General features: G+C 44.3%; 1 protein-coding gene across 1 annotated transcript; it reads left to right on the top strand.

The window, feature by feature from the left end:
* Positions 1-75596: 75596 nt before the first annotated feature.
* Actr2 (actin related protein 2) lies at positions 75597-131509 on the top strand. Its single transcript, XM_006974823.4, has 9 exons — positions 75597-75901; positions 90981-91091; positions 97765-97980; positions 100490-100562; positions 110868-111004; positions 111511-111660; positions 113733-113878; positions 120945-121077; positions 128904-131509. Exons 1-9 carry the CDS (start codon positions 75854-75856, stop codon positions 129072-129074), a joined length of 1185 nt encoding a protein of 394 aa, XP_006974885.1. The 5' UTR covers positions 75597-75853; the 3' UTR covers positions 129075-131509.
* The last annotated feature ends 225 nt before the right edge of the window (positions 131510-131734 follow it).

The raw sequence follows: 131734 nt of genomic DNA, 5'->3' as shown, positions 1-131734 counted from the left end.
ACTCCAGTCAGGCAGTCATGGTACACACCTTTAATTCCAGCACTTGGGAGGCAAAGGCAGCTGGATCTCTGAGGTCAAGACCAGACTGGTCTACAGAGCACATTCCAGGGCAGCCAGGACCACACACATGCCTTGAAAAACAAAAGCAAAAACAGAAACAAAAAAAGATGCAACTCCAAAATGAGTAGGGAAGTTTCTTTCCTATCAGAACAGGAAGATGAGAAAGGGGGATGTAAGGGATGAAATCCAGAAACAAGGAATTGAGGTTTTATTTATTTATATTTTATGTATATGGGTGTTTGCCTGCACGTGTATCTGTGCACCAAGTGTGTGCAGTGCCCCCTGAAAGTCAGAAGAGGACATTGCATATCCTGTGATTGGAGTCATAGACAGTTGTGAGCCACAGTGCAGGCATAGGGAATCGAACCCAGGTCCTCTGGGAGAGCAGCCAGTGCTCCTAACTGCTGAGCCATCCCCCAGCCCCCGGAACAAGGGCATTGTCAGCATCACTGTTGACAACTGTTTTCAAACTCCAGTTCTGGTTATGTTGTGTCTATCTGTCCCAGACAGGGCCTTGAACTCAGGGCAATCCTGCCTCAGCTTCAAGGGTGCTGGAACTACAGGTATGGCTTCAAATGCCAAGAATTCTTAGGCCGAAGCAGGTGGATTTCTGTGAGTTCAAGGCCAGCCTGATTTATGTGTCGAGAACCAGGACAGCTAGGAATACACAGAGAAATCCTGTCTCAAAAAATAAAACGAATAAACAAAAACTGAAATACCAACTTTTTTCTGGGTTGAATACATTCTGATTTGTTCTTTCAGTTCAGGGCCTCTTGGAATGATTTTTTGGTTTGCTTTTTGTTTTTTTGAGACAGCATTTCATTCAACACAGGCTGGCTTCAAATTTGATATTACAGTGAAGGATGAAGGTTGATCTGATTTGCCTGTTTCCACCCCCAGCATCCTGTGACTGCCAGTGTACACAACCAAGCCCAGCACTGAACTTTCTGTTGTTGTTTTGGTTTTTTGAAACAGGGTTTCTCTGTATAGCCCTGGCTGTCCTGGAACTTAGTTTGTAGACCAGGATGGCCTTGAACTCACAAAGATCTGCCTGCCTCTGACTTCAAGGGCTTGGATTAAAGGTATGTGCCACCACTGCCTGTCTTGATCTTTTTTTTTTTTTTTTAATTAAAAAAAAAAAATCTTTACGTGGCCCTACCACAGCCAGGGTCTGAGTTGATGTCCCAGGCTCTCGTTCGCACTGAGGGCTGTGCAGATGCCCAGGGTCTGGTGAGCCATCTGAGACCATGTCGGGACTTGCTGTGACCAGAGCCATACTGATCTGGGAGGCCTGCACTATCACTGAGGGCCAGGGGGTTGTTCAGGCCAGGGCTTTGGCCAAAGGCCATGTCTGGGTCTGTGGTCTTGCTGCGGCTGGGGTCTATGTTCAAGTCCATGACCTGTGTTACGACAGGGGGTCATAGATGTTATTTATTTGGCAACATTATTTACCAGGCACAAGAAAACACGAGGTACAACAGAACCCACTATAAGAGTTTTTATTAGGGAAGGGAAGGGATGGAGGTGGGTAGGCCTACCGAAAAGAAAGATGTGGGGGGAGAGAGAGGGAGAGGGAGAGGTGCAAGCTACCTCTGGCGAGAGGGAGAGAGAGTGGGTAGCGGATAGAGCCTGCTCTTAGAGGTCACCTCACACATGTATATATGGGCTTACATAGCTATACCACACATGGGCATAGGTTACCTGATCACACTGCATGCAGATTACATAGGACATAAGGCCCTGGAGGGACTAAGCATTTTGCCTAACTACTGACAGTGCATACATGGTCATGTGACTCCAGAAGTGGCTAGGAATAATAACATTCCACCCTTTTTGTTATTATAAAAAGTAAGAGTTTAGGGGTATGGGGTGAATGGGAATGGGGCACCGTGTCTCTTGGAACTTCCTCCAGCTGAATTGGTGGGCACAGGTTAATGTTTTGGAGGGTGGGGAGGGGCTTTTCTTGAGGTAGCCAGATGTTCTAGGTAGCTGATTGTCTCCAATGCTGTTTTGAGCCCTGTGGAATCATCCAGCACTGCTTGGATCTAACAGCTTGGACCCGACAAGCTGAAGTAGATCTGACCTGTCCGGATGGGCCCAAGGCGACTCCCTGGAGCTCAGAAGAATTTTTAAGTTTACGAAGGAGACAAATTTTAGACATATTAAGAAGCAACCAAAGGGAATTTAAAATCCTGAGCTGATAGCTATGATATTATAGTGTTTAGTACTCTGCTATCAGAATTTTATTGGCTAGTGTTAAGGTTATGGAGTCATATAGCAAGAGACAGAGGGAGAGAAATCAGAAACATGCTTTCTTTTTTTTCTGTCATTATCTGTAACAAGAATCTTGAAAGGTCTTATTAATAAAAACAAACCCGGAGCCAGGTTTTGGGGTGAATGCTGAAAGATCAGAGAAGCAGAACAAGTCACAGCCACCTCATCTTGTCAATCCCTCAGCTGATCCTGTTTCCTCAGACTGGAAGCCTCTGTGTCCTCATCCAGAATGGATCTCAGTTGAACTGCTGCTCAGAAGCCTAAAAGCTTAACCAGTCTCTAGTTCCTGGTCCTCACACCTTATATACCTTTCTGCTTCCTGTCATCACTTTCTGGGATTAAAGGCGTGTGTCACCATGCCTGGCTGTTTCCAGTGTGGCTTTGAACTCACAGAGATCCAGACAGATCTCTGCCTTCGTAATGCTAGGATTAAAGGTGTGTGTGCCACCATTTTCTGGCCTCTATACCTAGTGGCTGTTCTGTTCTCTGACCCCAGATAAGTTTATTAGGGTGCACAATATTTTGGGGAACACAATATTACCACAATTATCAATTAGGCTTCCTATCTTCACCTGAGACAAACGTTAAGGTGCTTGTTTCCTTTCATTGTCTCAGTATCACTTCAACACCCAGGAGACACAGGTGATTGGGTGCTGAGGGCATTTAACAGTAATAAACTGCTATATTAAAGTCTGTTTTTGCAGAATCCAGACCCTTTTGAGTTGGGGGCGTGAATACCTCTGGAGTGTTATTGTTTCTTCCCGCCTGGGTGTATTTGCTGGTCCTTATGCCTCCAGCTCTATGGCTGATGGTGGTCCTGTAACAGTCAGCTGAGTAGTTAATTATAAATTTGAGTATGTTATTAGAGACAGGGAAACTGATGAAGCAGAATGTGGTTGGTAGAGACAGGAGAATGTGGAGAGGGAATCAGGAAAAAAAAATACATGGTGTTCCCAATCCAGTGGGATTGTGTACGGTTGTGGGATGAAACCTCATTCTTCTGGAATTGGAGACAAAGCAGGTGATCTCAGTGTCCTGTGGAACTTAAGAAAGCAGGAACCTGTTTGTGTTACCATGTATGGGGAGGAATTCCTCTGGATTGGGGGTGGGGTAAAGGTTAGGAGGAGGAGGAGAGGAGCTGCTAGAGAGTCTGGGGTCAGGCAAATGGGGGGAGAAAATGAAATGGAAGCCCCTACCTTGGCTAAAAAATAAGAGGGGTACCCCTGAAAATACAATTACCTGGTGGGGTCTGATGAGGTAGATAAGGCTGTCCCCCTACTCCAATAACAGGGAGATGAGGAGAGGTGGGTCCCCAAAACTCCTTCAGGACCAAGTAAGTGGCCCCGGTGTCCACGAGGAAGGAAATGGATCACCTTGATACTGTAACAGCTACCCGAGGCTCCCTGTGAGAGATGACAGTCGGGCCAGAGCCTGGCCATCTTCAGTCGTCCATGGCCAATCCTAGAAGGTTGGCTGGAGAGGTTTCTGCATTTGATGTCCTCATGCCAGCGAGTGCACAGGGGCAGTCAGCTGACCAATGTCCCTCTTGGTGGCACTTTGGACATGGCCCCAGTAGCCCACGTGGGGCAGGGTAAGCATGAGCCCAATAGGCTTCTCAATCACATTTAAAACAAGGACCTGAGGGCCCTCAGGCGCCTGGTCGGATGGCCTTGGCCAGCATTTGGTGTTCCTGTTTACGGGCTTTCTCATCTCTCCCATGGTACACCTTAAATGCCAGCACTTAGATGTCTGCTGTGGGGTCAGGGACCCTCTCTCCAGACACTTAAGTTTGGCCCTAATGTTGGGGAAGTTCTGCAAAAAGAAATGGGTCCTGAGGAGCTGTCTGCCCTCTGGGCTCTCAGGATCTAGATTAGTAAACTGTAAGAGGGCCTTTGTAAATCCTACTAGAGATTGAGACAGATTTTCTTGTCTGTTCTGAACTATGTCTTGAAGCTTTTCATAGTTTACTTGTTTGAGGGCAGCCTTAGGAAGACCTGCTAGGAGACAGGTCGTAAACTGATCCCTAGCTAGAGAGCCACCTGAGGGTTATAATCCCACTGTGGATCCCGATCAGGGAACTGCCTCAGCTCTGGGAGGATGTGCTGTGTTTGTCTGATGGACCTTGTCTGTATGTGTCCTAGCCAGTTCCCAGACTCATATGCACTCCTCAGGAAGTAGGTTGTTAGCAAAGGTCATGTATATATCCTGAAAGGGGAGACCATAGGATTGGGTGATATATTGGAATTGTTTAATAAAAGAGGTAGAGTTGGACGTATAAGAACCTATTGGTGAAATTATTAAGGCCACTCCATGTAGTTAAAAGGGAGGTTTATTTTGTGGGGTAATTTGCAAGTGAAGGGATAGGTAACAGGGTCTGGGGAAGGTGTGGCGCAGTCCAGCAGTGTTCCCTGGAGAACTCTGCTCAGAACACCTCCAGCGTCCAGGGTCCAGGAACCAAGAGAGACAGTGCATCTGGATCTCTAGTCTTCAGGGTCCTCTCTCGGGCCCGCCTGGTAGGCGTGACAGTTACCGAAGCCTCAATGGGGGTTAGAACTTCCAGGTCAAAGCTGGAATGGCTACCCATTACAAGAACCCAGTTTCTTTTCTATCTGAGAGAGTTCTGTCAGTGAGAAAGGGACATGTACCTTAACCAGTCCATCCACCCTGCTACCTCTCACAAAGGGAGGATGGTTGCCAGGTTGGTTTGACTGGGGTGGGGTTCCTTAGCATCTTGAAGACACGTGACAGGAGGAGTAAGGGTGGGAGCCAGAGTCGGGCGGCTGGAGTGGCCTGGTAGCAGAGAGGAGGAAGGAGCTGGCGGAGCTGAAGGAACAGTTTTGCTGGAAGAGAAGGAGCGAGAGGTCAGAAAGACAGGGGTTTGTTAGCAGGTCTCGAGTAGTGGAGAGAGGTTCCTCTGGGTCAGGTCGCATAGCTAGGAGCACTGAGCAGGTGAAGAGGAATCAAGGTTTGGAGCTGAGACAGAGAAACTTTTGGATATAAAGTAACTCTTTCCATTTGCCCGTTTGCTGGCAGACATTAGATAACTCGCGTAAGTAAAATATCGGTGTCCAGCGAGCCATTAGGTGATCATTTTTTTATTATTTGAAGGATATTTAGACCATTTTTTAGTGCAGAGGTGGAGAAGCTCAGAAGTCTGTGAGTAGGGCATTAAGTTTAGAGATTTGAAGATTTCCAAAAGGCATCCAGGAGGAAATGTGGGGCTTATGGGATCGGAGCCCTTGCTTCCCATGGCTGCGACAGAGAGAAAAAAAGACAAAAATAAATAAATAAATAAATGAGAACTAATAGCTTTAATGTCTCAGGCGTCTCAGAGATTAAGCGAGGATCGATCAAAGGCACAAGTCACTCAGTGTTCTGTCAAGCAAAGAGCGAGGGCCGGGGTAGTAGCCCGAGGACGAGGGTTCCAGAGACGAGAAATGAAGAAAACGAGGCCTCAGACCAAAGTCGTGGGGAATGGCTGGGGGTAATAGTCAGTGATGAGGGCCGACCATAGCCGCTAAGACTGTGGATAGAGGTACCCCCAGTTCCAAGGACACCAGAGGGACTCCAGAGGATCAAGTCATTCCCACGGGTCCAGGGAAGTGTTTACACTGACTGGTTAAAGGAAAACTCACCACTGACGTAGCCGGGGTTGTGTGAAGTGATCCGGCAGCCGGGCAGATGGAAAGCGAGTAGTTGCAGACGAACCAACCTCAGTTCAGGATCCCTGTGCAGGGAGCCAGGAGGGCCTGTTTGATCATGGTGCCGATGTTATTTACCGGGCTCAAGAAAACACAAGGTACGACGACGGAACCCACTATGACGGTTTTCATTAGGGAAGGGAAATGGTGGAGGTGGGTAGACAAATCAAAAAGAAAGGTGCCTGGGGAGGGAGGGAGAGGGGGAGAGAGAGAGGTGCATGCTACCTTTGGTGAGAGGGAGAGAGAGCAGGGAGCGAGTAGAGACTGCTTTTATAGGTCACCTTGCGCATGCGTATATGGGTTTACATAGCTATGCCGCGCATGTGCAATAGATTACGTGACCATGCTGTGCACGGATTACATAGGGCATAAGGCCCTGGAGTGACTAAGCATTTTGCCTGACTGCTGACAGCGCATTTGTGGTCATGTGACTCCAAAAGTGTTGGAATAATAATAAGAAGAACCATGTGTGTTAAAATCCAAGGGCCGTGCTGAGCTGGCCCCACTCGGATAGCTGGCCCTGCCCCTCACTGGACACTGCAGCAGGAGAGCTGGACCCACCTCTCACCTCCGGCATGGGAGATGTGGCCCCAGGGCATGGGCCTAGGAGAGCTACCGCCACACTTTATCTGAGGAGGGGCAGTCTCAGTGGCCCAGACTGACCAGCTCACCTACCACCCAGGTCCACATCCTGGGCCTTGGGTTGGCCCACTCTAACATCTACCCCTTCTAGGACCTGCTGGATATGTGAAGGGACTGGTCCTGCTGAACAATAGCTGCAGGATCTCCATGACTGGGGGCAACAGCAAGACACCTGAGAGGCGTTTCCATGAGGGTCCAGAGGTGATGGAGTGTCAGAGGCCTTGAACCAGACCAATGACTCATTGCGATGAATATTTGTGGGTGGGCTGATTGGACAAAAGTGTATTCTGCGTGACACACCTCAGCTCCTCATGCCACTAGGATGTATAAAGAGGTGCTGGAACGAGAGGAAAGACGGAGGAGTGAGGTGTTTTTTGTTTGTTTGTTTGTTTGTTTCCTTGCTTTATTTTGATTTTAATTAATTTTGGAGGAGCTTTCCTTTTGGGGGAATGCTGCAGTGGTGAGCAATGGATATGGAGGGACAGGGAGGTGAGCAGGACTGGAGTATATGATGTAATATTCCAAAGAACCAATAAAAAATTATATTCTAAGATAACATATATTAAACTGGGCGGTGGTGTCACAGGCCTTTAATCCCAGCACTCTGGAAGCAGAGGCAGGCGGATCTCTGTGAATTCGAGGCCCACCTGGGCTACAGTGTGAGTTCCAGGAAAGGCGCAAAACTACACAAAGAAATCCTGTCTCGAAAAAATTTCTTTAAAAAAAAAATTTAGACAGGGTCTCACTGTATAGCCCTAGCTGGCTTGGAATTCACTATATAGACTAGGTTGGCCTTGAACTTGAAGAGATCCACCTGCTTCTACCTCCAAAGTGCTGAGTTTCTTGGCTTTTTGAGACAGGGTCTTGTTACGTAACTCTAGCTTAGTCTGGAACTCACTATGTAGACCAGGCTAGCCTCAAACTTACAGCAAGCTCCCTTGGTCTGCTTCTGAGTGCTGGGATTTTATAGGTGTGTATTATACCTGGCTTCTTGTATTTGTTTTATGATTATAATGTTCAAATTTATTTTTCTTTATTTATAATCACTATATATCATTTTAGAAATTTTATTCAAGTTATTTTGAATTTTCTCATGCAAAAGTTAATCTCAGGGGCTCAAGAGATGGCTCAGTGGTTAAGAGCACTGGTTGCCCTTCCAGAGAACTCAGGTTCAATCCTCAGCACCCACCTGAGGCTTACAATCATCTGTAACTCCATTTCCACTGAATCTAATGCCCTCTTTTGGCCTCTGAGGGCACCAGGCAAGAATGAGGTGCATGGATATACACGAAAACAGAACACACACAAAATAAAAGTTAATTCAGTGTTTAGAAAACTGGGAAGCACTCCATGAATCAAAAATGTACCCCTCACCAAGCAAGAGTTCAAAGCCAGCCCGATCTATGTAGTGAGTTCCAGGTCAGTCAGAGCTATACACAGTAAAATCTTGTCTCAGACACAAATAAATAAATAAAGGAAAGGCGTGGCGCAGTCCGGCGGTGTTCTCTGGAGAACTTTGCTCGGTCTGCTTCCAGCGTCCAGGGTCCAGGAACCAAAATAGCCCCTGCATCCGGAACTCCGGTCTTCAGCGTCCTCTCTCACCCCACCTTGTAGATGTAACAGTTACCGAAGCCTCAGTGGGGGTTGGAACTTTCAGGTCAAAGCTGGAATGGCTACCCACTACACACCCTCTTTCCTCTGACTCTGTGATATTCCTGGACACACCTACAGCTCCTGGAATTCGGTTGAGTAGTTTGCTGATGTCTCCCTGGACTGCAATGTGGCCAATCAAAGCGCTTCCCTGTGTTCCTACTGCTGAGGTCAGTAGGTTCCACAGGCACTCACTGAGCTTGCTCTCATGTTGTTCATAAGACAGCTTGGCTCTCGCTATTCTTTTCTTTTCTTTTTCTTTCTTTCTTTCTTTTTTTCCGGAGCTGAGGACCAAACCAGGGCCTTGAGCTTGCTTGCTAGGCAAGCGCTCTACCACTGAGCTAAATCTCCAACCCCTCTTGATATTATTTTCTTCTCAGAGTCCCAACCTTGAACTCAGTTCATTAGCCTCAAAGTTCACTCGGGCCCACTAATAAGATGGCTCATTGGTAAGACTGGGGACCTGAGTCCCATGAGAAAACTGACTTCCTAAAGTTGTCCTTTGGTTTCCACACCCACCAAGTGGAATGGCCACACCCCCACTTACATAGGCATCATCATCAGACATACCGCAAATAGTTAAAACTTTAAATCATCCAGATCATAGACAAGGCATTTATTCAAGTCTTTGTTTATTTTTGGAGACAGGTTTCATGTGTCTCAGGTTGTCTTATTACTGGTTTGTTTTTTTGTTTTTGTTTTTGTCAACTTGACACAAGTTAGAGCCATCTGTGAAAGGGGACCTTAACTGAGGAACTGCCTCCATCAGACTGCCTGTAGGCAAACCTTGATTAATGGTTGATGTGGGAGGGCCCAGACCATTGTGGATGGAGGCACCCCTGGGCAGGTGGTCCTGGTTCTATAAGAAAGCAGGCTGAGCAAGCCACCAGGAGCAAGCCAGTGAGCAGCTCCCCTCCATGGCCTGTGCTTCAGTTCCTGCCCTGACTGCTCTGGATGATGGACTGTAAGCTGTAAGGTGAAATAAATGCCTTTCTCTCTGAGTTGCTTTGGGTCGTGGTATTTATTTCCTAAGTAAAAAGCAAACTAATACAGTCTCACACTTGCTGTGTGGTGGAGGATGACCTCTGATCCTCCTGCCCCCACCTTCCAAGTGCTGGAACTACAGGTATGTGCCATCACAAACACCTGGGAATTAATGTTTCTCTTTCTCATCCCTGGGAATGCAAGGTAAAAGCAACATCTGTCCCTCGTAAAGTGCATTGGACAATTATACTCTGCAACTAAGTTAAAAGCTGAAAAGGAATTGTCCTGGGTGAGATGAAATACTGGCAATAAAAATAACAACAGCATTTGCTGTCTGATTGTTGTGGACAGTTCAGAAACCCGTCTGGCACCATGCAAGCGAAACCAGACCAGAATGAGTCAGCATGGACCCATCTGTGCGGAAGCAGCACTTATATTGCAACTGAGATGGGAGAGAGAATATCTGGGGAAAGGAGAATTAGCTGGGGCTGAGTAAGGACTTGGAGAATGGAGGAGGTGGAAGGGACCCCAATGCTCTCCTCATTCATTGAACTGTTTGAGCTCATGGGCATGGGGTAGAGGCGGAACTCAAAGGACTGTTGGAGGGGAGCTTTGAGCAAGCTGCCACCCGAAGAGCAGGAAGCAAAGGCTCCCGGACCCTTTGCTTCTGTCCTGTGAGACCTGGAATCAATGGGAGTACTCTGAGATGGCAGCTGGACAGTCTCACAGCTGGCGGCAGGGGTGGGGTGGGGTGGGGTGGGGTGTGTGTCCAAGGGGAGCAATCTGGAGAAGATGCAGTGCGGGATCATGATGGGCACTTGTGACACCTTGCCTTTTGTTGCTCCCGATAGTGACACAGGCTCGTTCTGGAAGAAGGGGGTAAGGGTTCACAAAAACGAGGTATTACTGTATGCATTACTTATTGGTGGTTTGCGACCAAAATGCATGATAGAAACAACTTGAGGAAGAAAAAAAACTTGTCTTGGCACATGTTTCAAAGGGTTCTGGCCGAGTGGAGTAGCTTAGCTAACAGGGTGGGAGTGGGGAGGTGGAGGAGGGGGAAGCAAGGAATGCACCTGCTCTCTCTTACTCTGCTCTTTTTGCCTCTTTTAATCCACCTAGACGCTCAGTCCACAGAGGTGCCACCAACACTCAGGGTCAGTCCCTCCAACCCTACCTCCTCCACCCCAATTAGTCCTTTGGAAAAGCTTCACTGATACACCCAAAGACACCTCCTTGGTCTCCTAGGCGACTCTAAATCTGGTCAAGTTAATGATGAAGTTCTTACACTGAAGAACTTGTTACTTTGACTCCTATGATAATCCCTATCACAACTGAACTATCTCTTAGCCCCTCATTTCTCTTCTGCTATGTCATATTTTTTTCTTCTGGCTGTTAACATCACCTGCCCCTGTGGTGGGGTGAAACAGTCTAAATATTGTGTCTACGTCAGCTGCCTTGTTCTAGAATCACTAATAAGATCTGAAAACCACATTTGCTGTTATTTTGTCTTATCATACCAGATTATACAAATGGAAAGAGGTGTTCTGGACTGTCTTAGTTAGGGTTCCCATTGTTACGAAGAGACACCAAGACCACAGCAACTCTTATAAAGGGAAACACTTAATTGGGACTGCCTTACAGGCTTCTAAATTCAGAGATTTAGTCTGCTGTCCCTTCTGGATGAGCAGGACACAAGAAAAAGCGACTACTGAACTCTGCCAAAACAGAGTAAGATGGTCTTTCAAAATTCCTGCTTCTGAAAATGGTCTGTCAGATACTCTAGGCCTGTAGCCAATTTGAATGCACCAACAATGCTGAGAAACTGGTGACTGTTCAGGCTACTGCTGTCTCTGTCTACTGTCGGTCAACTCCCAAAACTTGCTTGCATTCATCTCTCATTTTCTCAGGTATTATTATATTTCTTCTCAGGTCTTTGATGAGACTGAAGACTAACAGTTATAGTTACAATCTTCTCATCTTATAACATATTAAGTATTAGATTCAGGTTCTTCAGGATAGGATACCATGATTTTTGTAATATGCCATTTACCTATGCTCTAAACTTCTCTAGATTTTAGTATGTGTCTCTTGTTTGATGTTGTTCTTGTTGGTTGTAGATCCATTTGTTTATGTCATTACCCTCTATTTCTCCTTGATAATTATTCCTATTGCATATAGTTTTGTGTTAGGTTAGAACTTCCTTCCTTAGACAAAAGGGGGAGATGTAGGGGTGGGTGTCTGTGCTTCATCCCTGAAGCACTGCCCCTAGTAGGCAGCATGTAATTGGTAGGTACCTGTTCCCACCCTGGGGTGTGGCAGAGACGGGGACCCCTTAAGACCTGGGATGAGTACGTGCTTGCTCTCTCTTGGCTACCTCGTGGTCTTGGATGCTGATGCTGCACTGTTGTTGTGAAAGCTGCCATGTTGAAGCCTGGGATACGCTCCAGCAGCTGTTCTTCAATGTACTTCTCTACCAGGGAAATACATTCATTAAAAATGGGGGTATGGATGAGTTCATTCTCTTCTGTGTCTTCAAACTCCTGGTAGTACTTGTCCATGAAGTTCCTCTGCAGTACCTGGAACTTGTCATCCATAATAACGTCCTCTAAACATCCAACCACAGCATCAAATTCTGCATCAGAGGCGGAAGAGGACAGTGCAAAGCTCTCTTCTTCTAGGGCGTCTATTGTAGGGGCACCGCAGTCATCAGCCTAGGCCTGTGCCCCCCCCCTCAAGGGCCCGCAGGAGGCTGCACCAGCGCCCTGCCCAGAAATCACGAGAGGCTGGGGCTGAGGCTCCCGGCTGGGCCCTGTGCCTGCCGGCTGGTCGCTTAACCACCCCCCTCCAGTCAGCAGCTATACAAGACCCAGCAAGGTTGTAGCTCAACTAGGGAGCTGATATGGATGAGCTGGGAGGCGGGGAGGGGACAGTACCTGTGGAGTCGTGAGCTGAACAGGTAAGCGCTGGGTCCCCAGGAGGGGCAGGAATTTTAAGAGACAGAAGCGTGAAAAGTGTGCCACAGTAGCCGCAGAGACTAAGGGCGGAGGCCCCAGACTTTGGGCACCAGATAATGAGGAAATTCCATAAAGTCTATCTGATAATCAAAGGGATTTCTTCTGTAACAAGCATAAAGGAGTTGGTAGCAGCACCCAGGAGGGATGGGGCTCAGTCCAACGTGGTTCTCTGGAGAACTCTGCCTTGATCCACAACACCAGCATCCAAGACCACAAGGTAGCCAAGAGAGAGCAAGCACATACTCATCTCCGGTCTTAAGGGGTCCTCATCTCTGCCACACCCCAGGTTAGGGGTAGGGACCTAGCAGTTACCTCCTGCCTACTAGGGGCGGTGCTTCAGGGAGAAAACACAGACAGTAACCCCTACATTAGTCCATTATCATCAAGTCAGAAAACATGGTGGAGCGTAGGCAGACATGGTGCTGGAGAAGGAGCTGAGAGTTCTTCATCTGGGTCAGCAGGCAGCAGGAAGAGAGAGAGAGACACTGGGCCTGGCTTGAGCTTCTGACACCTCAGAGCCCACCCCAGTAAGTGACATGTGTCCTCCAACTATTCCATATCCACTCCAACAAGGCCACATCTCCAATAATGCTGCTTCTTATGAGTCTATGGAGGCCATTTCCATTCAAACCACCACATGGACACAAACAAAATGGAATTAAAGATCCTACATAGGCCCTCTGGCCGTTACAGGTCCTGCCTTTGGAGTCTGGCCCAGACTTAATGCAGACTCCTGTTTTCAGTAACCCAAGTAATTACCATGATTCTCTAAATCCTGTCATCATTGGCCTAGGGATGAGCTCTCTTCAATCAGAAACCTACTGTGGGGTCCTCCACATCCTCACAGAAGTTCTTCGGAGCGGCTGAGGGAAGAGGATGATCACATTAACTGGGAGGCTTGCTCAGTGATTTAGACACAGGTTGGCATGCCTCTTGTTGACCCTCCAGTGACATCCCTGGTCCACGAACACTGTCATCATATTGAATTGGGACCTGCACTCTACCCTACAGTTTACTTGGGGGAACTGTACTGCAAACAGAATTATTCAAGGCCATTCTTCTTGCAAGCCTCCCAGGGTCTGCAATCTTTCCTACCTTGTCAGCACAATTTTAAGGCTAATTCATTTATTTAAGTTTTTTGGTTACATTTTTTTCATTTTATTTTATGTGTGAGTGTTTTGACTGCATGAATGTATGTGCACCGTGTATGTGTGCTTAGTGTCTTCGAGGTCAGAAAAGAATATCTGATTCTCTAGACCTGGAGTTACCTATAGTTGTGAACCACCTTGTGGGCACTGGGAATCAAACCCAGGTCCCCTGCAAGAACAAGTGCTCTTAACCACTGAGCCATCTCTCCAGCCCCCTCATCAATTTTTTTTTTTTTTTTTTTTTTGGTTTTTCGAGACAGGGTTTCTCTGCATAGCTTTGCGCCTTTCCTGGAGCTCACTTGGTAGCCCAGGCTGGCCTCGAACTCACAGAGATCCGCCTGGCTCTGCCTCCCGAGTGCTGGGATTAAAGGCGTGCGCCACCACCGCCCGGCCCAATTTTTTTTTTTTTTTTTTAAATCTATTTTTAATTTTTATTTTTGAGATAAGGTTTTACTATGTAGCCCTGGATTGCCTGGATCTTGCAATATAGACCAGACTGGCCTTGAACCCAGAGATCCATCTGTCTCTGCCTCCTGAGTACTGGGATTAAAGGCATGCACCACCACACCTGGTCGATATCTAGCAATTTTTAAAAGATTTCCTTCTTTTATGTAGATATGAATGTTTTGCTTCCATGTGTTTGTGCACCAAATGCACATCCCGGTGCCTATGGAGGCCGAAAGAGGGCGTCAGGTCCTCTGGAACAGGAGTTAAGGATGGTTGTTAGCAGCCACCATGTGGGATCTGGGAATTGAAGTGAATCCTCTACCAGAGCAAGTGTGTGTGTGTGTGTGTGTGTGTGCATGTGAGTGTGCAAGTCTGTGAGTGAGCACAGAGAGGCCAGGCATGGATGTCTGGCGTCCTCGCTACAGCTCCCCTTTTGTCTTGTTGGCTTGAGCCTGCCCCTGTTCTTTTCTCTTAAACTGTAATAAAACTGCCTTTAAGCTTTCTTTTCAGTCACTTTTTAAATTATTTGATTAAGGAGATTAATAATTCAAAATTACAAGCCCCATTTCCTCTGGTAACCTGGTTAATGTAGGGCTCCCCAGAGTTTCCAGGAGTGCCCTCCCTTCCTAAGTGCTGGGATTATAGGCATACACCACCATACCTGGCTGGATTAGACCTGAAAAAACCCAGTTCTCTGAAAATTTCATACTTGTATACAAAGTATATTAGTTAAAACCACCTCCCACTCCCTCCAATTCCCCCAGGGTCATCCAACATATCTCCCTCCCATTTTTTTTTTAAAAATATAACACCGAGTCCAATGAGTACTGCCCATATGCAAATCAGTGTGGGGTTATACATTGAAGTGTGAGCAACTCTCACAAATGGCGGCCCTGACCCCCACCACCGGACAGTTGAAAAGGAGATGATTGTTACATTGACGTTAACCCATGCTGATTCTCACAAACTTTGTCATATTCTTTCCCGCTGAGGAAGTGGTAAGTGAAATCACCGAAGCAGCAGAATTGATACGAAGTCTGAGAATTGCAACATACGAAGTGAAAAGAGAAAAGCACAGTGCAATCATTCACAGGAGAGGCTCTCCACAGTCCAGTGCTGCTTAGTAAGAAATCAAAACCTGGAGTGAGGAAAGACAGCTCTGGGTTTTCTATGTGCTAAAACGTTGAATCTGTGGTACAGGCTGTCACGTTGGACAGACACAGCAGGCAGTTTCCACACTGGCACACATCTAAAATTAGCAAACATCACTTAAGCACATAGTAGGCTGTAGTTGAAAGTTTCTCCAGTCTCACCCAGCCCCTCAGTCTCACAGCCACTTATGAAATAATTACTCAGAGGCTTATATTAGCTACAAACTGTATGGCCAATGGCTTAAGTTTCTTCCTAGCTAGCTCTATCATCTTAAATCAACCCATTTCTATTCATCTATGTTTGGTCTACTAACCCAGTGACTGTGGCCCAGGAGGGGACTGGTTCCCAACCTCCCACAGCTGCAGCTTGTCCTCCCCTGCAGAAGATGGTGCTGGATGGGCTGGTCATTAAGGGGTGGGCTCCAGACCTGGGCGCCAGGCCTGGCCACAGACTCTTCCTGGAGGGCCCGAAGGGCCACTGTCAAAACCCAGAACGTGCAGACTACCTGGCCAGTGGATGCTTAAGACCAGCCCCAAGGCTGTGCTTCTATTACCTCAGTCCTTGGCTTCCCAGAATCATCACTGGGAGACTTTCTTCTTCTAACTTGATGTGTAGGGTTTTTCTTCCCCGAGCTCCTCACAAATCAGTATCACAGAGCCTTCCCTTTGGTGTTGGTGAAATTATTAAGGCCACTCCACATAGTTAAAAGGAGATTTATTTAATGGTGTAGCTTACAAATTAAGGGATAGGTAGGTCGTGGGGTCTGGGGAAGGTGTATCGCAATCCAGCGGTGTTCTCTGGAGCTCTGCTCGGTCCACCGCCACCATTCAGGGTCCCGGAACAGAGAGAGCGCTGGCCCATCCAGATCTCGGGTCTCCAGGCGCCTCCCTTGGCCCTGCCTTGTAGGCGTGACAGTTGAGTCTCAATGGGGGTTGGAACTTCCAGATCAAAGCTGGAATGGCTACCCACTACACTTTGGGCCCCAGAGGAGCAAGATGCAGACCCCAGTGCCCACTTTTATTGGGGTGCACGGTGGGGAAGTGGCTACAGTATTGATTAAAGGTTTCTTTGCTGTAAAAAAAAAAAAAACAACCCATTTCCATTTCTATTAATCTATGTTTTGCCACATGGCTGTGGCATTACTAGTCTGCCAGCATGTTGCTCCTTGAGCAGCAGGCTGGCACCTCTCCAGACTCTGCCTTTCTATTTCCTGTCTCTCTCCTTGCATTTCCCATCTGCCTCTAAGCTGCCTTGCCATAAGCCAAAGCAGCTTATTTATTAACCAATGGGAAAAACATATATTCACAGTGTACAGAAAGACATCCCCCAGTAGCAGGCCACCTTGGATTTTATTTTTAAAAAGAGTTTTGGAGCCTGGCAAGGTGTCATGTGCCTGTGTCTCATACTCAGGAAGAGGCATTCAGAGGCAGGAGGATGCCTAGAAATTCAAGGCCAGTGTGGTCTATGTAACAATTTCTTTTTTATTGTTTTGTTTTGTTTGTTTGTTTTTCCCATACAGAGTCTCACTATGTAGCTCTGACTGTCTTGGAATACACTCTGTAGACCTGGCTGTCCTAGAACTTACAGAGATCCGCCTGCCTCTGCCTCCTGTATGCTGGGATTAAAGGCATGTGCCATTATGCCTGGCTATGTGTAACAATTTCTAACTAAGCCAATCAAGGCTGCATAATGAGACCCTGCCTCAAAAACTTTTTTTAAAAATTAAGTTCAGTTTATGGTCTGTCACGATCACATTATGGGACCGGGCTAAAGGTCAGCTGGTAGAGTGCTTGCCCAATGTGCATAAATCCTGAATTTCTTTCCCAGCACTGCTTCAACCAGGCAAGGTAGTATACTCTTGGAAACTCATCGTTCAGGAAGTAGAGGCAGAAGGATTAAAAATTCAAGGTCATATCTGATACATAATGAGTTTAAAGCCAGTCTGGGATACATGAGACTGTCTTTAAAAAAAGAAAAGTTTGGGGGCAGGCCATGTGGCTCAGAAGGTCAAGTTGCTACCAAGCCTGACGAGTTTAACCCCTGAATCCCTCATGATAGGAGAGATCTGACTCCTGAAATTTGTACTGAGCTCCAGGTGTGTTGAAGCATAATAGTGTCCATAAATACACTAATACTCCCCCCAATAAAGAAGTGATAATGTGAAAAATGATGTTTCTTATTTGTTTACTTGGTTGTTTTTTTCTTTTTGTTCTTTTTCTTTTTCTTTTCTTTTCTTTTTTCTTTTTTTTGAGACAGGGTCTCACTATGTAGCATTGACTGTCGTGAAACTCTCTATGCAGACTGGGCTAGCCTTGAACTCAGGGAGATCTGCTTGCCTCTGCCTCCCAAATGCTGGGATTGATGGTCTGTCACCATGCCCAGCTAATTTTTTAATAAAAATAATAATAAAAAGGTTCACATTATAGATTATTTTGCTAAAGAAACACCATTCAGTCAGACCTGGTTTGGAAGCCTGGAATGCCAGCTACTTAGGAGGTTGAGGCAGGAGGATAGCAAGTTCTTTTCATCTTGGCTACCAAGTAAGTTCAAAGCCAGCCTGGGCAACTTTATAAAATCTTGTCTCAAAATAAGGAAGCAGTTAGTTCTGTTGCTAACATCCCACATGCTCACTGGCATGTACTAAATAAGTCAGTAATTAAAAAACATAACTATGCTGAGGGCATAGTTCAGGGCTAGATCACTTGCCTGGTGTGTGAGGTTGTACATTCAATCCTCAGCACTGCAACAAAAGATGGGGGAGGGTGTGGAACTGGTGTCAGCATTCAGCTCATTCCACAAATATTTATTGCCCCAGCGAGGCACACAGGCAAGCACAGAGCACATGACAGGAAGTAGAGCATCCCCTCGTCTTTGCTGATGTTCAAGGAAGGAAGACAGACGATAAACTCATGTGAAGGAAATTAGGTCCTGTGTCAGAAGGTGGCAGGAACAGTGGGAAGAAAGGGGAGGTTAGGGGGGAGACACGTGAGGAAGGCTGCAGTCTCTGGGGCAGGCTTTATTGAGAAGGAAGCCAGGCACTCCGACACGTTCTGATGCCTCGGCTGAAGGCAGGAAGATCGCTTGAGCATAAGTCATTTGAGACCAGCTGAAGCAACACAGCAAGACCCCATCTCAAAAATAAATAATTAGGAGCTGGAGAGGTGGCTCTGAAGGTTAGAGAACCTGTTGACTCTCGCAGAGGACCCAGGTTCAATTCCAAACACCACCATGGTGGCTCACAGCCATCTGTGACTCCAGTTCCCAGTGATCCGGCCCCCTCTTCCAACTGCCATGAGCACTGGGCACCCATGAGGTGCCCGTATGTACGTGCAGGCAGAACACTCATGCACATAATAGGAAAAAAATAAGCCTAAAAAAGTTTAAAATAAGTTAATTAATTTTTTAAAGTTCTGGAGAGAAAGAGACTGAGGGGAAATTTGAAGAAATATGCAAATATTTAGGTATACATAAAGATGCACGGCTGTCATACCAGCACCCCCGAGGTGGTGCAGGAGGATGAGGAATTCACGGTCTTCTCTGGCTACATACCAAGTTGAACAGTATCTTTAAAAAAAACAAAAAAACAAATGTTTGTGAGAAGAGCATTCCAGGAAGGGGTAGCAACTGGTACCGAGTCCCAAGAAAACAGCAGGAACAGCTCAGCTGATTCCAGAAATACAGAGGGGCCAGAGTGAATGGTGCAGAGAGCCAGACCGGAAAGGAAGAGGGATTGGGACGGAGTGCGGAGGGGGGCGGGTAGGAGGGGGAAAGGAGCGGGGCGTGGGGGGCGCGGCTGTAGAAGGGTTTCTTCTTCTTTTCCCTCTGACTTGAGAGCCTTGTTTTGGGACAGAGAAGGAATTCATTTTACCTTTTTTGTTTGTTTGTTTTAATTTTTAATTTTTTGGTTTTTTGAGACAGGGTTTCTCTGTAGTCCTAGCTGCAGGAACTCGCTCTGCAGACCAGGCTGGCCTCGACTCACAGAGATTCACCTGCCTCTGCCTCCCGAGAGCTGGCACCCCATTTCATTTGACACATTAAGAGTCTCCCTTGCTTCTTTACTGAGGATAAACAGGAGACAATACAGAAATGAGACACAGGAAGACCAGTGGGGAGAGATCCCTGCCACACTCCAGGAGAGGAGCCGAGAGAATGGTAGCCCCCAAACGGCGCGTGTACAGAGCAATCAAAAGCTGGGGGAAGGGAATCAAAGCCCTTCTGAGAAGAGCTGGGAGGAGCTAATAAGCATCACAGTTAGCTATCATCCCTGGGTTTCTTTGGGATCGGACATTAAGAATAGAAACAGGAGCCAGGTCTGTTGACACAGCCTGTAATTATAACTGCTCAGGAAGCTGAGGCAGGAAGATTGTAAATTCAAAGTTTGTCTGAGCTTCAACAGCAGCCTAGGTAACTTAGTAAGACCGTGTAGCTCCATGTAGAGCAATGACTTTTTAAAAAAATTAATTAAAGTAAATGAATATTATCCATATACTCAAAACTCTCAAACCGTGTCTCCTAACTTGTCTTCTTTTATTTATTTATTCATTTATTATTTTTCATATATTTTTATTTTATGCATAGGAGTTGTTAGAGACTAGGTGCTCCCCCCAGCAGCCTTCAGAGACACAGCACCAATAGATACATTATCACCACTGCCAAATGGGACACATTTCCACTGTCACCAGGAATCTCATATATGGTGATATTTTATTTGTACTGAAAAGTGATTTTATTTGTATGTTAATAAATAAAGTTGCCCAGGGGTCAGAGCTAATAGCAAGCCAAAGCAGAAGCCAGGTGGTGGTGGCACATGTCTTTAATCCCAGCACTTGGTAGGCCGAGCTATGCAGATCTCTATGTGTTCAAGGATACAGCCAGCATGGAGACACACGCCTTTAATCTCAATACCAACCATAGAAGACCTGGAGGTCTGTACAGACAGGCAGTGACGAGGAGGTCATGTGGTTGGGTTTACAACCAATGAGAAGGCAGAACAGAAAGTCAATAAAAGGACAGACACACAGGAAGTAGGCCTCTTGCTGAGGGGAAGGACAGCAGTGGCAGCGAAGGATAAGAAAGGTGGTTTTAAATTTCAGTTCTTAGCTATTGCTCTGACCTCTTGGGCTTTTAACTTTGCAATTGGCTCCGTGTTTCTTATTTAATAAGACTGTTCATCTACACTCATTCTGCCTATGCACATTTGCTATACCCCTTTAAAGGTCCCCGCCGTCCCCTCTTTGACATTCTGTCTCCCTCTCTTTCTCTGTCTGTCTCTGTCGCTCTTGTCCTGGTTCCAGGACAGGCCTGCCCCCACCCCATAAATATCTTGCAAGAGATCTGTTGGGTGGGGTGGTCTTTGCAGCATCCCCTGTCCCCTGACGGACCAATCTGCCAAGGTACTCTTCCTTCTGCCTCCAAACCCTAACATGAGTATTTTGCCTGCATGTATGTACATTTGCCATGTATATGGTTAGCACCTACTAAGGCCAGAAGATCCCATGGAACTAGAGGTACAGGTGGTTGTTGAGACACCATGGACATGCTGGAAACCAAATCTATATCCTCTGTAAGAGCAGCAAGCACTCTTAATTGTTATGGAGTTCAAGACCACTAGGAAAAGATCCTCAGACTCAATTCAGATTAAAATTAGCCATATTTATTAAAGCTGCTAGCAGGGTCACACTCTCTAACCTGAATGAGAGACCTGTCATCCAGAGGCAGGTGAAGAAAAGGCTTTTAAGGCAGAATCCACAATCTGCTCTGCCAAGATTAGGTGGATAAGGTGACCTCAACATAGTCCTTGAATGTCTGCATAAGCAAGTTACAGAAACTGAAATCAGCAGTTAGTCATAGCATACCAAGCTATGGTCACATTTCTGGGCATGAGTCAAAGAATCAGGGTTTCTGGGAATTTATCTTCCAGGAACTTGAAGTCAGAGACAAATGACTATTAGGTACTGAGATGTTTGTCTACCACAAAATGACATTTCTTCAGTTATCACATTAGCCTCTGAGCCACCTTGAACGCCCTTCTTTTGCTCTTATTTTGTCTATTATTTTTGTAGGGGTATGTGTGATGTGTATGGGAGTATGGGTGTGTGAATATCACAGAGGGCAGGGAACAGCTTTCAGGAGTCAATTCTCTCTTTACACCTTGAGTTTGGAGGATCAAACTCAGGCCATCAGGGTGGATGGCAAGCATTTTACCCACTGAAGCATCTCAATGGGCCTTGTTAGTCATTCTTGACTACTCCAAAATTCCTGAATGGAATCTAAAGTCACAAGAGGAGCAAGCATTAGTGGGGTGGGGGACCAAGAGGGCAGATTTAGTAACACCAACCTGATAGTGTTGATTGCTTAACTTGATCAAAATATAAAGAGACAGATACAAGGTAGTTATGCAAATTGTCCTTCCGACTTCAAAGTTTCTCCTTCACACTTACAGAACAGATTATTCAGCTTTTTCTTTGTTCTTGAGGCTAGGACACAAGAATTGGGACAGTAGCTTGGCATATAGTGCTTGCCTAAGTGTTCAAGGCCCTGGGTTTAAATAGAAAAGAGATAGAAAAGAGAAAACATAGGTAATTTTATAAATGAAGACTTCCTCCTTTGATTGTTTTGTCTTTGTTAGTTTTTGTTTGTTTCTGAGGCAGGACCTCACTATGAAGCCTTGACTGGTCCAGAACTCTCTGTGTTGACCGAGGTTGGCCCTGAACTCACAGAGATCCTCCTGTTTCTGCCTCCCAAGTACTGGAATTAAAGGCATGTGCCACCACACTTGGCTTGTTGCTTTGTTTTTTAAAACAGGGTCTCCCACCCCTCTTCATCCATCAGTCATGGGTGAGGGAGAGACACCTTCCTCTCTCCACCCCTGGCTACCTGTGGCTGGTGAGAGAGCTGGCCCCGGGGTCATGACACTGAGAGAGGCAGCCCTGCTCTACACTAGCTATAGCATGCTGGAGACTGGGCTCTGCACTCCTCCTGGGCAGCATGCCAGACCCTATTGTCAGGGTCCTAGGTGAGCCAGCCCTGAGGGCATGAGAGCAGGAGAGCTGAACTCCAACCCCCAACTCATAGGCTCCCTACAGCAACTGGGAGAGAGGGCCCTGCACCTTACCTGGGCAAGACAGGAGAGCTGGCCTTGACGATATGAGTGAGGGGAACCTGGATCTGAGGGCCTGAGAGCAGGAGCACTGGCACAAAACCCCCCACACCCCCACTCCACCCCTGGGTGAGCTAGCTGAGACAGTCACAATGAGGGAAAGCTGGTGGGCTGACCAACCCAGCTACCACTCAGGCCCAGAACCAGGACCATGAGTTGGCCACCCCAACATCCACCTCATCTGTGATCTGTTGGAGCAGGTGAAGGGGACGAACCTACAGACCCAAAACTGCAGGATCTCCACGACACAGGACAACAGGACATCCAAGAGGAGCCCGGGTGAGAGCCCATTCATATCTGTGGTGTAGGAGGAACCAGTGGCCTGAGCCAGACCAATGACTCGAGGCAATGAACACTCACATGCCAAAGGAAGGGAGCGCTGGATGCTGCGGTGGTGGAAGAATCACGAGCCATGGTTACCTTTCTAGGGCTTTATTGAGAGGGAGAGGGACAGAGAGAGAGAGAGAGAGAGAGAGAGAGAGAGAGAGAGAGAGAGAGAGAGAGAGAGAAAGTCAGGGAGACCGCACGGATGGGGAATATGGAAAAAGAGGGAGCATAGAGAGGGCACGCCCGCTTTTTAGGCTGGGACTCCGTAGTCGCAGGCTGGTGACGTCATGACATGATCCTTACACACACTCCAGCCTCCATGACAAGATTCTTCTTTTTCATCTTCTTTTTATTTTTTATTTTTGTTTTGTTTATTTGTTTGTTTCTATCTTTCTTTTTTTTTTTTTTTTCCAAGACAGGGTTTCTCTGTGTAGCTTTGCACCTTTCCTGGATCTCGCTCTGTAGACCAGGCTTGCCTCGAACTCACAGAGATCCACCTGCCTATGCCTCCCAAGTGCTGGGATTAAATAAAGGCGTGAGCCACCACCGCCTGGTTTGGTTTTTCTTTTGAATTTGGTTTTGTTTAGGTGGGGGTTGCAAGGGCAGAGGCAGGACAGGAGGAGACAGGGAGATGAGTGGGATCAGAAGGCCTGATGTAAAATCCACAAACAATCAAAAAAAGTAAAATAAACAAATGAGTCTCATACTGTAGCCTAGGTTAGCCTAGAATATACTATGTAACACAGACTGCCTTAAACAGCTGGTGCTTAGTGTGTATGTTTAGTTTAGAGTATATGCTGTATGTGTGCACTGTTCACCTACTTTTGAGACAAGGTCTCTCACTTGGCCTAGTACTAACCGATTTGTCTAGACTGGCTAGCCAGTGATCCCCAGAGATCTGCCTGTCTCCATCTCCCACTTCCCCAGCCCTGGGATTAAAGGCATATTTTTATATGGTTCTGGGGATTGAACCCAGGTCCTTATGGTTGCATGGCCACCAATTTACCAACTTACCTCTTTCTCTGTCTCTCTCTCTTGCTTTTTTTGAGACAGGATTTCTCTGTGTGGCCCTGGCCATTCTGGAACCAGCTGTGTAGACCACGCAACCTCTCTCTCTCTCTCTCTCTCTCTCTCTCTCTCTCTCTCTCTCTCTCTCTCTCCCTGGTTTTGGTTTTAGTAATGTTTAGTACTGTCCATACAGACACATAGTTTATCACCGATCTATGTGCACTCCACTGCCTCCCCATCTCCTCCTGCTTCCACCTCTGTAGTGCGGTGATTACAGATAGGCATCATCATACCTGGGCCCTTTGTTTGAGATGATTAACCCAGTGAGCAGAGCCATGAATTCTGTAAAGAAGGAGGGGGGCCGAGTCACAGCATTACTGTCTGAATTGCGAGGGAATAACATCAATTCCATTTTCCAAACAACTCACAAACAACACTCAAGCTCCCAAACTAATTGAGGAAATCAAGAAGTTGAATGGCAATTTTGATTTTTTTTCAATTGCAAAGCTGACCCTTTTAAAAAAGATGGTAACTGCCTACACAAAATAAACTGTGATTAAAAACTAAATATTTCCTGCATCAAGAAATATTCTTTCTAGTCTAACTGAGCTAAGCTGGATATCCACAGCTTCTGAGCAAGCTCTCACCCTGTGTTTAGTCCTTGGACCGAACTCGGGAAGATTAATTGTTGAAAAAGAATCTCACTGGGTAGACCCAGCTACTCTTGAACTTTGCATCCTTCTGCCTCAACCTGCCAAGTGCCGGGATTACAGACATGCTCCAGCATACCCAGTTTGGGATTAATTTTTAAACTGGAGGTTGCTAGACAGTTAAGCCAGTCTCATGCAGTCTTGGGCTTTCTGAACACAGGAACACCTCTTCCCTTCATGACTCAGGAAATAACATACAGAGCAAAGCATATGTGGAACCAAGCTTAGACAGGCACCTTGCAACAAATAATAAAACAGTGGGCACTGGCTATAGCCAGAGACCCAAAGGTGAGACTCTCCCCAGAGAAGGCAGGGAGGGAGGTCTGGCTCACGCAGAGTGTGTTTTTGCTCTGAGTCTGAGAAAAGCTGAGTCTAGCCACTTCTGCATAGGGGCGGCTCTGGGAGAGAATCTGTTCTTTCTTAAGCATGCTCCCATGATCCCATTGCTGGGGAGGCTGAGACAGGAGGCCAAGCCAGGTGCACAATGAGACTCTCTCATCGGAAAAATGAAAACAACACAGTAAGAGACCTAATTAGCACGGTGAATGTCTGTAAGCCTTCTCTACAGTCAACTTTGCCCTTCATCTCTTCCATGCCCCGTGGGGACCTCCTTTCTTGCTTTGCAGCCAAACATAGAGTTCAAAACCGAAACTAACTCCACACCCTAGAAATTACTCTGCCCCACCCCAGATTTTTCTTATTTTCGACCAATATCAAGTCCAGGACAGGATCAGCCCCATTCTGAGCGAATAGGGAGGGATCTTATAAGTGAGCAGGAAAAGACAATAAAAAGAGAAGAGGGGAAATGGGGAGTGACTCCGAGGACTGTTTTCCCTTAGCACAGTGCACCCTCGGTGTCGCAGAACGGGAGAAAAGGAAGGCTGATTTTAAAGTGAGCTGCTTCCTCTATTTGAGGAGGCCTGCCAAGGGATGCATCCTGCTGGAAAGACTCCAAATGGGCTCAGTTCTGTGGGGTGGGTCTACAGCCTGTGCAGAAGTAGGAAGCTGCAGAGAGGCATGACCTCAGAGGCTGGACGAACCTTTGCAGAGCTGCTGCTGCTTTTGACATCAACTTCCTTTTGCTGCCCGTCTTGGGAGAATGCGTATATTGTGTTTTGTTCAAGGACACCCGCCGCCGCCGCCCAGGTTCACCAGGAACCTCTTCGGTTTTTCCAATCCTGCTCTAACTCCATCTGGACTCTGGAAAAACTCAACCTAGAAGAAGCTTTGACTTTTAGAGGCTATGCAGCTCACTGTGTGGCTCAGGCTGGACTCAAACTTGTAATCCTCTGGCCTCAGCCCTCCCCCCACCAGTACTAGGGTTAGAGGGATTTACCACCATGTATGGAGGTGGAAAATTATCCTTGCAGTTGGGAGGAAGGTGTGGCAATAGATGGTGAGAGAAGCAGCTGGGAGAACTGTTAGGATCCTGTTCTCACTCTTCTGGGTTTAATGTCTTACTTCATCAGCGGGCAACTACATAACCAGCCTTAAAAAGCTGGACACGGACCCCCACCCTCCCTTTTCTGTTTCCTCTCTGCTTCCCTCCCCCACCAGGCCTGCTCCTCCTGCCCCCTTTCCCTCCATTAAAGCTCTAAAAACTAATACTGGGTTCTGCTGTGACTCTTCCGACAACCAGCCAGTGCCATTCATCCTTTCAAGAACCTGGGAGCAGAAGGCACAGAGGGTGACTCTGAAAACAGAAGAGGATGGAGAGAGAGACCACGTCAGGGTCGAACTAGACTTGATGCCTCAGGCCCGTCATCCAGCTTCTAGGAGACTGAGGTAGGAAAATCAAAAGCTCAAGGCTGCAGCCCTGTCTCAGAAAAGCAGGCAGAGGATATAGCCCAAAGGCATAACATTTTCTTAGCCTATACAAGGGCTGCCTTCAGTCTGGAGCACCAAATAAACGAATGAAATTAAAAAGTTGACTGAGGACATGACCCCGTGTGTGTAGCATGAGCAGCAGAGTCAGGATCTCCAAAACCCACAAACGTGGTGGGTGTGGCAGCCTGCCTTTAATCTTGGCAAGGGGTGCCTGAGACAGGGAGCCCTAAGATCAAGCTGGCTAGACAGACTAGCCAAAACAGCAAGCTCCAAGTTCAATGAGAGACTCTTCCTCAATAAATGAGGTGGAAAGGTTTTGAGGAAGACACCCGACATCAACCGTGGGCTTCTACACATGCCCACGTGTGCCTACATACATGTGAGCATGCACGCACACACAAAAACATACAGAAAACATGTGGACTCAGAAGGTACTCACTCTCCTCAACCTAATGCTTCCTCTGAAACAGAGGTACCCAGCCAGAAGAGGACCTGGCCCAGGAGCTGGCTAGCTTTAGGTGCTGTATTGACAGGCACGTGCTTATTCTGGATGACTGCTGGAATAAGGACAAACTCTGTAATATGTGCTCTTCTTTCCCAGAGTAGGTTTTGGCCATCTGGTGAGGCCACCTTGTTGGGGTTGCGACAGAGACGGTTCCCTTTTCTCAAGCTCTTCCCTGGTAGCAAAGCTTACAGCATAGATGGGAAATGCCTGTGTCTTGTAAAAACTCACACATCCACTTCAGGAGAATCCTTGCAAAGACGTGCTATGCTGGGAATGGCATGGGCTCCACCTTCCTGGTCTTTCCCCATCAACCTGGGCAGCATTTCCTGACTGAGCATCTCAATCCATCACTGAAGAGTTTTTGATTACTCAGGATTAATAGGTTTAGGGTATTTATTCATTACAAGAACATATACATACCCTGTAACTTGGCAATCATACCCTAGGTGGAACTGGAAACACCCCCTAATCTCTCCAAAGTAGTGCCACTCCCTGATGACTAAGCTTTCAAACATATGAGCCTATGGGGCCATTCTTATTCAAACCACCCCATTACATTCCTTGGCCCATATAGGCTTGTAGCCACATAATAATGCAAAAAATGCATTTAATCCAACTTCAAAGTCCCCATAGTCTATCACAGTCTCACTCAAAACTGTTTAGAAGTCCAAAGTTCAAAGTCTCTTCTGAGACTCAAGACAATCTCTTAATTGTAACCTTTGTAAAGTCAAAAGCAAAAACCATCCCATGCTCATGGATAGGCAAGATTAACATAGTAAAAATGGCAATCTTACCAAAAGCAATCTACAGATTTAATGCAATCCCCATCAAAATCCCAACACAATTCTTCACAGACTTGGAAAAAACAATACTCAACTTCACATGGAAAAACAAAAAACCCAGGATAGCTAAAAGAATCCTGTATAATAAAGCAACCTGTGGAGGCATCACCATCCCTGATCTCAAGCTCTACTATAGAACTATAGTAATAAAAACAGCTTGGTGCTGGCATAAAAACCGACATACGAATCAATGGAATCGAATTGAAGACCCTGACATTAATCCACACACATATGAACACCTGATTTTTGACAAAGAAGCCAAAACTATACAATGGAAAAAAGAAAGTATCTTCAACAAATGGTGCTGGCATAACTGGATGTCAACATGTAGAAGACTGCAAATAGAGCCACATCTATCACCATGCATAAAACTCAAGTCCAAGTGGATCAAAGACCTCAACATAAATCCAGTTACACTGAACTTGATAGAAGAGAAAGTAGGAAGTACTCTTGAATGCACTGGCACAGGAGACCACTTCCTAAATATACCATAGACACTGAGAGCAACAATTAATAAATGGGACCTCTTGAAACTGAGAAACTTTTGTAGGGCAAAAGACACAGTCAATAAGACAAAAAGACAGCCTACAGAATGGGAAAAGACCTTCACCAACCCCACATTTGACAGAGGACTGATCTCCAAAGTATATAAAGAACTCAAGTAACTAGACATCAAAGTACTGAACAGTCCAATTAAAAAATGGGCTAAAGAGCTAAACAGAATTCTTAAAAGAAGAATCTCAAATAGCTGAAAGACATTTAAGGAAATGCCTAACATCCTTAGTCGTCAGAGAAATGCAAATCAAAACGACTCTGAGATACCACCTTACACCTGTCAGAATGGCTATGATCAAAAACACTAATGACAGTCTATGTTGGAGAGGATGCAGAGCAAAGGGAACACTCCTCCACTGTTGGTGGGAATGCAAATTTGTACAACCACTGTGGAAATCGGTATGGCAGTTTCTCAGAAAATTGGAAATCAATCTACTGCAAGACCCAGCCATACCACTCTTGGGCATATACCCAAGGAATGCTCAATCATACCACAAAGATACATGCTCAACCATGTTCATAGCAGTTTGTAATATTTGTAATAGCCAGTTCATATTATTTGTAATAGCCAGAACCTGGAAACAACCTAGATGCCCGTCAACTAAAAAATGGATGAAAAAAATGTGGTACATATACACAATGGAGTACTACTCAGCAGAGAAAAACAATGACAGCATGAAATTTGCAGGTAAATGGATGGAACTAGAAAATATGATCCTGAGTGAGGTAACCCAGACCCAGAAGGACAAATATGGTATGTACTCACTCATAAGTGGATATTAGATATAAAGCAAAGAACAATCAGACTATAACCCACAGATCCAGGGAGGCTACATAGCAGGGGGGACCCTAGGATGACTGTGGCTTATAATGAGTTTTGGTTTTACTCAATCACAGGGCAAGCATCAGTGAAACATTTCACTATTAGGATAAGAATTTGTACTGTATCAAGCTGATGATAGAAAAAAATAAAAATAAAAAGATTGCTATCCTACTGTGTACTGAGCCTGTCTGTTTAAACTGTCTTTAAGAGAAAAATAGAGGGGCTGGAGAGATGGCTCAGAGGTTAAGAACACTGACTGCTCTTCCAGAGGTCCTGAGTTCAATTCCCAGCACCCACATGGTGGCTCACAACCATCTGTAATGAGATCTGGCACCCTCTTCTGGCCTGCAGGGATACATGCAGACAGAATACTGTATACATAATAAATAAATAAATAAATAAATAAATCTTTTAAAAAAAAAGAGAGAAAAATAGAAGCTCAGCCTCAGTTGGCTTGTATTTCCATGTCAATTTTTACAACCTAAGCTAATGCATAACTGAAATCTCAAATTATGTACTGGTCTATGCCCCTGACCCACAAACAATGCATGTATGTTTATATATTGGTTATGATAATCATTTTTTGGAAAGAACAAATGTAGGAATGTGCACCATGAATGTTGAAATCAATATATGGACATTGCTTGACAAACAATGATATTTGTAATATTTTTGTTACCTGGACCAGTTGGATTTACTGACAATCCCTTATAAACCTCTATTAAAGATTTCTGTAAAGTGTCCCTCATTCTTTCCTTCCCCATGGGATGCTCTTTGTACTGTTCAATAAAAGAGAGAGAGAGAAAAGCAGATCACATACTTCCAACATACAATGGCATGGCACAGAATATGCATTGCCATCCCAAATACTGGACTAAAGCAAGACCAAAAACCAGCTGGGCAAACTCTAAACTCTGCATCTCCATGTCTGATGTCAAAATGCTCTTCGAATCTCCAACTCCTATTTTAGCTTTGTTGACTACAACACACTTTTCTCTACTGGACTGGTTCCACACTCCCTGTAGCAACTCTTCTTGGCAGGTATCCCACCACTGTGGGATCTCCAACATTTGGGGTCTCCAACACAATCCAGGCTTCAACTTCACAGCTTCACACAATGGCCTCTCTAGGCCTTGACACACACCTGGCCTCAGCGGCTTTACTTAGCTATGGAGGGAAATTCTATAATCCCTTTCTTGTGTCCTTGATTCTAAAGTCAAAACCACATGGCTGAAGCTGCCAGGTTCTTCTGCTTACTGGAGCTGAACATGGATCCCACATTCAAATAAGTTTTCACCAGCCTTCTGTTTATCATGGTTTCCTTCACTTCCTAAGCTTTATTTAATTCCTTTTTACAGTTTGGAAGTTTGGCTGGGGTTGGGTCTTGCTCTGAGGTCACCACTCCCTTTATTCCATTTAGCATCAGGTTTTTCTTTAAACTTTTTATCTCATTAAGCACTGGACTTAGCTCTATTACACTTCCTGGTGCTCCCTTTTCTCTTCAAACTGTGCATTTTGTATTTTTCCTTGCTCAGCTTGCTCCTTTTCGTTTTCAATCTACATAAGAGTGATTACTCGTAATCACATGACACAATCACACAACACTGTCGTGAAATCTCCTCTGCCAATGCCACTAAACCAAAGCTCTTCAATTTAGCCTCAGGTAGATTTTTTTGGATGAGGGCAGAAAGCAGCCACATTCTTTGCCAAAATATTACAAGAACTGTCTCTAGTCCACTTACTAATATTCTTCCCCTCTGAAATCTTTTGAGCCAAGCTATCATGACTACATTGCTCTCAGCACCACTGTCTCCCATGCTCCTACTAGTGTGCCCCATTAAGCCACCACTTAAAAAGGGTTCAACTGCTTTTCTAGTCCAAAGTCCCAAAGTCCACATTCTGCCAACAAGCAGCATGCTCAGGCCTGTCACAGCACAACCCCACTCCTGGTACTAACTTCTGTCTTAGTCAATGTTCTATTGCTGTGAAGAGACACCATGACCACTGAAACTCTTACAAAAGAAAACATTTAATTGGGGCTTGCTTACAATTTCAGAGGTTTAGTCCATTATCCTCATGGCAGAGAGCATGACCTCACACAGGAAGACATGGTCTGGAGAAGTAACTGAGGGTTCTACATCCAGATCCAAAGGCAGCAGGAAAAGAGAAACACTGGGACTGTCCTGGGCTTTTTGAAACCTCAAAGCCCACCCCCTAGTGACACACTTCCTCCAACAAGGCCACACCTCCTAATCCCTCCCAAGTAGTGCCACTCTCTGATGACTAAGCAGTCAAACATATGAGCCTATGGGGCCATTTTTTTTTAATTTATTTATTTTTTTAATTTAATTTTATTTTATTTTACAATACCATTCAGTTCTACATATCATCCACAGGTTCCCCTATTCTTCCCCCTCCCACCCCCTCCCCTTACCTCCAGCCTACCCCCCATTCCCACCTCCTCCAGGGCAAATCCTCCCCCAGGACTGCAATCAGCCTGGTAGACTCAGTCCAGGCAGGTCCAGTCCTATGGGGCCATTTTTATTTCAAACCACCACATATATGTCTGGTGCTTCACTTGCCCTGTATGTCTGTGAACTATGTGCATGCCTGGTACCCTTGGAGGTCAGAAGAAGGCATCAGATCCCCTGGAATTAGAGTCACAAATTGTTGTAAGTGACCATGTAAGTGTTAGGAACTGAACCCGGGTCCTCTAGAAAAGAAGTCAGTACTCTTAACACAAAACCATGTCTCTAGGCCCATACCCTCTGTTTTAATGAAAGAAATGAAGCATTAAATTAAACTTGAAGCTCCTTTTGCCTTTGCATCCCTGTCGTCCCATTAACTGCCCTCACGTGTTCACCACCTAGTCCCCTCAGCTACCATGCTTTTGTTTGTTTGTTTGTTTGATTGGTTGGTTGGTTGGTTGGTTGGTTTTTGAGACAGAGTCTTGCATGACCCATGCTGGCCATGAACTTCTGATCCTCCTGCCCATGCCTCCAAAGTGCTATAATTACAGGTATGTTCCACTGTGTTTGGCTTTCATGGTGATTTTCACTTAAAGAGAGAGAGAGAGAAAGAGAGAGAATAAAAAATATTTTTCGTGTATCTAACTTGCCTACTTTATACTTTACAACTTGTTTGGGTTTTCTGTCTTGAGTAGAATCTCCCTGTCTTCACAATTATGCATATTCTCTCTCTCTCTCTCTCTCTCTCTCTCTCTCTCCCCCCCCCCCCCCCCCCGTCCCCCTCTCCCTCTCCCTCCCTCCCTCTCTCTTTTGAGACAGGTTTCTCTGTGTAACTGCCGTGGCTGTCCTGGAACTCACTCTGTAGTGCAGGCTGGCCTTGAACTCACAGAGTTCCACCTGCCTCTGCCTCCCAAGTGCTGGGATTAACGTCATTCGCCGCTGCCACCACCACCCAGTTGCATATTTTCTTTCAGTATTTTATCCTTCATATTTAGATGAGATTGGAAGATAAGTTGGAGGTTGTTTGGACTTCCAACTTTCTCTAGACAGTTGATGAGAAAGAAAAATAAACACGTGTTGTGTATCTGTTTCCTCCAACGAGCACACTCTTTCCTGGGCGGGGAGGGAGGCGCTAACAAACCTGCGATCTCTAGCCCAGAGAGTCCCAGGCTTCCAAAGGCCCATGGAAAGCAGAAGACAGCCTCTGGGTGGAGCCGGCTGCAGGCTGTGGGGGACCCTCCAGGGGGACAGCTTTTGTGAGCTGTCATCCATGCCGGGGTGGGCTTCCTGGTGATGTGGCTGCTTTGGACTCACTCCTGCTCCTGTGTGTAGCTGCAGGGAACTCACGGTGTCCAACCGGCTTGGCATGGGTGGGATCCTTTCTTTGTTCTTATCTGGAGTGAATAGGTGTTTTATTCTCATTTCCCCAGGAAAAGCTGACATAATACAACTAACTCATAAAGGCAAGTGCAGCAGCAAGCCCGTTAGCAAGAAGTCAACTTTTTAAAAAAACTATTTTAAAATATAAAATAGGATGAAGTGGGTTTTTTGTTTGTTTTTGTTTTGTTTTGTTTAGAGCTGGGGATACAGCACTTGCCTAAGTATACATGAGGCCCTAGGTTCAATCCCCAGCCCAGGATGAACAGTACAAAACACATTCAAGGCTGGGTGTGGAAGCACAGGAGTGCAAACCAGCACTAAGAGGACAGATCATGAGTTCAAGAACATCCTGGCACATGGCAAGCTTGAAGCCGGCCTGGACTACAAGAGACCCTGTCTCAAAAAAAAAAAAAAAAAAAAAAAAAAAAAACAGAAAAAATTAAATCTATAATATTTGTTTTTTCCAATGTAGTCCTCAAAAAATATTTTTGTATTTTTCCATGTGATGCATGGCTTAGGAATTAGTGTGAAGACTAGCTGAAAGCAGCCAGGCTAGTGGCCCAAGCCTGTGATGCCACACTGGAGTCTGAATCAAGAAGATCACAAGTTCAAGGCTAGCCTGAGCTGTATAAAAAGTTCCAGGCTGTCTCAAGATAAACAAACAAAAAACCAGGGGCTAGGGCTGTAGTTCTGTGGTTAGGTTTTTTGGTTTTGCTTTGTTTTTGTTTCGTCTAGCAAGTTCGAGGCCTTAGGACCCAGAATCCAACAGAAGACAAAAGAAAGTAGTGCCTGGTGTTAAAGCTTTCTTACTTTGCTCTCTTAGGCCTCTCCCGACCCCCACCCCGTCTCCCTTTCCGTCCCCCTCCCCACCCCCCCTCCCCACCTCCAATCACCCGGCAGTGCAATGTACTCTGACTACAGCCAGGGTTTGGAGGACAAGGGCACAAATATTGTCACTGCTCCTACGTCCCTCTCCTGCAGTATGCAGTGCCTGATTTCAGCGCTTCCCAGCAAGGACCAACATCACCATTATCCTTAAGCCGAAAGTCCCTTCGAGTGTAGCTGGAGAGTTTTCTCTCCAGATTTCGCCAAGCCCCGGCAGTCCCTTAGCCCACGTATAAAATAAACATACAGATGTTTGTTTATATATATATATATATATATATATATATATATATATATATATATATTACTTTTAAAAAAGTGTATGAATGCACATATGTCTGTGCACCACATATGTGCCTGGTGCCCACAGAGGCCAGAAGAGGGAATGAGATCTCCTAGAACTAGAGTTACAGATGGTTGTGAACCACCATGTGGGTGCTTGGAATCGAACTAGGGTCCTCTGGAACAGCATCCAGTGTTCTTAACCACTGAGTCACTCTCCAGCCCCAGACGTTTATATTACTTAAACTGTTTGGCCTAATGGCTCAGGCTTCTAGCTATCTAGTTCTTACATCTTAAAATAATCCATTTCTATAAATCTATACCTTGCCATGTGGCTTGTGGCTTACCGGCATCTTCACGTGCTGCTGGTCATGGCGGCAGCTGGCAGTGTCTTCCTGACTCAGCCTTCCACTTCCTAGAATTCTCCTCTCTCCTTGTCCCACCTACTTCCTGTCTGGCCACTGGCCAATCAGTGTTTTATTTATATAGAACGATATCCATAGCATTCGAGCAAAGCTTGAATTCTTTTTTTGTTAAATTAAGAAAAAAAATTTAAGGCAGGCAGTAATGGCACACACCTTTAATCCCAGCACTCAGGAGGCAGAGGCAGGTGTGATAGGAATTCCCACCACGCCGGGCGGTGGTGGCGCACACCTTTAATCCCAGTACTCGGGAGGCAGAGGCAGGCGTATCTCTGTGAGTTCGAGGCCAGCCTGGACTACCAAGTGAGTTCCAGGAAAAGGCGCAAAGCTACACAGAGAAACCCTGTCTCAAAAAACAAAAAACAAAAAGCAAAAAACAAAAAACAAAAAACAAAAAACAAAAAAAGAAAAGAAAAAAAAGGAATTCCCACCACGCCCCCATGGTTGCAGATGCCCTGCGGGACACTTAGTCATTTCCGAGTCATACGTCCTGCGTGACCCATGACCCCGTGGTTGCGTGGTTTCGTGGTTGCGTAAAGAGAGCAGCACAACCATGTGATCTATGCATATGCCTGGAATATGCACATGGGCCTGTGTGCGCAGATGAGGCTTGGCCTTTAAAAGCCGGCCCCCATGTTCCCCGCCCCCTTCACACACGTGTCCTTCCCCAGGCCTAATCACATCTGTCCTTCTCTCCTCATCTTAATAAAGCTCTTGTTAGTGGATTCTGTTGTGTTTCGTGGCTTTTCCTTGCAGGGTAAGAGCGCCGCTTAAAAACAGCAAGGTGGATCTGTGAGTTCAAGGCCAGCCTGGTCTACAGAGTGAGTTCCAGGACAGCCAGGGCTAACAGAGAAACCCTGTCTCAAAAAACTTAAAAAAAAAAAAAAAAAAAAGTAACTAATTTATTAATTTTGGGGTGTGTGTGTGTGGTGCACACACCATGGTACAGGTGTGGACATCAGAGGATAACTTGCAGGTGATGGTTTTCTCCTACCATGTTGGCTCCTGGGACCGGGCACTCAGGCTTGGCAGCAAGCACAGGGACCCACAGACGTCATCTCATAGACCTTAAATTGAAATTCTTGAACAGAGTTCATACTTAGGTTGGATGTAGCCACAAATGGACTAGAAACAAGACAAAGCTTGTGTTTCTGGTTCAGCTTGCCTGTTTCCAGCTGAGAGTGCTTATGACTAAATCACCGATTTAATTACTCACAGCTGCCCAAAAAAGCAGACTCCGGCAAAAATTTCTGTCCCTGGCCATGGAGATGGAGGTAGGTAGGGGCACATTTTGAAGAAAGGTGAGACCAGACTTTCTTTTTTTCTTTTGTTTTGTTTTTGTTTTATGAGACAGCATTTCTGTATCCCTGACTGTCCTGGAATTCACTCTGTAGACCAGGCTGGCCTTGAACTTGGAGAAACCCTGCCTCTGACTCTGAGTGCTGGGATCAAAGGCCTCTGCCACCACACCTGGCTCAGGACTGCACTTTCATTAGACTATCTTTCCACATTTGGTAGATGAGTCGATAGCTCATTTCAATGGCCCTGAAATGTGCTTATGGCATTATTAAGGGAACAGGGGTATGGGGTATGGGGTCATTTCCTTTTCTTTCTAAGATTTTTTTAAATTTTGTGAATATGTGTATGTCTGTGTGTGGGTTTGTGTACATGTGTTTGCCTGCAGAAGCCAGAAGAGGATTGGAGTTAGAGATGGTGATGAGTGGCCTGATGTGGGTGCTGGGAATTGAACTCAGTTCCTGCAGAAAGGCATCAAGTGCTCAACTCCTGAGCCATCTCTCCAGCCCTTAAAATTCTTTCTTTCTCTCTCTCTTTCTCTCTCTTTCTTTCTTTTTTCCTTCCTTCCTTCCTTCCTTCCTTCCTTCCTTCCTTCCTTCCTTCCTTCCTTCCTTCCTTTCTCTCTCTCTCTCTTTCTTCTTTCTTTCTTTCTTTCTTTCTTTCTTTCTTTCTTTCTTTCTTTCTTTCTTTCTTTCTTTCTTTCTTTCTTTCTTTCTTTCTTTCTTGTTTTGTTTGTCTTGGTTTTGGTTTTTCAAGACAGTGTTTCTCTGTGTAACCTCGGCTATCCTGGAACTCACTTTGTAAACCAGACTGGCCTCAGACTCACAGAGACCTGCCCGCCTCTGCTTCCCAAGTGCTGAGATTAAAGGCATGCACCACCACTGTGCAGCTAAAATCCTTTTTTAAAGTTTTTTTTTTTTTTTTTTTTTTTGTACGGATTTTTAATGACTGGACCGGGAACACAGGACAATTGGAACTCATCATCAAATAATTTCTCTCCTCTGCTCCTCCAGAAACATGGCAGCCATAGCCTGTCTACTTTGTAACTTCACTTACAAGGTTAGTGAAATACTTTGTCAACACAGTACTCAGGGTTAATAATTGATCTAACCAGGGTAAAATCCATGTTCCTTTGCCATGATGCATCTTATTTTATTTTTGCAAAGGACTTAGTTATTCCATGCTGATAAGGTAGCTCAGTGCTGTGTCACCAGATCATTCTAGAACATAATGTTCTTCACAGAGCTTCCTGTAGCAGATAACCTCCACTGTGGGGATAACACTATGATCATTCTGAGAGACCTGACTAGAAAAAAGAAGAAAGGGACCCAAAAGACAAGATCACATTTGGGTGGTATTTGAAACAGATTATATGTATCACAAAACTGAGAATTTTCATGTAGGCTTTTCCCACCCCACCCCCCAATGGGTTAGAATTGCACCCAGGCCCTCAAAAATGCTAGGCAAGCACTGGGTTGGGGCATTTTAAAGTGAATTTTTATCCAAGTATGTAGATACTCAAAAGAACACAGTATAGCTTGGGCATGCTGGCATGCATTTAATCCCAGCACTTGGGAGGCAAACACAGGTAGATCTCAGTGAGTTCAAGGACAGGCTGGTCTACAGAATAAATGTCAGCCAGAAATAACACAGTGAGACCCTGTCTCAAAAAACAAAAACAAAAATAAAAATTCAAAAACAGTGAGTTCTAAGCCAGTCAGCCAGCCAGGGCTACAGAACAAGGCTATGTCCTTAACAAACACACCCCAGGTCATTAGCGCGCAGCTTAATGAGTTTCTTTCTTTCTTTTTCTTTTTCTTTTCCTTTTTTTTTTTTTTTTTTTTTTTTGGTTTTTTGACACAGGGTTTCTCTGTAGCTTTGGAGCCTGCCCTGGACTAGCTCTGTAGACCAGGCTGGCCTCGAACTCACAGAGATCTACCTGCCTCTGCCTGCCGAGTGCTGGGATTACAGGCGTGTGCCACCACCGCCTGGCAATGAGTTTCTAAAAAGTACACATTCTTAATGTTCAGAGACTATGAAACTGAACTGCCTGACTGGTCTCCAGACACATCTCATCACACAGTCCTAACCATTTCTTCTTCCTCCTGCTCTTCCTCCTCATCATATGCTAGGGAGGCACTTTGCCTCAGAGCTGCAGTTCCAGATCAGCATTGTATGTAATGTTATTTACTTAGGAACTTTTAAAGATTTATTTATTTTTATTATTTGTGTGTGTGTGTGTGTGTGTGTGTGTGTGTGTGTGTGTGTGTGTGTGTGTGTGTTTGAAATAGGGTCTCTCTATATAGCCTTGACTGTCAACGAACTCACTATATAGACCAGGCTAGCCTTAAACTCACAGAGATCTGTCTGTCTCTGTCTCCTAAATGCTGGAATGAAAGGCATGGGCCACCACACTTTGCTTATTTTATTTTATGTGTATAAATGTTTTGTCTGCATATACGTGTGTGCACCACATGCTTGCCACAGGTCAGAAGAGGGGTGGGATCCCCTGGGACAAGAGCTACAGACAGTTGTGAGCTGCCACGTGGGCTCTGGGAATTGAACCCAGGTCCTCTGCAAGAACAACAAGTGCTCTTAACTATTGAGCCAATTCTCCGGCCCTGGGTTGTTGTGGAATACATACTTTAACTATATAAAGATGTGTTATATATGTTGTGGAACATTACTTTAATTATGTAAAGATGTGTTGCTGTTTTACCTTGCCTGCCTAAGGCACCTGATTGGTCCAATAAAAAGCTGAAAGGCCAGTAGCTAGGCAGAAGAGGGACAGGCAGGGCTGGTGGGTAGAGAGAATAAGTAGGAAGAGGAATCTAGGCTGGAGAGAAAGAGAAGAGAACAAGGGAGGAAGAGAGGGAGATGCCCAGGGGCAGCCACCAGCCAGCCAGCCAGATGTGGAAGAGGTAGGAAAAGTAGGACACACAGAATGAAAGAAAGGTAAAAAGCCCCAAGGCAAAACATAGATGAAGAGAAACAGGTTAAATTAAGTTATAAGAGCCAGTGGGACAAGCATAAGATAAGGCAAAGCATTCATAACTAATAAGAAGTCTCTGTGTCAGGATTTGGGAGCTGGTTGGTGGCCCAAAGACAGCCTACTACACTGGTTTGGTTTTTAACTTATTTTAAAAAGATATTTTTATTATTTATTTATTTGTTTATTTATTGGTTTTTCAAGACAGGATTTCAGGATTTCTCTGTGTAGCCCTGGTTGTCCTAGAACTTGCTCTGTAGACCAGGCTGGCCTGGAACTAAGAGACCCTCCTGCCTCAGCCTCCTGAGTGCTGAGATTAAAAGTGTTTGCCACACTGACAGGCGATTTTTTTTTTTTTAGTTTTTACGTCTGTGTGTCTGTGTGTCTGTATGTGGGTTTGTGCACTATTCTTGGAGGTCAGAAGAGGGGACCAGATCCCCTTAGCTGGAATTACTGGCAGTTGTGAGCTGTCCAATGCGGGTGCTGAGAACTGAACTCGGGTCCTCTGAAAAAGCAGTATACATTCTGAACTGCTGAGCCGAGTCTCTAGTCCTGCGGTAGTCTGAATGTAATTGGCTCACATAAGCTTATGGGGAGTGGCACTATTAGGAGGTGTGTCTTTGTTGGTGTAGGTGTGGCCTTGTTGGAGGAAGTGTGTCACTGTGGAGGCGGGCTTTGAGGTGTCCTATGCTCAAGCCATGCCCAGTGTTTCAGACCACTTCCTGTTGTCTGTGGGTCAAGATGTAGGACTCTCAGCTCCTTCTCCAGCACCATGTCTGCCTGCACACTGCCATGTCCCACCACGATGATCATGGACTAAGCCTCTGAAACTGTAAGCCACCCAATTAAATGTTTTCCTTTATAGGAGTTGCTGTGGTCATGGTGTCTCTTCACAGCAATAGAAACCATAAGACAAGCCCTAAACGATTTTTTTTCTAGTATATTATACACACGTGAAAGTACACGAACCGACGTTCACATGCAGAGTTTGGTGGATTCTCATGAAATGAGCAACTGTCAGGAGTACCCATCTAGAAACAGTACATTAACTCTACTCTCAAAACTTCCTTATTATCCCTTTTAGTCACTATTCTTTCCCACAGAGTAACCGCTGTGTTAATTTCAAACTCACAGATTAGTTTTGATTGGTTTTTGTACTTTATACAAATGAAATAACTAAAAAGCCCCTTTCTCAATGCCTCTGCTCAACACCAACAGTGGCCAGTGTTCTGTCTGTTTCGTTGGCCCACTTCACGTGCTCTTTCCTGTCTTTGCTCACTCTGGTCAGTGTGGAATGCATTGCTTCCAGATTTTCTAGTCTAACACACTGTAAATTCAATATGCTCTCCCCTGATAACTGGAGAAATTGAAATTGAGTATTCTTCCTTGTATTTATTGGCCACTTAGATATCTATCATCCATCTATATATCATCTGTCTGTCTATCTATCTATCTACCCATCTTTCTACCATCTATCTATATATCTATATATCTATCATCTAATCTACCATCTATCTATATATCTATCATCTAATCTACCATCTATCTATTTATTACTATTTATCTACTTATTTTGAAATAGGGCCTTTCTATGTAGCCCAAGATGGCCTGGAAGTTAGTATATAGACCAGGCTGGCCTCAATTTCACTGAGATCTCCGTGCACCACCATACTGGGCCATGCTGGACTTTTGACTGACCTGGTCTTTGTGCAGGTCTTGAGCAGGTAACTGCAGGTGCTGTGAATTAGGAAGCACAGCAACCTTGTCATATCCAGAAGACGGGGTTTCACGGCACTGCTTCCCATCTTCCAGACGGACACACACGGCGTCAACCTGCCTTCTAGATAGTTATGTCTGTACTGCAGGTTAGTGCTGTTCTCAACTGTGGTTGGAGACCCTTCTGTGGCTGTGGGGAGCAGTTAACTCAGAGACTCATAACTGGTCAAAGAGCTTAGAATAAGTGACTTTTAGCCGGGCAGTGGTGGCACACGCCTTTAATCCCAGCACTCGGGAGGCAGAGGCAGGCAGATCTCTGTGAGTTCGAGGCCCGCCTGGTCTACAGAGCGAGATCCAGGAAAGGTACAAATCTACACAGAGAAACCCTGTCTCGAAAAACAAAAAAAAACAAAACAAAACAAAAACAAAAAAAAAAGAATAAGTGACTTTTAGTGTTCAGCCCTAAATGAAATATCTGTATCCATTCTCAAGAGGCTCAGAGAACGGTACAGAAAAATGAAGCAGAAACTCTGCTTAAAATAATAATTCTTCTGTTCTGAAGGATCAGAGGCGTAGCACAGTGGTAGAGCACTTGCATAGCATTCTTGGTCCCTGGGTTTGATAGCCAGCACCACAAATTAAATAAATAAAACAAAGTTTTATATTTAAGCTGGCTAGAACTTACAGATACTCATAGCACTTTTTTGTGTATGTGTGTGTGTGTGGGTATTGTGAGGACTTTCTCCATTGAGACAAAAACTTCTACCCCTCATAGTCCACCAAGGACAAACGAAAGTATGATTCTACTAAAGTCCAATTTGGGAAACTTACAGATCGTGGGTTGGGGGTCACTTGTAGGAGCACTGGTGACCCCAAAGAGCCATACCCCCAGGACAATCTTACCCAGTCCTGATGATTAGAGTCTCATAACACCTTCCATGGTCCACATTCTCTGGTATCTCCCAGGACCATGAGGCCACGTGGAATTATATATAGATGGCTGGGAGATGAGATCCTCACCACACCCCTCCTGCGGGCAATGGTCAACAGGCCCAAATCTAAGGGTTTCTCACAAGCATGGAACCAGAGGTTAGCATTGGCATGTCTCCTTCAATGTTGAAGGATGGAGTTGAACTTGGCTGTATCCCTCCCATTTCAGTACCCCTCCCTCCTACTCTGTTGCTCTTCCTCAGGTCCCTCATCCCTAGGGAGTAACAGGAACATCCCAAAAAGTACAATTCTTTTTAAAAAAGTTTTACTACACTTATTTATTTGTGTGTGTGCACACACACATGCATGTGTAGGTGTGCATGTATACACACACCAGCTCATGTGCAGATGTCAGAGGATGGAGGGCAGCTTTCAGGAGTCAGTTTCCTCTTTCCATCGTTGGGTCCCAGGGATCAAACTCAGATAGTTAGGCATGGCAGAACCTCCTCACCCTTGAGACAGGTTTTCACAGTGTGGTCCTGGCTGTCCTGGAACTCACTATACACACCAGGCTGGCCTTCAATTCACAGAGGTCTGCTTGCCTCTGCCTCCTGAGTGCTGGGATTACTTCCTTTAACCACGAAAGTTCTAGTGATGGAACTTAGGTCATCGGGGTTGCTGGCTGGACCATCTCACCGGCCCTTATTTTACTGCTACCTCCAGAGTGTGCCTGGCAATGGCAAACTTCTTTATTCCCTGAGCCATCTAGTCAGGCTGAGAAACCTAGTTCCAAAGAGTATACTCTGTGCCCCACCTTCCAAATAGCCGCTGTGGACTTAAAACCAAGAAGCACCCTTGGGAGGCAGAAGCAGGCGGATCTCAGTGAGTTCAAGGTCAGCCTGATCTACAACCGGAGTTCCAGGATAGTCAGGGCTGTTATACAAAGAAACCAAACAAACCAACAAATAAAACCCAAGAGGCAGAAGTGTAAGGCAACAGCTCCACTGACCCCAGAGCTAAAACAACATCTTGCCATCTTTTTTCTTTCTAAGATTTGTTATGTGTTCTGCCTGCATGTGTCCCTGCAGGCCAGAAGAGGGCACCAGATTTCATTACAGATGGTTGGGAGCCACCATGTGGTTACTGGAAATTGAACTCAGGACCTCTGGAAGAGCAGCCAGTGCTCTTAACCTCTAAGCCATCTCTCCAGCCATCTTAAGCCAGCCCCACAGCTCTTAACATCTCTGTTGCTTTACATGGTTCCCTCCATTTTTTCATGCCATTTATTTGTGAGCTGAACAATATTATTTGTGAAAATAGGCTCACAAGTCATGGAAACAACGGGATGTGCCCTATCCACACATCTGGTTTTAAATCCTCAATTTGTGGCTGATCTATTTCCCTAAGTATTGGTTGCTTTTCTCACCCCTGTGATAAAATACATGATGTGAAGAGGGAGGAATCCCTGAGGGAATGAAATCGGGAGCAAATGTGTGCTGCTGACATACCCATGACCCAGGAGAAAACGATAAACCTAACTAGGGGTGGATGAGGCTCAGAGGGACGGACGGCAAGGTCTTCCTCTCTTCCGTGTGCAAATGTTGATAGTGTGTGCAAGAAGTGTGCGCCATAGCTTTATTTCCCCTGATATTTCCAGCCAGAAGACTGCTGCTCCTCTCTAGACAGGGCTCCCTCTGAGGTCAGCTAAACCTGCCTCCTCCACGCAGCTGTGTGCAGTAACCCTGCCCCCTTGTGTATCTGTATGTAACAGCTCTACCACCTTCTTCAACTCCATATAATAAACACCCTGAGTTTCCAGGGTCCTGCAGCTTCTCCATCAGGGTCCAGTCACCCCAAACCCACCTTCCCTCTGTGTGTCTGTGTGCGTGTCTCTTTTCTTCATTCCCTCACCATGCTAGCCAGGTCTGTCCCAGGAGAAATGTAAGGCAAGAAGAGGTCACATCGGCTCCGTCATGCTGGGGAAAGCACAGTGGCAGGGACCAGGCAGCTGGTCACACCGCATCCACAGTCGGGAAGCAGAGGCATTACTGCCGATGCCCACCCTTCTCTCTCTCCAGGACCCCAGCTCATGGAACAGTGCCACCCACATCCAGAGTGGGTCTTCCCACCTCAACCCACTCGAGACATGACAGACATGGCCAGAGGTTTGTTTCCTGGGTGAGTCTAGATCCTGTCAAGTTCACAGTCAACATCAACAACTGCAGTGTATAAAATAAAAGATTTTTAAAGAACATAAGCACAGTAGCTGTTGTTTTTCTCTTAAAACGTTATTGCATTTATTTGTTTAGTGTGTGTGTGCATGTGTGCAGAGGTCAGAGGATGTAGGAGTCGCCCCTATGACCACGACCGTTCTAGGGATGGAACCCCGGTCATCAGCTTTGCCGGCAAGTGTCCTCATTGGCTGAGCCTCCTCACTGCCCTTATTTCTTACCGCGATCTCCAAAGTCAGTCATCCACTTGTTGAAACCAGGAACTTGGCTGTTTCTGGTAAGAGGCTGGAAGGCTAGACCTTGTTGCTTTGGATCCTTAGGCATTAGAGCAGAAACCATTCTGTTCTCCACAGACACTAGTTCATTAAACTCTGTTAAATAAGGAGAATAGGAGCTGGAGAAATGGTCCAGTGGTTAAGAGCCCTGGCTGCTCTCCTAGAGGACTTCACAACCATCCGTAACTCCAGTTCCAGGGCAACCAGCGTCCTCTTCTAGCCTCCTTGGGTGCATGTGGTGACAGACACACAAGGAAGAAAATCATCATACAAATAAAATAAAAAGTGGAATAAAGAAGAGTTCTCTTTTTGTACTTTCAACAGTTCTCTGTAGATTCACAATCCAGCAGATTCATTATGTATAATAAAATAACATAATCCAACAGTCAATATATAATAAAATAATAACATAATCCAACAGTCAATATATATAATAAAATAATAACCTAATCTAACAGATTCAATATGCATAATAAAATACTAACATAATACAACAGATTCAATATATATAACATAATCCAACAGTCAATATAAATAATAAAATAATAACATAATCCTACAGATTCATAACTTCAGCCATTAATGAATGTTAAAATATGACAACAGCTGGGTGGTAGCACCCACCTTTAATCCCAGCACTCGGGAGGCAGAAGCAGACAACCAAATAAACAAAAAATGAAAAGACAACAAACACAGAAGAGAAGCCTCAACACAGAGTGAAACCAAAGATTTCGGTTCGTTCTAACCAACTGGAACCCATTAATCATTGACATCAATTTTCCAGGGAGACTCTTCAAATCTGCACTCCCATGTTTAACAAGTTTCATTTCTGTGTGTTTATGTGACTAACAACAGGAAAGGAAAATATTACAACATAAGGTATTTTTTTTACAGGATTAAATAAATTAAATAAAATGGTATGGCCTTTACTTCTCTCTTGAGTTATCACTTTATCCTGCCATAGAGATTTTCGAATGACTTTTTTTTTCAATTCCCGTAAGCATCATCATAAAGACAATTGAGCTACCCACTCTGCTCTCCAGCGCCACCTTGTGGGAGTGGATATTAGCACACAGCTTGATGCCAGCCACATCAGAGCAAGTCAAAATAACTGTGTGGCTACCAAATGCAACCCAGACTAGAACAGAGGGCATTTGAGTACCAAAGTTTTATCAATTTGGGAATTGGTCTTTGGTTTTATTGTTGTTTGTTTTTTTTTTTTGTTTTGTTTTTTTGTTTTTTGAAACGGGATCTTTCTAGATAGCCCTGGCTGGCCTAGAACTTGCTGTGTAGAACAAGCTGGCCTTGAACTCACAGAACTCGGCCTGCCTCTGCCTCCCAAGTACTAGGAGTAAAGGTGTGCACCACCATGCCTGGATTAGAAGCCTGCTTCTAATGATCAGGTCTGGAAGGATATCACATCAAGAGTACATGTTCCAGGACCTTTCTTTTGTTTTCTTCTTCATTCCTAAAGGAGAAACAGTATTCGTGAATAAGGATAAATTCAAGAAAATAACAATTTCATTGTTGCCAGAAGGTATCATGTAAATTGCTAGAGTTACAGAAGTGTGTGAAACAATCTTGAGATTTCCACAAAGAAAAACTTGCTTTTTTTGCTGCTTCCAACTTCATGACCAGTGGTCATGGGGTATGCTTCATGAGCAATGCTAAAAATATGTATAGTTATACTTATGCATGTATTTCCATATATTGGTGAAGTTTTAAGGACATATCTTTTAAGCATCTGAAGATACCAAGTGTATATAAATGTATATGTACACACACATATCTTTAAAATCTTGTACAGTCCCCACAGTTACATATTATTATTCTCATATTTTAAGACAGAGATGGTAAAGCTGAAAAACCATGTGCCAGTCAAGCAGGGTGGCACACACCTTTGATCCCAGCACTTGGGAGGCAGAGGCAGGCAGAGCTCTGTGGGCTCGAGGCCAGCCTGGTCTACAGAGTGAGTTCTAGGACAGCCAGGGCTACACAGAGAAACCCTCACTTGCTCAGGGTCACATACTGAGCCAGTTAGCAGAGTTGGTTTGGGAACTGGAACACTTACCTCTTGGGCCAGAACATATAGTATGGGTCCTGTCCACCACAAGCTTGAGAAAACACAGAAGGTAGACATATTCTAGTGAGAGGCAATGGGAAGGTTAGAGATGTGGGCGTCAGTTCTTAACTCATTTGATTTTTTTTTTTTTAACCAAAGCAAAAGAAAGACCATGCTTGTCTCTTGTCTTGATGGGGTCAAGGTCTGTACTTAAGAGGCTAATTCAAACATGAACATCTGCCACAAACCTAGCAAATGCTTGTTACTACTCACATAAAAGAAGAATGAATAAGCAGATACTGTCTCAGCTTGTGTTAACTAAATGCACAGTCCCAAGTAGAAGACACATATTAAATAAGCAAGTAGGCAAATATGGGTAATATTTTAAATTATACATTGAAGGAAGGAAGTGTCCTTTTGGGAAAGAGGGTAAGATGGTGGACCTAGAGCAGTGGTTCTCAGCCATGGGTCTCATCCCTTTTAACACACCCCTATCTCCAAAAATATTCACATTATGATTCATGACAGTGAGGAACCTGCCTGACTCCATTTTGAAGGCAGGAGCCATTATGCTGTATTTTTTTAAATAAGTTTCTATTTACTGTGAGAGTTGAGTTGCTCTCTGTTTCCTGGAACCTGACCTCCCCAACCCATGACCTTTATTTATTTATTTATTTTAAATACCCTGGCTCTCCCTGGCCCCTCCCTAATCACATGGTGGGTGACCACATGATGTTTTTTTTTATTATTATTTCTTATTGCCCCATTGTCTTCCTTCTATAAAATTACTGGTGATTTTACCACTTAAAAGGGGCCCAAGAGATGAATTCGGGGCTGCTCTCTTTAACTCAACTTGGGAGACGGTTGCTGGCCAGCTCTTGGGTGCACCTCAATAAAAAAAAAAAAAATCAAGCTTACTTCAATTTGGCTCAAATTGTGGTAGTGGTCATATTCTTGCCATTGGGATTAACATTTCCTGGAGGCCCCAACAAGAATCAGACCACTCACCCGAATTCTAATCCTGGCTGAGGCTGCCTTCAATTCTCGGACTATTGGGGTGAACTTTTGTGCTGAGAAAAGCAACAAGCATCTACAGAGGCCTCCTGGTGAGTTACAGTCTGTTGTATGGGGTCCCCATCTGGGACATGGAGGAGGTCCGAGGGGACCCCAATATTCTCCGTCCAGGGCAAAAAGCGAGATGTTGCACTGCCCACCTGAGGTTCTTGGTCTGGTTTTGTGTCCTGTTTGTCTTGTCTTTGTGAGTCTCGTTGGCCTCATTTTTACTCTCCTCTTTTTGCCTTGTGTACTTACTGTGGTAAGTGGTTGATTTTGGACTTGGGGCCACTAAACTGACAGACAGTATGGGTAATAAGACTAGCAAGCCCAACAGCCCTCTAACCTGTGTTCTAAAGAATGTTGACAAACTTTACTTCCCTATAGTTAAGGAGGACTGTAACTATTCTATCAGCAAGGGTCACCTCCGACCATCCTGTGAAACTTTTGACTCTCAGGTGGCCTGGGCAGTGGTTAATGTCACCCTCAGTAAGCCTGACCACCCAGATCGGATTGGAGACGTCTTTCCTTGGGCTGAAGCAGCTTCCAATCCACCTGCCTGGATGAAAGTCTGTATGGTCCACAATGGGCAAGGTGGCCAAGCCCCGGAAGTCCGCAGATGGACCTTCCGAGGGCCTGTAGCAGAGACCAATGAACTCCCTCTGAAGACCGTTCTGCAGGGCTCACAGGAGGAAGAACCCCTCCTCCTCCTTATAACCTCTTCTCCCCTCCTCACCTCAGCCTCCGCCACCCGTCCCCACCACCAAGGCCTCACTCTGCCCCCACGTCTGCACCCACCCCTACCCCACCATCTAGCTCTTCCCCACCTCCACCTATCTTCTGACACCCCCCGCCCCGGGTCTTCTCTACCTCCCCCTGTCCTTCCCCTCCCACACCTGCCAGGGAGTCCCATATGGCACCCCCCTACTTCTCCAAGTCTGGTTCTGGGGCGGCACCCCCTTTGGTCCTCGCTCCCCTATGGTCATTTCCTGACAATCGTTACCTGTATGTCCCTTTCTCCACCACAGACCTCTACAACTGGAAGAAACAGAACCCCCCTTTAAACACTAACCCCAATTCCTTAGTTCCTCTCATTGATTCTATCTTTTTCAATCATCTCCCCACATGGGATGAGTGTCCACAGATGCCATTAGTCTCTTCACTGCTGACGAAAGGGAATGGAGTCTCATGAAAGCACCTGAAACACGGCCTGGAATAGCTTCAGTGGCTGGCAGAGGCCACTGACCGTGCTCTGCCAGGAAGGAAACCCCAGTGGGACTACAACACAGAGACAGGAAGGAGATCAGTGAACACCACCAGCTTCTGCTCGATGGGATGAAACGGGCAGGCCTGAGGGCCAGCAACCTACCTAAGGTAACAGATGTGGAACGGGGCCCAGATGAATCTGTTATTTATTAAGCGGTGCTGTTTACCGTGCGAGAAAAGACACTATAGGAGTTTATTAAGCGAATGGGGGGGGGTGTGTGTGCGTAGGCCTATAGAATGTGCAGAAAGAGAGGGAAGGAACAGGCGGAACCCGCTTTTATAGCCCCCCCCCCCCCGCACATGCGCATACGGGCCTACGTAACTATGCCACACATGTGCAGAGATTACGTGATCACACTGAGTGCAAATTATGTGATCACACAGCTCACAGATTATGTAGGGCATAAGGCCCTGGGATGACTAAGCATTTTGCCTGGCTACTGGACGGACAGCGCATGTGCAGTCATGTAGTTGGGGGAGTGGCTAGGAATTCTAGTAGAATCACCTTCATCTTTCCTTAAGCGCCTCCTGGATACCTATTGGTTATACACCCCTATAGACCCAAAGGACCCAGCGAATCTCAAGGTGATTAACTTGGCCTCTGTTACTCAGTCAGCCCCTGACATACGTAGAAAGATACAATAGATGGATGGTTTTCAGGAAAGAACAGTCAGAACTATTAGAGATAGCCCAGAGAGTGTTTGATGGCAGAGACAGCAAAGATCTGCTACGATGGGGTATGCTACCACGGCTGCACCACAAGCCCCAGGCACTCTCAATTCTGCTCATGCACACCATGATAAAAAGAGGAGAGCTTTACAAAAGGACCAAAGTACCTACTGCAAAGGGTCATCAGAAAAATGAATGTCCACTCTGGAAACAGGCAGGTAGGCCCCTCCAAACCCAAGCCAATCCTAGCTAGAAGGATTAGGGAGGCTGAGGCTCCTCTGAACTAAGCCCCCAGGAGCCTATGATAACCTTCACCAGAGGGAGCCAACCTGTAAAACTTCTAGTGGACACAGCGGTTACTCCTTCGGTCGGTATTACAGGAGCCCTGGGACCCCTTACCAACTGAACAATGGAAGTACAGGGGCAACAGGAATGTCAACGAATATAAATGGACCACTGACTGGACTGTTAGCCTAGGACTAGGAACTGTGACTCCTTCTTTTACTGTTATTCCTGAATGTCCCTACCCTTTACTGGGGTGGGACCTCTTGAACAAGCTCCAGGCAACATTATCATTCGCAGGAGACTCTCCTAGGTTGCAATTGGGAAGTCCTGCTAAGGTTTTAACTATAACCTGCCCAATAAGTGAGAAAGAAATTGCTGATCCAGGAAATTCCTACAGTTTAGGCAGAGGACAATCCTCCTGGTTTGGCAAAACATGTGCAACATCTCGGGCAATACCCATCAAGTCAAGTAGTACCGTATCAGTCTAGAAGCCAGGGATGGGATTAAAATTCCCATCAGGCACACTGTATTGGACTTAAAAGATGCATTCTTCTCCATCCCTCTGTCAAAATTAAGCCACCTTCGCCTTTTGATGGGCTGACCTTAAACTGCAGATATCAGGACAACTAAAAGGACCAGACTGTCTCAAGGGTTCAAATCTCTCCCTCCACCTTTGCTGAAGCACTCACCTAGGACTTAAGTTTCTTCTGTAGTAAGTACCCTGACCTAACCTTGCTTCAATTTGTAGATGCTTTATTATTGGCTGCTAAAGATGAGGAGGACTGTTTGAGAGCCACCAGCCTTTTGGAAACTCTAGCCCAATTAGACTATAGAGTTTAAAAAAAAAAAACTCAAACTTGCTCACCCCAAGTTACTTACTTGGGATATGAGCTGAGAGAAGAGAAAAGACTGTTGTCCTGGGCCCGCGTAGCAGCCATACTGCAAATCCTAACTCCAACAACCAAGAAACAAGTTAGGGAATTTCTGGGAGCTCTTGGGTGTTGCCGTCTTTGGATACCTGGTTTTGCTGAAATTGCCAAATAATGAGGAAATTCCATGGAGTCTATTTGATAATCAAAGGGATTTATTTATGGGTTAACTCATAACAAGCCTAAAGGAGTTGGTCTCAGGATCCAGGAGGGGTGGGGCATGGTCCAATGCGGTTCTCTGGAGAGCTCTGCCTTGATCAGCCACACCAGCATCTAGCATCCAAGACCACGAGGTAGCCAAGAGAAAACGAGCACGTCTCATCTCAGGTCTTAAGGGGTCCCTGTCTCATCCACACCCTGCAGGGGGGCAGGTACCTAGTGGTTACCCGCTGCCTACAAGAGCTGATGCTTCAGGGTGCAGACAACCACCCTACAGCCAAATTCCTGTACTCTGCTATGACCGGGGTCAGGGCCCCTTTGGAATGGACTGGGGAACATGGAAAGCCTTTAAGAAGTTAAAAGAAGCCCTGGTACAGGCCCCCCGAGGTAACTCTACCTGATTTCTCCGAGCCCTTTCATCCTTATGTCTACAAAAGAAAGGGCGTTGTCAAGGGAATTCTACCCTGGGTTCGTGGACAAGGCCAGTAGCTTCCATCTCAAAGAGACTGAATCCTGTAGCCTCTGGATGGCCCCCTGTTTGAGAGCCACTGAAGTCCCTGCAATTCTTGTAAAAGAAGCTGACCAGGTCACGTTGGGACAGATTCTACTGTAACTGCTGCACACACTGTGGAAGCCTCGCTGAGGAACACCACCAACCGGTGGATGTCTAACGCCTGTCTGATGCGGTACCAGGCCCTCCTTTTAGATAAGGACAGACTAAATTTTGATAAATTCTTAGCCACTAGTCCCACCACCCTGCCCCGGATGATGACCCCGAGGAGCCCATCCATGACTTCCTGGGGATACTGGACATCATCCAAGGTATGCGACCTGACCTGACAGACGTTCCTCTCACTACAGATCTCACTGCAGATCTCGATACAAACGGCAGCAGCTTCATTCAAGAAGGAACCAGATATGCAGGGGTGGTGGTGATTACAGGCCAGGAGGTCATTTGGGCACAAGCCTTGCCCAGGGGCACATCTGCCCAGGGAGCAGAAATAATTGCTCTGACACAGGCTTTAAGATGGGCCTCAGGCATGTCCCTCTCTTTCTCCTCATTCTCTTCTCCTTCTCTCTCCCATTCTTCTCCAGCCTAGCTTTCTCCTCCTATTCATTCTCTCTGCCCGTCATCCCCACCTATCCTTCTCTCTGCCTAGCTATTGGCTGGTCAGCTCTTTATTAGTTGTGCCTTAGACAGGCAAGGTGAAACACATCTTTACGTAATTAAACGTTCAGCAGAAACAAATGTAACACATTTTTACATCCTTAACAAAGGCAGCAGAAACAAATGTAACAAAGCTTCACACAGTGAAAGTAATATTCTGCAGCGTAGACAAATGGAACACATCTTGGTCTGGTTAAAATAATATTCCACAACATCACACCCTCCCCTTTGGTAAACAAAGGGATGGATTTTTTTTTTCTGTGAAAATAATACTTCCTCTGCACTCCCAGCAGGATGTAAGGGTCTGTGTGGGGTAGGACATTTTACACCTCTTTTACTCAGCAAATCTTTATAGTCTATTAATAGAATCACAAGAGCTCTTCCTGGAAATTGTGATGATTCCTTGTATCTAGTAGATCTTACTGCAGTTGCTGCCTCCACAGCCTTTCTGTCCCCCGTCCCAGGACTTGTTGTTGGACGACAAAAAGAGGTTTCTGAAATGGCCTGCCTAGTTTCAAAAACTACTAATATTGCAGCAAAAACATTAGCAGAAATTAAATAAGAAACGAGAGAACTGAGAACAACTGTTCTTCAAAACAGAGAGCTACCATAGGTTACCTGTTAGTTAAACATAATCCTGGTGGTCAGCAGTGTACTGGAACATGCTATTTTAATATCTCTAATTTCTCGAATACTGTTGACAACCAAAGTGATAATATATGTAAAGAAATAGACAAAATCTCTCAAACAAATTTAGACAGACCCAAATGGCTAAGATGGCTCTCCCCCTTCATTGGCCCTCTAATATCATTTCTACTAGTTATCATGATCAGGCCCTGTGTGTCACTGACTTGATCACCAGTCAGATGATACTATTAACACCTCCCCCTATCAAAGATCTGACATGGAAACATAAGTCAATGGGGGAATGAGGAACCGGCCTGACTTCATTTTGAAGGCAGGAGCCATTATGCTGTATTTTTAAAAATATGTTTCTATTACTGTGAGAGCTGAGCTGCTCTCTGTTTCCTGGAACCTGACCTACCCCAACCCATGACCTTAATCTGTTTTTGAGAATACCCTGACCCTCCCTGACCCTCCCTGACCCTCCTTGACCCCTTCTTAATCACATGGTGATCACATGATGTTTTTAAAAGATGTTTTTGTATTTCATCATTGCCCCCATTGTCTCCCTTCTATAAAACTACTTGTGATTTTACTACTTAAAAGGGGCCCAAGAGATGAATTCAGAGATGTTCCCTTGAATATGACTTAGGAGGCAGTTGCTGGCCAGCTATTAGGTGAACCCCAATAAAAAAAAATCAAGCTTCAAATTTGGCTCAAATTGTGGTGGTGGTGGTCTTATACTGGCCATTGGGATTTCTAACAGTAGCAAAATCACAGTAATGAAGCCGCAATGAAAATAGTTTCATGGTTGAAGTCACCACAACATGAGGAATTATAATCAAGGGTCAAGGCATTAGGAAGGTTGAGAACCACTGACTTAGAGGAAGTGATTTACTGGGGGGGGGGGGGAATCTAAAGAGTGGAGTGGTTAGGTGTGAGCATGCCTATAATTCCAGCACGTGGGGGGATAGAGGCAGGAGCACCAGGAGTTCAAGGTCATCCTTGGCTGCATAGCAAGTTCAAGGCCGGCCTAAATGAGGCCCTGCCTCAACAACAACAAAGCGCGGGCTGGAGGCTGTGTACAGAGCAGGGACGAGACAGTGGGAAGTCCTTAACCCCTTGCAAGTGAGACCTGGTACGGAAGAGTTGAAGACATTTGCAAAAGTAATTTCCTGGAGGCCTCGCGTCCCTAGGCTGCTCAAGGAGACAGCGGTGAAGAGAACCTGTCAGGACAGAGAGGGCAGCGGGCCGAAGGACAGGAAGGGGGGACGCAATGTTGCTGGAGGGTCACTGGGGCATGGAAGGAGGAGGACAGTGGAGAAGATTCCATTTCATGCCGTGACCCTCAACAGTGGTGACAGGGCAGAGGGCAATGGTCCTTACAAGGGGACAATAAATACATGGCTGAGTCCAGACACAGGGACAGAAGCATTTTGACCTTTGACTCTCCTCACTCCACGTGGGAGGACTCCTGTGGCTTGAGCGCGAAAATCCAAGTCTGGATTCCCCCAAGGCTCTGCTTTCAGGTGCTGTACAGCCCTGCCACCTGCTGGTGAACTCTGGTAGGTTCCCTGCAGAAAATGCAGGCCTAGGCAGCAAAGACAGAGCTACGCCACTTAGACATGTGTCTTGTTTCTATTATGGTGACAAAACACCACAACCAGGCTGGAGAGATGGCTCAGAGGTCAAGAGCACCGACTGCTCTTCCAGAGGTCCCGAGTTCAATTCCCAGTGCCCACATGGTGGCGCACAACCAACTGTAATGAGATCTGGTGCCCTCTTCTGTGTATATAATAAATAAATCTTAAAAAAAAAAACCACACAACCAAGACAGCATATAAAAAAGGGCATTTAATTATGCTTACGGTTTCTCTGTGGCAGAGAAAAGGCATGGCAGCAGGAATGGCTGAGAACTCACATCCTGAACCATATCAAAGAGGCAGAGAGCCCACCAGGAATGACAGGAGGCTTTGAGACCTCAAGGCCCCAGGAACACACCTCCTCCAACAAAGCCACACCTCCTAATCCTTCCCAAACAGTTCCACCAACTGAGGACCGAGTATTCAAATACATGGGCCTCTGGGGCTGTTCTCATCCAAACCACCACAGCATAAACGCTTCACTTTTGAACATATCCCCATCAGACTTGGGCTCAGAATAATGTTCTGCTGCTTGTGGATTGGGATGTAGATCTCTCAACTACTTCTCCAGCAAACAGACCATTTCTTTCCTTCTTACTCCATGGCTGGCTGTGTAGCCAGGTGGCTGAGTGGCTGAGTGGCTGGCCCCTGAAGTCCTCCTCCTTCCTCTCTTATTCATTGATCTTCTTTTTTTCCTCCTAGATTTCTCCTTCTATTTATTCTCTCTGCCTGAAGCCCCGCCTATCCTTTCTCCTGCCTTGCTATTGGCCGTTCAGCTCTTTATTAGACCAATCAGGTGTTTTAGACAGACACAGTAACACAGCTTCACAGAGATAAACAAATGCAGCATAAAAGAATGCAACACATCTTTGCATCATTAAACAAATGTTCCACAGCATAAACAAATGTAACACATCTTATAATAATATTCTACAACACCTGAGAAATGCTGGCTTTTATCTAACCACCAGAAATCCTTTTACAATTCAGCTTGAGCTCATTTCTAGATATATGGAGTGCCTGAGACATAACAGTGATTTTTACACAGCAGGCTGATTAGTTTTTATGACAACCTGACACAAGTTAGAGTCATTTTAGAAAAGGGATTTTTTTTTTTTTTTAGTTTTTTTTTTTTAGTTTTTTTCAAGACACAGTTTCTCTGTGTAGCTTCAGAGCCTGTCCTGGAACTCACTCTGTAAATCAGGCTAGCCTTGAACTCACAGAGATCTTCCTGGCTCTGCCCCCCAAGTGCCAAGATTAAAGGCATGTGCCACCATTGTCCGGCTGGAAAAGGGAATCGTAATTCAGAAAAATGCCTCAATCAGATTGGCCTGTGGATAAGCCCAAAGGGCATTTTCTTGATTAATGATGATGAGGCATGGCCCAGCCCACTGTGAGTGGTGCCAGCCCTGGGCTGGTGGTCCTGAGTTGTATGAGACAGCAGTCTGAGCAAGCCAGTAAGCAGCACTCCTCTATGGCCTCTCCACCTGCTCCTACCTCCAGGTTCGTGCACCAGCTTCCCTCAGAAATGGACTCTCACTGGGGTTAAGAACACTGACTGCTCTTCCAGAGGTCCTGAGTTCAACTCCCACCAACCACATGGTGGCTCACAACCATCTGTAATGAGATCTGGTGCCCTCTAATGGCATGTAGGGACACATGCAGACAGAACACTGTACACATAATAAATAAATCTTTTAAAAAAAAGAGAAAGAAATGGACTCTCTCATGGAAGTGTAAGCAAATAAATCCTTCCCTCCCCACTTTGCTTGTGTCATGGTTTGTTTGTTTGTTTTGTCGTTGTTGTTGTTTTGAGACAGGGTTTCTCTGTGTAACAGCTCTGGATGTCCTGGATCTCGCTTTATAGACCGGGCTGGTCTTGAACTCACAGAGATCTGCCTGTCTCTGCCTCCCAAGTGCTGGAATTAAAGGCGTGTGCACCATCACTCGGCTAGTCTTTTTTTTTTTTTTTTTTAATCAAAGCAATAGAAGGCAAACTACCACCCACAGAATGCCAGCCCTCTGGAGTGGTGGTGGGGAGGAAGGCGGAGAGAGGAGGAGGGGGAAGATATACAATGAGAATTGCCAGGTGGTCTTTTTTTTTTTTTTTTTTTTTTTGGTTTTTTTCGAGACAGGGTTTCTCTGTGTAGCTTTGCGCCTTTCCTGGAACTCACTTGGTAGCCCAGGCTGGCCTCGAACTCCCAGAGATCCGCCTGGCTCTGCCTCCCGAGTGCTGGGATTAAAGGCGTGCGCCACCACCGCCCGGCTGTTGCCAGGTGGTCTTAATAGACATTGCCCATTGTCTCCCCCAGGGCTTCCCACCAGCCCTATGGGAACATTCATTCATTCATATTTTGTTTCACATTCTGGTGTTTATATCCTCTGGTGTTAGCCAAGTAAACAGAAGGGGTTTTAACAGAGTTACTTGGAGACTTCACCCAAGCTCTTGGAGCTTGTGTACCATGGAGATGAGTGTGACCCCAGTTTTGAAATATCCTCCAGGCTAAAGTGGCTGATAAGTCAGAGCGGAGCGGGGCGACCAAACAGGACCTCACTTCCTCTGAGGGCCGGCCCACCCAGGCTTCTTAGAGTCCACTGCAGCTCCTGGATGCTTCTATGACCCATTCCTGAGTGAAAAAATGACTATGACAGACGTGACAGTCAGTGGAGGGCAGGTCCACAGTCTACAGCCCTGTTTCCAGGGAGCCCAGCAAGAAACTCCTGAGACTACACAGATCAGCCCTGGGGGTCCCTTTCCCACAGAGACACCCGCGCGGTGCCCGTTTTGAGGCCTTCCCATCCTGTCTTGGAAGAGATGCCTGAGATGGGTTGGGGAACAGGAAGAGAATCACAGCAGAGAAAGAGACCGGAGAGCTGACCCCACCCTCCACCCTGGCAGCTTCTCAGCCTTGAAGCAGGCCTGAGCAGGGAGATGAAGGGAAGGATCAAGTTAGGCAACAGAGTTGAGTTATGATTGAGACAGCCATCTTAACCTTCTAATTACTAAAATATTCCTGATACACCTCACACCCTGAAACTGTTCCTCCTGGAGATGTGCTTACATCATCTATCTGGAACTCCATCCTTTCCTGTTTCTCAGGCCCAAAGCCATCTCCTTCCCACCACACTGTACCAGTGAGCCACCTCCATGTTATGGTCTCTATGGCTTAAAATAAAAGACTACTCCAATTCAGTTTGGGTGATTTTGTATCTAGGATTCCTGCTTTCAGGAAAGTAAAAATCAGTAGACTCTGCAGGATATTTTTATTGTTGTTGTTTTGGTTTGGGTTTTTTTTTTTTTTTTTTTTTAGACATCTCTCCTTTAACTAAGGTTGTCCTCAAAACTCTCTATGTAAACAAAGATGTCCTTGACCTTCTGATCCTCCAGCCTCTATCTACCATCCAAGTGCTAGAGTTACCGCAACAGCCACACACCTGGTTGTTTTGTTTTCTGAGATAAGTACATCCAAAGCCCAGGATGGCCCCAAACTTGCTATGTAGCCAAGGATGACCTTGAACTCATGATCTGCCTGCCCCCACCTCCCGAGTACTAGAACTATAGTCCTGAGCCACCATACCCAGCTTAGACGAGTCTTCTTAGGTAGCCCTGGCTGGCTTGGAATTCACCATGTAGCCTGGGATGGCCTGGAATTCACTGTGTAGCCTGGGCTGGCCTTGAACTTGCAGTAGCCTTTGTTTCTGCCACTTGAGTATTGGGGGGTGGGGGCGGCTTAGGTGTGTGTGTAGAGGTGTTGTGTAGCAGCTTCCTACCATTTTAATGTTCCATCCTTCAGGGAAGCCCCACCCCATCCCACCCCCACCCCACCCCCACCCCACCCCCCAACTCACAGAGATCCACCTGCCTCTGCCTCCCGAGTGCTGGGATTAAAGGCATGTGCCAGTGCCACCCACCTGGCCAGGGAAGCTCTTTAAGACAGAAGATAAACAACTCAAAATAGCTTCAGGAAGTCCATGAAACTGACCAGATTCACTCGGTCCCTCACTGCCAAGACTGAGCAATAAAGATTGCCGAGTGTCACTCTCAGACAAGCTAAGCTGAAAAGAAGCATCTCAGAGGAGCCAAGCTGCGGAGAAGACTCGGAGACCACAGTGGCTCCCTTGAGGAAGTGGAATTAGAGTTATGGACAGTTGTGAACTACCATGTGGGTGCTGGGAATTGAACCTGAATCTCTGTAAGAACAAGTACTCTTTAATAGGTTTTCTACCCCCAGACAATAAGTTTCTCCACTATTGGAGACTAAGGGGGTCCAGCCCCTCGATAGTCCCCTCCCAGGGTCTGGGAAGAAACTACAATCAGCTGATAATTAATCTTTGATGAGAAGAAATGAATCTATGTACACGAAACTCCTAGGTCCATATGTTGTGCCCTGGGCACGACACCACCCCTTCCCCCAAGAAACCACCGGAGACACGAACTCACCAAAATGCAAAAGCAAGGTTTGCTGAAGCAGTTCAAGCCGCGTGGCAGGGACCTCCTCCAGCCTTCCACATACACTTTATTATTTTGTGATGGTTCTCTCTCTACACAGCTTCTATTCTGCTCTCATGCCTAGCTCCTTTCTTGCCTGATTTCTCTCTATATTTGTCTACTGTTCCCTCTAAGTTCTATCTTAATTCTCTCATCTTAATTCTGCCTCATCTAGGTCCTTTTCATCTTGTTCTTACCCAGCTAGTACTTGCCCATCTGACTCTTCCTCATCTTCCATCTTGTCCACACGTACTCTCTGGTCAAAATCCTCCTTATCCCTCCCTGTTCTCCGTCTCTCTGTCCTCCCTAAGTCTCTCCAGAGTCTAGTTATAAACCCAAGCAATAGCAATCCCCTGGTCAAGCAAGGTCACCAGGCTTGAATTCTACGGGGTTATAAAGGCAGGTAAGAATTTTCCTCAGGCAGTGACCAGCAGGCTTCCAGGATCAAACAGAGGGGTGATAAGAATCACATAGAGGGGCAGGAATTGTTAATTATCATTTGCAACCCAAAAGGGAAGTGACTAATGAATTAACCAAAGGCTAAATTTGAGTAATAGCTAAGAAGAGGGATCTTATGTGCTTAACTATAATCTTAAATGTGATTGGTAGAAAATGTAAAGTATCTGTAAGTTGATAGATCAATGGGAGAAAATAAAACTGTCCTCTTTTATTTCTGTGGCTCATATCTGTCCAGGCTGTTTATCTGCAGGGTGGGGGAAAATGTGCTTGGTTCTAGGCAACCTGTGTACAGCTAAATGCCTCTGGTGATAGTTTAAGGGAGATCTGGAACTAGAGGTAAGGTTTGGGAAAGGAGGAAGTTAAGCTTAATTGGCATATCCACCAGGCTTTCTCAAACAGGTAGCCTGGATGCTTAAGTCTGTTCATAGAGAGTTCAGCGGTATCTCTGATAAGGTACTTTCCTCCGTCTGGGGATAGTCCTGGCCAGATGTGGCCAATGACGATAATTACAGGGAGGCTTAAACTGGGGTTCTGACTGTGCATAACTGTCAGCACAGAAAGTTATCTAAATATTCCTAGAAGTGGTTAGGTAAGGAGTTAGAGGTCTATAAAGTTAGTAAGACTGTAAGAAAGGAGGGTCCAGGCTAAACTGTGTAAAGCTATTACTTAAGGTCCACCTGACCTAGGCAGTGTCTCCTTGTGGAATTTACCTTAAATCAGGAGACTTGCATGTGGACTGTTATTATTGTTAGTCCTTGAATGTGGCTAAGGGGGATATCTGATTCCAGTGTTGAAAGGGGAAAAACAGATGGGCTGGGGGGAAGGAAGTCTTTCCTGAGGCTGTACTTCAAATACCTTGAATGTGTATGTCCAGAGAGTGATCAGTCCATACTATTAGCCCTTCTTAGGGAAAAAATCAATTGGGAAAACTATGAAGGCACACATGATTTTCATAACAGAATATAGCTGATATATAACAAGCCAAGTAACACCAAAAGCTCCTTGGAATGTGGCTTCCTCTGGAGGATTTCCCTGATTCCTCCAGGTAGTGACTTTGCCATAACCAGCTGAGTTCTTATGATATATTCCTGCGGCCCTCGGCACTCCACCAATGCAGTAAGCCAGATCAAGCCGAATTGAAGAGATATTACAACAGTGTTGTGAAGTGTCCCGGTACAGGCGTGTGTTCACTCAGATCCATGGAAAGAAGACTCAGAGGCACCTTAAGAATGAATTTAGCCTTTCTCGGCTGCAGGGGGATCCGGTCTCTACGGACTGAAGCACTTTCCCTTCACCCAGAGCATTTTTATTTTTCTCAGTATTTACACTTTAGCATTTGATTTCCATATGTTCAAAACAACCTGAAAAAAAAGCCCCAGAAATACAATGCCAAGTGCAGATTCCTCTACTCATCAGGTACCACGGTTTTGCAGGTTTCCTGAACCAAGTTTTGCATAGACCTTTGTATCCTTGGGAGACTCTGAGACAAGATTCATATAGGGCTATAAGAGAAACAAAAGGTATCCGTTAAACAAAAGATGGGTCAGGGCTAGGTGCTGCTCTCTGGTGTCCAGACCAGGAGCAGCTCAGGGGGAGTGTGGCCACACAACAGGTTTGTTTGAGCAAAGCCACTCCCAGGCAGGTTCTCCAGTTCTAGAGGTCAAGGCTAGAGAAGCCACACGCCCAAACGAAAGCAGGGAGATTATATAGCTTGTAGGTGAGGGGTGATGATGTATCCACCACAAACTGGGTTTGTGACCAAGTATGGTCAAAAGCTGAGTGCTTTATGCGGGGACCTAGGCAACCGGCAGCTTCCGCGGAGGAAGCTGCAGTAGTCGACAGGAATTCAGAACTGGGCTTGTTGGTGCCCTCCCTTTGTTCAGAGGATATCTGAGTGGGCGGGGTTTGGAGACAGAGGAGGGAATGGGGCCTTCCAGATCATGCATGGGCGAGCTGGAGGTTCCAACCAAACACTCTTAACTGCTGAGCCATCTTCCGGTCTTTCAGAGTTCATTCCTATTCGTCCCCAGGGCCACAAATAGTCAAAAGCTCTATGTGTCCTGGTTTTTTTGTCTTAATTTTTTTTTTAATTCTATATATGTCTGTGTGAGGGTATGTCATGTGTGAGTGCAGGGGCCCTTGGAGTGAGTCCAAAGGAGGGTGTCAGAGCCTCTGGAGCTTTAGTTACAGGCAGGTCTGAGCTACCTGACATGGGTGCTGGACACTAAACCTGAGTCCTCTGGAAGAGCAGTGCATGCTCTTAACTGCTGAGACATTGTCTTAGTTAAGGTTTCTGTTGCTGTGAAGAGACACTATAACCACAGCAACTCTTATAAAAAGAAACATTTACAGTTTCAGAAGTTTAGTCCATTTTCACTGTAGTGAGATAAGATAGCGGTGCAGGCAGACATGGTGCTGGAGAAGGAGCTGAGAGGCCTACATCTTGATCCGCAGGCAGCAGAGGGAGTCTGTCACAGTGGGCATAGCTTGAGCATAGGAGACCTCAAAGCCTGTCCCCACAGTGACACACTTCCTCCAATAAGGCTACACCTACTCCAACAAGGCCACATCTCCTAATAGTGCCAGTCCCTATTATGCCAGTGTATTATGGGGACCAAATACATTCAAACCACCACAGCTCTCCATCTCTCCAGGCCCTGCTGATTGGCTTTCTTTGAGAAGGGTCTCACTGTAGAGCCCTGACTAGCCTGGAACTTGCTATGTAGATGAGGCTGGCCTCAAATTCACAGAGATCCACCAGCCATTGGTTTCCCCAGGACTAGAGTTAACGATGACTGCGGACTGTCATGTGGGCACTGGGACTGGAATTGGGTCCTTTGCAAACACAAGTATGTCTTACCATGGAACCATCTCTGTAGCCCCCAGTACTGGACTTTTTGATGACAGTCCTGGTTGGACTGAAAGTGTGGAAGTTCTTATCTCTTGTTAAATGATTTAGCAGTAACTACAAGCTGGTAGCTCTCCAGAGCTGACACCTAGGACAGTGCCTCCAAAGCCCTCTGAATGAGCTCCTGCCACTTTGTTACCCAGCATCCAGACACCAGGCTTCTGTGGAAACAGCAGGCTACGAAGTTCCTGAGTGACCCCTCTCTGTTCTGAATTCTTTTGTTGTTGTTATGTTTCGAGACAAGGTTTCTCTGTATAGTCTTGGTTGTCCTGGAACTCATTCTATAGACCAGGCTGGCCTTGAACTCAGAGATCCACCTGCCCCTGCCTCCCAAGTGCTGGGATTAAAGGTGTGCATCACCACCGTGCAACTCTGTCCTCAATTCTTATGAAGGGAGATTTACAGATGTTCCCTAAGTTAGTAAGCAATTCTCTTTGGCTTTTATGACCAGTCTAGTGGTGGGCATGTGGACCAAGCCTAGGTTTTGTTTAGCTGCTAAGAGTTGCCAGGTAGATCAATGCAGAGTGAACATTTTTTGCATGACCTAGATCCAGCTATGCCTGAAAGTCATTTCTCTGGACTTTCAGTTATGGTAGTGAATCAAATCCTTTCTTGAATATATAAAAACTTTTTTTTTTAAAGATTTATTTATTATGTATACATTGTTCTGTCTGTATGTATCCCCACAGGCCAGAAGAGGGCACCAGATCTCATTACAGATGGTTGTGAGCCACCATGTGGTTGCTGGGAATTGAACTCAGGACCTTTGGAAGAGCAAGCAGTGCTCTTAACCTCTGAGCCATCTCTCCAGCCCCGAATATATAAAAACTTTTAAAAAAAATTAGAAAAAGTCTTAAATACCCAGCCATTGCACTATGGTGGCTTCCTGTTGTTTGTTTTTTCCTTAAGATAAAGCTGTTAGGGCTGGAGAGATGGCTCAGAGGTTAAGAACACTGGCTGCTCTTCCAGAGGTCCTGAGTTCAATTTCCAGCAACCACATGGTGGCTGACAACCATCTGTAATGAGATCTGGCGCCCTCTTCTGACATGCAGGCATATATGCAGACAGAATGCTGTGTACATAATAAATAAATGAATCTTTTTTTTTTTTTTAGATAAAGCTGTTAGGTCTTAGGCAGTCCATATCCAAAAATGAATTCAAGCTGCACTATAGAAGGATTTCTGGCTTTTGAATAAAAGCCAGCGTTCCTCAGGAACTTGGGAAACGGGTTCCGCATCTCCAAAAGGAGTCATTTTCCTTGCCTCTGGCAGAAGGAAGGGACATGGCTGTCCGTTGACACTCACCTGTGGTTTCTTTCATACCAAAGCCCATACTGGCCTCCAGGCTCTTCAGTCCCTATTCACAAGTACTTGTTATGCGTTTCAAAACCACCACCCTAGTCTCCTAGCCCTTCCCACCTCCTCCTCTACGCTCAGCTCCCTCGGCTCCCAGGGACAGCCTAGCTGCTGTCTCTGTTGCTAGCCTCTTGCTCTCTTGCCATTCTCCGCTGTCTCCGCTCTCTCCTGCCCTGCTAGCCCTGGTCATGTCCAGTTTTTACTTCCGCTCTGGACTCTCCCAGACGCCTCAGGATAATCTCTCTCTCTTATCCACAACCAAAACCTTTCTCCCTCCCACCCCCTGCTGGGCATGGTGGCACATGCCTAGGTAGAGGCAGACGGGTCTCTGAGTTGGAGCCAGCCGGGGTAACACAGAGCAATTGTGTCTCAAAAAACTAAACCAAACCAAGCCAAGCCAAATTCCCCCCTACTGGAGCAGCCATTTTAATGGTTTCTTTACTCCCCCCCCCCCCACGGCACCCACACACACACAGAAGCTAGCCCGAAACTCCTAAGAGACCCACCAGCCTCTGCCCACCAAGTGCTGGAATTAAAGGTCTGTGCCATTGTGTTGGTTAATTTTATGTCAGTTTTACACAAGCTTGAGACACTGGGAAGAGGAACTCTCAGTTGAGAAAATGCCCCCATAAGATTTGTCTGTAGGCAACACTATTTTTGTTTGTTTGTTTTGTTTTTTCCAAGACAGGGTCTCACTGTATAGCTCTGACTCTTCTGAAACTCGATATGTAGACCAGGCTGGCTTTGAACTCATAGAGATCCACCTACCTCTGTCTCCTGAGTGCTGGGGTTAAAGGCATGTGCTTTGTAAGGTGTTTTCTTGATGATTATATAGGAGGGCAAGCTCACTGTGTGGGGGATGGCGGGTGGGGGTGTGTGTGCCTGGATGTTAAAAAGCAGGCTGAGAAAGTCATGGAGACCAAGCCAGTAAACAGCACACTTATGGCTTCTGCTTCAGCTGCTTACAGGTTCCTGTGTTGACTTCTCTCCGTAATGCAGTGTGACCTGAGATGGGGTGTAAGCTGAAATAAACTCTTTTTTCCCTTAAATTGTGTTGGTTTTGCTTATGGTGCTTTACTGAAGCAATAGAAACCCCAAGATAGCCACCATCCCTGGTCTTCTTGTGGCATTTTGATTGTCTAGCACACATCCATTTTCCTTTCTGTGGTAATAGCAACTCTGATTTCCTACTTGCTTGCTGAATCCTTATGTTGATTCAGTAACTTGTCCTGACTGGGGCCGTGAGGGAATGAAGGAAAAATAAACACAGTCACACCAAAGAGCTGGAATCAGGTAGGCTTGGTTCTCTGGTGGAGAAGCCTCAGCCACCTGGAAGCTCAGCATGTTTATTATACAGAATTGAACAGGGTGGCAGGGTTACTGCATCGAGCTGAACAAGGAGGCGGGGCTACTGCATAGAGCTGAACAAGGAGGCGGGGCTACTGCATAGAGCTGAACAAGGAGGCGGGGCTATTGCATAGAGCTGGACAAGGAGGGGGGCTATTGCATAGAGCTGGACAAGGAGGCGGGGCTACTGCATAAAGCTGAACAAGGAGGCGGGGCTATTGCATAAAGCTGAACAAGGAGGCGGGGCTACTGCATAAAGCTGAACAAGGAGGCGGGGCTATTGCATAGAGCTTAACAAGGAGGCGGGGCTGTTGCATAGAGCTGAACAAGGAGGCGGAGCTATTGCATAGAGCTGGACAAGGAGGCGGGGTCATTGCATAGAGCTGAACAAAGAAGCAGATTTAGCTAATCTTGGTAGAGGCAGTCTCCATAGCATAGCAGTCTTTAGGCTATAAATATCTAAGGGGAGAAAGCTATGGTAAACATTTTCTTTACACACTATCAACATCCACACATGGACCACAGGAAGGCTTTGCCATCTGTGGCGGTTTGAGTAAGAATCGCCCCATGGGCTCATACATTTGAACCACCAGTGACTAGAACTCTGTGACAGGATTAGACGGATTGGAGGAAGTGTGCCATGGAGGGGCTGGGGGCGGGCTTTGAGGTCTCAAAAGCCCATGCTAAGCCTAGTTCTTTTTCTGTCTTCCTGCTGCCTATGGATCAGGATGTAGCTCCCCTCTACCTCCCCAGCACCATGTCTGCCTGAGTGTCACCAGGTCCCCACCATGATGGTAATATAGATACTAAATCTCTGAAACTGTGAGCAAGCTCCCAATTAAAGGCTTTCTTTCATTAGAGTAGCCTTGGTCATGGCGTCTCTTCACAGCAACAGAACACTGGCTAGTACTATCCCTCTGAGTCTCACCCTGAGAAGGCTTTTCCATTTTCCCATGGGTCTTGGCTATGGTTCTTGGTGTGACTGTCTATTGTCGACAACACATACTCACTCAGGTCTCACGCGCTTAGGGCTTCCTCCACTCCTCTCCCTCCCTCCCTCCCTCCCTCCATCCCTCCTTCTCTTTCTTCCTGCCTATACAAGGTCTCACTATAAAGCCCCAACTATCCTAGGACTCACTATAAAGACCAGGTAAGCTTCTAACTCAGAGATCCTCCTGCCTCTGCCTCCTGAGTTGCTGGGATTAAAGGCGTGCACCATCAGGCCTGGCCAGCACCGGTTCCTTGTCAGTGAATCTCCCTGTTTTTAGGCCCATGAGCTCTATGTACCTTCTGTTCATCAACAGCTGATTATATCACCAGCACCAGCCAAGTATCTGAACTGTATCCCCTAACCACTCTGACTGGTTTAGAGACAGTTACCTGCCCTAACTGTGGTCGTTTGAATGTAATTGGCCCCCATAATCTCATAGGGAGTGGCACTATTTGGAGGTGTGGCTTTATTGGAATGGGTGTGGCCTTGCTGGAAGAAGTGTGTCACTGTAGGGGTGAGCTTCGAGGTTTCCTATGCTCAGGATACTGCCCAGTGTCTCAGTCAACTTTCTGTTGCCTGCTAGATGTAGGACTCTTAGCTACTACTCCAGCACCATATCTGTCTGCATGTCGCCACGCTCCCCACCATGATAATGATGGACTGAACCTCTGAAACTGTAAATGAGCCATCTCAATTAAATGTTTTCTTTTTAAGACTTGCCGTGGTCATGGTGTCTCTTCACAGCAATAGAAACCCTAAGACACTAACTCTATTTATTTATTTATTATTTTTGAGACAGTGTCTCTGACTCTGAACCTGTGGGATTATATTATCTTCCTCCAGCCTCCAAAACAGGGGTTTTGTGTGGGGGTTTGAATGAGATGTTCCCCATACATCTCAGGCATTTGAATATTTGGTCCCCAGGTGGTGCGTGGCCTTCTTTGGTGAGACTTAGGAGGTGTGGCCTCGCTAAGGAAGTGTGTCATTGGAGACCAGCTTTGAGCTTACAAAGATGTCTATTTCTAGTATACTTCCTTTGCTTCCAGTTTGTGGTCCAAGGTGTGAACTCTCAACTGCTGTTCCAGCTACCTGTGCCTGCTACCATTCATCACCACCATGGACCATTATCCCTCTGGAACTTTAAGCCCCAAAGAAGACTGTTATTCTGTAAACTGCTTTTAGGGCAGCGATCGAAAAGTCATTAGTACAGTAGGCTGGACTGTCAGTGTGATGAGAACAGGAGACAGAATCTGGCCAGGCTGTTGGGGGAGTGCTGGGAAAGGAGTACTTTTGCCTCTTGTCCTTGGTAATCAGCTCTGTCTTGGCCAGAAGCCTGGAATGTTCTTGTTTCTGTGAGAAGTTCGTCCCCAGTCACAGGCCAGGAATACCAACAATGTTTAAATGCACTGGTCTGTGTTCTGGCTTCCTGTTTTTATCTTCCTTCTCCTTCTACACAGTAACTTAATGAGCACAGCTACCTGGAAGGGCTGTGTGAACAGATCTTCATTAGCCTCCGAGGCTGTGCGCCAGAATCTAGCCAGACACTGGGATGGAGAGAGAGGCACACGAACACCTTGGGGTGGGTCACCTGGCTCAGGCCAGGTCACTCCTCATGCCTTAACCCAGCAAGTCTCTAAAGTTAGTAAACAAACAAACAAAGAAACTAAACTCTTAGATAGAGACCTTCTCCTCCTAATGGGAGCTCTTCCCACCTCCAACCCATACAATAAATGAATAAAAATGTAACAAAAAATTTAAGTTCTAACTCAGTAGTAGAGAACTGAATAGAGTTTTCCAGGGGTGGAGGGAACCAGGGAAGTGTTGATCACTGGATGCACCTTTTCAGTTAGGTAAGAGAGATACAGGCAAAGATCTACTGTAAAATGTGGTAACTAGTTAAAAACAATCAGTGCTACACTCACTAAAAGACTGGGGTTTGGGGCTGGAGAGATGGCTCAGCTGTTAAGAGCACTGACTGCTCTTCCAGAGGACCTGGGTTCAATTCCCAGCACCCACATGGCAGCTCACAACTGTCCTTGACTTCTGTCCTAGGAGATCTGACACCCTCACACAGACATCCATGCAGGCAAAACACCAATGCACATAAAATACAAATAAATAAATTATAATAAGAAAAGATTGGGTTTTAAGTGCTTTCACCGAAACAGGCACTTAGAAGCGTCTTTTGCTAAAAAGGCATCAATTCCTCCCACGGTCCCTGTGTTTGGCATTGTTCTGTTGCTGTGGAGAAGCACCATGACCAAAGTCAACTCTTATAAAAAGAAAGCATTTAATTGGAGGTAAAGAGAGAGCAAGATTTGCCTTGGCACGGGCTTTTCAAACCCTCCTTCTCCAATAAGGCCACCTCTCATAATCCTTTCTAAACAGTCCGCCAACCGAGAAGCGAACATTCACATCTTTATTCACACCACCACAAACACCAGATGCACAGATGTTCAAGTTCTTTAGCTAAAATGGGGATAAGATTTGCATATAGCCTACCCATATCCTCCCAGGAGAGAGAGAGAGGGGGTGGGGTGGGGGGAGGTTCCAGGCCTTGGGCTTCTTATGTAGGGGAGAGTGACTAAACTTTTGGTCTGTCTCCCCTCGCCCCACCTCCACCCCTAAGGAATAGGATTGCAGGTATGCACCGTCATATCTAGTTTATGCTGTACTAGGGATCTAACCCAGGGCTTCGTCCATGCTATGCTGCCGTTTGAGATATATCCCCAGCCTCACCCCACATACTTTAAATCATGTTTTACTTTAATAAAATTATTAATTTAACTTTATGTGCATTGGTGTTTTGCCTGCATGCATGTCTTTGTGAGGGTATTGGAACCCCTGGAACTGGAGTTACAGACAGTTATGAGCTGCCATGTGGGTGCTGGGAATTGAACCTGGGTCCCCTGGAAGGGTAGCCAGTGATCTTAACTCCTGAGCCATCTCTCCAGTCCCCATCTGTTTTACTTTTATTTATTTATTTATTTATTTATTTAGATTTATTTATTTATTATGTATACAGTGTTCTGCCTGCATATATGTCTGCAGGCCAGAAGAGGGCACCAGATCTCATTACAGATGGTTGTGAGCCACCATGTGGTTGCTGGGAATTGAACTCAGAACCTTTGGAAGAGCAATCAGTTCTCTTAACCTTTGAGCCATCTCTCCAGCCCCCCTGTTTTACTTTTAATACTGAATACAATACAAATATTAATAGTTATCAGTCTGTTTAGAGTATAGTGGCTATAAAGTCATTCATTTCTAATACAGATGCACTCTCTACACTATTTTTTTTTAAGTTTTAAAGATTTATTTACTTTACTTTATGTGCATGAGTGTTTTGCATGTATGTATGTGCACCATGTGCAAGCCTGGTGCCCACAGAGGTCAGAAGAAGGCATCAGATTGCCTGGAACTGGAGTTACAGACGGTTGTGAGCCATCATTGTGGGTGCTGAGAATTGAACCCAGTCCTCTACAAGAGAAATAAATGTCCTTAATTGCTGACCTATCTGTCTAGCCCTTTCTATACTATTTTCATTTGGGGCTGGTGGAACCTGTGGCTGTGGGAACTGAAGATATAAAGGGTGTTATGTTTCATCTTTTAAATACCAACTCAGAACAATTTAGAATCACCTGGGAAGGTAGTCCCAGTGGAGGACTGTCTAGATCAGGCTGGCCTTCGAGGATGTTGGTGGGGAGGATTATCTTGAATAGCGGGAAGATTTGCCCACTCTGAGTGGCATCCTCCCTGAGCAGAGGCTCTAGACTGTCTAAGAACAGAGAGTGAGCTTAACTCTAGTGTGTATTCGTTAATCCATCTGCATTAAGACTGAATGCAACCATGCGCTTCAAGCTCTTGACACCTTGGCTCCACCATGAGGGCTGTAACCCAGAACCGAGAACTACAGTAAGCCCGTTCTCCTTAAATAGCTTTTCTTCCAGGGTATTTTATCCTAGCAGCAGGAAAAGAAACTAAGGCAAAGGATGAACTATTTGGATTATGTCTAAGTACAGAAAACACAACACAAACAAAACCTGTGCACAGAACCCAAAGACATAAAAAAGGAAAGGGGAAGGGGGGAGGAGAAGGGGGAGGGGCAGTGCTTACAGTCAGCACTGGCAAGTTTCTAGAAAACTGTTTTTTTAGAAGTCCATAACGTGCTTGACAAATCGTCTTTCTACATTAATGTAACCGTAAAAAATATCAACCAAAGAGTAAATTGCTTATTTAGCCTTTTTCAAACTTGAACATTTGAAATGATGATGATGTACGTGTGTGTCTGTGTATCGTGTGTATAGACAAATGGCACGCGTGTGGAGGGCAGAGGACAGTTGTGTGGAGTCAGTTCTCTACGTCCACTTTTATGGAGGCTCTGGGGATTGAACTCAGGCTGCCGAGCTTACACGACTAACCGTGCTATTAATTGCTGAGCTATTTTCTTTTCCTTTTTTTAATTTAAGTGGATACGTATGGGTGTTTTGCCTGCACGGATGTGTGTAATTCACTTGTGGGCCCGGTGCCCAGGGAGGCTAGGAGAGGACATCAGATCCCTTAGGATTGGCGTTACAGATGGTTATGAGCTCCCCTACAGGTGCTGGACTTTGAAATCCAGTCCTCTGGAAGAGCAGCTGGTGCTCTTAATCACGAGCCATCTCTCCAGCTCCTTGCTGAACCATCTTGCTGGCCCTTTTTACTTAAAGACACTTGGGGTGGGTGTGTGTGTGTGTGTGTGTGTGTGTGTGTGTGTGTGTGTGTGTGTGTGTGTGTGTAGGAGTATTCCTGTGTGCACACCTATTGTGAATACTAGGCAAGCACCCTACCGCTGAGCTAAATCCCAACTTCTCTCTGTGACAGAAAGATGAAATATCTTGCACAGATGTTCAAAGAAAATACAAGTTCAATCCACTGTAGGTGAGGGCACCAGGTTGCCATACTTTTGTGAGGACAATTTGCAGGAGTCGGTCTTCTCCTTTGATCACGTGGTTCTCAAGCTCCGGTCAGCAGGCTTGGTGGCAGCCACCTTTATCTGCTGAGTCATCTCTCCAGTCCAAATTTTAACTTTATTTTATCAGAAATTTCTGTATAGTTTATGGTAGACAATGACCAAATAGACTATTTACCTATACTTTATGCATTCATGACATATATCGTTTTCTTTTTTTTGGACATTTCTAGGCTACACGGTGTAGATGTAACCAACTGTCTTATTAAATCAGAAACAATGTAAAAGAGAAAGCCAAGAGGTCAGAGCTCAGAGCTAAAATCTCACCCTTCCTCCTGCTGTGTCCCAGCTTCTCGAAAGAGAGCTATATCCTGTGTGTAAGTCGTTTTTTCTAGTCATTCTGCCTTCTCATTGGTTGTAAACCCAAACACGTGACTACCTCGTCACTGTCTGAATGTACAGCCCCCTAGGTCTTAAAGGCATATGTCTCCAATGCTGGCTGTATCCCTGAACACACAGAGATCTATGGGATTAAAGGCATGTGCCACCACCGCCACACTCTGTCTATGGCTCTAATAGCTCTGACCCCCAGGCAACTTTATTTATTAACATACAACCAAAATCACATTTCAGTACAATTAGAATACCACCACATTTCCCCTTTTCTATTTTAATAAAAAGAAAAAAAAGCAAAAGGTTATAACAAAAGAAAAACTATATACAAAAGTACAATAACTATATACAATATATACTAGTAATAAATACCTAAACAGGTATTTGATAAATCAGAGAAAATAATTCCATTATCTATCCTATTTTGGTAAATCCAAGATGTATTTAATGCACTTTCTATCCTAATTAATTTTCAACTATAACTAACTAATCTTCAACCATAACTAACTAATCTTCAACTCCCTCAGAGACCCAAGAAGGGAATAATATTAGCTAACAAAAATAAAAACAGGAAGTGCATGCAAGCAACTTCTAAAAAATTTGTGAGTTGACAGAAACAGCCAGCTGCCTGGGCAGTCACCTGAGGTTTCTCCATAGTGTTGGGGCATCATCTTCAGCCTATAGGCTTAGTGTATCTGACAGACTCATTTGTGAAGTAGGATGTACACAAGGTCAACAGTTCAACCTCACATTGGGTGAGAGCAGTCCATGTACCAGAAACACCTGAATTCCACTAGTGTCCTGTCATGATTCAGGATTTTAAATTCTGGAAATTGTTGACAGTTTTTTAATTCAGCTGTTCATTCTTCTTGGCTGTGTATATATGGCTTCATCTCAGCAACATGGTTTATCTTTGAATTTTTTCAAATGTAAACCTCAAAAAAAATAATTCCACATATAAGTGGACCCCTGCAATCAAATCCAGGTTGTTCAGGGGTCAACTGTATAGTCATTATTCCATCATGTAAATTCACTGTGTCTCAATATAGTCATCTGCAAAGTAAGGAAGTCGAGGGGGTCTGGGGAGATGGCTCCATAGTTAAGAGCTTGTAGTGCTCTTGCAGAGAACCTGAGTGCTTCCCAGCACCCATGTTGGATGGCTCACAACTCTCTGATGCCTTCTTCTGCACTCCAAGGGCACCTGCACTCACACTCGCGCGCGCGCGCGCACACACACACACACACACACACACACACACACACACACAAATTGTAGACTTAAAATATAAAGTAATACATTTTATTACTACTATTAATAATAATGTAAAGCTGATGGTTGAGGATGTAACTCAGTAGTACAGACTAGCCTGGTCTGATCCCCCAGCATCACAAAAAGTCGTAATGTAAACTAAGGAGCTTGTGTTGTGACAGCTCAGAGGCGGGCAGAGCACCTGAGACAGTGCCATTCATCACTCAGGTACAGGGGCACACACCAGACAGTCATCTCCACGTGCTGAACACACAGGAGTTTCAGTAACAGCCAAAATGAGGGAGCAAAGTGGACTCCCAGCACCACTGGGCTAAACTGAAACATTGCGTTATAGCAGTGGTTCTCAACCTTCCTAACTCTGTGACCCTCTTAACACAGTTCCTCATGTTGTGGTGACCATAAATTTATTTTTGTTGTTACTTCATAACTATAATTTTGCTATGTTTATGCATTGTAATGCAAATATCTGTGTTTTCCAATAGTCTTAGGCCACCCCTGTGAAAGGGTCATTTGACCCCCAAAGGGGTCGTGACCCAGGGGTTCAGAACCATTGTTTTAGAGAAAGAGCGGTAACTTCTACCTCCTCTCCTTTCTACCGGATCTAAAAATGGGATCAGGAGGCTAGACAGGGAGGAGGTTCACAGCTCCACGCCCCAGGAGTGTAGGAGGCAGTCTCCACGGGACCGTATGTCTTAGTTACTTTTCCTGTTGCTGACGCCTTTAGTCCCAGCACTCAGGAGGCAGAGACAGGAGGATCTCTGTGAGTTGGAGTACAGCCTGGTCTACAGAGTGAGTTCTAAGGACAGCCAGAGCCACACAGAGAAACCCTGTCTCAAAAAACAGAGAGACACAGACACAGACACATACACACAGAGAGCCAGAGAGCCAGAGCCAGAAGAGAGCCACAGACACACAGATACACAGACACACACAGACACAGACACAGACACACACACACACACACACACACACACACACACACAGAGAGAGAGAGAGAGAGAGAGAGAGAGAGAGAGAGAGAGAGAGAGAGAGAGTTGGCTCATAGCTCAAGGGTACATCATGATGGGGATGCTGCATTGGAAGTCAGGAAACAGAAGGATGAATGCTGGTGCTCCCTCTTTTTAAACAGTCCAGAACCCCAGCCTAGGAAACGGTGCTACTTTCCTTTAGGATGGATCATCCTCTCTCAACTAACCTAAGATAATCCTCACAGGCACGTCCAGAGGCCCACCTAATCTAACTAGTCCCTTACAGATGTGCCTGGAGGTGTGTCTCCTAGGTGATTGTAGACATCAAATTCACAATCAATATTAACCGTCACTCCTATAATACAAATTCACAATCAATATTATCCGTCACTCCTAAATACAGAGAAGTCTACAAGAGGGGAGCTGGAGAGAAGGCTTAGCAGTTAAGAGCGTTTACAGTTCTATCAGGAGACCAGTGTTCAGATCCCAGCATCCAAATCAGATGGCTTAAAGATACCCGTAACTGCAGCTCCCAGGGATCCAGAGCCCCCTTCTAGCCTCCATGGGTACCTACATACACACACATTCACAGACACATACACATACAAATAAAACAAATAAATCTTAAAAAAAAAAAAGAAAGAAAAAGAAAAGAGGACACAAGGGAGGTCTGGTGTGGTGGCTTTGCCTACAATCCTCAAACTTAGGAGTACTAGGCAGGAGGATGGCTGAGGGTTCAGCCTAGGCTGCACAGCAAGACCGGCCTGGGATATGGGGGAGAATTGTCTCAGAAGGGGAGGGGGGAAAGAGGGATCCCAGAAGAGAGTAGGTAGAAGAACTAGGCCAGGCCTCTCTCATGCAGAGCAGGCCTGAGCCCGGTCTTCTTGGCTGATTTAACCAGCCCAAGATCACATTTAGTTGTTTGCTAGACTTCAAGGCCGGAAGCAGCTTGTGAAAAAGCTGTTGTACAGGCTGCTGCCGGGAGGCTTGGCCACGGAAAGTCTCTTCTTCATGTTCCATTAGAGATTTAAATTTATCTCGGCCCCCACAGACCTTGGGCTTGTTCTGTTCTGCTGCTGCCTCCACCTCCGGATGCTGGGGTAGCCGAATGGTTTCCCAGCTGGGGATGGAAGCCAGGCTTGTACGCGGTAGGCAAGCACTTCACAACTGAGCCGAAACCTAGCTCCTCTGTTCCCTTTTCAATAGCAAATTACTATTAACATCCAGATTCTAGGTGTATATATAGTCCTTGAGCTTTTGTGTGTGTTATGTATGTATGTGTGTATGCATGTATATATATGTGTGTATATATGTCTGTATATGTACATGTATGTGTATGTATGTATATACACTATGAGTCCAAGGGACTGAACTCAGGTCATCAAGCAGGCACCTTTACTTGCTGAGCCACGTTGCTGGCCTAATGACAAAATATTAAACCTGGAAACACATCAACAATGAGTACTTGAGATAGTAACATATGTAACAGAACTGTGGAATTTGAAAAGCTCTGCCAGTATGCTTATGTAGGGTATCTTTCACGGTTTACCTAGAAGCCCAAGGGAGTGCTGGGCCTACAGTGTAATTAAATAGGCTACACTAACCATCTTGCAGCTTATGTTGGGTAAGGTGATGGAGCCTTGACAGGAGGAAATTAAAAAAGCAAAAGCTTCGTCATTCCCTGTTTAGTTAGGACCGAGACCACCACCAGCTTGGCTGTGTGCAAAATCTTTAGAAAGATGTAGCAAGCTGGGTTTTAGAACCAGGGCAATCACAAAGGACAGATGTAGATATTATAGATAAAGAGAACCAGGCTCAGAAGCCTGCACTGAATGTTAAAATGCTACCACCGAGCTAACGCTTGCTTCAGCACAGAATCCTCACAATCACCCGTATGTACATTTAGAGGTTATTATGCCCCTGCACAGTCAAAGTTCTGTATGCACTACAAAACAGTTAGTTTCAGGGCCAGAATCAAAAGTGGACTTGTGCAGGACATGGTGCTGTATGCCTTTAATCCCAGCACTTGGGAGACAGACCCCCCTACACCCCCCACCTCCCCACCCCCGTCCCATCTCTTGAGTCAGAGGACAGCCTGATATTAGCTCCAGGTCAGCCAAGAATAGACAGTGGGATTGTCTCAGAAAAAAAAAAAAATTAAAATTACATGCAACTTTTTTTTTGGAGACAGGTGTGTGTGTGTGTGTGTGTGTGTGTGTGTGTGTGTGTGTGTGTGTAGCTTTGGTTGTCATAGAACTAGCACTGTAGACCAAGCTGGCCTTGAACTCACGGAGGTACATCCGCCTGTGCCTCTGCCTCCTCGATTGCTGGGACTAAAGGCGCGCGCCACCACCGTCCGGCTAAATGAAAGTCTTACTCTTTTTTCTTTCGTTTTGACAGGGTCTCACTATATAGCTCTAAGCTGGCCCGGAACTCGCTATGTAGACCAGGTTGGCCTCCTGGGATTAAAGCCACCACGCCCGGCTTGGAGTTGTTTGATTTCAAAACCGAGACTCCTAAGTTGCATGCGTGCACATTTTAGTTTATTTTTTTTAAAAAAAGAGGTGCGCGTAGCACTTGTCCCAGTTTCTAAGGGAAGCTACCGAGGGTCACGAATTTGAGGCCAGCATCTGGCAACATAGCGAGTTCCTGTTTGAAAAAAAAAAGGAAGTGGGAAGCGGTGAAGCCGAAACAACGAAAGCATCCCGGCCGGCTGCAACCGGAGGTACGGAATAAACGCAAGGTTTGCAACAGGGGTGGGCGTCTCCGCCAAGGCCTAGGGGCAATGACACATGCCGCCTCGGGCCCTCCAGGTGGCTTTCGGTCTCCCCAGCCGGCTGCCCCACCCCTCCCCACCGCACACCTGCGCTCCTTCACCGGCCGCCCTCGACTGCAGGCGGCTAGGCCGCGCCCTTGGTCCCGAGACACCTGGGACCGAGCCACCGCCCCGCACGCCGGGCGCAGCGCCGGAAGCAGAGAGCAGCGAGAGGGCGCGCCAGCGCCGGCCAATGCTCATTGGCCTTCTCGGCTGCCAATCACCACTCGCTCGGCGGAGCGGCGGGCGGACGGGGACTTCCGGCGTGGGAGGAGCGACGGGCCGAGGGCGGGGCCTCGTGGAGGAGGAAGCAGGCCAAGCCGGGCGGCGGCTCTCCAAGGCGAACCATGGACAGCCAGGGCAGGAAGGTGGTGGTGTGCGACAACGGCACTGGGGTAAGACCCGGCGGGGTGGCCGCGAGTATGTGCGGGGTGCGCGTGGACCCTCGGCTGCGGGGCTGCGCTGCGGGGGCGCGGGCGGGCGAGCGGGCGGGTTCTCGGGGGGCGCTCGCTGGGGGCGCGGGCGGGCGGACGGGCGGGCGCTCGCCGTAGCCGCGGGTGAGCCGGTGGCCCGGAGCTAGGTGGTCCTCAGTGCACCCCGAAAGCGGCGAGGCCGCTCCCCAAACGCCCCCGGGCGTCCGCCCGCGCCCCGAGAACCGTGGCCCTGCGTGGGTCTGGGTGGGGGTGGGCCCGGTTCCTGGGTGGTGAGAGGTCTCCATTTCGGAGCCTCGCCTGTGTCCATACAAGACCCAGCGGCCTTCCTCTTCCTGTGTAGCTGAAGATGCCGAATGCGAGGCAGGAAACGGGTTCCGCAGAGAAAAGGGGAAGTGCTGTCAGGCCCTGGGCCGCGGCCCTCGCTCTCGGCCTCCCGGCTGCCCCAGGAGAGTGTGTGGGCTGTCCTTGTCGCCTGTGGTTTGGAGGGACGGTGGGCAGCTCCAGCTTCACCCTTTGCTCTGCATGCAACCCCTCATAGATCGTCGTTTCCGTGGGAAGACTTAGGAGACCTCGGATCTCTCCAGTTAATTCTGGTGGGAAGTGAATCAGTTCTGGTGCCTCCTCCCTGCCTTCCTCCCCCCCCCCCCCATCAGTGCAGGATACAGACCTTAGTCTTAAAGATCCTAAAACTGTCCAAATCAGACTAAAGCGCTGATTTAGAACCTATTTGCAAGTGGTTTCTTTCTGCCCTTGTTTAAAAATGTGTTCGGAGCATCAGTTCCCAATTTTGAAGATGGAAATGTTTCTTTTGAATGAATTCTTTAGTGGTTTCTAACTATTTTAGTGTTGCAACAGTTTGTGACTTTTCTCTGCCACAAATGTGACAATATGAATTAAAGATTTTACTTGAACTATCGCTTTGGAAGCCAGGTTGTTGAGGGGGGTAAGGACCTGATACTCACTGCCATTCTACTGCCCTTGATTGAATTTATTACAAACTTTGACAATTATTGTACAAGCTTCATTTAAGCTAAGTTAAATTTGGACTAGAATAGAATAAGTATTGTAATACAGAGGGACATCCTTACCACTGCTGTGGTGATATGCCTAAGATTTAGAAACATAAAAGTTTTTAAGCAAACCCATTTATGTGTCTTCATTAAAGATATTTATGTTTGCAGACTTCATGTAGGGATACATAAAATGCATTTCATATTCTTTGAGATAAAGGATAAAGCAGTGAGGAAAGTTAGGTAGAGTTTCATAAAGCTTCTAAATTATCAGGAGAAAGATTTTTTAAACAAAGCATGTATTGTTGCATTCTATTTAAACTAAATTATAAACATTTAAACTTTTATAAAATTCTTATTTAAAAAAGTGCTCATTAAAAAAAATACTACTTAGGGCTGCGTGGTGGTGGTGCCCGCTGCGAATGCTTTTAATCCCAGCACTTGAGAGGCAGAGGCCGGTGGATCTCTGAGTTTAAGGCCAGCCTGGTCTACAGAGTGAGTTCCAGGATAGCCAAGACTACACAGAGAAAACCTGTATTGAACACCCCCCCCCCAAAAAAAAAAATTGCTATTTGGTACCAAAGAGATGGCTCAGCAGTTAAGAGCACTTGTCAATCTTGCAGAGGACCCGAGTTTGATTCCCATCATCTTGCATGGCAGCTTACAGCCTTCTGTAACTCTAGTTCCAGCATCCAGTGCCCTCTTCTGGCTTCCGTGGGTACTAGGCACATGTAGGGTACACAAGCAAATATGCGAGTAAAACACACATACACCTAAAATAGAAACAAGTCTTTAAAATGCTGTTAAAAGGACTGCCGTGCCGTGCTGGCATAGTCTTTTTATGCCAGCACTTGGGAGGCAGAATGGCTACATAGTGAGACTCCCCCCCCCCCTTTTTAAATCCTATTCATTTGGGCAAAAAGATCAGTTGCTGTGGAATAAATGAAGGGAAAAACATTTTGTATATGGTATTACTCTTGTAGTTATTAATAAACTTTAACTTTATGAATGAAATAGCTTTTTTTTTTTTTTTTCGTTTTTTCAAGACAGGGTTTCTCTGTGTAGCTTTTGTGCCTTTCCTGGGACTCACTTGGTAGTCCAGGCTGGCCTCGAACTCACAGAGATCCGCCTGGCTCTGCCTCCCGAGTGCTGGGATTAAAGGCGTGCACCACCACCGCCCGGCTGAAATAGCTTTGATACTCATATCCATTCATATATAGCTCTGACTTAAATCATATCATAGTTAGGAATGTTTGGTGTTTCTAAAAAAAAAAGTGAGGACTAAGAGCTGCTTAGAATCTGTTTTCTTAACTACTTATTCTTCTAAGTTCTTGGTTTTATTTAGGTACCTGAAGTTACGGTAATGTCTTTACAATTAAATATTAAAGAAGACATTAAGATTTGGGGTTTTGTTTTGTTTTTAAATCATGGCAAAGGGGCTAAGCACCTGTCCTTGAAGCCCTAGAACCCACATAAAGCTGGGACCATAATTCCAGTGCTTCTGCCATAAGGTAGGAGACAGAGAAGGGAGACCCTCTAAAAGCTTTTGAACTAGCTGGCGCTGTGTATGCAACAGTGGACAAGAAAAGAGCCAAAGATGAGGGCACGTGTGTGATGTCCTCTGATGTCCACATGTGCACCATAGCATGCATCCACACATGAACCCTTGTGCACACCGTACACTCGAGAGACTAGAGACTGGAGATGTTAGTGCATAAGCTAGAGTGCTTGCCTGATCTTTGAGAAACCTGGGGGTCCATCTCCAGCATCACACAAACCAAATGTGGCATATACCTATAATCCCTGCACATGGGAGGTGGTTGCAGAAGTATCTTAAGTCATTAATCAATGGTGGCTTCATTTACCTTTGTATACTTTAGATTTTAAAATGCGGTCTATTAGAGAAGTTGGTTTTTTTTTGTTTTTGTTTTTGTTTTTTTTAATGATGTTGGGGATTGAACCCAAGGATTTGGACACGGGAAGTAAATGTTCTTTCTGAGGTGTCCCCAACCCTAAAAAGTTAAATAAAAAAATATTTTTAAAAGATTTGTTATATTTTTGTGTGCATAGGTGTTTTGCCTGCATGTGTGTATGTGCACCATATGTGTGTCTGGTGCCCGAGGGGGTTGGATCCTCTGGTACCGGACTCTTGGATAATTATGAGGCACCTTGTGCGTACTGGGAATCAAACCTAGATCCTTTGCAAGAACAAGTGCTCTTGACTACGTCTCTCCAGCCAGAAGATATTAAAATTTTAATCCCTCTCACAGGCACATAATTGGATGTTGGAAGTAGAGATGTGTTCTTTTGATCACATGCTAGATGCTAGGCCTGCTCTATTTTCCCATTGCCCACAACTAGACCCTTGTCTCAGTAGCCCAGAGAAGGAAACCTGCTTTCTAGAATAGGGCTTCTGAAAGTAGCCATTTAGGCAAAAGTCAGGATACCTCTTTTCCTGTGAGATTTGATTCCTTTCAAATTGAGTCCAGGTTCCTGGTGTTAATATATGGTTAATATAAACTTCAATATAAACTCACCAACAGTGACATCATTCCCCAACAAAATGCAGATTTCCCAAGTGACTTCTGTGTTGCTGGCATAATGCTTAATAAAGTTGAATGGTTAGACATAGACATTTATAGTTCTAGAAGAATGTTATACTTAAAATTCACCTTTCTAATTGATTGTAGTCTGTTTTTTATCAGGCTTCTGCTAACTTATATGTTGGATTTAGGAATATTTTAAGTAAAAACAAAACAAGAATTTCACTGGGTGGTGGTGGCACACACCTTTAACCAGGCAGATCTCTGTGGGTTTGAGGCCAGCCTGGTCTACAGAGTGAGATCCAGAACAGGCACCAAAACTACACAGAGAAACCATCTCGAAAAACCAAAACCAAACAAACAAGAACTTGAGTTTTGCCTTGTGAAAGGCAGTAGTCTTATAGAACAACCATGGCCTCAAATAAGAATGGCCACTGTGAAGTTAAAGTATAAGCACCACCAACTATTAAGGGGAAAATACAAAACAAATGAGCTCAAAGGGGAGGTTAGAAATCCCAGTGAGTGTGATAGAGCATGTCTGTAACTCCAGTGCTTGGGGTGGAGAAGCGGAAGGATCAGGAATTCAAGATCAGCCTGGGCCACATGAGGCCTTGTCTCAAAAGACAAGAAAATCCTCCTGGGTGCCACTTCCAGCTCTTGGGAGACTAAAGCAGGAAAATCCCCAATTCAAGGCTAGCCTGGTCTACATAGTGATACCCTGTCTCCAGGGGCCCAGGAATCATTACACAAGAGGTGGTGGAAGGGGAGCCCAGGGCAGTGGGTGACCACAGGGAAACAGCACTGCTGGACACCAGGACTCAGCAGTGTGACAGCATGCACAAGACCCATGCCAACCAGGCCAGGTTCCTGCGTCCCACCCCAGCCAAGCAGACCGACAGACCGTTTTCTCTAATAATATAGCCCCTGAGAAGTCAGCCCCACTCCCATAGAGGGCTATGTACCCAAGTATATTTGGACATACTTGCCTTGGTGGAAAACAAAGACAGAGTTGAGTGGGAAGGGAGGGGGGGTTGACCTGGGGGCAGCACGGTGAATATGGTCAAAACATGTTTACAAAACTCTCAAAAAACTAATAAAATATTTAAAAATAAAATAAAAATGTTTTTGAATCTTTTTGTTAGTTTTGCTTTAGAGGCAGGTTTCTATGTGTGTAGCCCTGATTGTCCTGGAATTTGCTCTGTAAACCAGGCTGGCCTTGAACTCACAGAGGTCTGCCTGCTTCAGCCTCCTGCCTGCTGGGATTAAAGGCATGTGTCACACTGCCCAGCTTTGAATCTTTTTTAAGGAAAAGGTTGCTTTGATATCAAATGTAGACAGATCTTTTGTTCATTTTGCCTTAAGGAACACTGTGCCTCTTAACTATTTGATGACTCAGGAGGAAGTAGAGAGCCTGCTTAAACCACAGTGCTACAAGGAAGAAACTATATATGGTCAAATCTGTTCTTAACACAGCCTGTTGCACACAGAACTGTCACCAGCCTTAAAATGATGGACATGCAGGAGGAATGTCACTGATTAAAGTGACACCAAAAGAGTAGCATAGAAAAGGATATTTTCTTTGTATGTTGTTATATCATGGCTCTTTATTTATTTTTTTTTTTGAGTTTAGCTTGCCTATTAATTTTACGTTGCTGAATTGGATTGTTTTCATATTATTGGAGCCTAATGCATTCAAATTTGAAACAATGTACAACAGTATGGTTTTTACTGTATTGATGGAATGTCTTGTGCCTTTAGAAATGCTGGCACTGGACTCCCAAGACAGCATCTGCAACCACCAAGCTACTGCTTAGGCAGGAAGAGTGGGTAGGTGGTGATGTCTGTTTTTGAAAGAAGGGTCTGGAGTCTGGGCTGGCCTCCAGCTTGCCACATAGCTGGGGACAGCCTTGAACTTCTGTCCTTCCTTCACCTCTCATGTGCCACCGTGCCTGGTTTATGGGCTGGGAAACCAACTCAAGGCTTAGTGCATGGTAGGTGAGCACTGTGCTGTCTGAGCTACATCCCCACCCCCACCCCCTATTTGTAGTAGCTTTAATTTGAAGTCTGATTTTCCTCCTCCTGCTTTTGGTAAAGTGGTGAGAGTGGTTTAGAATGGTTGTTTCTGCAGTTTCAGGGCTCTCATTTTTGTCCTCTGGGGTACTTGGAAAAGGTTTCCTTGCTTAAAGTATATGGAGAACTTGAAGGGCCCTTGAGCTGACCAGCAGGTGAAGGTGCTTGTTGCCAACCTGAGTTAGATTCCTGAGAACCTATAGAGAAGGGGAACAATGTACCAGGGGACTCGTGTGTGCACACACACAGTTTTTAAAGTGTAGTTTAATTTTTTAAAATAATTTTTATGATTTAAAAAATTTTTAATTGTTTTATGTTTATGGGTGTCACTGGCATGCCTGATGCCCATGGAAGTCAAAAGAGGGCATCAGATCACCTGGAATTGTAGTTACAGACAGTTGTGAGCTGCCACATGGGTGCTGGGAATTATTGAACCCTAGTCTTCTAGGAAAAGTAGCTAGTCTTTTTTTTTTTTTTTTTTTTTTTTTTTTTTTTTTTTTTTTGGTTTTTCGAGACAGGGTTTCTCTGTGTAGCTTTGCGCCTTTCCTGGAGCTCACTTGGTAGCCCAGGCTGGCCTCGAACTCACAGAGATCCGCCTGGCTCTGCCTCCCGAGTGCTGGGATTAAAGGCGTGCGCCACCGACGCCCGGCCTTTTTTTTTTTTTTAAACTTTTATCTGCATTTATTTTATGCTGAATTTATCCCCATAAGTTTTTGTATCTTAAGTTTTTTCTTGAATATCTTTTTCCTATTTTGGTTTTTTGAGACAGGGTTTCTCTGTGTAGCTTTGTGCCTGTCCTGGAACTCACTCTGTAGCCCAGGCAGGCCTCGAACTCACAGAGATCCGCTTGCCTCTGCCTCCTGAGTGCTGGGATTAAAGGCGTGTGCAACCACCACCCAGCTCTGGGATATGTTTTTCTTCTGGCTTTAGAAAATTTGTTCCTTTTCAGTGAGGAGCATCTCAGTTTGACAGAAGGACCTCATGTATGGGTTAATCTGGCCATGAGCTCTGTAACTAGTGCTTTTAACTCCAGCCCCTAAAAAGAATTTTAAGATATGAACATCTGCACAGTTGTAATCAGAAGACGTTGATGTGACCTGACCCTTTCCTTTGCTATTGTGTATATGTGTGAGTGGCAGGGAGACCAATCAACCTTAGCAGTCTCCTCCCTGTACCAGGATTTACTTTACCCCTTCGTGGGGTCCCCTTCCCTTTCTTTGTGTAGATTAGCCCTCTAGTCACACTTGTTTCTTTGGTAGCGCTGGCATTCCAGCCCACTGTCTTGTGCATGCTAAGCAAGCCCTGTACTACTGAGCTGTATCTCTAACCAGCTTCTAATTTTCTTCGAGACTGTTTATACCCATACGAGTGAGCGTTTCATCGTGATTAATGGGGAATTCTGTATCTGTTAATTTTGAGGGTTTTGTTGTTGTTTTGGTTATCCTTGTTGAAAGCCTCGTTGGCCTTGAACTAAGATCTTGCTCCTCAGAGTGCTGTCTCTAAAGGCCTGCACCTCTTTATCTGGCCTTCATTAAGGTTAAACATAAGATTTTTGTATTCAAATAGTATTAGTTTTGTACATTCAAAATGTCTGTGGAAATTATGACAGTAGGCTGATGATAATGACAGACTTTATACTAAAATTTATATGGTGGAGATATGATGGGAATATTTTCTGTGAGTTTTTATTATTTCAGCTTAGTTATCAGTTAAGCTGGGTTTTGACTGGAGGACAGAAATGTTATGATTTAGGAGAATTGTGTGAGAGATTTTATACATACACACACACACACACACACACACACACACACACACGAGGAGGGGAGTATAGCTCAAGTTGGCTTAGAACTTGTGGTCTTTCTGCCTCAGCCTCTAGAGTGTTAGGACTACAGGCATGAACTGCCACACCTAGCAGAGGCTATTTCTTTCCTCTGTGGTAATTGTTCCCCCAAGTCTTTCTAGGTCACATTAATCAATAATTTGAGTTGACATATGGGAACATGAAGGAGTGTTCCTGAATTCTATTTAACATTCCTTTGGGATGAACCTTATACTCTGAATTTCATTTCTCAACCACTGTCAGATGAGCAAGGAGAGTACCTGATTACAAGGTCTTCAGACCATACTGACATGTGCCTTCAGAGGTAACCCAAGAGGAATTGTGTTTTTATTTAAGACAGAAATCTTACTATGAATAAAGCTTTGGTTGGCCTGGCACTCACTATGTAGCTCAGGCTGGCCTACAAGCATGTGCTGTTATACCAACAGTATATTCTACAGTAATATGCTTTTACAAATGTGTAGCTATACCTAAAAAATGCTCAACAGTGAGCTAACTAGGATTAAGCTTTGTGAGTATGGAACAAAGCATCTAAATAGTATGATTTACTTAGGCTCTGAAAGCATATATAGACAGAGATAATAGGAATTAAGGTGGTGCTAGGGAGCTGAAATTCTTAGTTTTAGACATTTTTCGTAATTACCTTTAATTACTTTAAATCATAATTTTAACATATTTGTGAGGTTCTGTTCAAAAAGACTAAGTTCTGGATAGCAGAATGTTCTAGGCTATTTATAATCAAATAGGATTCATCATTGTTTCCAAAAGGGCTGCTGTAGAGACAGTGAAGGTGTTCGTATTTTGGCAGGATTGATGTAAGCTCACATTATAGGTTTGTAGAGGTCAGAGGACCACAAGCAAGAAGAAGTTCTCGCCTTCCACCTTGTGGGTCCCAGGAATTAAACTCAGGTCATCAGCAAGTGCCCTTACCCACTGAACCATCTTATGGGCCAGGACATTGATATATTCTATGCACCTTTGGAAAGGAGAACCCTTACATTCTGCTGGTGGGAATGAAAATTAGTCAAGCTCCTTTGGAAATTGATATGGAGACTCCTCCCAAGACTATGAATACCCACAGCTGAAGAGAGGGACTTACTGGTAAGTCCTTGCCTTGCCTTGCAAGCATGAGGAGCTGAGTTCAGTCTAGAGCCCATGCACACATGGTGGTTTAGGACTGTAATCCCAGTGCTGTGGAGGCAGAGGCCAGCCAGGCCAGTGACCCCATCTCAAAGAAGGCGGGTATTTCTGTTTGTTTTTTTGTTTGTTTAGTTGTTATTGGGGGGTGGTTTGAGACAGGCTTTCTCTGTGTACAGCTCTGGCTGTCCTGGGACTGACTTTGTAGACCAGGCTGGCCCCAAACTCAGAGAGATCTGTCTGCCTCTGCCTCCCGAGTGCTGAGATTAAAGGCATGTGCCACTGTGCCTGGCTAAGGTGGACATTTCTGAGGATGACACTGGAGGTTACCCTATGGTCTGCATGTATGTATATGGGCACATGCACACACTTGTTTTCAAAAGATTAAAAATAAAACTAGGCTGGGCGGTGGTGGCGGCGGCGGCGGCGGCACTGGGAGGCAGAGGCAGGCGGATCTCTGAGTTCAAGGCCAGCTAGGGCCATACAGAGAAACCCTGTTTTGAAAAAACTAGGGAAAAAAAAAGAAAAAAACTAAACTATCAAATGACATAGTTATACCAACTACTCTTGAGTATTTACCCAAAAGTCAGCATCCCACAGATAAATAACCATGTTTATTGCTGCACTGTTCATAAGAGCCAACAAATGAATTGATAAAAATTCTGTATAGTCACAGAAGAATTTCAGCACTAAAGAATGAAATTATGTTATTTGCAGGGAAATGGATGCAACCATAGACCATATTAAGTGAAGAAGACTTGATAAAGACCATGTTTTCTGTCATTTGTGGATCATAGACTTTTTAAAATAGATACTCAAAATCATTTTTTTAAAGATTTAAAGATTTGTTTATTTATTATATATACACAGTATTCTGCCTGCATACATGCCTGCATGCCAGAAGAGGGCACCAGGTCTCATTATAGATGGTTGTGAGCCACCATGTGGTTGCTGGGAATTGAACTCAGGACCTCTGGAAGAGCAGCCAGTGCGCTTAACCTCTGAGCCATCTCTCCAGACCCCCAATTTTTTTTTCCCCGAGACTGTATAGCTTTGTGCCTTTCCTGGATCTCGCTCTGTAGCCCAGGCTGGCCTCGAACTCAAAGAGATCCGCCTGGCTCTGCCTCCGAGTGCTGGGATTAAAGGTGTGTGTCACCTCCGCCCGTCATTTTTTTTTTTTTTTAGTGTGTCATGAAAGTAGAGGTGAAACTGAGCCAACAGAGGGCACTAGGAGGAGGAAGAAAAGGGAGAGACGGGTGTAGATGTAACCAACTGTTTTATTAAATAAGAAACACAGAAACAATGTAAAAGAGAAAGCAGAGAGGTCAGAGCTAAAATCTCACCCTTCTTCCTGCGGTGTCCCAGCTTCCCGAAAGAGAGCTATATCCTGTCTGTTCGTCTTTTTATAGTATGTTGTTCTGCCTTCTCATTGGTTGTAAACCCAAACACGTGACTGCCTCGTCACTGTCTGAATGTACAGCCCCCTAGGTCTTAAAGGCATATGTCTCCAATGCTGGCTGTATCCCTGAACACACAGAGATCTATAGGTTTAAAGGCGTGTGCCACCACCGCCACACTCTTGCTATGGCTCTAATAGCTCTGACCCCCGGGCAACTTTATTTATTAACATACAATCAAAATCACATTTCAGTACAATTAGATTACCACCACAGACGGGGAGGAGGGTGTGGTTTATGAACCCACGATTATACATTCAGTATATACCAGGATAGTTTTTTCTGTTGATCTTTAGAGTTTTCTTCCATTGGCTTGAGTTAGAGTGTTAGGATACAGCACAGACTGCCCTTGGACTTGTAAATAATCTTGCCTGAGCTTTCCAGGTGCAAGTGCAATGTTGCCAGACCTGGCTTTCTGCCCACCTTTGTACTGTTACTAATGTGCATCACTTTCAAGTACTCTTTCACCTTAGTTCTTCTAAAAGTGTATGGTCCCTGATGCCACAGAACAGTAGACTTTCTGTAGGGAATTGATTCACCCCATCTCCCTGTGTATCTCTATCTCCTTCCTCTTCTCCCCCCCCCCCTCGTGTAGTTGTTCATAATGTAGTATAATATTTGTATATGACCTTAAGTCTATTACCTAACTCAATGCTGTCATAGTTGTTTATGGTTTTGAGCCAGGGTCTCATGCAGTTCGGGCTGGCCTCAAATTCCATATGTTAAGTTTGGCCAGCTAAGGCTGGCCTTGAACACCTGTCCTACCACCACCTCCAGAGTCCGAGGATTACAGGAGTGTACCATCAGTGCACAGCCCTAACACAACTTAAACCTTGTCTAAAGAGTTATTTCCTAGTGTTTAGGGAGGAATGGTAAGGTGAAAGGTGCTTTTAGATATGATTTAGACATTTTTATTGTATTTATTTGTGAATGGAGGGGCGTGCACACGCCACAGCATCTATGTAGAGTTCAGAGGACAGCGATGTGGGAGTTGATTCTCTCTTTCTACAAGTGTGGGTTCTGAAGATTGAACTTAGGTCGTCAGGTTGGGCAACAAGTGCCTTTACCTCCTAAGGTATCACATTGGTCCTGCTTCAGATATTTTGATCTATGATTAGTTGAGTCCATGGATGGATAGGGAACCCACCAGCTATATTTGTATTTTAAAATAACCATAATCTCATGCTTGTAAATGAACGGTTCTTTCAATACTTACCAGTCATTTAATGTGTACCTCTTATATGTGTACCTCTGTTACAGGCATTCTCAGTAAACACAAAAATCCTTGTAATTTAGCATGCATTGGATGAAGACCTTACTAATGTTGTGGAGATTCTGATAGTATTTCCATTTATTTATTTTTATTTTATGTGCATTGGTGTTTTTTTTTTTTTTTTTTTTTTTTTTTTTTTTTTTTTGTTTGTTTGTTTTTCGAGACAGGGTTTCTCTGTGTAGCTTTGCGCCTTTTCTGGAACTCACTTGGTAGTCCAGGCTGGCCTCGAACTCACAGAGATCCGCCTGGCTCTGCCTCCCAAGTGCTGGGATTAAAGGCGTGCGCCACCACCGCCCGGCTATGTGCATTGGTGTTTTGCCTGCATATATGTCTGTGTGAGGGTGTTAGATCTTGGAGTTATAGACACTTGTGAGCTGCCATGTGGATGCTAGGAATTGAACCCAAGTCCTCTGGAAAAGCAGTGCCCTTAACCACTGAGCCAGCTTTCCAGCCCCCAGCATTTCCTTTCTTCCTGTATATTAGTTATTTTTCTGGTCATTGGACCAGTACCTCATCAAAGTAACTTAAAAGAGGATGGGCTTATTTTGGCTCATAGTTTAGAAGGTAATTCTGCCCATGGTGTCAGGGAAGGCATGATGGCAGGATCAGTTCCTGTTTATGGCAGAGGGAATGTGAGGTGCTTGCTCATATTTTGGTAGACGAGGAAGTGGGGGGAGAGAGAGAGATGTAGCCAGAAGTAGGACTGAGTTCTAACTGCTAAAACCTGCCTCTCATAACCCACTTCCTTCCTGGGTCCTACCTATTAGATAGAGTACATGTCTACCTCAAGAGACCACCAGCTGGGGGCCAAGTGTTCAACCGCGTCCTCAACCGTAACGTCCTCCTATCTGAAAGTTTTACTTGCCTTTTCCTCGAGACATCTACTTTTCAAACAGTCTTAATGAGCCCCGGCTGACCTGGAAATTGCTGTTGGCCAGGGTGGCCTTGAACTTGTAGTTCTCCTGTCTGCTTCCTTTGTGCTTAGATTATAAGCGTGCAGTGTCTGCTCTTGAAAAATATATTGAGTGCTGTAGCTCAGAGGTAGAGCATTTGCCTAACATGTCTAAGGTCCTGTATCTCAAAAAAAGGAGGAAAAGATTCCTCATCAGGCATGGTGACACATGCCTGTAATCATAACACATGAATCACCACACCCAGCTTTCCATTTTAGGTTTTAGTGTGGTTTCTAAATCTCCTAAACTACAAAGTTTCTTATGTGTGAAATGAAAGAATCATTAGAATCACTGATGTAGTCCTTGGAGAAGGGTCTTGCTTGAATATGAAATAGTTACCTGGTATTACTAAATATTAAAATGAAAATAACTAATATGACAATTTTACATGTGAAAATACACATGATGTTAGTCCAGATATCATTTTTTTTTTTTTTCCATTTTTGGAAAATGAGGTTGCTTAAATGAGTGGATATTTAAAAGCATGGTTTCGGGCTGGGGATGTGGTTCAGTGGTAAAACACTTACCTAGCACACACAAGCCCCTCTGTTCTATTCCTAGCACTTTAAAAAAGTAAAACAAATCCACCTTTTATGGGCTAGAGAAACTGCTCAGCAGTTAAGAGCACTGGTTGCTCTTGTAGAGGACCCAGGTTCAATTCCCAGCACCTCACAGCTGTCTGTAACTCCATTTCCAGGGGAGCTGATACCCGCATACAAACGTACTTGTAGGCAAGATACCAATGCACATGAAATAAAAATACATAAATCTTAAAAGCCTGGCTTCGAATCAGAGCTGCTTTTGTTGTTTGTTTTATTTTTGTTTGTTCGAGACAGGGTTTCTCTGTGTAGCCCTTGGCTGTCGTGGAGCTCACTCTGTAGACCAGGCTGGCCTCCAACTCAGAGGTCCACCTGTCTCTGCTGCTGGAATGCTGGGATTAAAGGTGTGCACCACCATTGCCAGGCTGAATCGAAGCTTTTATTGTGTTCATTTTCTTTCATTTCTCCTTTAAAAATTCCTTAGCATTTGTTGAGTGGATGTGTCCATTTCCAGAGACTTCCTGGGTGAGCACTGTGTGCTGGAGCTTCCTTCAGGCATCAAGCTCCAGCGTCAATCACTCAGTTTAGCTCCCTGCTTGAGCACCTTACCTTCTGGAGACACTTGGGCCCTAAGGAAGCAATTACCCCGAAACTAAATATGAACTCTGTTCTAAATAGTTTTAAGTCAGCTTGACATAAGCTAGTCAGCTGAGAGGAGGGAACCTCAATTAAGAAAATGCCTCTATAGCCGGGCGGTGGTGGCGCACGCCTTTAATCCCAGCACTCGGGAGGCAGAGGCAGGCGGATCTCTGTGAGTTCGAGGCCAGCCTGGGCTACCAAGTGAGTTCCAGGAAAAGGCGCAAAGCTACACAGAGAAACCCTGTCTCGAAAAACCAAAAAAAAAAAAAAAAAAAAGAAAATGCCTCTAGCTGGGTGGTGGTGGTGGATGCCTTCAATTCTAGCACTCAGAAAGCAGAGTCAGATGGATCTCTATGAGTTCGAGGCCAGTCTGGTCTACAGAGAGAGTTCCAGGACAGCCGGGGCTACATAGAGAAACCATGTTCAGAAACAAGCAAACAAAAAAGAAAAAGAAAAAGAGATGCCTCTTTAAGATTGGGTTGTGGGCAGGCCTGTGGGGCATTTCATAATTAGTAATCGGTGGGGGAGAGCCAGTCCATTGTGGGTGGTGCCACCCGGGGGTGGTTCTGAGGTCTATAAGAAAGCAGGGGAAGCCGGGCGGTGGTGGCACATGCCTTTAATCCCACCACTCTGGAGGCAGAGGCAGGCGGATCTCTGTGAGTTCGAGGCCAGCTTGGTCTACAGAGTGATTTCCAGGACAGGCTCCAAAAGCTACACAGAGAAACCCTGTCTTGGAAAAAAAAACCAAAAAAAAAAAAAGAAGAAGAAGAAAGAAGGAAGGAAGGAAGGAAGGAAGGAAGGAAGGAAGGAAGGAAGGAAGGAAGGAAGGAAGGAAGGAAGGAAGGAGAGAAGGAGAGAAGGAGAGAAGGAGAGAAAGAGAGAAAGAGAGAAAGAAAGAAAGAAAGAAAGAAAGAAAGAAAGAAAGAAAGAAAGAAAGAAAGAAAGAAAGAAAGAAAGAAAGAAAAGAAAGAAAGAAAGAAAAGGAAGAAAGCAGCTGAGCAGCTGAGCAAGCCTTGAGAAACAAGCCCATATTAGCACTCCTCCATGGTCTCTGCATCAGCTCCTGCCTCCAGGTTCCAGTCCTGTTTGAGTTCTGTCCTGACTTCCCTCAGTGATGGACTGTGATGTGGGAATGTAAGCCACATCAACCCTTTCCTCCCCAAGTTGTTTTGGTCATGGTGTTTGATCACAGCAATAGCAACCCTAACTAAGACAAGGTCTGAGAGTACTTGGTACTTGGGAGAACTTAAAGAGATGGCATGAGGAATAGAATGGGTGACCACTTTGGATGGTTTGAAAGCAAAGTGCTGTTTTCTGATACTCTTTTTTTTTTTTTTTGTTTTGTTTTGTTTTGTTTTGTTTTTCGAGACAGGGTTTCTCTGCGTAGCTTTGCGCCTTTCCTGGAACTCGCTTTGGAGACCAGGCTGGCCTCGAACTCACAGAGATCCACCTGCCTCTGCCTCCCGAGTGCTGGGATTAAAGGCGTGCGCCACCACCGCCCGGCCTGATACTCCTTTTAAATCACTGTAGTAAATGCTTGGATACTAACACTAACCCACTCATTTCTGTTTCCTTCCAGTTTGTGAAGTGTGGATATGCAGGCTCTAACTTTCCAGAACACATCTTCCCAGCTTTGGTTGGAAGACCTATTATCAGATCAACCACCAAAGTGGGAAACATTGAAATCAAGGTAATGTTTTATTCATTGTTAAAGAACCATGAGGCTGTGTGAGGTGATCTTTGAATTAAATAGTGTAAAGTAAAATGTCAGGAAAAGCAAAGAAGAGAACAGAATTTCTCGTAATTTTAATGTATAGTAACACCTCAACAAAGGCAAAAACCCCCCTGAAGTTAATTTTATCTTTTTGTTTACGTATAGCATGGTGCCATTATGATATGGAGTATAAAAAACATTAGCTTTAGAATTAAGTACAAAATTGATATATATTAGTGCCTATGCCGTCTTAGTGTCTCTGAGACGTGGGGCTTTTCTGACCTCCTACTCTTTCATGCAGTCAGTCAGGAAGACCCAGAAGTCTAGGCCTGGTTCCTCTTCTTCCCATTCCAGTTGATTTTCATAATGTGCGGGAAGAAACCAGGCAGCTCCTTATTTGGTCTTAACACTTTGTCTTTCCGTAATGGAAGAGGGGGACAAGTTGTCATTAGCCAATACTTTACATGAGAGGCTCAACAAATTTTCTTCCACTGAGCTAGAAATCAAGCAGGAGTCACATTATTTTATAAGAAATAGACTAATTAAAAGATCATGAATTGACTACATTCTTAAGGTAGATAGGGTCCAGATTATAAAAAAACAGTAGAATTTAGGGGCTTTTTTAGTGAGGCTTTTCTTTCTTTCTTTTTTTTAATAGTTAACACTGTTTGGTCCTGTTTGGACAGTCTTTGTCAAGACTCAGGGTGTATATCTTTGGGATATTTGTTTGAGGTACAGAGAAAAGTGATGGGTGTAATAGACGATAGAGATAAATTACTGTGTTCTAGGTCTCAACTGTGGGAGCTCGAGAACAGAGTTACATAATAAATAAAAATACACATGGAAACGTAGATTCTGTGGTTTTTTTTTTTTTTTTTTTTAAATAACCTAAAAGTGAATTCTGGCCTTTGGTAGGTTTCCAAAACCAAGTAGTTCACTCAGTATGAGACATTTTAGGAAAGGCTTTGCAGGGAAATTTTGTCAGATTCCTTTTTCTCTTTTCATAAATTTTCATTCTGATTGAATTTTATCTTTTTTATTTTTATTTTTTTGGAGACAAGATCTTACTGTGTATCCTTGGCTGGCCTTGATCTCAGAGAGAGCATGCTTCTGCCTCCAAGTGTAAGATTAAAGGCCTTCATCAGGAAGCCTGGCAGGTTCTGTCTTGAAAGGACTTCAATTTGAAATTCAGCTAGTAATGTGATGAGGGAACACTGAGTGTAAAGAGTGCATTTTACTTAGAGGCTGGCCTTTGTACATTTTTATAGATGATAACATTTTTGAGGTTCAGAGAAATATCACATGTAGCCATTTTTATTCTCCAACACAACAAAAACAGCACATTTCTTCTCACCTGTTTTCTTGCTTTTTAAGGCCAAGTAATAAAAATGAAGTTTTCTTGTGAGACATTTTCCAGGGACTGCTGATAGAGTGTGTCAGTGTGTTTTTACTTCCGCTATTTCACGTCTTTAAGGCTTTCCAGTTAAATTGCGTTTCCTTTCACTTGACTGCTAGGGTTTAGATAAACACTCCTGAACTAAACTCTGACCTACTCAGCTAGACCATGTATTGTCCATGTTTTTCTTAATTGAAGTTCTTAAATTCAGTAATGAACTAAAGAACAGTTTGGAATTCCCGTGCTTAGCGAATTGACTTATATTTATTTTTAAGTCTTGTTAGCTAAAATGTGATGGTAGACTAAGACAGTGGGAATTTAAATCACCTACTTAATTCCCACAGAGTTCATGTGGCCCTGATGTTAACCCTGTAAGATATAGTGGCACTGCATCTGACCTCGGCCTAACTGTCTCTGTTGCTTGTGTGTTTAGACCTTTCGGTGGGGATTTTGTGTAGGCCTTTTCTGACTCTCGCTCTACCTTCTCTCTCCTTTCTTGACCTGTTGAAGTAGAGTAACAAAACGATGGTAAGTGAGGTCACACACGTGCTCTGCTTGTTTCCACTTCGCCTTGCTGGGACAGTAGCTGTTGTTTGTGTCCCTTCAGTATTGGGGAGGGGGAAATCCATATTTTTGTTTTAAGTGCTTTAATTTTTTAACCTTTTTCATTTCTTCAGTTTGGTAGCAACTAATAAAGTCCTGTACTTTCCTGATTGCATACAATGAACCAAACAAGAACTAATTACTAACATAGTTTTGAATTGTTTTCCTTATTTTTTGTAGATGAATGTTGTAATTAAAATGGAATGTGGTGTGCATAATACAGAAATGAAGTAGCTATGTGATACAGACAGAAAATGGGTGAATTTGTTACATTTGGACACTTAGTTTATTGATTGATGTTCTATATTACCTATTATACTGAATGCATAAATTTGCAGCCAGTATAACATATATGCATTTGGTAAACTGAGTAGAATTTTAATGTATACATGAATCATAAGTGAAAAAAGAAATAAAAGAAAATCTGTTTCTATGTCATTCTTACTGATGAGTAGATTTGACACTATCTGAAAATAAATAAGAAAAAAATAACATACCTCTCGGGCTTTCCCAGAAATAAAAGGCCATGCCCCATACACACAGAGACAAGTAAGTACCTTTGTGTAGTCCCTCCCTTTTATAAAACAAACAAACAAACTAGAGGCTTGCTGGGCCTGTCCCAGACATTTGACTGTGTTATTACATTTTTATATGGTAGTCTTTAAGTCTGGAAATTCTTAATTTTTTTTCTGAATAAAAGAACATGCATTGTTTTAAATACTAAAGACATTTTTTTTTAAAGGGTGTGCTTGTAGAGAATAGTATAGGCATAATTTTAAAGTTCTTTTTAAATCAGAAATAGAATATCTAGTTGGTATTATAAATATATTTGTTCTTTCAGTATAAAAGTAAAATCTTCCATATGCTGGGTGAAAAGAAAAAACGTATTTTGAGATGTAGCGTGCTCTAACCCTTACACCAACCTCCGCTTCCCTGGTTTCATAGACTTTCCTTCTAGGGATGTAATTGTGGTTTAAAGCTTGTATTTTTCTCTGTTTTCTAGTTCAGAGTGACGTTCAAAATTATTCTTGGCAGATATAATCTATACTAAGTAACTGGCTTTCACCCAGTGTCTCAGTTACTGTGAGTTTCCAGGGACCAGGTGAGGTTTAGGCTTGAAGTCCAGTGGTGGGCAACAGTAAAAACTCGAGGCTGCTCTGAGCATTTCCTGCTGGTTCTGAAGGGAGGAGGGAACCTAAGAGTCTTCGATTTGTTTCTTTGTTTGCTTGTTTGTTTGTTTGGGGGTTTTCTCTATGTAGCCAGCCTTAGCCATCCTGGAACTTGATCTGTCCCAGGCTGGCCTTGAACTCACAGAGGTCCGCCTACCTCTGCCATCCTGGGATCAAAGGTGTGCGCCACCAGCCACCACCGCAGAGCTAGGTTATTAGCATTGTTGAAAGTTGAAAGGTTCTAAGGGAGAGTTAATATGTGATCTAGGTTTTGTTTGGAGGTTTTGTTTGATTAGTTGGTTAGTTTTTTCTCAGACAGGGTTTCACATAGCTTAGGCTGGCATCAAACTTGCTGTGGAGTCCAGGATAGCTGCCTTGAGCTACTGATCTTCCTGCCTCAATCTCAGTGTCTCTGTCTCTCTGTCTCTCTCTCTGTCTCTCTCTCTGTCTCTCTCTCTGTCTCTCTCTCTCTCTCTCTCTCTCTCTCTCTCTCTCTCTCTCTCTCTCTCTCTCTCTCTGTTTTGAGTTTTGGTTTTGTGAGACAGGGTTTCTCTGTGTAGCCCTGCTGTCCTGGAACTGACTGTAGACCAGGCTGGCCTCACTGTCGAGTGCTGGATTCCAAGCCTGTGCCACTGCTCCTGGTTTGTTTGTTTGTTTTGGTCTCCCTGTATAGCCCAGGCTGAGCCTGAACTCTGGCATTCTTCATCTTCCTACCTAGGCCTTATAGTGTGTGCCACAATACCTGGCACTTGATGCTTGTTTGTTTGTTTGTTTGTTTGTTTTGAGACAAAGTCTCATATATCTCAAGCTGGCCTTGAACTTCTGATCCTCTTGCCTTTACCTCCCAAGTCCTATGATTGCAGTGTGCCATCATGCCTGATACCAGACCGTGCTGGGGATGGAACCCAGGGCTTTTGTGCATGCTAGGCAAGCACTATACCAACTCTGCAACATCTCTGGCTGTCTGAGGGTTAAAGAAATAATTTTATCAACAAGTTTTTCATTAAGTCCCTTGCATACATTTCCATTTTTAAATGGCCCTTTTTGTTCAGAGGAAACTAAGGATACTCAATGTCAGATTTCCCTTTCAGTTAATAGTTCATAATATGTGTGGCCCTAGAAGAAGATTCATAAGGCTTTTATTTTGAGTTGCTATAAGCCTCTGTTTTGTTTGTTTGGGTTTTTTCCTTTTTTTTTTTTTTTTTTTTGAGGCAGGGTTTCTCTGTGTAGCCCTGGCTGTCGTGGAACTTGCTCTGTAGACCAGGCTGGCCTTGAATTCACAGAGAGCCACCTGCCTCTGCCTCCCGAGTGCTGGGATTAAAGATGTGTGCCAACATCACCACCTCAGAGGCAATAAGCCACTCTTCTTCAGAGGAATAAAAGTAAGTATTCTGTTGAAATTTGATCATACTTACTCTAAATTGGTTGAAATAATAGAGATTACCAACCAATTATCGAAATCAGTTGTCTTCTATAATACAATGAAAAATACACTTACCATAGAATCAAATAAGTAACAGAAATTGGTATGAAATTGTACTTGTTAATAGCCAAAAGTAGCATATATATTTGCAGGTATAGAATTTTTTTCCCTCTATTTTTAATTAAGAAATGTTTAGCAGATGTAGCTATGTTAAACAGGGTTTACAGACCCTGCATATACCTACCACCTAGACTCCAGTATTAATATCTGTTGTTCTAAACCAGGCATAGGGCACTGGGGAGGCAGAGGCAGGCGGATCTCAGTATTGTTGAGGCCAGCCTGGTGTACACACAGAGTTCCAGAACATCCAGGGCTACATAGAGGGACCTTGTCTCAAAAAATAAAACATTTATTATTTTGATTAACTGCATACCCATTCATCTATCAAAATGCTTGGTTTTTGTTGTTTATTTATTTTGGTTTGGGTTGGTTTTTGTTTGTTTGTGTTTTTGATGTTTCACTGAGTTGCAGATACTAGTATACTTCTCCCTAAATACTTCACCATGCCTGCTTTTATCCAGAGTTCACAAGTGTCGATCTTTCCAGTTTTTCATATTCTTCCTAAAGATTCTGAGTAGTTAATAGTCAAGGAACTTAAGTGTTAGTTTTGGGGAAATTGACGTTATAAGAAATTAGTTGCAGCCGGGCGGTGGTGGCGCACGCCTTTAATCCCAGCACTCGGGAGGCAGAGCCAGGAGGATCTCTGTGAGTTCGAGGCCAGCCTGGGCTACCAAGTGAGCTCCAGGAAAGGCGCAAAGCTACGCAGAGAAACCCTGTCTCGAAAATCCAAAAAAAAAAAAAAAAAAAAAAGAAATTAGTTGCAATAGCAAGTTTTAGTGAACTTCTTTCTTTTTGCCATTACTGTATCTTCCAGAAATCTGGCTTTTAGTTTAAAACTACTCTTCAGGGACATTTCTAGTTCTGTTTTTTTTTTTTTTTTTTTTGTTGTTGTTGTTGTTGTTTTGTTTTTTTCCCTTTTTCCCCTAACACTGCAGATTGAACTCCTAGGGCCCTCCACATACGAGGCACATGACTACCTCTGTGCTTCAGCCCACCCCAAAGGTCATGTTTATAAAGCTTCATTTTACATCTTCTCATGTTGGTTTTGTGGTTTCTTTTCTTCATCTCCTCATAATCTGAACTTTTATTATACCAAATAGTAGCTATTTTTGGTACTAATTTTTAATTGGATTCATCAATGTAGAAATAATAACTTGGATTACTGATTTCTAAAACATTTAATATTAAGATCTCGTTTGCTTTGTTATGCATACAAAGTTTTATTTTTTTTTTTAATGTGGGTCACCTTAAATATGCTCTCATTGGAGACAGGTTGTAAGTATTGTGCTTCATGAAAGATAGCATTGATTTCCAGTATTATACGTCACGATTAAAAATGTTGCCCATGAGATAACTTTATAGGCGTTGTTTTAATGCATACACATATAGATAGACATTTGTGAAGTCTGTTAATTGGTGTATGTGTGTGTGTGTATGTAATGCATTGTTATAAAGGAATGAAGAATCATTATGATTTTTCATCTACAGTGATATAAATCATTTTGATAGTAGAAAGAAATGTGCTTGTGTGCATTGAGTGTCTTTCAAGTTTTTCCCCCTGATGTGCTATTTCACATATCACAGGACTTATTTTTTGAACATTTGAACAAAAGAAACATGAAACCTCATACAAATCCCTTCAAAATATGAAAATGTGGGGTTTATTTGTGCTAATGCTCTTCTTTTGGAAGCATGTATTAAAGGTAAGGTCAATTTATTGATTTAAATACATAGTACATAAAATATTGATTAAACTTTGTAAGCTGTTCTTGAAAGAAAAGAGTTTTAACTTTGGAATAAAAAACTTGATCTGCAAGTCCAAGAAAAAAAATAAAATTTAGTTATTCCCAAGTTTCCTAAAATCTGGGAATAGAATTTTCTAAAGCTTCTTGATGTAAAACTTGGACTATTTTAAAGCTTTGCCATCCCGTCTTCTAGGATCTTATGGTCGGGGATGAGGCAAGTGAATTGCGCTCAATGTTGGAAGTTAACTACCCCATGGAGAACGGCATAGTGCGAAATTGGGATGACATGAAACACCTGTGGGACTACACATTTGGACCAGAGAAACTCAATATAGACACCAGAAACTGCAAAATTCTACTCACAGAACCTCCCATGAACCCAACCAAAAACAGAGAGAAGATTGTAGAGGTAAATTTTTGATGGGCTGGATATCCATGTGTATCTCTGTGATAGAATGTTAAGTCAGTATTTTTTTTTTTCTTCTTGCTCCTTCTGCTAAGGATAAATAAAAGCAGTCATTTCTCCCTAGATCCTGTTTATTTTGCATTTACTACAGATTGAGGGTGGTTCATTTGAAAACTGAAATGTTTTTGATCATGTTTATGATGCTTATGAGAGTTTGAATTTTGGAACATAAATTTTGGATTTTTGGATAAGGGAATTTACCTGGTAAATAGGCAAATATTGCAAATTTTAAATCAGAAATCTCTCTGGTCTCAAGCATTTTGTATAAGGGGCGGTTAACGTGTATATGCTAGTAGATGAGAACACTCCCCTCCCCAAAAATTAGGTGATTGAGTAAAGTAGTTTATTAGAAAGTAATAGATCTAATGGAAAAAAATAGTGAAGTTGTGTGTATATATATAATTGAGTACAGGAAAAGAGTTTGGAATTCAAGATAAAAGATTCGAAAGTCTTTGAGATGATGTTTTTCACCAAAGAAGTGAGGAGACAGTGTTGAGAAGTCTGGGGCTGGAGGGAGGAGCCTGCCGAAGAGATTGAAAAGGCTGCTGAAGTAAGGCAGGCAGGCAGGCAGGCGAGCCTCGTTACTGACTCAGATGGTGGACTCTGGAGGACTCGGCATTTTGTTAGGAGATGCACACACAGCAGCAGTACTTGTTTACTAAAGGGATGTTGGAATAGAAGGTTAGAAGATGAATCAATTGGTGAAGATGTATTCAAAAGTTGTAAAATTGAAGTTCTGTATGTTCTCATTGCGATCAGTTGTTAAATATCTCGGTAGTCAGAGTGATAGTCCTATCAGTCAATGAGTGCTTACAATGGATGACCACAAGAAATCATTAAAGATTTTCTCAGCTGACATGGGCTACAGTGCTGGGGGATGTCTTTCTGTACACTGTGAATGTATAATGATCCCATTGGTTAATAAATAAGCTGCTTTGGCCTATGGCAAGGGAGCTTAGAGGCAGGCAGGAAATCCAAGGAGAGAAACAGGAAAGAGAAAGGCGGAGTCTGGAGAGATGCCAGCTGCCGCTGAAGAAACAATGCCAGCAGACCAGTAAAGCCACAGAACACATGGCAAAGCATAGCTGAATAGAAATGGGTTAATTTAAGATATAAGAGCTAGCTAGCAAGAGGCCTACCATAGTTTGTAAGTAACATTAAGCCTCTGAATGGTTATTTTGTAAATGGCTGCAGGCCCACAGGGCTGGGCAGGACTAGAGAAAACTTTGAACTACATTGTGATGAGGGAGGGCCCGAGGAAATAGCGCCCTTCAGTGTAACTGAGTGTGAAATGGAATTACAACCTGGGCTCAGGGAGAGTCAGTGGGCTGGGCCACTGAGCAGTCTCTGCGTCTTGACAGCCTAGTGTTTTAATTTTTCTTCACCTCATAATTTACTGTTCATTTTATTCCACGGCTAGGGAATCAGACCCAGAGTCTCATTCAAACCAGAAAAAACGCTTCTACTGAATTACATCCCCAGTCCTGTTTCCTTCATTATTTGTTTTTAACTGCCTAGGGGAGGGGTGTAAAACCAGTTTTGACTCAGGTTGGGGGAAATAAGCAGATAATTTCTCTTCTTTTTTTCCTCTTCATTATTTATGTGAGTTGTGTTTATGTGTGTATGCCCATGCACACTGGAGTGTCCATGAATGGACAGTTTTAGGGGGAGTTGGTTTTTACCTTTTACCATGTGGGCTCTGGAGATTGAACTCAGGTCATCAGGGCTTTCGAACCTGAGCCATCTTTCTGGTCCCAAAAGGATATGTCATTTTATTTCTTTATTCTGATTTTTGTTTTGTTTTGTTTTTCGAGATAGGGTTTCTCTGTGTAGTTTTAGTGCCTGTCCTGGAACTCACTCACTCTGTAGACCAGCCTGACCTCGAACTCACAGAGATCCATCTGCCTATGCCTCCCGAGTGCTGAGATTAAAGGCGTACACTAGTATTGCCTAGCAATTCTGATTTTTTTAATATTGATTTTTTTTTTTTTGTGTGTGTGTGTGTGTGTGTGTGTGAGAGAGAGAGAGAGAGAGAGAGAGAGAGAGAGAGAGAGAGCGCACAGGCACGAATGAGTGCCACACAGGCAGGTTTTTTTTTTTTTTTTTTTTTTTGAGGGGTATCAATTTAGGAAATTTTTGTTTGGAGCTTGCTTTCATACTGATGAGCCACTGTGTACAATATAGTCAGAAATCTTTACTTGTAACACTTACAAATGCTCCGAGACTTGACTCAGGTGTGTATATGTGCTTGTAGGCACACACACGTGCATGTGTATCCAAAACTCTGCCCTGATGATTGGAATCGAGGACAACTAGTTAGAATAGATGATTCCTCAGGGTCCTTGGTTGCATCTAATCAGCTAATCTGCCATGTGAGCATGAAGGAAGTATATAAATATGTATAGAGTTTTCTGCATAAACCACTTTCCTGTTTTCCTTCTTCCATTTTCAGGTAATGTTTGAAACTTACCAATTTTCTGGTGTGTATGTAGCCATCCAGGCAGTTCTGACTCTATATGCTCAAGGTAAGTAAAGCTTAACTATTAGGAAAATTAATTCAACAAACACTGAGAGCCCTGGCTGTCCTAGAACTTGCTCTATAGATCAAGCTGGCTTCACTTTGAGCGGTGGGATGGAGAGTGACTCAGTTAAGAGCATTGACTGCTCTCACTGAGGACTCAGGTTCTAGTCCTTCATTTGGAGCCATCTATGACTCTAGTTCCTGGGGATCCAGTGCCCTCTTCTGGCCTCCAAGGGCACTGCATGCACCTGATAAACAGACATAACATTCAGATAAACACTGTTACAGATAAAATTAAAAAAAAAAAAATCTAAAAAAACAAAAAGGAAAGACTGTTACTTATATAAGATCATGCTTCAAAACTTTACAATTGTCTGTCTGTGTCAGTTTGTCATGCATGTGTATACAGGGATGCATGCTTGTGGAGGCCAGAGGTCGACATCAGGTGTCTCTCATTCTCCACTTGCTTTTTTTTTTTTTTCTTTTTTTTTTTCGAGACAGGGTTTCTCTGTGAAACAGTCCTGGCTGTCCTGGAACTCACTCTGTAGACCAGGCTGGCCTCAAACTCACAGAGCTCTGCCTGCCTCTCCACTTCCTTTTTAGAGACCGCATCCCTCCTTAGTTGACCTGGAGTTGACTGACTGACTGGTTGTAAACCTCCAAGGCCCTCCTGTCTGCACTTCCCGGGGCGGAGGTTACAGCCTTTGCTGCTACACCGTTGTTTTGTGTGGTTTACGGGCTCCAGACTAAGTCCTGGGCTTGTGCAGCAAGCACTGTACCCACTGAGCCAGTTGCCGAATGTGAATGCCATGCACACTTTCACTTGCTCTGTTAAGTAAGGAGCTAAGCTTAAAGCGACATCAGGTTGTTTTTTTTTTTTTTTTTAAAGATTTATTTATTATGTATACAGCATGTATGACTACAGACCAGAAGAGGGCACCAGATCTCATTACAGATGGTTGTGAGCCACCATGTGGTTGCTGGGAATTGAACTCAGGATCTCTGGAAGAGCAGCCAGTGCTCTTAACCTCTGAGCCATCTCTCCAGCCCACATCAGTTTTTTCAACAGTTCTTTTTTCAGCTGTCTTAAATTTTTATACATTACGAGGGACTAGAGATGGCTTGTCAGTTAAGAGCATTGGTTGCTCTTCCAGAGGACCAGGTTCAATCTCTAGCACCCCTATGGGCTGGCTCCCAGCTGTCTGTAACTCCAGTTCTGATGTCCTCTTCTGGCCTCCTTGGGCACTTGCAGGCATGTGATGCACAGACGCACAAGCAGGCAACACTCATACACAAGATAAAAATAAGTAAATTAAACCTTAATTGAGAATAAACATAGAATTTATCCTCAGAATCGGCTTGAGTTTAAGAAATTTTTTTTTTGTTGTTGTTGTTTTGTTTTTTCGAGACAGGGTTTCTCTGTGTAGCTTTGCGCCTTCCTGGATCTCGCTCCATAGACCAGGCTGGCCTTGAACTCACAGAGCTCTGCCTGCCTCTGCCTCCCGAGTGCTGGGATTAAAGGCATGCGCCACCACCGGCCAGCCAAGAAATATTTTAAAAGATTAGTGTGCTGGGTAGTTTTATGTCAGCTTGACACATGTTGAAGTCATCTAAGAGGAGGGAAGGGACCTCAGTTAAGAAAATGCTTCTAGAACCGAGCAGTGGTGGTGAATACTTTCAATCCCAGCACTCAGGACACAGAAGCAGACAGATCTCTGTGAGTTCGAGGCCAGCCTGGTCTACAGAGCTAGTTCCAGGACAGCCAAGGCTACATGGGGAGAGGGGGTACCCTGTGTCACAGAAACAAAACAAACAAAAACAGGAAATGATTCTAGAAGATGGGGCTGTATGCAAGCCTAGAGGGCATTTTCTTAATGACTTTCTTTTTCTTAGTCATCAGTCATTTTCTTAGTGCTTGATATGGGTGTGGTGGCAGCCCATTTTGGGTAGTGCCAACCCTGAGCTGGTGGTCCTGGATTCTATAAAAAGGAAGGCTGAGCAAGCCTTGGGAGCGAGCCAGTAAACCGCACATTTCCATGACCTCTGTATCAGCTCCTGCCTCCAGGTTCCTACCCTTTTAACAGTTCCTGTCGGACTTCCTTTGATGATGAACACTGCTGTGGAAGCCAGATAAACCCTTTTCTTCCCAAGTTGCCTTTTGTCGTGGTATTTCATCACAGCAATAGTAACCCTAACTAAGACAGCATAAAAAACTTAATGGTCTTCCAGGTGTTCGCACACCTTTAATCTCAGCACATGGGAGGGAGGCAAAGGCTTGTGGGTTGCTATGAGTTCTAGGTGAGCCTCATCTACACAGTGAGCCCAGGCCAGCCAGGACTCCATAGCAAAACTCTGTGTGTGTGTGTGTGTGTGTGTGTGTGTGTGTGTGTGTGTGTGTGTGTGTGTAACACACGTACTGATCAGATGCATAATAAGTTGGGTGGGGAGAAGATGTTTTGGAACACATTCCTAGTTTTTGAGTCAGTTTTAATGAACTGTATTCTCTCTGTTTGTATTTTGTTGTTGTTGTTGTTGTTGTTTTTGAGACAAGGTTTCTCTATGTAGCTTTGGCTGTCCTGGAACTTAGGCTAGCCTTGAACTCACAGAGATCCACCTGCCTCTGCCTCCCGAGTGCTGGGACTAAAGGCGTGGGAATTAATTTTTAAAGCTATATTTAGTTACCTATTGTAGTATGTCTTGCATTCTACTTAATATAGAAAGTCTATCAAACAGTGAGATAGATACGGTTTCTTTGCTCTTACGGTCGTGGATTATAATCTACTGTAATTTTTATTTGAAGGAAAAACGTCTGTCAAGTGAAAAAGTATTTTCTGGATAAGTCTGCATTTGGACACTTTTACTCTTTGCAAATCTGATTGTCTATTTGTGTGCCTGAGCATGTGTGGTGTCGGGGGCAGCTTGGAGGAGTCAATTCTCTCTCTGCCATGGGAGTCCCAGGGATCAAACTCAGGTCGGCGGGTTTGGCAGCAATCACTTAGACCCCCTGATCCACACTTCATTTCCCCTCCCTTCTTCCCTCCACCCATACTTCATTTGTAAAATACCACTTTAGAGGGACTGGAGAGATGTCTCAGTGAAAGAACACTGGCTGATCCCAGAGGATCCAAATTCAGTTCCCAGCACATATGTGGTGGCTCACAGCCATCTGTAACTCCAGTTCCAGGGGATCTGACATCTACTTCTGGCTTCTACAGGCACCCAGCACACAAGTAATGTACAGACATACATGCAGGCAAAAGACCCATACACATCAAATAAAATTAAAGTGAAAAATTTTTAATAACTTACAAATTACTTTCATATACAGTAATTTTAGAAGGTTTAAAGGGGTTAGTGTAAGTTTGAACCTGTGATTCCATCTTGCGTCAGGAGGCGTTACTTTTTGTGTGTCAGTGTTTTGCCTACATATATGTATGTGCCCTATGTGCATGCCTGGTGCCCAGGGAGGCCAGAAGAAGATATTGGATATTGGATCCCCTAGTACTGGAGTTAGAGTTTTGAGCTGCATTGTAGGTATTGGACCCCACCCAGGTCCTGCAAGAGCAGTAAGTGTTCTTAACTCCTGAGACATCTCTCTAGCTCCCCTAAAAGAATTTCTAAGAAAACTGATGTTAATATATTTTCCTAGTAAAATTTATGAATTAATCTCGATCCAGTAAGAAGATAACCTTTTTTAAAAGAAGACTCACTTATCATGTATACAATGTTCTGCCTGCAGGTGTGCCTACGTGCCAGAAGAGGGCACCAGATCTCATTATAGATGATGTGAGCTACCATGTGGGTGCTGGGAATTGAACTCGGGCCCTGGAGGAGTAGCCAGTGCTCTTAACCTCAGTGCCATCTCCAGCCCAAGATAACCTTTCTTTGGTTTTTCGAGGCAGAGTTTTTCTGTGTAGCTGTGGTGCCTGTCCTGGATCTATCTCTCTTTGCTGCTCTTGCAAAGGACCAGATTTCAGTTCCCAGCTCCGTGGTCAAGCAGCTTATAACCACCTATGACTTCAGCTTCAGAAGAGTGGGTGCCCTCTTCGGGTCTCCATAGGCACTATACTCATGTGCACACACAAACACACATATGCACAAATACATGGTAAAGATAAATTTAATAAGAACAACAACTATTACCATTCCAACCTGCAGGAGGGGTTTGAATAAGAAGTGACCTGGTGTTTTAGGAAAATATGTCTATGTGCTTAGTTTAGTCTGGGTGGATAGAAAAGACTGATTGACGTTGGGAAATCGCAGGTCAGAGTTTGAGTGGTCAGAGAAGGCACAGATGAAAGGGCAGGAATTTAAAAGACAGACAGACACCCAGGGATAAAAGGATCTGGCTCTAAGAGTCCTGTTCTCTTTTCCCAGTAGACAGTCTTCGGGGCTGGGGCCATAGCACAGTAGGTGACTGCCAACCTGGAAAGCCTGAGGACCTGAGTTCAGACCCTCAGCACCCACATAGAAGCCGTGCTCAGCAGCACGTGCCTGTGCTTCCAGCCGAGGAGCCCAAGACAGGAGGAGTCTAGGGCTTGTGGGCCAAGTAGTCGTCCTGATCAGTGAGCCTCAGGTTCAGTGAGAGACCCAGTTTCCTCAGATACCCGTGTAACAACCCCAGTTCTGATGGATGCAATTGCTGAGGCTTACTGGCTTCCAAGTTACCAGAGAAAACACCAGGCCAGGTTCAGAAAGAGATCCGTCCTCAAAGGAGTAGGTACCGAGAGATGAAGGAGGACACGGGATGCACATAGATACACACAGAAATAATCAAGTAAATAACTTAAAATATAGTAAGGTGGAGAGCAATTGAGGAAGACAGCCAAATCAATCCTCTGTCTTCTGCAGGTACATGAGATAGCTACATTCCAAAACAGTCTCTTGTCTAAAGAGCAGGACTGAAAGGGAACAGTATAATAGTTTATGAGGCTATCAGATTAATCAGGGAAAAACAAGTTATATCAAAATGGGAATATTTATAAATTTATTGGTGTTTATCAAAGATAAACAGATATGACAGTGCATGCAAATTTATAAGATGATATTAAGCATGTTTATAGTAATATGTCCATAGGCAGATTTATGTAAGAAAAAAGGGCAAAATAGATAAAGAAATAAATGAAAGAAGAACTTAGCCGGGTGGTGGGGTGCACACCTTTAATCCCAGTACTTGGGAGGTGGGAGGCAGACAGATGCCAGCCTGGTCCACAGGATGAGTTCCAGGATAGCCAGAGCTACACAGAAAAACCCTGTCTAAAAAAAAAAAAAAAAGAAAAAGAAAAAAAAAAAAAACAGAAAGAAAGAGAAGTGTAGAAAGACCATTCAGAGATGAAGAAATAATAAAACTAGATTATAGATAATGTATATTCTGTTTAAAAGGAAAACATGAGTTATATCGGGCTGGCCAAATGGCTCATAGGTAAAGAAGATTGCTACAGAGCCTGGAAATCTGAGTTTTGGTTTCCTGAGCCCTACATAAAGGCGGAAAGAGAGATCTGATCCTACAAAATTATCCTCTGCTCTCTACACATGTGCTGTGTATATACACATACATAATATTAATACATAAGAAACTTTTTTAGTGTAAGATTTTAGAAGTTTTGTTTTTCTCATTTTTTAAATAGTGTCTCATGTAACCCAGGCTGGTCTTCAACTTCCAGTATAACCCAGGATGACCTAAAACAACTGCTATATTATTTTCAGTTAGGGTCTCGCTATGTAGCCTTGGTTAGTCTGGACCTTGCTGTGTAGACCAGGCTGGTCCCATTTGCCTCTGTCTCTGAAGTGCTAGATTAGAGATGTGTGTCAGCACCTTCAGCCTGACCTAGAACCTCTCCTCTTTGTCTTCCAGGTGCTGGGATTACAGGCTTTCCCCAATATGCCCAACTAGAGAAGGTTTATTTTCCCTCAGAATTGACTCTTGGCTTTTTTCAGACATTTTTTTCCTCTTTAAAAATTTTATTATTGTTGTAGGCTGGAAAGATGGCTTAGTGGTTAAGAGCACTTGCTACTCTTCCAGAGGACCTGGGTTCAATTCCCTTCACTCATGTTGGGTGGCTCATAATTGCCCATAACTACAGCTTCAGGCATTTTAATGCCCTTTTGTGGCTATGGCAGGTATTTTACTAAAAATTAGTAGTAGTAGTAGTAGTAGTAATATTTGTATGTGTGGTCGGGGGGTGGTGGTAATAATGCCATGCTTATGTTTAGAGATCAGAGGACGACTTTGTGGAGTTGGTTTTCTTCTCCCACCTTTAGGCGGGGTTCAGAGATTGAACTCAGGTCACCAGGATTGCTTTGCAAGGTGTTTTTACTCTCTTGAGACACTTTGCCAACCCGTTTCAGTAGCACAAGCCAGACTTTGTGCACACCTGTTATGATTTCTTGGCTAGGATGAGACTCTGCCTTAATAACAATAAAAATAAAGTAAATCTTTTCAGTGGCAATTGAGAAACACAACAGCAGCTCTCTTCCCTTTGTGCGAGTGGAGGAGACAGGGTTTCTCTGTGTGGTCCTGGCCATTCTGGGGCTCTCTGTAGCCCAGGCTGGCCTTGAACTCAGAGATCCACCTGCCTCTGCCTCAAGTGCTGGGCACCACCTCAAGTGTGCGCCACCGTTGCCCAGCTCCCTTGCTCTTTTTTTTTTTTTTTTTAATATATATATATTTTTTATTTTACAATACCATTCAGTTCTACATATCAGCCATGGGTTCCCCTATTCTCCCCCCTCCCACCCTCCTTTGCTCTTTTTGATTGTTGTTGTTGCTTATGGGGTTTGGCTGGGGATCCTACCCAGACCTTACACATCTAGGCTCACACTGTTGCTGTGACGTCACCCTAGTGATGTTTCTATTCTACCATAACCTTTAGTTAGGGCCATTCTCCTTTGGGGTCAATAGCTGAGAATGATTGAGGATTGCTAGGTATTAGACATTTCCTCAAGATTACAGGCTTTTTTTTTTTTTTTTTTAATTTTTTTTAAATTACACTCATGATATTCACCAATTACACTCATGATATTAATCACATTTGTGGTATTCATAGATTACATTCACACTATTCATTATATATATATATATATATATATATATATATATATATATATATATATATATTTAAATGCCGAATGTCATTTATTGAAGGAAGGAGGAGATCTTAAATATAGGCTTACAGCACAATGGGAGGACCCCGGAGGGCAGAAGTTTGATACTGATGTTTTACAATCTTGCATCTAAACTGTTAACACCCATTATTCAGGATACACAAACAAGGAACTTCCCTTAAGCATTCAGGAGGGTGGAACCTGGCAGGGAATTAGCATTGGGAGGATATCAAGGTCAAGGTCCGCAAGCAAGGCAACAGTTACCCAAAATGGAGGCCAGGGCCCTGCAGGTCCCCCTTTTATTTGAAAAATGAGCTTCTGACTTGGGTTGCGTGGGACGTCGCAGGTCACCTTACCTGTCATGGAGACACCTGCCCAGGCCACACAGGTGCTCTGTCTTAGGTAGGTGAGTGCCCCCCCCCCAGGCATTACCCATCTCTGAATACTCATTATCATACAGGCTCAATCTTGTGTGAGCTGCATGGTTAATTCCTGCCAAAGATCTCAAAGTGGCACTGGTCTTGCAATCTGTGTGTTCGATACAGAAAAGACCAACAGAGGTCCTATCTCACCCATAGCCAGTAGGCTAAAGGCGACTGAGCCATTCCCTTCCTTATCGAGCCATACTGTACATTGGGGTCCTTGTAAGATAGTATCCCAAAAGCAACTGGAACTTGAGTTTATAAATTTATAATTTTCAAAGCCAATCGAGATGTATATAACTACTGAATTAAATTTATCATGCCCAATAGAATGAAAGATTAACTAACTACGGTAGCTACTTTTGTTGCCAGGGTCTCCACTGTGCTAGCTATAGTAAGCAATTATGAAATGGTAATCCCAGAAACAGTGGCAGTGGTGTGCGCCATTGTTATAACAGCAACAGCAGCAGCAGCAATGTCAAATTCTCTTCTGGATTGTGTGGACATCCACTGGCATGGATATAACTCCAGGAACACAAACCGCCAAGGCCCGTTTTTCTTGATCCCAGCATGACTTTGGCTGGCAGCTCTTCTGGAGAATCCAATCTCATGGCTACAGTTCCTAGGCTTACATTAATGCTTGCCAAAGCTGGTCATATTGAGCTCTCAATCACCATTGGCATCAGGAGGGTAGATTTTTTTCATGAAGACCCATTAGGTCTCTGTCATGTTGGGCTTCAGCAGCAGCCACAGGGCGCGTTCAGTGCTCAGGAATCCAAAGAGGAACCTCATTGTTCTGAGGAAAGACATAAACCAAACTAGATTGGGTCTCCTCCACATGCTAGTAGAAAGATCCTTCCATCGCTCCAGAGGGTGATTTGCAACAGGAGCCCTCCAGTGCTTATCTGCATTGGATCCTCCAGCAGAATCCACCGATAAAAAAATTTAAAATATATAAAACAAGGGAAAGAATAGAATGTGGAGAGGAATGATGAGTCCCTAGTTCTCCCTTTTTTTAACTTTAGTAAAATGTTTGTTTGTTTGTTTAATATTCAAATTTTTCTATTTTTATTTATTTCTTATTGTTTAAAATTTATTTTTCTATTATCATCTTGATAGAGTATGTATTCTTATCTTAATAGTGAGATGTTTCATTGAGGCTTGCTCAGTAATTGAGTAAAACCAAAATTTATTATAAGCCACAGTCGTCCTAGGGACCTCCATGCTATAAATATAGCCTCCATGGTTCTGTGGGTTGTAGTCTGATTGTTCTTTATTTTATATCTAGAATCCACTTATGAGTGAGTATATACCATGACTGTCTTTCTGGGTTTGGGTTACCTCACTCAGGATGATTTTTTTCTAATTCCATCCATTTGCCTGCAAATTTCAGGCTTTCATTGTTTTTCTCTGCTGAGTAGTACTCCATTGTGTATATGTACCACATTTTTTTTTTATCCATTCTTCCATTGATGGGCATCTAGGTTGTTTCCAGGTTCTGGCTATTACAAATAGTGCTGCTATGAACATAGCTGAGCATGTATGTTTATGGTATGAATCAGTATTCCTTGGGTATATGCTCAAGAGTGGGATGGCTGGGTCTTGAGGTAGTTCGATTCCTAATTTTCTAAGAAACTGCCATACTGATTTCCACAGTGGTTGTACAAGCTTGCATTCCCACCAACAGTGGGAATCAATTGTTGCTAGTCTTTCCTTTAATGAGTTTTTTTCAAGATAGATTTATTTATTTATTTATTTTGTATGCACAAACCAGAAGAGGGCACCAGATCTCATTATAGATGGTTGCTGGGAATTGAACTCAGGACCTCTGAAAGAGCAGTCAGTGCTCTAAACCACTAAGCCGTATCTCTAGCCCCCCCCCCCCCCCCCCCCCCGACCGCCGCCTTTTTTTTTTTTTTTTCCTTTTTGTGAGGTGATCTCTCACCTTGTAGCCCATGTTGGCCTTGTTTTCTTTTTAGGTTTTTGAGATAAATGTCCTGGAATTTTTAGTCCTTCTGTCACAAGCTTCCTGAGAGCTGGGTTTCAGGTATGAGTGAGCTCCTAGGCCTGACTAGATGATTTTAGCAGATTTACTTACCAACTTGTAACTTAGTGTAATAGTCACTTTCCACAGTTGTTTCCCTAAATGATCCATTCTACTTTAGAAAGTTTCACTTTGCGGGAATTGGGTGATTAGGTTGTAAAGGACTCTGTAGCAGGTCTTCCTTCCCAAGCTCTTAAAGAAGCCCCTGAGTGAACTAGAAACCTCACAAGGGAAACCCAGGGAAGATGACTTTGGATAATGGTGCTTACCACCAAGCCTGACAACCTGAGGTGGATCCCTTGGTCCCACATGATGAAAGGAGAGAACCAGTCTCCATAAGTTGTCCTCTGACCTCACATGTGCTATAGCATGCCTGTGCCCCTCCTCCACATGTACACCCTGTACAAATAAGGAAGAATGTAAAGAAAGGCAGTCAGGACAGACGCTTCCATCTGTGATGAGAAATGAAGTGCTGAAGCCAGCACAGTGGTGCGCACACCTTTAGTCCCAGCACTCGGAGGCAGAGGCAGGTGGGTCTCTTGAGCTACTGGGTGAGTTCTGGGACAGCCAGGGCTACGTAAAGAGACCCTCCCTCTCTTGGACAAAAAAAAGCAGAGAAAGAGGAAGTACTGGCTCCAAGTCTCACTGACTGATTTTCCGGGGTGGCTTCTCTGCTGCATTTGAAACTTCCTGGCCTTGTTTTTTCTGCATTGACTCTCGACACCTGGTTCTTGTGCAGGTTTGCTGACTGGTGTAGTCGTGGACTCCGGAGATGGTGTAACTCATATTTGCCCAGTGTACGAAGGCTTTTCTCTCCCTCACCTTACAAGAAGGCTGGATATTGCTGGGAGGGATATTACCAGGTATCTTATTAAGGTAAGTGAAGGAAAATATCATAAACACTTGTGGGGTTTGTTTGTTTTTAGTTTGCTTACTGCTTACACAAAAGTCAGTGTCTTAAACAGTCGAGGGCTGGAGAGCTGGCGCTGCAGTCAAGAGCACGTGCTGCCCTTGCAGAGAGACGGTTCTCATTTTGGCCAGCTTTCCACTGCTGTAGCTCCGTGGAATCTAATGCCTTCCTCTGGACCTTTCAGGCACCAGCATTCATATGCACATACCCACACACAGACACAACACACACAATTTAAAATAATAAGGTACTTTAAAAACATTGAGTGTACAAGGTTTCTAGGATCCCCCAGTATTCCATTATTGTCCTTGATGTGGATTCCAGGGATTGCATTCAGGCGGGGACAGCAAGTACCTTTTACCTGCCCTGCATCTTAGTAGCCAACCGGGGTTTAACTTTACAGTGGAACTTACTCACGTGGATTATTAACTTGCTGATTTCTTTTTTTTTTTTTTTTTTTTTTTAATGCTAGCTGCTGCTGTTGCGAGGATATGCCTTCAACCATTCTGCTGATTTTGAGACAGTTCGCATGATTAAAGAAAAACTTTGTTACGTGGGTTACAATATTGAGCAAGAGCAGAAGCTGGCCTTAGAGACCACAGTGTTAGTTGAGTCATATACAGTAAGTATCCTGTGTAAACACATCTGTGGGTTGAAAAGGGCATCTCTGTTTATTAGCCTCACTTAATAGAGTTTTGGTTGTTTGGGTTTTGTTGTTTTGCTCTGTTTGTTGGACATCAAACCGAGGGCCTTGTGTGTGCCCAGCAGATTAGGCCCTGGCATTGGTATTTGTAGTTTGGGTTATTGTAATTTGTTTTCGTATAACTTTTAAATATCTCCTGCTACATTAAGATTCTGCGATATAATTACTGAAGATACCATGTATTGCAAATTAAAGCAAGAACTAAATTAGAATGTAATTAGAAATGGAGATATTAGTTGAGATTCTAGCATCTTTAGAATATCATTTCTCAACATGCTTTGTGCATTGTTATTTTTCTGGGATGTTATTTAAGAGTTATACAAAATAGAACACATTATAATTGTGAACTAAATTATGGATATAATTATTATCTCGTTGCTGTATGACTCCTAGCTAGGCCCTTTGATGTGCCAGTATGTATGCAGTGTGACAATCTAGTGTGCCTGTGTCTCAGATTCTTGGGTTTTTCTGAGACAGGATCTTACTGTGTATTACCGGTCCTCTTGCCTCTGCCTCCCAAATAGTGGGATTGCAATCGTGCATTCCTACGTGAACCTCAGAATTTTGTAGTATGTCATGGAGCTAATCATCTTAGAAATGTATCTTGGGACATGGTCATGCTGTGATTTTTCTCAGACAAGTTCTCCCTGGAACCCAAGCTAGGCTGGAACCCAAGCAGGTTTTAGACTTACTTTGAAATCCTTTATGTATTTTGTGAATAGTGCCAACGTAGATTCCCTTGACTTAACACTTGCTTTGCTGGGGATAGTGGCACATGCACTTGTAAGACTGAGGCAAGAGCACCATGTAAGTAATGAGACCAGCCTGATACGGGCTGCAAAACAAACAAACAAACAAAAAAGCCAAAATATCGGGGTGTAGTGAGGCACACCTTTTGTCCCAGAACTTGGGAGGCAGAGGCAGGAGATCTCCATGATACAGCCAAGGGTACATAGTGAGACCCTGTCTCAAAAGACAAAAGGCAGGCGCGGGGCGGGGGGTCTGTTAGAGACCAGCTGTGGTAGCACATGCCTTTAATTCTGGTTTTTTGGGGGAGGGGCAGAAGCAGGAGGATCTTTGAGTTTGAGGCCAGTCTAGTCTACATAGAAGTCCCAGGCTATTCAAGACTACCTAGAGAGACCCCTGTCTCCATCCCTACCCTCCAAAAAAAAAGCTAACATTCTAAGGATACAATAAAACCTACTTTATCACTTCTGACAATAACCTCCAGTTTTGTCCTGGTGGTTTCTTTCCTGAAGCTTTCCTGACAGATTTTCTAGAGATCCTCATTTTCAGTCTTAAGTGTCTGGAAGGAACTCGTACAAGGTAAACAGTGAGAGAACTAACTAACAATGTGAGACATGGTTTATGTTGGACACTGGTTGAGACAGGAGAATCATCATTGAAGGAGTTTGAGGTCGGCCTGGACTAAAAGCAAGACCATCTTAACCCCCACCTTCACCTTCCAGCACCCACAAACAAACAAACAAACAAACAAACAAACGCCAGACCTGGTGCTGCCCACTTGAGACTTCAGTAATTGCAACATGACTGGATTTGAGGTTCACCTATGCATGTAGTTTAGCCTCAGACTCCTAATAAGAGCCCGGCAGGGTGGTGCCCACCTGTAACCTCAGCACTGGGGAGGTAGAGACAGAAAGGTCATGTGGGTTACATCCTGACTCCAGAAAAAAAATGAAAACAAAGTATGTCTTCTTTCTTCCTTAAACAGTTAATGATAGCTTTCAAAAATACAGTCAAGTGTAAAACAAACTAAATGTAGGCTAGAATAAGATGTAAGAAACTTAATGCAGCTGGGTACGTCAGGCAACATCATCTGAAAAATTTTGTTTGACCTAAGAAAACATTTTAGGAAAATGTATTGCTTTAGTAATTTGGGTCACAGAACAGAGTATTTAAAAAGTCACTCTCACGGAGAACGCTAGCAAGTAGCACTGTTTGCCAGCTTGCCCTGGGTTGTTTGTTTCTAGCTTCCGGATGGACGCATCATCAAAGTTGGAGGAGAAAGGTTCGAAGCACCAGAAGCTTTATTCCAGCCTCACTTGATCAACGTGGAGGGGGTCGGTGTTGCCGAGTTACTGTTTAACACAATCCAGGCAGCTGACATCGACACCAGGTACAGTAGACAGCATTTCCAAGTCCTTTATAGGAAGTACCTGGACCACAGAGTTGGCTCAGCAGTCAGGAGCACTGGCTCCTCTTCTTCCAGAGGACTCGTGTCGGACTGCTCACAACTGTGACTCACAGCTCTGGCCTCTGGGGGCACCTGTGTTCATGTGCACATAGTGACATACAGACCCTCACACCTCAACATGGTTTAAAATAAAAATGCAATCTTTTTTTTTTTTTTTTTAAAAAAAAAGAAATGTATTGTAAATTGAATGAACAAACTTCATTGTGTTTTAGGAGGGGTGTTGTGTTGTTTTTAACCTTTAAAAATTGTATTACATTATTTGTCTGTGCACATCACATGCATGTGTGGGCCACCCATGCCATGGTGCTTGGGTAGCAATTGATTCCCTTCTACCCTGTGAGCCCCAGGGACCAAACTCATCAGACGTGGCAGCAGGCACTGTTAGAGCTGAACCATCTCTCCACCCCTCACTGTGTTTTTAATAGAGTGGTATGAGTTATATATTGCTTCTCAGAAGACTCTTTAAACATTTTTCAAAGATGCATTTATTTCTTTTTTATGTGTATGAGTGTTGGTCTACATGTATGTATGTGTACCATGTGCATACCTTGTGTCCGAGGGCATCACATTTCTTGGAACTAGAGCTACAGATGGTTGTAAGCAACCATGTAGGTCCTGGGAACCAAAATCATATCCTCTACAAGAACAAGTGCTTTTAACTGCTGAGCCACCTCTCCAGACCCCACTTTAAAGTTGTTATTTTCATTTATTTATGTGTATTAGTGTTTTACCATGGGAAGTTTCAGGTCCCCTACTGGAGTTACAGACAGTTGTGGACTGCCATGTGGGTACTGGGACTTGAACCCTGGTCCTCTGGAACAGCAGCCAGTGCTCTTAACTGCTGAGCCATCTCTCCAGCTCGTTATTATTATTATTTTTTGTTTGTTTTGTTTGTTTTTCAAGACAGGGTTTCTCTGTGTAGCTTTGCACCTTTCCTGGAACTCGCTTTGGAGACCAGGCTGGCCTTGAACTCACAGAGATCCACCTGCCTCTGCCTCCCGAGTGCTGGGATTAAAGGCGTGTGCCACCACCGCCTGGCCGTTATTTTTAAACAATTTAAAATCTACAGAAAAGTGGCAAGTCTGATATAGAATACATGTGTGCCCTTGACCTAATTTTGCTCTGTTGCTAATATTAATGTTATGTATTTGCTGTGTTAATTGCTTCTATTTTTTTTGAACCATTTGAGAATAGCTTGACTGTATAATTTCTCTTTAGCAGTTTGTATTCTTAAGAAATGATACACTTATTGTCGAGTGTGTCATTCAAGAGATTGATTATTGATACACTTATCATAATATTTCAATTTGTACAATATTCTATAGTATTACAATATTCATAGACTGTCCTGTAGTGTCCCTTATACAGCTGTCTTCTGTCTGGTGACTCATGCATATTTAGTCATTTCTCTTCATTGTTCTTTTTTTAGTCCAGCTCATGGTATTGACATCTTTGCAAAGTTCAGACTAGTTATTTTAGATTTCTTTAAACTTGGGCTTTTATATTTTCTCATAATTCAGGTGTATAGTTTTGACTAGAATACTCTGCATATGGTCTGTCCCGGGACATCACGTCCAGGAGTGATATTTCTTATTGATGATATAAATGCTCTTACTGAAGCTTTACTTGAAGTTCACTGTTCCAGTGAATGGTCTACTTGTCCCTTTCCTCAGCACACTCTGCCCCTCTAACATCCATTGATTAATCTTGCCTAAGTTCATTTCTATTACCAGTTACTATTTTTCCCCTTAACATATATCTGCTTTTTGGATTTAGTTACAGTACTTGACTAGCATACATGAAACCTTGGATTTGATCCACAGCACAACATGTGTTTTAGTTTTACTACATTTTTATTTACTTATTTAGTGTGTGGGGGGGGGGGGGATGCCATGGCACACATGTGGAAGTCAAAGGATAACTTTTTGGAGTTGTTTTTTTTTTTTTTTTTTTTTTTTTTTCCCTTCCACTGTTTGGGTCCCAGGAATCAAACTTGGGCCATCAGGCTTGGCAAGAGGTACCTTTCCCCACTGAACCATCTCACCAGGCCTTTAAATTTATGTATTTAGTTTCCTTTTCTTTCTTTCTTTTTAAAATGCCAGGGTCTCACTGTGTAGCTCTCAATTCACAGAGATCCTCCTGCCTCTGTTGGAATTGAAGGCATGTGCCACCATGCCCAGTTTAAATTCATTTGTGTGTTTGTTTGGTTTGGTTTTTTGAGGCAGGGTTTTGCTGTGTAGCTTTGGAGCCTGTCCTGGGACTCGCTCTGTAGACCAGGCTGGCTTCGAACTCATTAAATTTATTTTTTAATTGACGAAAGTTCTATTTATGGTATTGTGGCATGATGTTTTGAATATATATTTTAATTAAGCTAGTATTTATTATTGTACATACAACTTTTGTGATGAGCACACTTAAAATCCAGTGCTTTTGCATATATAATATGTTTGAAATAGAATCTGTGTGTTATGTGCTGGGACTTCTATCTAATCAAAGCTGCATATCTTTGGTCAACATCTCGAATCAGTCACTAGTGCATTGTCCCTGGTAGCCATCATTATACTCTCTGCTGCTGCTGAATTCACATTTTCAGATTCCATATAAATAGGGCCATACAGTAGTTGCCTTTCTCTGCCTGACTTCATTTAACATAATTTCTTCCAGGCCTATCTACATTGCTACAAATGACAAGCTTTCCTTTTTTAAGGGAGAGTTACATTCCATTGGATATACCACATATCTGTTTATTCATTCACTTATAATAGTAATCTGGGCTGACTCCATGAACTGACCATTGCGAGTAGAATTGCATGAATGTAGAAGTGCAGGCATCCTCAGCATACTGATTTTTAGTTTTTGAGATATGTATTTACTGGTAGGTTGCTGAATCATTTGATAGTTCCATCTTTAGTTTTGGGGAGAGTTCTATACTGTTTTCTGTAGTGGTGGTTATAATATAATTTATATTAGGGGTCTTTAAACTTTTCACTTATGATACACCCTCTGTTAGTCAGGGTTCTCTGTGGAGTCCCACAGAGATCCCGGCTTGTGCCTTGTTTTCCTTTTGACTCAAGGTCAAAGAGTCCAAGCTTGTTACCTCTACCCCAAGGCTGCATAATAGGATGTTTTGGCCAAAGGTGTGGTTAGCAGGTGTCTTTTACTTCAAGGCCTAATTACAGGATGCTTTACCGTAAGGCGTGGTCACCTGATGCCTTGAGTACTAAGGAAGTGTTTACACTTAACTGTACTTTGTACTTCGAACCGTGATGTTCTTCAAAGGGGGAGGTCTTTTTGCCCCCCTTGCTTTGGATATTTAAAGACTGTGAGTGATAAACTCGGGTCTGCAATACTGACCCAGAACCCTCCTGAAGGTATCCTGTGTTTCTGTCTTTCTTTATCTAAGTCTATATTTTATAGTTGTCATTTCCCAATTCCACACTCCCTCCTTCAGAACCGTTGGACAGGTTGAGCGGGCAGGACTCTACAGTTCTCTAGAGTAACAGAACTTAGAGACTGACTTACAGGCTGTGCTATAGCTAATTCAACAATGGCTGCCTTCCAGTTCAAAAATCCAGTAGCTGCTCAGTCCACAAGGTTGACTGTATCAGCTGGAATCCTGAAGAAGTAGGCTCTAATGCCAGTGAAGGAATGAACTTGTTAGTGAGGAGAGAGCAAGAGGCAAAGAATAAGGCTTCCTTTTCCCACACCCTTATGTAGACTTCCAGCAGAAGGTGTGGCCCAGATTAAAGGTGCCTTTTCCCACCTCAAGATCAGGATTAGAAATGGATCTTCCCACTTCACATTAAGCAAAAGTCCCTCACAGGTATGCCCTGCCATTTTTGAATTTTAGTTAGTTCCTGATATGGTCAAGTTGACAGCCAAGAATAGCCATCATACATCATACCCCCCACTTTTTTGCGGGGACGAGCTGAGAGAGGATTTCACTATGTAGCTTTGGATGGCCTGGAACTCATGTAAACTAGGCTGACCTTGGACTCAAATTCTTAGAGATCTACCTGGCTCTGCCTTCCAAGTGCTTGCTTGCATTAAAGGCACATACTACCATAACTATGACCCTTTGGGGGGGGGGGGCTGAAAATTTTTTACATGATTCTCAGTATGTAGGTATATAAGATTGTTATATAGGCAAACATTTACTGTTAATGAATCATGAAGAAATTTGGTATATATATTATATATATATATAATTTTTGATGTATTAGAAATGAAAAAAATTCCATACTAATCAAATGAATGGGCTTATTTGTTTTTACATAAAGAGTTAAATCTTGTGGGGAGAGATGTCTCAGTGGTTAAGAGAACTTGCTGCTCTTGTAGAGAACCTAGATTTGATTCCCTGCACCCACGTGGTGGCTCACAGCAATGTGTAACTCCAGTTCCAAAGGATCCGGTACCCTCTTCTGACCTCATCAGGCACCAGGCACACATGAAGTACACATACATGCATGCAGGAACAACACTCACACACATAAAGTAAAAATCTTTTTTCTAAGACTTAAATCTTAAGCTGAGTATGGTGTTTCACACCTGTTTAAGGCCAGCTGTAGCTAACAGAGTACGTCCATCTTAGACTACACAAGGCCCTGTATAAGAAGGAAGGAAGGGGGGAAAATCAGTCAGTCTTGGGCTGGGATGTGGCTTAGTGGTAGAGCACTTGCCTTGTGTGTACAAGACCCCACATTTTGTCTCCAGTATTACCCTACACAGAACAAAATGCTCACACATACCAGAAGAAGAGATCTTGGCTGAATATTTGATGTTGTAGGATGAAGAACACTGACAGTGTTTTTCAGCTGGTCACCGTTTTGATTTTCTAATCATCAGTGATAGCCGGATATGGTATGGATATGGTAGTAGATGTCGAGAGGCTGAGGCAGACAGATCTCAAGTTTGAGGCCAGCCTGGCCTACATAGCAAGCTCCAGCCAAACCAAGGCTCCACAGTGAGGTCCCATCTCATAAAAACACAACAGGGCTGAGGATCGCTTGGGTAGAGGACTTCCTAGTGGTGTGTGAGGTTACTTCAGTCCTCACTACTGCAAGAAACACCCGAACAAAACGGCAGAAATATGTGGAGGCCATTTCAGAAATTATTGGAGATTCTGGGCTAATCGAAGTCAGATTCACTTAATGTTTTTTTTTAAATGAAACTCAAAAGTTGGGAATTCAAACACTAGGTTTTTTTTAATGATTTACTTATTTTCATTTTCTGTGCATTGGTGTTTTCCCTGCATGCATGTCTGTGTCAGGATGTTGGGTCCCCTGGAACTGGAGTTACAGACAGTTGTGAGCTGCTGCCTTGTGGGTACTAGGAATTGAACCCTGGTCCTTTGGAAAAACAGCTAGTGCTCTTAACCACTGAGCTATCTCTCCAGCCCCTAGTTCTTATTTTTATTTATTTTTTGTTGTTGTTGTTGTTGTTTTGTCTTTCAAGACAGAGTTTCTCTGTGTAGCCCTGGCTGTCCTGGAACTCACTATGCAGACTAGACTGGCCTTGAACCTAGAGCTCTGTCTGCCTCTGCCTCCTGAGTGCTGGTGTTAAAGGTGTGCACCACTGCTGCCCAGCATGACATTGGTTTTTCAAATCAAGCGTTCTAGCCCAGTATAACTAAAAATATACTGTGATTGTATACTTAATATGCCAAGAAGTGGTGGTAAAAAAAATCATCTTTGTTTTCTATAACGTTTTTCTAAGAACAGAAAGCTGTACATTCCATAAAAATGCATGGTTTTCTGTTGCTAGAGTTTTCCTGCCTGGCCCACAGGGACAAATCTCTGTCACCTGCCAGTCCCACAGCCGCTCAGACCCAACCAAGTAAACACAGAGACTTATATTGCTTACAAACTGTATGGCCGTGGCAGGCTTCTTGCTAACTGTGCTTATAGCTTAAATTAGTCCATTTCCATAAATCTATACCTTGCCACGTGGCTGGTGGCTTCCCGGTGACCTCACATGCTGCTGGTCATGGCGGCGGCTGCAGTCAGTCCTTCTGCCTTCCTGTCCTTTTATTTCTCCTCTCTGTTAGTCCCGCCTATCCTTCCTGCCTAGCCACAGCCGATCAGGTTTTATTTATTGATCAATCCGAACAACTTGACATACAAGACCATCCCCCAGCACAGCCAAGTGCAGACCATCTCAGACACCTGCACTCTGGCCCATGGTCCTAATCATCCTCTATGCGGACCTGCTGGGTAACGCCACAAAGAACCCAAGAAGGGCTCCCACAGGACATACAGAACATCCCACAGCAGTTTTCTATCCTACCGTGATCTCACATTTGAGCCCAGGTGCTGCCTGACCTGGCTGCGTGTGCACAGCAAGGTAGTCATGTGAGTGTGGAAGGCAGGCCATAGTGAAGTTGCGTGAGGAAGCATGGCCGTGCACTGCCACCAACAGAACACCTCAGATTCGTTGTGTGTTTGCTTTGGAATTAAGTGTCGGTGTTGCATGTCAGGGAACCCGATAACTGCAGTCAAGTTTTTCATGTTATATGACCCTGGGTGGGCTGCAGCTCCGTCTCAGAAGCTGTGGTCTGTTATGTCCCTGTCAAGGCTCCCCTCCTCTGTACGTCTTCCCTCCTTTCTCCTTTCCCAGTTTCTGTGAGTCACTGTTGTAGCAGGTGTGCAGTGGTGGCTCATTGCCATTTGTTTACATTTCTGTGGTGATGGGGCATGTCGAGCCTTTTCCTCCTTCCATACGTCACCTGGTACTTACACGTCTTATGTTGTTGTTGTCGTTGTCGTTTGTGACAGGCTTATCTAGCAGAGACTTGAGCTTCTGATCCTCTCCTCTGCCTCAGTGCACCCGGGTTATGCGGTGCTGGGGGTGGAACCAGGGCTTCATGCTGCTAGGCAGGTGCTCTGCTGCACTACATCCCTACCCCAGCGCTTTAAACAAACAAACAAATAAATAAGCGAGATGCCATTTTCCTAATCGGAAACCGCAAATATCCTCTGTGTCTTCCTAGATCTGAATTTTATAAGCACATTGTGCTTTCTGGAGGCTCAACCATGTATCCTGGTCTGCCATCGAGGTTGGAACGAGAGCTTAAACAGCTTTACTTAGAACGAGTTCTAAAAGGAGATGTGGAAAAACTTTCTGTAAGTATCTATAGTAACTGTTACCATTGTTTAAAACCTTGTAAAGTAACTTGTGGATCTTGACAACCACTAGATGGAGCAAGAAGTCTTATAAACAGATTCCTGTGCAGATAGCCTCTGGAAGACTTGAAGGGCCTCAAGAGAAATTGTCTATTTGTTGTGTATCTTGTCTCCTCAGTCACATTGGTATTCCCAGAATCATCACAGCTTTTGAAATGGACTTCCTTGGTAATTGTTGCCATGCACTAGAGTATAATTGCTAGTGGTTCTTTGCCATGCTCTCTCCTAGCTTTGGACAGTGAAGTGTACTGTCTGCAGTATGGATGCAACCCAGGGTCCTTTAACTGTGGCTTATCCTCTGGTTTGTCTCACTATCCTTAGCTACCTGTTTTTGATAAGATTACCCATTTCAGAGAACTGTGTATAGAGACACTGATGCTATAGTGCTCTAAGCATTTCGCTCACATTTCTCGAATTTCATCAATTTATATAGAGAATTTAAGATCCACCTCTGGTGACTATTGACTCTGCAAACTTTTGAGAAGAGATTATGAAGCACTATATTCTGTTAAAATCCCACTGAAATCAATTCTGCACATTCTGATCCCCCACCCCCTACACACACACACACACACACACACACACACACACACACACACACACTTTCAGTTCTGCAGAGCTAGGGTTTGGACCCAGGACCACACACGTCCACCAGTAAGCAGTCTAGTACTAAGCCACACTGTAAGTCCAGGAAACATTTCTTGAACTCTAGCATTGTGCCAGAGTTGATCTAGGCCATGGGAACAGAACAGTGGTAAACAATAGAAATTGCTGCTGTCAGTTTAAGTAACTTACCAGTAGTAATAATAAATGGTGGTGGGGGGGGGTGTTTAGGAGATAGAAAGTGGTTGTTGTTGGTAACATGGAGTGTGTCCCCTCATACCTGATCTGAAAAGGCCTCTGATGAAGTGCCTTTGAGTCAAAGACCTGTTTCAAGTTAGGGAGTGAGCATTTCTAGTCAGGAATAGTGCAAAGGATCTGAGTTGACAGAAATGTCCCAGTGTGAATGGAACAGAGTAAGCAAGAGAGAGGTAGAAGATGAGTTCAGAAAGCTAGCAAGCAGACAGGTCACTGGTGAAAATGAAAGATCCTGACTAGAAAATGATAGAATCTGACGTCCCCTCGATAGAATCCAGAAGCCCAGCCAGTGTGGTGAGGAGGAGCTAAGAGGGTTCATACTGGAAGCTGAGAGGGACAAGAGCTGAGAGAGGTTAAAAATAGTAGTTAGAGTGGTTGTCTTCGAGAGTGAATGGAGATGGGGAAATGTACTGGACAGCCAAACAGCATAAAGGACCTAGTTGAGGCTGGAGGCACATTTAAAGCAGGATGTTGAGTTTCTCTACTGTGTTGAGCTGTTGTTGGTTGTTTTTGGTCTTTTGGCTTTTTTCTCTTTTGGGGGGCCCAACACCCAGCACTCAAATCACCCACAGAGGCTTATTCTTCATTATGAATGCCTGGCCTTAGCTTGGCTTGTTTCTAGCCAGCTTTCCTTAAATTATCCCATCTACCCTTTGCCTCTGGGCTTTTTCTCCATTTCTTACTTCTGTATATCTTACTTTCACTCTTACTCCACAGCTGGCTGGGTGGCTGGGTGGCTGGGTGGCTGGCCCTGAGGTGGTCCTCCTTCTCTGGCTGCTACTCCTTCCAGATTTCTCTTATTTCTGCCTGACAGCCCCGCCTATCCTTTCTCCTGCCTTGCCATTGGCCATTCAGTTCTAAAACACCATCAGGTGTTTTAGGCAGGCACAGTAACACAACTTCACAGAGTTAGACAAATGCATCGTAAAAGAATGTGATACACCTTAAAATAATATATTCCCTAACACTGAGCTGTTTGAAAACAGGTTCAGAGTTGATTGTCTGAGTCGGTATTTTGCCAGGTGAATGAAAGTAAGGAGGAGAGAAAAAAGTCACCAAGGGTAATGTAAAGAAACTGAAGGAAGAGGGCTGGAGAGATGGGTCAGTGGTTAAGAGCACTTGCTGCTCTTGGAGAAAAGCCAGGTTCGGCTCACAACCTTCCGTAGCTCAAGTTCCAGGGGATCTAGTGCCCCCTTTTGACTGCTGTGAGCACCAGGCATGTACACATAAATGCATGCAGCCAAAACTCATACATATAAAATAATTTATCTTTTTCAATTTAAAAAGAAATGGAGGCACTGGGTAGTGGTGGTGCACACCTTTAATCCCAGCACTTGGGAGGCAGAGGCAGGAGGATCTCACGGTTTGGGGACAGCCAGGTCTACAGAGTGAGTTCCAGGACAGCCAGGGCTACATGGAGAATTCTGTCTCAACCCCTCCCTGCCACCGAGAGAGAGAGAGAGAGAGAGAGAGAGAGAGAGAGAGAGAGAGAGAGAGAGGGAGAGGGAGAGGGAGAGGGAGAGGGAGAGGGAGAGGGAGAGGGAGAGGGAGAGGGAGAGGGAGGGAGAGGAGGGGGGGGGAGGGAGGGAGGGAGGGAGGGAGGGAGAGAGGGAGAGAGAAAGAAAGAAATGGAGACTAGGGCTGGTGAGGGAGCAGCTGTGGGACTGGGAAGAGGGGATGATAGAAGCTGCATGAAGAAGGAAGGAGAGCTGCTGTAGGACGTCCTGGGTGAGGAGGGAGGCTTGAGAGAGCAGCAGGCTGCTGAGGGCCCTGCTGGGGAAGCAGGGTCTTCCCTGAGAGCCCTTAGACGTTTCCTTGACGGGGCTGGAAAGATGACTATGAAAAGCAGGTACTACTGCAGAGGACCCAAGCTGGGTTCCCAGCACCCCATCAGGCTTTTGACAACTGCCTATAGCTCCAACTCCAGGGGATCAGACGCCCTCTTCTGACTCTATGGGTACTGCAGTCACATATACACACCCACACACAGATACACAAGACACATAGTAAAAATTAATTTAAAAAATTTCATCAAAGCACAGTCAGGCTCTTTGTTCACATAGCATTATTCATTGTCAAACATTGTCTGTAACTATCTTACAGCTTCACAGAAGTCTTTGTAGTCAGAGACAGGAAAAGCCCCAAGTGTTTACTCTGTGACCCTTGGGAAGCCATGTGCACGTTGAGCAGTGGTACACATAGCACGGATGAGGATGAGTAGGAGGCTATTGAGTGCTAGGCTGGCCTGGACTGTAGAGTTAGACTAACCCTAAAAAAAAAAGGTAGCCCGCACTTGAGGGGCAGAGGTGAGTGGATCTCTGTGAGTTTGAGACCAGCCTGGTCTACAAAGCAAGTTTCAGGACAACCAGAGCTGTTACACAGAGAAACCCTGTCTGAGGGAGAAGGGGAAGTGAATAAAACAGAATGATGTTTGTTCTCAGACTTAACTAAAACACTGTTGTTTGCCATGTCACAAATACTTAGATTCCTCATTTTTATATGTGATAGAAACAATTTAGAGTACATGGTGCCATTGTCTCTTTGTGGAATTTGTGACTCCAAAGGCAGACAGCTTTTCAGGATAGGTATGGAAAGAAACAGCTTGAGATCTGTAGATGTCTGGGGGTCTAGCATTATTTATTATGTGTATGGGCGTTTGCCTGCATGCATGTCTCTGGGGGCCAGAAGAGGGTGTCAGATGCCCTGGAACTGGAGTTACCATGTGTGTGCTGGGAATTGAATCCAGGTCCTCTAAGCATAGTCAGTGCTCTTAAGCTGCTGAGCTGTCTCTCCAGCCTCAGATTCTAATGCAGTTGTGATTATTTTTTCAATGGATAACTTTTTCTGTACAGTAGTAGTCTTCCCTATAGATCTTAGGTTCCAGAAGTTGAGCCAACTGGGAAATGGGAGTTTTAAGACGAATTGGTTCAATAGTTTTCCTTTTGAATTATAGATTAGAAAAACTTGGTTTTTTGTTTTGTTTTGTTTTGTTTTGTTTTTTTCAGTTAGAGGATATTTTGTGTCACAGTATCACAAGCAAATCACAGCAGTATATTTAGTATAAACATAAATCACCAACACCATCCTTTCATAAGGAATTATCAGGTGTTTTTAGATGAACTTTCAAAGTCTCCTGAATGGCCCATATGCTTCTTTTTGATCTTTCCCTTTGGAGTAGTAAGGTCACTCCTCTTCCCCAGTTTCTATGGCAGCCAGTCAGGAGTCAGTCAGGAGCCTGTGCAGAGGACAGGCTGGTGCTTGTCTTCTCCCCAGAGTGTTGAAAAACGCACCAAACTGTCAGCTGGAGCTGATACATTGCAGACTGCACAGGTGGCCTGGACAGAAGTCCCCTTGACTTGAAGTTTCTCCTGCTAGTCCTGGGGTGATGTCAGAGCATCTCAAACACGGTCAGGTTCCTTTGTTAGAGGCCACGCTTGTGTTGACCCTTCACAGTTCAGGTATTAAGGCTGTGCAGAAAGACAGCCAGCAAAAGTAAAAGTGTTCTGGTAGTTAGTTATCCCATCCAGATTTACAGATACTTAACAGCTGTCAATCTTTAGAAGGCTTAACAGTTTAAGGGACATTTTTCTATGTAGTTCTTCACCTGAAAGACTGGCACAAACCCTTCCTTAGCAGCATTGATATGCAAATTAGCCAAAGCCCTCCAGGTCACCTGTTGACCCCACTGTTCATTTGCAGACTGATCTGTCCCGACCTGGCTGTCTTTGAAGACATTCTTCTGCTCTTAGAGTGTGGATGGGGTTTCAAGACACTGCTGGTCTCCCCACATGCCTGCTCTGTTCTTTCTTAGAATCAAATGGTCCTGGGACTTTCATCTAGGATCGTTTTCCAGATTTCCACATCAGCAGACTAAGAGCCTTCAGCAATGTATCTAGATATAAAATAAAATTATATAGATATAAAATACATTTACATATAGATATAAGATACATTATTTAGCCAGGTGGTGGCAGCACAGACTTTTAATCCCAGCGCTCGGGAGGCTGAGGCAGGTGGATCTCTGAGTTTGAGGCCAGGCTGGTCTACGGAGTAAGTTCCAGGACAGCCAGGGCTACACAGAGAAACACTGTGTGGGGAAGGGGAGGAACCACCCAAATGAACAAACAAAAAACACATTATTTATTTGCATCTACACTAAAACAAGTTAGCCATCTCAACATTGTAAATTTTAAATGGACCATGCCCAAGTGTCTATATACAAAGGTCAGTTCTAAAATTAATTATTTTAATTTTACATTTTTTGTCTACCAAAAGCAGTTCAGAATTTTTCAAGCATTTGATAAAAAGACATTTATCATTAGGTTATCCTAAATTTTGCAATCAAATTTTTTCTCAACCTGAGCTTCCATACTTAGCATTTGAAAATACCAGAGCCAAATCATTTTTAAAATATTTATTTTATTTTTATGTGTGTGTACCTGGGTATACTTATGTGCTCTACATGTGTATAGGAGCCCATGGAGTTTGTGAGCTGCTGCTTGGTGCTGGAAATTGAACTCAGGTCTTCAACAAGTGCCCTAACCACTGAGCCATCTCTCCAGATGGAAATCATTTTAAGGAGTAAACTTAAAATTAGCATTTCAATTAATATTTTAAATAACCCTGCCAGAGGTAAAGTCCAGAAACTAGTCTCTTTTTAAAAATAAATTTTCTGAATTTCTTAGGTTTTTAGCTTTATGAAAATGACCCTCAACCCATTCAGACACTCACACATTTTTTTAAAGCCATGCCAGTCATAATTGTCAGTTCGCAGTAAGTTAATAGGAAGTGCAAGCCTGAACTTTCTCTCCAGGGACAGAGATTGGGTTTTGTCCTGGTATGTCTTAGAAGTCTTCCCGAGTTTATAAAAGACTAGTAAGCTGCAATTCTCCCTGGTGGTTACCAAGTAATGAAAGCCTCATCTCTGTATTTTAACTGGTTAATGTAAAGAGATACAGTTAGAGCAAAAATAAAACAATGTGCTGGCATTTATCTTTTTTCTCCCCAGTTACCCTTCCTGTACATCAGTCCTACCTAGAACTGCTTGATTTCCCATATTGGAAGTGTCTTCATGCCCATGGATGTCCCCACTCCATACTGGGGGGTTCTCAGTACCACACACCCCAGAGGTTTCCTGATTGCTGAGCTTCAAGGTTCCCTTAAAGAGAGCACTCCATTTCCCTGCCTCAGTTTTGCCTGCCTTTCAGATTACCTCAGGGTGTTTATGAAGTATGAGAAAAGGCGAAGCTCGTCATTGATTGATCTGTCCAAACAACGGGCAGGATACATCTCTTCCATTTTCTGGAGATTTAAGAGCCTTCCCAAACACAGAAATCCCAGACAAGCCCCCAAATTGTTGGCAATAGATAACACATTCTGTTCTCATCTTCCATAGGCTGGGACTTGCTGACTTCCCATTCTCCATCTCATTGGTTTAGGACACACAGTCTTACCTAATGAATAATTTGGAGCTTGAGACTTGCCCATGTTTTGTGATCATGGGCTTGGTCACATATATATCTGCATAGAACTTTGAGAGTTCTGAGACAAGCAGGTACCTACTGCCAGCTAAGGAAGAGAGGGACCTAGCTCTCCTGCTTATCTGTAACTTTGATAAAACTTTACTTCATATTGAAAATGCATCATAACAGACAGATGTAGTGGCACATACCTTTAAACCCAGCACTCGGGAGGCAGAATCAGGGAGATCTCTGTGAGTTCGAAGCCAGCATGGTCTACAGAGAGAATTCCAGGATAGTCAGAGCTATATAGTGAGACCCTGTCTCAAAAAGGGGAGAAAAAAAGAAAATGGACCATAGCAATCCATTACAAACCTATCTGGGCATATTTGTGTGAGTTTTGCATATTAGAAAGGAACTGGAAGGTCTGGTGTGGATCTCGGGGGTAGACCACGTGCACTGGTGTGAATGGAGCCTTGAGTTCAATCCTGTCTCAGTCAGGGTTACTGTTGCTGTGATAAAACACCATGACCACAGCAACCTGGAGAGGAGAGAGTTGGCTTGCACACTCTGAGTCATTGTCTACCGAGTGAAGCCAAGGCGGAACTCAGACTGGGCATATACCTGGAGGCAGGAGCTGATGCAGAGGCCATGGGGGGGTGCTCTTTATTGGCTTGATTATCTGGGGGTTTGTTTGTTTGTTTTGTTGGTTTTTCGAGACAGGATTTCTCTGTGCAACAGCTGTGGCTGTCCTGGAGCTCGCTCTGTAGACCAGGCTGGCCTCAAACTCACAGAGATCTTCCTGCCTCTGCCTCCCGAGTGCTGGGATTAAAAGGGTACGCCACCACCACCCGGCTGCCATCCTGTTTTTTCTTGTAGAACACACGATCATTAGCCCAAGGGTGCCCGCCCCCCAGCCCCATGTCAGTCATTAAGAAATTGTCCTACAGGTAGGTCTGCCCATAGGCAGGTATTAAGGTGGCAGTTTCTCACTTGAGGCTTCCTCCTCTCAGATACTTTAGCTTGTGTCAGGTTGACCTAACCACCCACCCCACACACCGCACCTCCCCCACACACCCCCCAACAATCCCCAGTACCCAAGAAAACGGTTCAGTTTTACATTGTTGCACTGAACCACAGAGTCTGGGTGGTGTTTGACCCGGAAGAACACTGCTCAGAAACTGAAGACAAAGCCTTTTATAATCTTTCTGCTGGTTCTTGGGCTGTTAGCACAGTGATTGGTTGTCCAGTTTATTTAATCTGGATTCTAGTCTTCCTAATCACGAGCTTGGGAGGAATTACTAAATGTTTCTGTGTCTGAGGTGCCAAACTCGGCTGTTGTCCTGTGTGTAGATTGCTGAGAGATTCAAGAATACATATGTGCAGAAGTCTTCCTGAAGCTGAGCATTGTGCACATATATATGACTCACTCTTCTCTTTCTCCTGTAGAAATTTAAGATCCGAATTGAAGATCCACCACGCAGAAAGCACATGGTATTCTTGGGTGGCGCAGTCCTAGCAGACATCATGAAAGACAAAGACAACTTTTGGATGACCCGACAAGAGTACCAAGAAAAGGGTGTACGTGTGCTGGAGAAACTCGGTGTGACTGTTCGATAAAGTGCCAGGCTTGTTCCCATCATGCCTCTAATGCATTCTTCTTTTTCTCTTTTGTTAAAATTTTTTCTTTATTGCCAATCTTTGAACTCATTCGACTCCAGGACTGAAAGAGGCCTCTCTGTCCCCTTTGACTGGAAAGGTCAAGTTTTATTCTGTCTTGGGGAAGCGTTGTTAAATTCTTGTTAATGTGGGTAAATGTGGTTGTTTAATGCAGCCACTTCTCTGCAGACAAGGAGGGCAAAGGGTCTCTGCTGCTTTCTTTCTTTCTTTCTAAGTAGGCATTTAGATCATTCCTGGAGGCTTTCTATTTTTGCTTTATTGCTCTAACACTGCTAGTTTTAGTTTTAGCACTGTAGGTGGTATGTCTTCATTAGCATAAGAAAAAACTTTCACATGAGCTTTTACATATTCTGGGTGGGGGTGGTAAGGGATGGGTGGGCAGCCCTGAGCCCTTTAGGGCTTTTCCTCTGTAGTGGTGGCTTTCAGCAGTCAGCCACTGCCACTCTTATGTACCCTGAAGCTTGTCCTGTTAACATCTTCGGGAAACAGTAAGCTCAGAACTAAGGTGTTTGGGGTAGGCTCTGTGTGGTGGAACAAATGGGTGGTCTTTCTGTTGTGGATTTTGAGGGTTTTCTGCTTCTGGGTAGGCGTGATGAACCTCAGTTACAGTACTCTTGACTTGGTAGGTTTCTTCTTCTGGTCTGCCTGAACTGTTTCCATAGGATAGGAAAAAAGCAAGCTTAGTATTTCATTACCATGAGGCTTTGGAATTAGTTACTTATGTCAGCCTATCATCACCTGGGAGTATATTTCCTAAACTATCAGTGAGAAAGTAACATTGTAAACAACATGCCTTTGTTAAGTCAAACGACACATAGAAAACTACTTAAGAGCTGGTGTTTTCTAAATGCTGTTGTTTATTCTGGAAGTGTTGAGGAAATGAGGCTAAGTACCATTCTTGAGAGTTGTACTTTTATGTACCTGGTCAGTGCTTCTGACAGCTCTGCACAGAATTGATTACTGGTGGTTGTTGTATTAACAGTAACAACGGGATTGGTTGCCAGTAGTTTCTGTTTTGTTTTGTTTTTTTTAATGAGACCTGGAACTAAAATTTTAGCAGCAACAATAGAAAATTTACCAGGAGTCAGCTCTCTTTGTACTGAAGACTAGCCATGACCGCCAGCCACTTCCCAGCTATCTTTTGTTCTTGAGGAAGAGTGGTTGGGATTTTGGATATGTTTGCAGACCTGTCAGAAAATCCTGTTTACGAGTCCTGTTGGTATTTTTGTTATCTCAAGAAATAACAGATAGTACCTAGATGTGAGGTCTTTCTAACATTAAAAATGAAATGGCGAGCTGTTGCATTACACTCAATACAAAATGATGATTCTGGGAGAAATAGTTTCCTTCATTTCAAAATATTCGTTACTAATAATGATGGATTTGAAAAAATGGCTTTTCCCCCTTTTTCTTTCCTTTTTGGATGCTTAAAATCGGAATTTTTAGTGGATTTTTTGAGATAACTTTACAATTAGTTTATAAAATCAGCAAAAGGAAGTTAGTCTTAATTATGCAGCTTCTGTGATATTAAGTATTTTTTGCCTGTTTTACCTCAATTTGAACAAATAGGAGAAGTCTGTGTGCATGCTGGACATGCTCTGTACACACAACAGCCCACCAGTGCCGGCTGGTCGGTGTTGGGTGCATGACTCAGAGTCACTTTGGAATTTCTAAGCGTTCCTAAATCATGTCGTCAGTTCCCCAGTCTTGGGAGTCCTGGGCCCATTGCAGGACACCTGCTGTATACAGGACTGGTACAATGACTATTGAGTACAGAAAAGTGATCGACTCTTGGCTTTGAGCATGATTTTAAATATAGGGGTAGAAAACAGGGAAGAGTAGAGTGGAGTCCTAAATAAAACAGTGGAAGAGCAGTATCATTTGTACCTTGAATGTAGAATTTGTTTTTATTTCATAATTCTGCTAGCAAACATGACTGTTAAAAATGATGTATTTATATATGTAATAATTTAGAAATTCCATTTTATAGTTTTCCTATTCTAAGGTGAAATAATGAATTTAATAATTTGGGAGTTGGAACATACTGTATTCTGTTGGAGGTGTCAGGTTTGAGTCCTTCAAAAATTAAAAAAAATCTGTTTTTTAAAAGATCTGATTTTTAGCTCTTGAAACCCATTGTCACTTAGATTTCCAATGCTAATTAAATTTCTTTTTTTATTTTTAAATTAAAATCACCAATGCCTTGAGAGATTTCTTAGAAAATATGGTATTGGATGTTAACTTTCACAGTTCTGAGCACTGTTAGTATCTATCTGGCAAGTATTTGAGAGATCAATGGAAAGTTAAATATTCTAAATTTAACACAAATATACTTCTTTTTGATTAAGAAAATAAAATCAGATTTTTCAAAGTAATTTGAATTTTGTCTTTGTTTTTCCTTTTAATAGTTTTTCTCTTTAATTTTATTACTTTTATTTGTACTTTCAGTTTTGCTGTGCAAGATGGGTTTAGAACTTTAAATCCAAGTTAGTCCAGGGTCATTCATTGTTCCCATCCATTGCTGTTTGTTTGTTTGTTTGTTTTATCTTATTTGAGGTGGAGGGTTGAGGTGGGTGTTACAGCCCAGGCAGATCTGGAAC

Source organism: Peromyscus maniculatus, chromosome 10, assembly GCF_049852395.1.
Source record: "Peromyscus maniculatus bairdii isolate BWxNUB_F1_BW_parent chromosome 10, HU_Pman_BW_mat_3.1, whole genome shotgun sequence".
Taxonomy (NCBI): Eukaryota; Metazoa; Chordata; class Mammalia; order Rodentia; family Cricetidae; genus Peromyscus; species Peromyscus maniculatus.
The sequence above is the reverse complement of the archived record's forward strand: the minus strand, read 5'-3'. Positions and strand labels throughout refer to the sequence as shown.

What these genes read in the sequence shown, in the direction of transcription:
- Actr2 (XM_006974823.4), top strand. Translation starts at nt 75,854, where the DNA reads ATGGACAGCCAGGGCAGGAAGGTGGTGGTGTGCGACAACGGCACTGGG. An exon ending in TGTGCGACAACGGCACTGGG is followed by an intron (nt 75,902 to 90,980) that starts GTAAGACCCGGC and finishes GTTTCCTTCCAG; the next exon opens with TTTGTGAAGTGTGGATATGC. An exon ending in TCTGACTCTATATGCTCAAG is followed by an intron (nt 100,563 to 110,867) that starts GTAAGTAAAGCT and finishes GTTCTTGTGCAG; the next exon opens with GTTTGCTGACTGGTGTAGTC.